This window comes from Scomber scombrus, chromosome 11, assembly GCF_963691925.1.
Source record: "Scomber scombrus chromosome 11, fScoSco1.1, whole genome shotgun sequence".
NCBI classification, from domain to species: domain Eukaryota; kingdom Metazoa; phylum Chordata; class Actinopteri; order Scombriformes; family Scombridae; genus Scomber; species Scomber scombrus.
Window position 1 is genome coordinate 1361233 of NC_084980.1, and position 138648 is coordinate 1499880.

The 138648-nt window shown below is 38.3% G+C and overlaps 4 protein-coding genes across 4 annotated transcripts; all 4 read right to left on the bottom strand.

The window, feature by feature from the left end:
* Positions 1 to 34316: 34316 nt before the first annotated feature.
* On the bottom strand, positions 34317 to 39850 carry shhb (sonic hedgehog signaling molecule b). The gene is made up of 3 exons (XM_062429120.1): positions 39554 to 39850; positions 36518 to 36779; positions 34317 to 34990 (listed from the first exon to the last, which is right to left on the bottom strand). The coding sequence occupies exons 1-3, from the start codon at positions 39848 to 39850 to the stop codon at positions 34317 to 34319; spliced, it is 1233 nt and encodes a 410-aa protein (XP_062285104.1).
* A 21314-nt stretch (positions 39851 to 61164) lies between these two features.
* Positions 61165 to 66571, bottom strand: atg10 (ATG10 autophagy related 10 homolog (S. cerevisiae)). Its single transcript, XM_062429236.1, has 7 exons — positions 66341 to 66571; positions 65380 to 65486; positions 65121 to 65261; positions 64705 to 64885; positions 62768 to 62865; positions 62574 to 62671; positions 61165 to 62212 (listed from the first exon to the last, which is right to left on the bottom strand). Exons 2-7 carry the CDS (start codon positions 65482 to 65484, stop codon positions 62089 to 62091), a joined length of 747 nt encoding a protein of 248 aa, XP_062285220.1. The 5' UTR covers positions 65485 to 65486; positions 66341 to 66571; the 3' UTR covers positions 61165 to 62088.
* Positions 66572 to 69004: 2433 nt separating this feature from the next.
* On the bottom strand, positions 69005 to 72174 carry LOC133990721 (serine/threonine-protein kinase pim-1-like). The gene is made up of 9 exons (XM_062429121.1): positions 71988 to 72174; positions 71125 to 71277; positions 70911 to 71005; positions 70746 to 70793; positions 70445 to 70663; positions 69917 to 69943; positions 69653 to 69833; positions 69385 to 69558; positions 69005 to 69111 (listed from the first exon to the last, which is right to left on the bottom strand). The coding sequence occupies exons 1-9, from the start codon at positions 72172 to 72174 to the stop codon at positions 69005 to 69007; spliced, it is 1191 nt and encodes a 396-aa protein (XP_062285105.1).
* Positions 72175 to 77035: 4861 nt separating this feature from the next.
* Positions 77036 to 103044, bottom strand: LOC133990343 (choline transporter-like protein 5-A). Its single transcript, XM_062428625.1, has 21 exons — positions 102992 to 103044; positions 99921 to 99994; positions 93062 to 93146; positions 91655 to 91739; positions 91385 to 91513; positions 91040 to 91100; positions 90374 to 90497; positions 89862 to 89945; positions 88341 to 88453; positions 87005 to 87136; positions 85033 to 85132; positions 84834 to 84926; positions 84613 to 84700; positions 81584 to 81852; positions 81342 to 81436; positions 79762 to 79865; positions 79572 to 79645; positions 78576 to 78646; positions 78340 to 78428; positions 78041 to 78125; positions 77036 to 77133 (listed from the first exon to the last, which is right to left on the bottom strand). Exons 5-21 carry the CDS (start codon positions 91511 to 91513, stop codon positions 77036 to 77038), a joined length of 1809 nt encoding a protein of 602 aa, XP_062284609.1. The 5' UTR covers positions 91655 to 91739; positions 93062 to 93146; positions 99921 to 99994; positions 102992 to 103044.
* Positions 103045 to 138648: the final 35604 nt, after the last annotated feature.

The window sequence follows — 138648 nt, forward strand, 5'->3', positions numbered from 1 at the left end:
CAGTGTTTCTGTTGATCATGTACCAGTGTGGCATTCCACGTGTAAAAATTAATTTAGGAAATATTATAAATTGTAACATAATAATTCTTACGGGGTTTGGTGATCTGAAAATGTTTTAGGTTTGTAATGGCTGAAGGAGGGAAAAGGGGGAAAAAAGGAGAAACAAAGGTACTTACCTCGCCCTGCTGACACCAAAATCAATGAGTCTGTCCATGAATTTAGAGTGAGTCTGATTCACAGCAGATCTATCGGATCTGTTCCAATGCCCTCGTCCCAGAGGAGGGAGGCGGATAAGAGGGGTGAGGGGAGGCAGGGGCTTTAGATGGGACTGGCTCTATTATCTCCTTCAGGGACTGTATTTGACTGCATAACAAAGTTTGTACTGACAACTTGTTCAGTCTAAGATCTTCTAGTGCCCTCTGGCTGTGTTCTCTTCTAGGATAAATACAAATACCACAGGATGGATACATGCACACTCTGAAATGTACTGCTGAGATTAGTTCCACACACTGAGCTCACAAAGCCAGTACACCTAGGTCACTGCGAAGACAAAAAATGGTGACGTCAGTTCATTTTTTGGTCGAGATGTATTGACAACTGAACACCTGACAGTCGGTCTAGGATCACCAAGAGGCCAAATATGCACTTATAGACATGAAATATCAAGCTGACATTAAACTTAACATATCCGTCTGCAAGTAACATTCAGTCAGGACCACGAGGGTCCATGTGAACATCCACTCAGTAATATGCACGCACCTTCAAAACTTGGAGACTGCACTACAGTGTGTTCTACACATGTGTAGAACACATTCACACACACACACAGACAGCCAGTGTAGTATGTACAGAAGCAGGTGTGTGCCTGCTTTCTCTCCTGCATGTCTGTGTCCTTTTCTTTTCTTTTTTTTAATCATCTTTATTGAAAAAAGTAAATTTGTTCAGACATCCAGCAAAAATATTCCAATCACTTCTAATGTGAAAAGAGAGATAGACACATAAACACAGCTTTGTAATAAGGAAAAGGAAATACATGATTAATAAAATAAAGTTACATTTAAAGCAAATAAATAAAACATAACATAAATACCTTATCATATCTTAATCAGGGACTATGGAAAATAATGATTTATAATATGACATTGTTTGTTCAAAAGCTCCACAGAATTCCTTCAATGCCAAATGTGAAAAGCTCACACTATACGAGACAGACAGAAAAAGATGGTTAAAAACCAAACATGAGGATGTAGTAATGCAAGCTGTTTATGAGTCTGTGTGTTAGTGTTGTTAGGACCTGCCATGTTGGTCTCCTGTGGACAGTTGGTTCTGTGACCTTGACAGCAGTGTGTGCTGTGTGTATCAGTGATCAGCTGTGACAGCTATCAGTGACAGCTAATTCAAAGCTCCTCAATCTGAACTAAAGGCTGGCGCTGATAAACTCTTGCTTGCTAAGAGATTATTGACCTCCTCTGTGGTGTGCAATGAGGTGCCAGGGTGACAAGATAATTGTTTCTCTTCTCATTTGTTTTACACAACTGTGTGTTCTTGATTTTTTTTTTAAATTATTGGCACAGAGCCATTATAAGGGTTACACACACACACACACACACACACACACACACACACACACACACACAACAAGTCACACATGTAATATTACTGAATTAATTTGATTGTACTTTATGTTTAAACAAATGCATCCCCTATCAGGTATGTTATCGAGTTATATTCCAAACATTCATCTATAATTAAGACTGTATAGATGTGTTGAGATCAATGCATACACTCATCACCACCGTCACAGCTGAGGAAAGGAACCTCGCCCCTGATGCCACCACTGCAACTACAGACACAACTTTTAATTTGACATGCTTTTATTGACTTTGAGCCTCTAATGCTGAAATAGTCCAATCAGGTTTCAGTTGGAAATGGAATCATATTGCTCTTTTTTCTTCCTCAAGCCAAGGAAGTAGTGGGCTCTTTTCCAGATCGAGGCCTTCTTCTTCTTATTATTCTTCTTCTTGTTCTTGTCCTTGTTCTTCTTCTTCTTCTTCTTCTTCTTCTTCTTCTTCTTCTTCTTCTTCTTCTTCTTCTTCTTCTTCTTCTTCTTCTTCTTCTTCTTCTTCTTCTTCTTCTATGGAGTCTTCTCCTCAGAGACTTTGTCCTTCTCCAAGAGTTCAGATGCCTGTAAAGTCTGCTGCTCGCAGATCTTGCCCTCCAGTATTTCCAGCATCTCTCTCTCTCTCAGAGGTATCTTGTTGCAGGAGTTTGATCTCCTGCTCCAGTTGTTGATGTAGTGTATCCTCTTCAGCCTTCAGCCTCTGGGTTTGCTCCTGGTACTCTGACACCCCTTCAGCATGAGTCTTCCTCTCTTTCTCCAGTTGCTGTTGAAAGATGTCATTCTTGTGTTTTTCACGGTATGAACCATCCAATGTCTCCAGCTCAGTCCTCCTGATGGAGAGCTGTGTGACTGTTTGTTCCTGAGAGGAAATGTGTTTCTTGGCACTTTGGAGCTGAGTTTTTAGCTCTTCAACCTGTTTGATAAGAACCTCCTTGTCTGTCCCAATGAAAAAGGTGGACATTTGCAGCCTGGCCCAGCTGTAGGTGCCCAGGGCTGATCGACTCAGTCTCAAACTCATCTTGTATTTCTGTCTGAAGATATTCACTCAGACTGATCCTGTCAGAACAGTAACTGGAGAATACACAGAACTCCTGATGTGAGAATACACAGACAATAACTAAATCCTATGTGTGTTATGACAGCAGCAGCATGTCCAGGAAAGCCACAGAGATTCACATGATTCACGTCAGAGAAATGTACAGAACTACAGCTAAGATGAACCGGATGGTTAAAATGACTCCTACTGACTTCCATCTGAGCACCACTGTGAGTTTCACATTTGCAGTTTAAAGTGAACTGTCTCCAACAGTATTAACCATAACCACAATGTGTCTCTCACTTTAAAATGAACATAGTTACCATGTGCAGATATTGTAGAATGAACAAATCAAAACATTGCAGATTATAAAAACACTGAATCTAATTTAGGGTTTTCTCTGCTGATGGGGTTGTAACATCATGTCATAATGTGTGCTCAGCAAGTCCAGCTTCCTCTAAACATGACGCCACTTTGTCATTACTGAAATCATTGAAGTGAAATACACAGCTCTTTTAGTGAGTTGCTGATAGACATGAAAGGAAGGAGAAGAAAGTGGAACATTAACTAAAGAGTATAAAGTAAGTAGATACCTGAAAAACAGCTGAGCAGCAGCTGGCAGTCTGGTTTTTGCTGACCTCCAGTGGTTTACCTCCTCACATTGCTGCACTGATGCTGTCAGTACACCATGATGTCACTGCTGGGTGTGATCACAGGTTCAACAGAGCACACTACCACACCCATCAGTATGATCAGAGGTGACAGCAAGAAAAATGTGTCAATGGTCCTGTTTCATATACAGTACAAAGGCTCCATTTTCAATCATCATGATAACATCAACATAATAATGGGAATAATATGAGGGAATTATTCTATACAGAGTAATGGGGTCATTGTAAAAACAGTAATTTGCTGACTTAATGATACAGACAGGTACTGAAAGGATCAGAGCAATGAATGTTTGACAGCTTTGTGGTCAGTGATGTTCTCTAAATGTCAACATGTGATGCCAAGTCACCAGCAGGTAAGATCTTCCTCTTGAAAAGATAAATCCAAGATTGCTTTGGAATCAAACCCACAACACATTTACTTTATTTCATTTATTTCATTATGGCTATTTTGTAGTTTTTTATTTTATTATATACAGTATGTTCTTATTTGACCTTATTCATATACCAGGACCTGAGTATGGTATTTCGTTCTCTTTCATGTATCTACATTGCTGGAATGACAATAAAAATCCTAGAATAAATAAAAAATAAAAAAAAAATAGGAAATGCAGTCAAACTTTTATTTTGACTCAACTATTCAGTATTAATCAGCATTAAACTTTAATTAACTTTTAAATAACTTTCAATCACACATATAAATATAATGGTTTATAAAGGGTGATCCTTTTGAGTTAGTGTGGTTGATATAGGGGACATCTGGCCTTCATCTTCCTGATGAGCAGGTTGGTACCCTGTGTGGTAGCTCCTGTCATCAGTGTATGAATGTGTGTGAATGGGTGAATGTGACATGTAGTGTAAAAGTGCTTTGAGTGGTCAAAAAGACTAGAAAAGTGCTTTATAAGTACAGTCCGTTTACCCTTTACCATCATGTAGACATTGTCTGATGCATGAATCACTGTTAATACCTGCACTGGACCTTGGACTATACCAACATCCTGGCTTTCGGGAGAAAGAGCCTTTTGTTTGTGTATTTTGCAGTTCATTTTGTAAATCTAATAATTATTTTGACTAGATATTAATATTGAGTTAAACACAAACTGTCTACGTAGTTTTTGTTTATCATTAATTTAGTTGTGTTTGGTCGAACCCTCATATTTGTTAAATGGTTTGGCCAGTCAGTATATACAGGACAGTCAAACCTGTTAGCACAGACACTCAGAGGTGAGGACACATGGACACAGTTGGACAAGTTGTTTATTGCAGGGAGGTGGGAAATGGGATGTACTGTAGGTCTGGGGAAGCTTGGACTGGTAGCTGGGAACCTGGGCTGGAAGTTGGGAGGAGTGGGATTCCAAGGCAGGGAAGCAGGGCTGATGAGACAAGGGACAGATGACATGGACCAGAACAGATGGGACAGGGTTAGACCAGGGAGACAGGCCACAACAAGATAACAGGATAAATGACTTGAAGAATGACTCGTGGAGAGGACACAATCTGCCAGTGTGGATGCGGCAGGGCTGAGTAGAAGTAGAGGTCTGGACGCAGCTGGTGGGGCTCTGCTCTGACTCCATCACACCTGTCTCCACCCACACAGCTCACACACACAGGAAGACAGAGCGTGTCAGCCAACAGGTCAGGAGACACCTACTCATTTTCTTTATTTTCACTATTTTGTACTTTATAGAACAATACTGAAGACATCAAAACTAAATAACACATGCGGAAATATGTAGTGAATAACATTTGTTAAGTCTTTTAGGGGTTATTTTGTAACACTTCAGGTACTTACTGTATGTTTGTAATGTCCAACAGGTGCCTGTGTCCATGGCAACTTGAGCAAATGTGGTGGGGACACAGGGTAGTCCCCCATGAATTCTGTCACTACTGTCTCATAAGAAATAAACACAGAAATGACATGTACAGTTTCAAGATTCCCTAAAACCACAATTTCCCTTGCTCTGACCCACTCTGGTGAATCTAAAAACCATGGCAATAGATATGGGTCAAATTTCACCAGGAACAGCATCAAAAACAAACATTTTATAGCACTTATACAAAACATAACATTTCTAAATATTTACATTTTTCTGCATTTTGGGCCACTTTAGGAAAAATGATAACATTTCAGGGTAAAAGATATTGGTGGTGTCAAAAGCGGTCAAATTTGATCCAAAAAGTATGTACATATAGGTCAGTTCATCTGGAATGATTTCAAGAACTTTGAAAGTTTCTTCAAGTACAGTCACAAAAACCATCACACACAGTGATGAAAGTGGCTCTCATGAGGACCGCCTCAGGATAAGAAGACAAAGAGTTCTCTGTGATACAAAGGCTAGAAATGACATTCATATACAGCTAAACTGTTTTCCCAGTTATATTGTGCTGTCTGGATTATATTCACAGGTGAGGTTTTTTTATTGAATGAAGCAACATGTATCGCTCTAAAGTCAAAGTGAGGAGGTCAGGGTGGATGGGGAATGTGTTACTTAAATGTTAATAAAGATGCACTAAAACGTTTATTATTGTTGTAGTTTTTACAGAGCCCGTCCTTTTTTGCAACTTGCCAAACATTTATACATTTAACATACATGTAAAACACACACACGGTTGCCAGAGGATAAAGTTAGAAATTGAGAGGTAACAGCACTTCAGATTGCAGCCTACATCAATACTTCCCATACTTCCAAACTTCTGACTGGTACTGTATGTTCCCCTCATGTGTCATAAGGGAGGTTGGTTCTGTCTCTGTTGAGATCAGTCAAGTTATGCAAGTTTGATTTATTTTAAGTTCTGTTCTGTTGATCTCTTTTAGGGCTCAATTACAATGTCTCTGTTCTTTTTGAATAAATAAAAACCCACATTTTGAAACTACAAAACCCTCATCCTATGTCTTGCTGTTTGGTCTCTAACACAATTGGAAAAAAAGGGAAGAACCTGAATAAATAAGTGCAGAAACATACAGCAGTGGTTTTCATACAGGTCACATGAATGGGTTGTTGTCTATAAAATGATGTCGATCACCAGATCTCGACCCAAATGAACAACTATGACAGATTTTGGAGCGATGTACTCTCCATCACCATCATCCTCCAGTACAGTTCCGCACACTTGGAACTCCGCACAGGTGGAACAACACCTCAAAGTCCTGCCTGTGTACATACACCACACACACCCTGACCTCCTCCAACAGAGCAGTTCCTGAACTGGAGGAAATGTTGCCAGTGAACAAACTGTAATCCAAGCAGCAGTTTTTATATATAGTTGATCACCACAACTCTATCACCAAGTCAAGTCAAGTTAAAGTTTATTTATATAGCTCAAACAACCTCAGTTGACCAAAGTGCTGTACAAGCTTAAAACACAAGATACAATAAAACAACAATTATGAGTAAGATTAGCCATAAAAACACAATAAACTATAAATCACTCTAAACACCACAGATAAACTATAATAATATGATAGATAAAAGCAGAATATAATTAAACAATAATAGTCAGGATGTCAGGATTAAAAGCCAATGCATAGGATGATCATTTAAAACTCTCTATGGTCTAAGCAGTTCAGATATTGTATGGTAGACTGTTCCACAGGGTTGGAGCAGCAACCACAAAGGCTCTGTCACCTCTGGTTTTGAGCCTGGACCTCAGTGCTGTAACTGGAGCATGATGGTGCAAAAACTGAGATAGACTGGTGCCAGTCCGTTTAAAGCTTTAAAAACAAGTCATAAAACCTTGAACTGGATCCTGAAACCGACAGGGAGCCAGTGTAGAGAGGCCAGAACTGGTGTGATGTGATCGTGTCAGGAGACGTGGTAATGAACATATGAATAACTCTCTCACATTCATTCAGAAGAAGATAGGCCTTAACCTTCGCCAGAAGTCTCAGTTGAAAGAAACTTGTCTTTACAACTGAACTGATCTGTTGGTCAAATTTGAAAGATTTGTCAAAAAACACACCAAGATTTTTGACACAGTCCAGACAAGCATGTCAATATTGGAGGATTCATTTTGAAAGTCCTCCTGCATATGGAAACTAAAGGATGGTTCAGAATGAGAAACAATCTGGGTTATGGCAAATGGACTACGGTTAAAGGTTAAACACTTGGTTAAGGTTAGGGAAAGACTGCAGTTATATTCAATACATTCATTGTACCTCTGTGACGGGACACTAACACTGGTGACTGACATTTTCAAAGCAATCTACTCTGGAGAGTTTATAAAATTGGAAAGCATCAGCTTAGTATGAATGGAAAGTCTAAACAGAGAGAGAGAAAAAAGCTGCATTTATAAATTGATTTGATTTCAGTCTAACCACATTCAGGTAAAGAGCCAATGACGGTGACTGCCTGTGACATTATCTGTCTGATGGCTCTAAACACAAAAGACACAGGGTGATGTGTGGGAGGGAGGTAGCTGAAGAGGGAGGGGTGTCAGGAAGAGGGAGGGTATGTGGGTGATTTTTGGGGGATGGTGTGGGGTGTCATGGGGAGAGAGGGGGAGCAGGGATATGGCAGATTGTTTGCCACATAAACATGACAGCTGGCACGAGTACTGCCTCAGCCTCCAAATATTACAATGATGTTGTTTTTCTGATAAAAGTATAAATATATAATAAATTGTTTTCAAACTTAAACAGGAGAGCATTTTATTTTGTAATTTCCGGTGGGGTCAAATGTGTATTTTTCAATCAACACATTAACAATTAAGAACAAAAGAACACAGAGCTGCAGGGATTTTTATAACAAAAAAAGTCTAATTTTTAGGCTGAATTTGACACTGCCAATTTCATTTCCATTTCATGTCTATTTTAAAGCCTGTGTGACAGGGAGCTCCTCTGGTGGGCAGAGCTCCAAAGGCGCCAATTGGAGGTGTCATGTGGAATCATTTCATTACACTGTGTGAGGGAATTAACCCTGACGTTCAGTAGCAGGCCTGTAATTCAGGATTCACAGCGTTAAAGAAGATTGCCTGTCAGGTTTGATCCAATGCCAAGTTTGTATTACACACACTTGAGGGTTTTTCTATTTACCATTAAATGTTTGAGAGTTGTTTAATATACAATTTGGAATATGAGCAAACACAGCATGTTTTGTGTCTAAGGCCTTTATATGAGCGTGTTATTAATGATGCAGCTCTTCATTTGTTGGCATAGCAGGTATCTCAACCCCCAGGGTACCTCACTGATCATTGGCCATTTCCAGTTGGGTGCCACGCCCTCCTCTTTATTTTCTTTATAAGAACCATGCAAACAGCTCACACTAGTTCTTTGTTTTTCTATGCAGATGACACAGCTATCTACTGCTACTCTGTCTGCAGTATGTTCTTTATTCCAGTAGTCACAGAAAAAATATAACATGTGTTCTTTACAGTTTTGTACTAATGTGGCACTACACACACACATATAGACTTCAATCAAACTATAACTTTAATTGCTGCTAACTTCATAAAGGGAAAGCAGAAGAGGTTTTTGAGATATTTTTGTTTGAGATTCTGAAGTGGCTTTTTAACCATTACATACTGTTCAGGTCAGATTTAAACCGTTTTGACATTTTACAGCTGTAAAAACACCCCAAATATCTTTTACCCTGAAAATGTCATGTTCACTTTACATAAAATACATTTCCATCATTATTGCTATGTTATATTTCATGTCTTAGGTAAAATAGGACATGATATTGTGTGATAGGAGATGTTTAGTGGTGTAAAAGCTAAAATATAAACTCTCTCTGCTCTCTGAAACATGAATCAAGGTTTAATCACATTTATTGATCAGTCAGATCCACTATTGATGCATTTCAAACAGATATGTGGTTCAAAATTTGGTATAGACACTTTTTATGACCCAAAACATAAAACTGCAAGGGTGTAGAATAAGAATAATCTTTCATTCGTTTTCCTTTTTTTCCACATTTTAGCAGTTGATCCATTTTATTTATGTAATACATTATGAGAAAATAATGTACATCCACAGCACACTCATGTTGTTCTGGATGTGCATACTGGACTGTTTTGAATAGACTATCATTCCAGTTATTTTAATAAAGTGAGAAATGTTGATGACCATAACGTCAGAGCTCATCACTGTTTAGCAGTCATTTCTCATTTCATCTCAACTCTCATTTGTTATCACATGACCAACAGTTCACATTAAGGTTATTATGAGGTCATTTTGGATCCACCTCCATTTGCACTGTATGAAGACCACACTGTGCTTCAAAGCAAAAGAATCATAAGTGAGTTTAGATTTTCTCCGTCACATATTGTTCTCTGAAGTTGAGCACGTTCATGCACAGCTCATATCTCAGATTTCAAGTCTTAAAGTCAGTGACAGTAACCTATAGGTCAGGCCTGTTTCCACTTCTTATTGCTGTGGATCATTTTTGACAACAACATCAAAATTAAATGAATGGGGAAAAAAACATGTAAAAAAACAGTGTGCTTTGATAAAGATCACATTCAGATATAGGAACATCCCTTATGTTCAGGAACACAACTACTCACATTCTGCATTAATATTGGAGCTGAAAGAGCTCTAATGTGGCTGCTAGAGTGTATCTGTAATGCTAATCCCAAATCTGTATCTGGTGTCAGTGCCACAGATTGCCATAGACACATTTTATAAGTCTACATAAAGCATTAATGTGGTCACTATTTCATGTATTTAGGCTGTTTGGATCTTTTTTTCTATGCATCTTTTTGTCCTCTTTGCTGCTGATGCATTAAATCTTCCTGCATTGGTTCATTGCTTTAGTTATAAGTGTTTGTAATATATGCATTCTGTAGTTCTGTAAATGTGTCCAGCTATGAAATCTTCACGTAGTCATCTTTATGTAGTTGAGGTGTTGCTTGCATCCTGTTAGAAACTATTCCACCTTGCTCTTATCACAGCAAAGTGACATGCACACTTGTGTTGTTTGTTGGTTTTTACCATGCTCTTATTCTTCTGTTTACAGTGCGTCCTCAGTGATGCTGCGAGTGTTTGTTTTCCACAAAAATACCAATTAACCCGATCCTCAGCCCGCCTCCTCCATGTTGGTCCATGGGATTAAACAGGAGATGATTTGGCAGCGTTCCTGTTGTCAGAACGTACAACATGACATTTCAAATCAGCCCCAGTGATGTTTAGTTGGTTTTGATCCTCCTGACTGGAATTTAATAAAATGGATTACAGCAAAGAAGCACAGAAAGCAGGATGTTCCAAAGCTGATCAGTACGTGTCTTTCATGAATGTTGTCCTTCTTTTATTCAGCATTTGTAGAGTTCCATGTTTACATCCTGTTGTAATATATTTAATGTTTAAAAGCTGATTCCAAAGCATTCAGTAGGTGGAGACTGAAAGACAGACACACACCTCTCTAACAATAATATCGAAAGGATATTGTAAAATATCAAAATATGAATAACTGGCACCAAATATCACATCACATCTGTTCCAAGGCCGAGATCAGACCTGCTAATGTCTTCATTTGACAGATGTGGAGTGTTGGTAGAAGAAATGAGCAGCGGGTCTAACAGTTGCTACTTTTTATTTCATAGGACGATACACCTGTCTAAACAAAAGATCATATTTTGTGTTCTCTCACAAAGTTTGACAACTTCTATGATGTGTTTTGTGTTGTTGACCAATAGAGAGCACAGAGCGCTCTTCAGTGATGATTCATGTCATTACTGTTTAGTGAACCTGGAACTGATTCAAAGGGCTTTAATGGCATGACCATAATCAGGTACAGTACTGACAGAAGGAATATTTTATCTGACAGGAATACTGGCATATATTGTTATAGAAAGGATTTTTTTTTTTAAATAGGCCCTCACATATCTAATATTTAAAACCTACGGCAGCAGATTTAACATCACTATCATATAACATGACTGCCACATCATTTAATAGCTCCTACCCCACTCAAACAAGTGAAACAAAAGAGATGTGTTCATTTTTAAAGAGAAAGTATTACCATAGACCTATACAAGATCTACATAGGTCATACTAGGTGATAATCTGTGCAGCGTTTCATTGGAGCTGACAGCAAAGCAGTATGAATGCAGTGAGTTAATCACTGGAAATAATTAATAGTTCACCTTCTATGTTTTTATGATGTTTTTATAATGTGTGTGTCTGTCTATCTAAAATTCCACATGCTGCTCTGCACATTCTACACACTCTATCTAAGGCATTCCAGTCTGAGCGCTGCAGTCTGTGTGTCTGGTGTGTGTTGCTGTCAGCAGGAGAAGCTGTACCATGGCTGAGTAGCCCAACATCTTCATTCACTGCCTGTCGTAATAATCCGCCACACTCCTTCATCTCAACACTGGAACATTTCACTGAGTCCTGCGTGTGTTTGTGTGTGTGTGTGTGTGTGTGTGTGTGAGAGAGAGGATGCACTATGCTGCATATGGCCTGAGGACACTATCCTGTCACAGTCATCAGTTTGCTTTGAGTCCTGCAGGTGTTTGACGCTTTTGTAAATCCTGTCATGGTAATAGCTATACCATACTGTTCGTGTGTGTGTGTGTGTGTGTGTGTGTGTGTGTGTGTGTGTGTGTGTGTGTGTGTGATAGAAGGAGACAGATACAGAGAGGACACAAGAGACAAAAGAAGAAGACAAAGCCACAGAGCAGTGGAAACAGTGAGGATTAGATTAGATTATTTCTACAGGCTCTGTTTCCACTCTGCTTCAGCTGTTCACTTGTTGAAGTAAAAATCATATTTACAAGACTGAAAGCATATTCATTTGTTAGTGTTAGCATAGTTTATCGCCCCCACATATTAATAAGTGATCATTATTTTGACCAAATAATCTCAACTCAAGGTGCAGTCACAAGCTTTTTCTGCTACTCAGTTAAAGATTCATCCTGAGCCATCTCCATGACAACTAAACACACTCCATTCACTGAATGGTTTCAGTTGAAAGCTCCCTAAGAAGTAATTGGCCCCTGAGTTATGAGTATTTGGTCAAACCACTATTTCTAAGCTCAGGAACTTAAGGCTCAACAAGACTTATTGTTTTAACTTATTATTCATAAGGATGTTTGGAGTCATTCTGTGATAAACAAAACAATAACATGATAAATGATAAATGGACTGTACTTATATAGCGCTTTTCTAGTCTTTTTGACCACTCAAAGCACTTTTACACTACATGTCTCATTCACTCATTCACACACATTCATACACTGATGACAGGAGCTACCACACAGTGTACCAACCTGCTCATCAGGTTGGTACACTACACAAAAAACATTTTATATAAAGATTTGGAGATTTGTAAAGATGTAAAGATGTGCACATTTACCAAAATGGGGAATACATGCAGAAGTGAGAAAAGTGAGAAAAAACATTTGGTCATCAATATAGTGGTAAAATACGTTATTCAAATAATACCAAGGGAAGGTTTAAGAGACCGGAGAGTAAAAAGTACTGTTGGATGAGGGGAAAGATAAGGCAGCCATGTGGTACCTCCCACATCAGTGTGTGTTATCGACTGGTGTTTAAGAGTCAGAGCTGTCACTGATGGGAAATTCCATCCACCTCCATTGTTTTGGGTTGGCATAAGTTTCAGTGGCAGATATCTCACACTTATGACTCGTAAATCTGAAACTACTGGTGTGACTTTAATTTGAAACATTATGGAAACATAACTGTTCACTGAGGTGGTGAACTTTAAATACTGGTTGATATAAACAAAACATATGTCAGACCTACATCCAAGTTAAAACCCGGCAACACAGAGGCCTGTTTGGTAGGAGATGGCTTCTTCATTACACACAGGTCCATGAAGACAGTGGTGGAGTAAGTGCAGCGGAGGGAGGGTGCTAAGTCAGACAGTTGTAGGTCTGGAACACAGAATGACATGATCACACAGAATATAGGGGAGCAGAAATGTTAGAGAAATGATATATTTTTAATGAATTGTCAACAGCTTCTTTAAAATAATGTGCCAAGTGTCAAGAACATTTAGGCCAAATTGGGTGATTTGATTGATCGGGTCTGAAAACAATGATAAAAAAAAGAAACCCAACAGATATTTTTAGTTTTAAAGTTCCCAAAGCAGAATATGTCATACACCTATCCACCCATCTGTCCATCCTTGGGCTCCCTCACTTTTACCTCCAGCACCACCTCCACCAGCAGCCCCAATAAAATAACTGAATAATTAAATCCTTGAGGCTCATATCACACAATACCAGTTGTGTGAAGGGAAGCGTATCAATGTTTACCAAACCTTACAAATGGCAAACAAGCATGGCAGAGCAGTGTGTGTGTGTGTGTGTGTGTTGTGTGTATGTGTGTGTGCGTGTGTGTGCATGTGTGTGTGTGTAGACAGAGCAGCTGCTACTCTCTGGGTGTCTCCTAGGACCACAGCAGGTCTCTGAATGTTTGTAGTGTATGTGTATGTGTGTGTGTATGTTTGCTTAGAGAGGCATATGAAGGGCACTTCAATGAGACGGCTAACAAAACCATCAGACAAAGGCTGGGATAAAAACACACACTCTCTAGCACGCACGCACGCACGCACGCACGCACGCACACACACACACACACACACACACACACACACACACACACACACACAGAGAGAGAGAGTTTATTCAGACGCTCTTCCTTCTACCTTCCCTCTTTAACCCCTTAGATTCGCCTGGCCTCACAACATTTTCTTGGTATTTTGTGAATCGCAAATGTGTTCCTCCCTGCCCCTCCTCCCCTCCCCACCACACCCCCTGGAGGAAAGGATTGGATGGAGATATGATTATAGACAGGAAGTCGTTGGCATGTGCAGAGCGGGGGCCAGACAGGCAGATGGGAGGATACACTCACATTCAACCTTAATGACCTGGATGCAATCGCTGGCTCAAGACGAGCTTTTCTAAAGGCCAGATTGCCATGAAATTGACTGCGTATATTCATGATCGGTGACCTTTTCTTTGCAACCATCATCAGGTTACAATTTTCACTTGTACCCAAGAAATACAAAAATCAATTTGACAAATTGTCATGAAAATTGAAAACTAAAACATTTATGCTCCACACAGGGTGAACTTTTCAATTTTGTACCAACCTCAGGACAAAATGTCTGTATCCCATCATCTAATAGCCAGCTTATATATTTAAATATATCTTCTACCAGCACCACCAGTCATTTATACTTTAAGTCACAATACTAGCACTCACCTTTATACTGTGTGTTATAATGAACGTTACAGCCTAAAAGACATACTACTATACATATTAGACGGGTTCACAGTTTTTCAAGTCTGTCTGTAAACAACAGTCAGTTCATAATAATAATACACTTACTATGGAAGTGATGGAGGACTAAATCCACAGTCCTCCTTCTGTGTAAACATGTATTTAAAAGTTGATGTGAAGCTAATATGAAGCTTCAGTGTCCAAATGAGTCAAATCTTCATCTTCTATGTTTCAACGTTACAGTGTTTTTAGTAGCAAAGTGGAACAGGGAAACACAAAGAGGGAATTTGAGGCTAAAAGATTGTAAATGCTCAGACTGCTGAAGCTGAATATAAGCTTCAAATCTACTTTTAAATACATATTTTATTAAAACAACAATTGTGTCCGTTATGAAAGCATCTTATGAAGGGATCTTCTAATAGTCAGTGTTTATATAGGCACCTGTTGTTTTAAGACAAACATGATTTTTTTTGTGATCCTATCCTATTAAGGATCATTCTGGTTTATTAAAATATATCTTGGAGTCATTTTTATCTTTTATATATAAAAGTGGAGAAAAGCTTTATTTTATAGGTCCACAATTTCCTTATAATTTCCATAAAATTTCGTTGAAAGTATGTAATTTGGTACTAATTATAAGTTAAACAGACAGTGTTCATTTGGTACAGTTCCATTTAATTAATTCCAATTAATTGCTAGCACTAGTAACCTACAGAGTCATTTACTCAGAGCACAGCAGGTCAGATGAACATGCAAAGTGTGTCTATAGGTAAGTATATCATTTGACATAAAGTTTGCAGTAATAACGAGTAATGAATGTATATTATTATTTTTTGTTTCAGTGGAGCAATGTCTCTATTTCCCCTCTTATTACTACCAAGTGATGTAAGTAGTTAATCTAGGCCACAATATCTCAATATTATATCAGTTTAAATTTATGTTACTAATATCTCAGTTTTCATGTTGTTAACATAGAAAAAACTGTTGTGTACACGCTGAAGTCATTGACAGTAGGGCAGTCTATATAAGACACACATATATCTTATGAATAACACACTTGTCTAATGCCAGAAAGTAAAAGCCATTGTGAATACATGTGTTTGGAAACATTTATTCAATGAGCCTCTTCAATGAAATGATCAGTAAATCACAGACCTGAGATGACCAGGTGGTGATGTTGTATGATGGTGTTTGCATGTAATTCTGTGAGGCTGTTACCTGAGTCCAAACCATAATGTTCTTCACCGGGTGACATGTGTGTGTGTGAATGGACAGCAGGAAGCTAGTGAAGCCAGCAGGTTAACTCACTGACAATGTTAAAAGTGGGTCATTCATGACATTTACAACACAAAATGAATCAAGAGGCAGTGATAAAAAGCTGGTTCCAATACATCATGTTTGAAGGTAAGTGTCTGTCATAGAGTGTGTTCAGTATGCCTCATATTGTTATTGTCTCAGAGCTATGCTCCCCTCTAGTGTTGAATATCTGTCAGCAGCAGACACATCTGACAGAGTAAAAGAGTTAGTGTAGCACAGCAAAAAACTATATTTAGTGAAATGTAATATATCAATCTGCTGTTTAGAGCTGACTAAATGTGATGTGTTTCTGTCTGGATAATTAGTTCAACATGGAGGCCTTTGTTGTTGAATGAAACCTCAGTGTGTGTGTGTGTGTGTGTGTGTGTTAAAGATCTGATATTTAACGTGTGAAGATCATCTTGTGGCTCAGTGTATTGTTTAGATGTTTGTGCTCAAGGTCAGGAAGCATTTCCATTCAGAGCTTTGTCATTAGACAGGATGATGAGCTCCGACAATGGCTCAGAGACCGATCAATACACCTGGTCGAGGCTCTTTCACTGGCTGCCTCTCAATCAATAGTCAGCGTCAGACTCAGCAGGAGATCACCGCGTCCTGTCTGCTCTGTTTGGCCTCTGATTGAAGGACAGAGGTGGAGAGATGTGCTTTTTATATGAGGAAATAAACATTCGCCCTCATTTTAGAATTTCGTTTTTATAATAATAGATGAGGGTTATGAAAATCTATATAAACATACACAGGAGAAAGAATACATTTAAGGAAGGGGATATTTCAAAGAAAATCTGACTTTGTGAGATCATATAATTTAAAATTGTGCAGTTTGTGATGTGATGCACATCCACTAAATAATACTGTGCAATGGGTGATTTTGAAACACTGTATCCCCACTGCACACTATAGTGATTCTAACTGTGCTTTGACTTCACACAGGGGCGGCTGGGGCTCAGGAGGTAGAGCAAGTCGTCCACTAATCGGAAGATTGGTGGTTTGATTGTGGCGACCTCTACCATCAGTGTATCAATGTGTGTGAATGGGTGAATGTGACATGTAGTGTAAAAGTGCTTTGAGTGATCGTAAGACTAGAAAAGCGCTATTTAAGTCCATTTATCATTTACTGGGAAGAAAAGACTGAAGCATACCAGAGTATGTATGGATACCTAAAAAGACCTTGAATCATATGCTGTCCTACACAATAGTTTTTGGAGCAGGAAAAGCCCCTTTAACGGGCCTTACCTGTGAACCAACATGGACCAGCACTGGAACACCTAAATGGAGCAGAGGGACAAGTCAACATGTGCTGTGATGCAATTTTAAGAGGAGCCATTGCATCATCTCAGAAAAACACATTTATGCATGCTGTTTGTTAACTTTTTAAAAGCTGCACTTGTCAATTCAAAAATATTTTAAAACTAGTTTTAAAAGCAGCATCAGGTTTGTTAAAATGTACATTTAGTATTTCTGTTGGTTTTATATCATTTGAAATGACATTTGTACCATTTTTTACCGAAAGTAAGACTGAATGCTCCTGAAAATGTCAAATGGTGTAACCACAAAAGAATGATACATATTAGATATGTTATCCACCTACAGTGTATTTAAGTGGACTTATACTAATAATGACTTCATTTAAATAATGTAATAATGTGGTTCCTGATCTCCATGATTCCCCAGATGAAATGTAATATTTAGAACATGTATTCCATTACCTTTCTTTATCATGCTAAACTAGTTGATATGGTGTTTTATTGAGTTTTTATGGTTACACCACTTTGACATTTTTGCTCTAATAATCCTCTAATATATTCTCTCAAAATGTGTGCAAGTTATTCAAACGTTTATTTTCACATTAAACCACATGGACATGGCTGGTCAGTTCTGGCTCTGGCTCTGGCTCTGGCTCTGGCTCTGGCTCTGGCTCTGGCTCTGGCTCTGGCTCTGGCTCTGGCTCTGGCTCTGGCTCTGGCTCTGGCTCTGGCTCTGGCTCTGGCTCTGGCTCTGGCTATCTCAATTATTCACCCTGATTTGGGATCCTAAAATGTTGAAGGGGTTGTCATAGTGACAAACTCACAGAGATGTATTACCAGCTCTGCAGTTGATCCTCTTTCAGCTCATAGTTTTGGTTTTTACCACAGACTCCATCTCATCAACTTCTACATGTTGAAACTGTTGAAGAACAGCACTGCTTCATCACAGTTTATCAGATACAATCAGTGAGTAGCAGTTATGGTTTTGGTCTCAGTACAGTCAATCAATCTTTATTTATATAGCGCAAAATCACAACAAAAGTCATCTCAAGGCACTTTACACATAGAGCAGGTCTAAACTGTACTCTTTAATTTAATTTAAAGAGACCCAACATTCCCACATGAGCAGCACTTAGCGACAGTGGCCAAAAAAAACTCCCTGATGACCTGACAACCTCACTGTGATGACAAGACTCCACGATGCCGTGCACATGCCACTTCCAAGTCATATGGGATGAATGGTAGAAATATTTATAGATGGTGTTTAAACTTGCATGTGTTGCTGTATCTGTTAAACTTAGTTATCTTGAAAAACAAACTTTGTCTTTTATGGCACTTCTGTATTAGTATTATCACAGATATTAGAGCTTCCAGAAAAAAAACAAAAACAATACAATTAAATTGGACACAGGTAATGTGACATGTAGTATACAACTGTCACTCTACCTGGTTATTTGACACCGAACAATTCAGACAGAAGAGGAGATAAGCATGATGATGGGTGAATGTGTGTTGAAGGATGTTGACACTGGTAAAATAGGAGTTAAGTGTTGTATCCTTACTGGTTGAAGCATATCAGACGGCAGTGCTTGTATAGACACTGCCAGTGTGACAGTGGGTGTGGGTGTGATGCTCACATGCTGCTGGTCTGTGCTGCCCATAGCACATTGTTGGTTTTGTCCTTTTCATGGATTTTGCTGACAGTAAAAACAAATCTGAATAATGCTAGCCTCATCCTAGCAGGAAATAGTATGAAATGAAATGTGATCTTTTAGTTTCTGTTTAGTTCAAACACAGGTGAGTAGATGTGTGGAGCAGCATCAGAGCTGTCTGCTATCTAATTGCTCTAACTTCAGCTTTCCTTTTCAGCCAAAAGGAAAAATAGCCAGTGTGCGTGCGTGCGTGCGTGCGTGCGTGTGTGCGTGCGTGTCAGTAGCCTATGTGTAGGGATTAAACACAGTCGACAACAGAATCAATGTGTTTTCCTTTGACATGCACTAGCAGGATGATGCCTTATTGCCCTGGGAGCACCCCTGGCTGTCCGCTCTGTCTCTGAACTGGTCTTTCAACAACGTTATCTCCCTCTTTCTGTCTCTCTTTGTCTCTGTTTGCCTCTTTATCTCTTCATACTGCTCTGATGCCAACACCCCCTCTTCAAATACCATCTTTCAGAGATTTCTGGCTCTGGTTATCTCAATTATTCACCCTGATTTGGGGTCCTACAGGTGAACAATACATGTTGCTAATGAATCTTTTATGTCTGCTACAATAACCAAAGTTGTTGTTATTACCACAGGAATTTGCTTTGAAGGGGCTTATTGTGATAGACAGATGAATGGAAATGCTGCCAATGATAACTGAGAACTTGAGAAATGGCTGAAAGACTAGTTGATGCACCCTTCAACACAGTTACAGGAGTTTGTGAGTGTGTGTGTGTGTGTGTGTGTGTGTGTGTGTGTGTGTGTGTGTGTGTGTGTGTGTGTGTGTGTGTGTGTGTGTGTGTGTGTGTGTGTGTGTGTGTGTGTGCTAAATGCATACACTTAAACCACATTTATAAAGACCCATTAAGTCATTTGCTTACCATATACTGTATATGTCAGATTTAGTATATTTTGTTTTATGAAATGATCAAATGATATGCAGACATAAAGCATCTACTGAACACATGACATTAAAAGGCTGCTGTTGTGGAATACAAGAAATATGAGTTTGGGGCTGGATAAGGGAAATGTTGCTGTAAAATTACACAATTCTAACTTTTTAATGTATTTCATACCAGACTGTACAACACCACAGCTCCCAGTGCCTCCCACTCCTACTAATGTATTATATTTTTATTGTTTATTGTATATAGTATTTTTTTTTTTATCACTTAATAATACTGTTGTTTCAATGTTGAATTTCCCCCTAGGGGATCAATAAAGTTTCCTACCTACCTTAAATTTAGATTTTTCTTGGCTGAAAAGTGAGCAGTCTTGGAACCCGATAGTACATCACACCAGAAAGCTTTAGCATGAAACTAACCCTGCTGTAACTTCTGTAGTCAGAGTTTGTATTTCAGCTGAATAAGAAGCAAAGCTGCACACACTGTTTAACACGACTCAGCATGCTGCAGGATTTTCTACTGTTTCATCTTTAATCTTTGGATGAAGTTTTAAGATATGGTTTCTTTGTGTTACTCAGCTAAAGGCATAGTATAATACATCTGTGCTAAAGCTAAGCTAGGAACTTCCAGCTACGTTGGAAAAAATGACTTTATACTTTGTGAGGAAACTTCATAGACCACTATATACAGCCTTACATCTCCAGCTGCAGACATTACTCCATGTAAGTATGGCATGGAAGGGAACTTGCCTTATTCAGTAGGTTGTACTCCAGCCAATTGAAGGTATGTGATCATTAATAATGCAGATTTGATGTAAATAGTTTTAGAAACCTCCTGCTGGAGGACAGAGAGGAATCCAAGCTGTAAAATGGATTTAGAGAAAACTAAATAACTTGTGGTGAACAAATGTCAAAGGTATGTTTAAAATACTATGTTTACATATGACCTACTATTACAATAAGCATTGCTGCTGTTTGCTGTGTTTGTACCTTCTTACATTGCATATTGCACTTTATTGACCTTATAGATTATCAGTGTTTTATTGATGTCTTAAATTGTTTTTAATTGTCTTAAATGTTGTTATGGCTCAGGTAGTGTTATAATGTTGTTATATTGTTGCCTGACCCTTAATATGATGATAATAAAGCTGCTACTACTACTACTACTACTACTACTACTACTACTACTTATAAAAATTAGTCAAAAAAGAACATAAATGGTAAATGGACTGAATTTATATAGCGCTATTCTAGTCTTTTTGACAACTCAAAGCACTTTTACACTATGTCACATTCACCCATTCACTCACATTCATACACTGATGACAGGAGCTACCACACAGGGTACCAACCTGCTCATCAGGAGGAAACTAACCATCCATACACCATACAGCAATGGGAGCAGTTTGGGGTTAAGTATCTTGCCCAAGGACACATCGACATGTGGACTGGAGGAGACGGGAATCGAATATGAATAATATATATTTTTTAATAATTCAAAGGTACATCTATTGAAAAGTAAGAAATATAGATATTGATTATAAACTAATCCATTTTACCTCATGAGATATTGCTGTCAAATTCTACATTTTTACAGAACTGGTTCCGAAATGACCTGTTAATTGTCATTTTTGGCAGCTGTTCTTGGATTTTCTTCCTTTTCCCTCTCTCCTTCTCTTGGTTTGTACAGTCATTCTGTATGCTAAATGTGCAACATAATTATAACATATTAGAAAATGTATTTTATTTATTACAGCACACAGTATTTCCTTAACAGTCTATAACAATTAACCAATGGTGGGTGTAACATCCTTAGCTGCTAGAATGGGACAAGAGATTAGTAACACACTATACAGTGTACTATGTTTGTGTGTGTGTGTGTGTGTGTGTGTGTGTGTGTGTGTGTGTGTGTGTGTGTGTGTGTGTGTGTGTGTGTGTGTGTGTGTGTGTGTGCTCTGGGGCTGCTCATTAAGGATCTGCAGTGGGGGTTCACAGTAAGAAAATGGCAGGCCATATGCAGCTTATCAAGGTCAGAGGAACACACACACATACACACAGACACACACACACACACACACACACACACACACACACACACACACACACACACACACACACACACACACACACACACAGACACACACACGCTTCTTGAAGGTCACCATGCTACCCATCACAGGTTGTCTTTCAGGCACACTGACCATTGGAGTTAGTGAAGTAATCTTTATTTCAAGCCAACAATATGTGCATATGAGACAGGCTCTTTTCACACAGCCCAGTATCTAGTATCCTCACAGTTATGTTTATATTGGACATTTCTACAGGTCATGATCTGGTGCTGAATGATCTGGTCTGGTGGTGGGTTGGTGTATAGCTGTGTGATTCTGACTTTCATGTAGGAGATCATGTCCTCAAAAACAAAAACAAACCTAACCACAGTAACCACAATACTTTCCTAACCTTAGTGTGTTTAAGTTGTCTAACCCTAACCACTTTTACAGTACACGCCCCCTTATTAGTGTGGACACGGTCTGAGTCTCAGCCCTCGTCCTCTCTGTGTGAAACATGCTCCCTCCTGCAGACCAAGGACATGCACCTGTTTGTAGTCTCTAAAAAACACACAGGTACAGCAGACATGATCCTCCCAATGGTGTTAACGCAAGACTGTCTTTCCACCTGTGTGTGCACTACAATAGTCTAACCACCTGTCCACAGTGTTTACACGCTATATGCACAATGCAAAGTGGGAGAAACTCCAGCCTTCCCTCTATGCAGTGAGAACAGGCAGAATGAATCTGAAGGACTGCCGATAGTAATCAACTCATCCAGAATAAGACATATTGTTAGAATGTGTACTCCTCTCTCTCATTAAATGCTGTGTAAATAATTGTAAATGGACTGTACTATAGTGCTTTCCTAGTCTTTGTGACCACTTAATGCTGGCTGGCTCAGTGATATTTTGGACTTTGACTCCATTGGTCAGCAGTTTTTGCCAGATTGGATGGTTTTCCATCCAGTTGGCCTGTTTTTTATTATATTGGGTGGATAAAAATTGTTTGGGGTGTGTTGTGATGAATTGGACTCTTGGACAAATTGAGGACTCTTGAGGCTGTAATCCAATTCTCTCATCTGAGCAAAGCCACATTTACAGAGATCCAATGCCTTGTTTCATGTCATATCATATATATGAGTTTCTGACATAAGTAGTGTTCTTGTCAAAATACAAGTCATAATTAGGACTGGGAAATATCTTTTACAAAAGCTCTAACTGTAACTTAAAATGAAAATGTGGGCTACTTTTAAGATGAGTTGGCGGCTTCTGTGCTTTGATCAGGCTACTTTTTGTCTCAGTTGGCAACACTGGTGGTCAGTGTTTGAAGGAGGCAGATGGCCAACAGGGTCAGGAAGGAGACTGAGGGGGAGGAGAGGAGAGGGGGGCTAGTGGCTGAGCAGACAGAAGAACATACTGCATGTGGCCTTACAAAAGACATTTATACTGTATATATGAAACATACTGTATGTCACACATTTGAAAGTTCAGAGTGTATATGTATGGGTCAATGACGTATAAGGATTTTCAACAGGTCAATTTTAAAATAACTAAAATGGGAATATCTATTGCAGTAGTTCAAACATTAAGAATGTAAAGTACACATAAAGTCATATTAAAATAGTAAATTAGGTGTTTTATGTGTTTTTTCATCTCAATGAATTAGAACTGACCTTAAAAAAAGTCATGTGGTGCGACCGTGATCTATCTTAAAATAAATGAATTTCCTTAACATGCTTAAATATTTTTGTACAAGTTTTGAGCAATATAAAGTGTTTAGAAACAAATTATTTGCATGTCTATTGAGTTTTTGTAAATAATAATCTCATATTTATGTTCTATAATGTCACAGTTGACTTCTTAAATGTATGTAAGACGTATTTTTCCTGTAAATTGCTTAAAAATGATTTTAAGAATTAAAAAATACAATTCAGTTAAGCATACTGTATCAGTGATTAATATTACTGCCACAGAAAAGTGATATTTCACTCTGACTTTAATACAGTTATTGGTATTATTGGTCGCACCACATGATGAATGGTCGCACTAAATGACATAAAGAAATAAAAAAACAATGACTTTAATACAAAATAGAATTAAACCAGTGGTTTTATTACAATTTCACAGAATTTTAATAAACTCAAACATTTCATGAACATTTTTTAAAACATAAGTGCAGCACGCATTCATGGCTTTGTCATGAATAAACTTTTCATTTAACTTGACAATGGAATAAGTCAATTTTGATTATTGAATCATTTAGATCAGAAATATTTATTATCTAGTCATCATCAAGCTGACTTGATTTTATATACTGAACCTTTCCATACTGTTTTCTTCATTGGTAGCTGAGACAGAAATGCAAAGTCATGCCATAAATCTATGGTGTATAATCTATTTTACTTTGGACTATTGATATATTTTATCTGCAAAAGTATTGAGATACACCTCTTAATCATTGAATTCAGGTGTTTCATTTAGACCCATTGCCTCAGGTGTATAAAATCAAGCATCTAACCATGTAGTCTGCATTTACACACATGTGTGAAAGAATGAGTTGCTCTGAAGAGTTCAATGAATTCAAGCCTGGTAAGTTAGTTTGTGAAATTTGTTCCCTGCTAGATATTTCACTGTCAACTGTAAACAGTATTATTGAAAAGTGGAAGTGTTTAAGAACAACAGCAACTCAGCCACGACTAGTGTGTAGTTCATCACAAAGATGGGGTTGAGATTATGAGCCAGGCCTTCTCATCCAACATCGATGTCTGATCTCAGCAATGCTCTATTCCCACAGCCACTCTCCATAATATTGTGGAAAGCCTTCCAGAAGAGTGGAAGCAGTAATAGTTACAAAATTCCATTTTAATTCCTGTGGATTTAAAAAGGGATATCATGAATGCTCATGTAGGTGTAATGGACACATGGCCCAATACTTACTCTATACTCTATATAGTGTAGATGAACATGCATACAAAAATTACAATCCCTCCAGGTAATGAAAAACATACAAGAGTGATATGTACTTCATGGTGCTTTATTTTTGGCTTTCATTTTTAACACTTTTTACCATTCTCTTCTCCTAGCAGGGTACACCGCTCTTGCTGTAGGCTCAGAATTAACACAGTGCCAATGGCAAGCAGTTTTTACCTTGCATGGGAATGCGATCTGGTAAAATAGATTATAACAGTTAGAAATAAATAATGCATTACAAATAAATGCATAATTGCCAAAGTGACATTGCATTTTTCTCATGATATAAAAAAAAATTAAACATAAACTGTTGCTTCTGAAATCTTAGAAAAAATGACTCAAATTGCATACAAATATATTCCAAATAATACTAAAATAAAAGAATTAATTAAATAAATCATTGACTGAATATAAAAGTTTCTAATCTAGGACATATCTTTCATTGAAAACACTCTGCAATGGTCGCACCACATGATATTTGGTCGCACCAAATGATATTTTCAAGTTCAGTCAAAATTTACAGGCACATAATTGACCACCTAAACAAAACAAGCTAGCTTGCCACAAAAGGTCACTATGAAATTTATAATCAAAATATATATTTGTAAAAATAACGTAATATTTATTGTTTTCTTGAGGTCATACCACATGATATCCAAATATGGCAACTACATACCAGCCATTGAAAAGCTTAATTTTTTCCATATTTTAGAAAGAGTTACAAACCTGCTTGTTGTATCCATGGGTCCTTGGCAAACTAGTGTATGATGCAGCATCCTGCCTTTGAATGATTTTCATCATAAAAGTCCCAGAGTGGTTGTTTCTTGATGGTCGCACCACATGATATTTCATAAAATCATCATCGTCAGACAAAGTTTGTTTTTATGTTATGATGGAAAAATAAATACAAATGGTTTGCAATGTTGTACAGTACTGTACAACAGTCTGGAAATCATGCCAAACAGGGCAGAAAATACATTTGAATAGATTTGGAGTAATTTCAAATAAGTTTTCATAACAGCAGTCATGGCCAGACGGTCGCACCACATGATATTTAGTCACTTTAAATAACAGAAAAATGACTAATAACTTGTGGTTTTTGAAAACTTAAAGTGAGTACATATAAAGGAAAGCTACTACATATGTATGGGATTTTTTTTATCCATTTAAAACATTTTCAAACTGAATAAAATGCAGTCGAACTGAAAATGTAGGCGTCACTTCATTGACCCGTATACGTGTGTGACGAATGCTTGCATATACAGTTAACAGCATATGTAACAACCACATACACTTACATATCATATCATATCATCATATACATTGATACATCATTGCATTTAACACTTTTAACAAGCCACATAATAATACCGATATTAGATGATTATATTCAATATATTTGGCCAAATAGTGTGTTTATCTTTATGTATATAGTTAACTCCCTTGCGATGGTTTAGTCCACTCTCATTGGTCAGTGTTTATAAAACGCTGCTACATTTACATAAATGTGATACTCTGCATACAGGAAATACAGTACTATCCTTGTGTATTCACATAAACTGTATGTATGTATGTTTAGGAAGATGGCCTCTAGTTTCACCGTGTCAAGATGTTCAAAATAGTGCAAATACAGGCCTTTAAATCGTGCATGCGTGCGTGTGTGTGTGTGTGTGTGCGTGCGTGTGGTGTGTGTGTGTACGCGCGTGTGGTGTGTGTGTGTGCGCGCGTGTGGTGTGTTATTATACTTACATTGAAAGCTTTGTGCATACATGTATACATGCATTTGTCTATGTGTACAGTATGTATGTACTGTATGTGTGTGTATTTATATCTATATGTACATATACAGTATGTATGTGTATATACAGTATGTGTAAAAAAAAAAAAATCCTGTATGAAATTATTATATTTTATGTTGATTTTGAATTATATGTATTTTTAAATGATACCTTGATAATTCTATTACTAATGTATTATTCTTCTTTAGTTATTTTTATATGTACTCAGGTTTCCTTTGAAGTAGAGATCTCAATCTAAATAGAACTTAATGATTAAAATACATCTATAAACAGAACTATTTATTGCATTAGCACATACATTGCAGGTTGACATACCCAGAAACTGTGAAATATGATCACAAAATAAACTGAAAATAATCATATATATTCTTCAAAGTATTTTGATATGATCATGTTATGAAAAACACTATAGGCATATTTGTGACCATTTATTCGTAATTGTAATCCAATTAGAAACAAGACAATTTGTATAACAGTCCTGCTCACTAAAATCAGCATCTAAATGTAAAATCTTACTGATCACATTTTAAACCCTTAAAAACGTTTCTTGAAAGATGGGGATGCAAATTGAGAGAGGAGATGAGGGAGGGTATGGAGCAGAGAGGAGTCAAACTGATCAAGAGAGTGGACAAAAAGAGGAGAGTCAGGGAGGGAGAGGAGCTGGGGGGATGTGGGAGGATAGAGAGTGCTGAGATGGGACCTGGCCGTCTGTGTTGTTCTGTGTCAGTTGAAGGGCTTTTTCCATCATCTGCCAGCGTCCTGTAGAGAGAAACCTGCTGACGGCAGGAAGATTCTCTCAGCTGGGTCAAAGACTCCTCCACATGTTTCCTGCAGGACGTGTCAGAGTCTGTTAAAGACTGGAAGGCTGATACCATCAGAAAGCAATCTAGTGTGAAAACAGAGCTCTTTAGCCACCACTGTAGTGTTGGAACACAGACTGCAGATCAGACTGCTGAGGAGAGTCAAACACACCAACTGTAAAACACAGACTCATAACATTCAGAAAAATATGCATTGGTTGATATTACATCTAAAGTATTTTTATAACCATACCACAAATATTCATATCCAGTGGTGGACGGTAAGTACTGTGCTTAAATACACATTTGAGGTTACTTTACTTCAACTACATTTCAGATAGAAATATTGTACTTTACACTATCATTATTTGCAACTTATAACTAACTAAAGTAACTAGTTACTTTTCAGGTTAAGATTTGACATAAAAAATTATATTTGAATATTTGTATATAAATAAGATGTATCATTAGCATAATAAAAACATATAATACAATTATATAATACAATGCAGTACTATTACTATTAATCTACCCATATTATCTAAAATTAGATTTACATTGATAAGCTATAACATTAAAAAACTAATATTTCTTAGTGAGTAAACAGTATATTATAGCACAATAACATTACACACTAAACAAAGCTGCATACTACTTTTAATACTTTATTAAGGTATGTTTTTCTGATAAACCTTGAGAACTTATACAGTATATATATAATGGAGTATTCATAGACTACAGTTTTTGTATTTTTACTTAAGTAAAGGACCTGAATACATCTTCCATAACTGTTCATATCATATATCAAAATGTCACCTTTTTGTGGGGTTGATACCTATTTTTAGCTAAAAATGACATGTCATGATGACCTGATGGCCCATTGATGGAAAGGAAGTGTGTTTGATCATGCCTGACACAAAAAGTGAAAACAGTTCAAAAACAGTTTCCGTCACATGGTGTGCACACACACATATGTCTTTCACACACATGTACAAAAAACATGCTGCATCATCTTGTTATTGATACAACATGAGGCAAAAATCTAAAAGATTCTTGTTTCTTCAAGTCCATGATAACCTCAATTCTCTTTATTATTCATGTGTCACTGCAGTAACATAATAACACAACCTGTATTAAAGAAGTCAGGCATCCTCATTCAGGACACAACTTTAATGTAGAGGATGTATCAGGCTACTTGTGCCACCAGTCAGGTGATTACATGCTAAAATGTGGATTACAGAGTGGTACAAAAGTGCTTTTAGTAAATAGGATCTAACTTGTACAAGAAAACACTTTCTGGACGCAGCCACACGCTGTCTAGTTTACGCTTTGGAAACAGTGAGCCTGTGAATTGCTATACTTCAGATGTTTTCTTACAATATAGTTTCTTTAATCATATGAGATTTAGTAAATTTGGAAAATATTCTTTTGGCTGGTTTGATGTAAATTAACCACAAGATGGTGCTACAGTGTAAAGCAAAGACAGTATTACAGCAACATTACAGGTAACACAGATGATGGCCTGATTACTGAATGAGTCAGCCTATAGGATTCCTTATATGATATTCTAACATATATAACTATATCCATCTATATCCATTAACATTCATGTACTATTAATGCATTCAATAACCTAAACTTCTTCCCCAGAGTTGTCTGTGCTTTCTCATCTCACAGGTAATCTGGGCCTGTAGACGTCCGGATGACAGATTCCAGTCCCGGACCTTCTAGCTTCAATGTTGATTTTCAATGTGCTTCTCTCTCTCTCCTATTCCTCCTCTCTCTCCTCTCTACCCCCACCGGTCGAGGCAGATGTTCTCCCACTTTGAGTCTGGTTCTGCCTGAGGTTTCTTCCTGTTAAAAGGGAGTTTTTTCTTGCCATTGTCACTAAGTGCTGCTCATGTGGGAATGTTGGGTCTCTTTAAAATTAAAACCTGAAGAGTTCGGTTTAGACCTGCTCTATGTGTGAAGTGCCTTGAGATAACTTTGTTGTGATTGGGCGCTATATAAATAAAGATTGATTGATTGATTGATTGATTGATTGATTGATTGATTGATTGAGGTGGTTTTCCACACTGTGCTTTGATTCAGCAGGATTAATATATGCTTGAATAAAGAAGAAGTTTATGATAATATTTTGTGTGTGTGTGTGTGTGTGTGTGTGTGTGTGTGTGTGTGTGTGTGTGTGTGTGTGTGTGTGTGTGTGTGTGTGTGTGTGTGCTCCTCTTCCTCCAAGATGTTAAGACTTCCAGGCATCAGCACCAGTGTAAATCTGCCGGGTTTAAGGTCCTCTTCATTTGATGTTACTGATGTAACAAAAATGATTTATGTACACTCTTTTTATAACTCTGTTTGCTGGAGAAATAAATGTCATCTCAAAGGAATTGATGACATGCTGAATAAAAAGGATGAGTACTAGTCACTGACCTTTGGATCAGCACCCAGCTGCAGCTCAAACACTGTGTTCCTAAACAGGTGAACAGCACTATCTGCTGGACATCATGGCACATTACAAGGGCCATGTGCCGTCACCTCACCTCACCTTAAACTACATCCACCACATGCCACCAGCAGATTAGGTCTATGGGTGGGGTTAGAGACTCTTCAGTTGTTTTATACAAGTCTGAGGGACGATCGTCCTGCTTCAGGCACAGATCCATCCCCGATGAAACTCTCTGGGCATCTTCCAGTGGCTGCGCTGTTCCCTCCTCGTTCCTCTCCTCCACATCACAAACCAGTTCTCACTAAAGTAAATCTTTAAAGTGTATATGTTCCTTTCCTCTAAGCAGACCAAGCCAACAACTTGTTAGACACTGTATGAATGTATATCTACAGTGATATACATTGATAGTGATATACACTCTGCTATACAGAGTGTTACTCACTGAGATCCACACTCTTCAGAGAGTTTCACAAAGAAGTGTCAGATCATTGTGTATGTACAGTATTTTGAATACAGGCCCATGAGCTTCATCAAATCTCCATTTCATTTTACTTGTCCAATTACTTTAAAACATAAAAAGATAACCATATGAACTATACTGTCTGCAGTCAGCTTCAGTCACAGGTGGTCACACATAGTTGGATAATATATTTTCAGCAATGCTTGCGTCATGGCTCTAATGATGGCATTGTTGGTCTGTTGGTTCGATTTACCATGCTGGTCCAGACTGAAATTTGTCAACAGCTATTGGATGGAATTCCACGACATTTGCTACAGATATTCATGGTGCTCAAAGGATGCCTCTTACTGACTTCAGTGATCCCCTGAATTTTCTTCTAGCACAACCAGCTGGTCAAACTTTTTAATTCACCAATAAAATATCTCTGCTTTTACTAGATGGTTTGGCCGCTGTTCTAAATGAAAAATATCAAAAAACCCCAAAAACCCAAAGTACATTACCTGTCTAACAGCAAACAGACAGACAGTTAGAGACTAGTTAGTGAATACAGTAGAGCATTTCACAGCTAAACACAGTGTGAACTTACATTTATCAGGTGGCACAAATGACTCCAAATGAATGATTGTGTTGCTCTGTTTCTGCTGGTTGTGTGAATATGCAATGCGTTGCTTACACATTAGCCATAGTATAATGCAGAAGGTACTGAGCCCTCCTGGGGTCACATGGCAGTAAAAAAAACCCCTGATGTGTAAATTTGTTTCAAAGATTTTGAAACCAGATTCTAGCCTGGCTAACACCGGTCCGCATTTCAATCTCATGAGATTGAGGTAGGGTCTGGCGAGGAGCCGTTCATTTCCTCGTATTTGAGGCGGGATCAACGAATGTCGGTCAAATGCTTCTGTGCGCTACAAACTTACAGCCAATTATATCAACGATAGAAGATGATGTATTCAGAGCCTGTAGGGAGCAGGGTGAACACATCCTTTTTATGAAGGAAATCATGTAGCACAAGTTTTTGTTCTATTTTCAAAGTGAACTTGCCTTCCAATTTATTTAGCACACAATCTATTGCTGCTTCGAACGGTTGCTGCACCTCCATGGCCGCCATGCTGGATGTAAACAGAGTCGCTCTACGGTCGTCATCGTCTTGAGCCCGCCTCCCCGTTCTGTGATTGGTTCCCTATCTAAGCCGAAGATTTTGTCTTGGTGGTCATGCTACGTTTCTGAGCAAAGTAGAATCTCGCTCGAATGAGAGCATGGATAAAACCAGGCTACTCGAATTCACTATCCACGCGTGCAATTTTAACTTTAATTTTAACTTCAGATATTTACTTATTTAATAGCATATTTGACAAAAGGGAAATCTACTGGGAGCGTGTGGTCACAAGGCAGGTCTATTTGCTGAAGAACAGAAGATGGCATGTAATCCATGCACACAGAGTGTGAATCCGAGGTCACGGTATCAAGTTTTTTATCTACCATGTGACTTCAGGGGAGCTCCATAAGAAGGTGACTGCATGTCAGTGTTTTGTTTGCAGCTGGTTTCTGCTGCCCCCAAGTGGCAGAAAACAAAAACACACACATAAAAAAACAAGAAATTCTTGAAGCATAAAATGTGTCTGTATGAGTTAGGAAATGGCCTGTGTTAGTCTGGTTATAGCTGACATGGCATGTTTGGCTATCTATTGAACTGTTGACCTCAAGTACTTCATTACAGACACTGATCTATAGTGTGGGGTGTCTGTGAGGTAGGAAACAATGCCAGTTTTCTACATGTTTGTATTTTTCTGAGTTTCAAGTTCAAATTTTAAAATCAAGCTAAGTGTAGTTACACTAGCTCCTGTTTGTCTTCAACCAGTAAGACCTAGCTCAAACAATTACATTATTGCTTCCTGCAGCAGTTCACCTTTTAGGAATACTTTTGCATAACTAACCTGCACAGAAGGAAACACCTGAGTAAGCAGTAATCTCTGCTCCACTGGCATATGGAAAACTGCAGTGTCCAAAATTTACTCAAATGCGATCAGCATTGTATTTATCTGTGTAAACCTTCCATCTATTAAATATCCTGATGATATATCAATGTTTTATAGCCCTTGAGTCAGTAATATAATACATTTAGGGAGATTGAAGTGTGGGCTGTCTGCCTGAGAGGCTATACCAAAATGAAGCAATGATTGCCAAATGTTTCCTCAGGCCACTTATTAGTTTGAGGTCAACATCCAGTGTATAAAAAATATAATTTATTGATGTCATACTTTATATCCATCCATGAAAATATAATTGGCCCTAACAGTCAGTTATAACAATCACATTAACTCTGCATTCATTTTGTAGACCTAAATATATGAATCACACAGCATGGCTTTTAGACTCAAAACACTGACAGATGAAACATTTTCATACATCACATAACATTCTGTAAGTAATACAGAGGAAAATTAATAAATATAAATGTAGAACCATCTCTCATACATAATATATACTGTGTTTGTATATATGTATCTTTAAAGGCTTGTGGTCATTTCAGTGTCCATTCATTGAAAAGGGTTCCAGTGTCTTTGACAACACAAATTAAAACAACACATTGTCCACATTGTTCTGCTCCAGATATGTCGTACATTAACACAAGATATGGCTTCCACATACCAGTCATGTCAGACAGACAGACAGACAGACAGACAGACAGACAGACAGACAGACAGACAGACAGACAGACAGACAGACAGACAGACAGACAGACAGACAGACAGACAGACAGACAGACAGACAGACAGAGGGCACACATTAAATAGTCAGGTAAGTGTCTGTCTGTGTCACTGACACAGTGCATTATGCCCTTATTTAAACAAGGAAGTCCCACTGACAGTCCATCAATATTCCCAGAAAAACAATTCATTAGAATGATACACATAAAGATATGAATATAACATATCTAACACCTACAGTCTTATAACGGAAGTCGTTTTAAATCATCTGCACATCTTCTTTGTAGCAGCCACATGTTTTTTACTTTATGTCGTGTTGTAGGAAGACCCCCAACACTTTGGAAAGTATGCATGTAGCCTAGCTTAGTACAAAGACTGGAAGCAGCGGGTAACATAAAACATAACAACTGCTAACATAGCTCAATCCAGAGGTATACCTTCACAGCTGTTTTGTTAATTAATACTGAAGAGAGAGGTAGGTAATGAAATATTCATATATTTCATATACATGACATATTTTCATGTAACTAAGTGTTTTAGTCATTGCCAATTTACAGGATGTCATTCTATGGACAAGAACAATCATGTGTTCTCTATTACCAGTTTAAGCACCCACTGTCTTATCTGATTATTCAATGTGATATTAATATTACATTAGAACATTTCATTTGATTTATGTGATATGAAATTATTAAAATTGACAATTGCAAACCATTAAACATTCTGAATGCTTGGTGATAGTATTTAACAGTAAAGGCCTGTTTACATATCAGTACCACCTGTATGAGACTACCAGCAGCTGACATTACAACTGATTGATAAAGGTGCGGATGCATCACTTGACTTCCAATCACTGATCAGAGATTGTTCAGCATACCTGGATGATAACCCTCCTCTCAGTACAGATAGCAACATTAACCTGGGTCCTATTTTTGTAGTTTTCGCCATCTTTTCTCTTGTTAATGATAACATTGGACTTGCTAAAGACATTGCAGAAATCTGGGGACATGGTGACATCAGTCAAGGAGGTCGGAAGGGATGATGGACACAGGTGTTTACTGTCCCATCTGACTCTGTTGTTGCAGTGTCACTGTTTCACTTTTGTGAGTGAAGTAACTGCTGAAAAGAATGATGACCAAAACTACAAAAAAATAAGTTGTGATAAACCAAGATTATACTGTAGCATATTGAGAGTTGGTTTGAAAAGTAATACATATGTGTTCTGCCTCAAAGAAGATGTGTTAGAAGTGATACATGTTTCTGGAGTGCATGCTTCTATGGGCTTACAGTAGCAGGCACACACAAAAGTCAGATATTTTGATGTTTAACCCTGGGAAAAGATTAGACCAAAATATGATATTCTACTGCAGTGTGAATATACAGTCTTTAAACCAGATGATATATCTCAGCTTTGTGGGTGAAAAGAACCGCTGTCCAGAAGCTGACTTCCCACATGGTAGAGGAGTTCCGGGTACCAGTGGACACCGTCAGCTTGGTGCACACTGCTGAGCTCTTTCACCATTCCAACCAGTGACGAGAAATAACGCCAAAGTCGTACTGGAGCGAATACCCAGTGTGCAAGCTGATGATCCTCAATAACCGCATAACAGGAGGCCAACACCTGGTCCACAATGATGGTTCCATGAGATGTTACAGGTGCGTAGGAGCCTTCATGCTGCTCCACATAAACTTGTCTCACTGTTGAGGGGATCAGGTGTCCGGGTCGGTCGTTCCCGACAACCAGAAGCCGCTGTCCTGGTTTTACATTACTGGCGAACACGGCCCTGGTGTCGCCTCTGTCAGTGCTGTTGTTGTTCAGAACAAAGACGAGATGAGCAGGAGTCAGCGTCAGTTTACGGTGCGGCTCCTCAGTCACTAGGACGTGGAACTGTCGTTTAATCTGTCGGTCCTGGTCCATGAACATCAGAAAGTCACTGGGAAGGAGATTTCCTTGTTGGTCAGCAGCCAGCACCCTGTCCCCCACCTGGAGCTCCTTCAGTGGTTTGATCCTTCCATCTGCCAGGATCACCATAGCAGAACCCGGAAAACAACCTCCAGACTTAGCTGCCACTGAATTTTCTGTAAGATTGACAACAGTAACGATCAATATATTCATGAATTATAATAGGAACAACAATAATAAATTAAGAATTAGTTTAATAGATGAGCAAGTTACAGTAAGAGCCAGGCCAACATCTTTGTACCAAGTGTTGATCAGCATTGTGTGAAGGAAAAGTGTTCCTATTTGATCCAAATGGCAATGCCTGAAGACGTGAAGACATGATCATAGTGAAGGAGAGGACGTGGACAGTCTCTCCTAAAAAAGCAGGAGTGGTTTGCTGTTCACCGGCAGCTTAAAGGTTGAGGCACATATCACATAACTAAAACTGGTCTGACACAAGCTCTCCTGAGAAGCTGTCCAATGATCCAAAAAGCACTTTGTATGTAAGTGGTTGCAAAATGTTTAGCTCAGGAGCACATGACACATTTGGCTACACCAGGAATTCCAACCTGGCTGATATTGGTCATGATATTGTAATGGTCCTTTTACATAGTATGCATTAACAGCATGACAATGTTTGTTGACAAAGTCAGCACATCAGGAGTATCTATGTCTATTGTGAAATGTTTGAGACAATTCCTCCAGCTATGTCAATAAAGTTTTGATCAATGATAGGAACACACTGATAACCTGACATGCAAGATAGTTTGTTACACAGAACCATCTGAGAAATCATCCATAGACATTTGGCTGTAAAAAGAACACATCATAAATCTGATCATTATTATGAACCAAGACCTCAAGTTATAAGGAGCATCTTCTATGATTTCAAGGTGGATTTACAACAAAGTATAGCTATCTTTGTAAAAGGTAGGTTCTGGTGAATGTAACAGTGTGTGTGTGTATGATGTCTGTGCTTTATGTTTTGAGTTATTATTTTGAGATTAAGGGGATTGTGATACAAATTGCATTCCTCAGGCAAAACGGGTTAACTATGGTTAAAGTATGGTTAAGGATCCATCCATCCATCCATCCATCCATTATATTTAGTTATATGGAGGGTTGTGGAAGCCTAGAGCCTATCCCCTAGCTTAAAGTCAAGAGTCCAGTCTGTCAACTTGCAGCTCTTTGGAGTGTTGGAGGAAAGGAACCCACATTTAACATCATGGTTAAGGTTGAGCAACTAAAACAAAATAGGTTTCTATGGGCTGTAAAACATCATCCACCATCTGAGCATCCACACCTTTACTATCTCACCACATAAAGGGCATTGCTTTCTATATTGATGCTGAACATTGGTTCTGGACATGAACTACAAAACTGTTCAATATGATTGTAATTCCTAGGTTGATTTCAATGGTTTTTACTCAAATACCTAACTAAATGACTAGCTGTGAGACATACACAATAAAGGGATGCTGTTACCATGTGAGAATATGTTTGATGTGACCTTGTAGCAGATGACAAAAATTAAAACATTTGTTTATGTGTCTTGTCTAATTCAGTTATGTGTTTTTAAATGACATACATACAAAAGGACCTTAAGGTATGTTAATGTGACTATCTATAAGGTCTCCACATAATTACAAATATTTTCCACCCACCTGCTTTCACAGAGCAGTGGATGTGGGCTTTGGACTCATAGTAAACCCAGTCAAAGCCAGCCTCCACAGCCAGCCTGGACAGCATGCCATACTTGCTCTTATCCCGGTCTGAGGTGGTAATATCCACCGCTCGGCCCTCATAGTGCAGAGACTCCTCAGAGTGATGGCCATCCTCATCCCAGCCCTCTGTGACCCGGAGTTTCACCCCGGGCCACTGATTCATGACTGAAATAGCCAAAGAGTTCAGTTTGTCCTTACACCTCTGAAAAGGGAGAAACATGTCATGAGAGGATTACTTAAATGAATGCTTATATTATAAATGACATATTTCCACACTTCCCAGCCAGCATGTCCATGTTGGTCCCACATGGGTTAAATGCAGGCTACATGGGTACTGAATGAGCATGGGCATAAACAGGGTAATCTGTAAACCCATATTGTTTCAGAAACATGGGCCCAACATTTGAAGCCCATGTGGGCTGGCTAAATGGGCTCCATTTAAGGTCCAGTCAGAACCCACTGTGGCGGCTGTGGCTCAGGAGGTTGAGCGGTTGTCCACCAATTGGAAGATTAGCAGTTCGATTCCCGGCTCCTGCAGTCCAGGGGCAAACACAGGTGGGGCCACCATGGAAACTACAGACAAACCCACTTCGGAACCCATATTTAACCCTTATGGGGCCCACATGGACATGCTGGCTGGGTTAGTAATGATAATCAGATGTTATTTTCATAGTTTGTCCATCTTTTTTTTGTGGTTATGATAACACTGTAACCAATAGCTGAGATACAGTAGCATCACTCGCTGAGAATTCAAACAAGAAAAAAAAACCACAACAGTCAAACAATTTATCCAGATGATCTAAATCACTTTAATTGGAGGTCAAACTGAAAATGAGCTTCACCTGAAATGTTACTAATAATCCCTCATTACACAGGACAACTGTGCAAACAATCACAGTAAGGACAGTTTGTCAAAGTCAAACTGGATATAGGTCTGTGAACTGTGAATGGACAGATGTTCACTTTCTTTTTCTTCATTATAAGTTTGATGCAACTAGACATTCATTTCCAACATGTCTGATAATCTGCTGACAAAAACACAAACATAAGTTATGAGTTGTAATCAGCTGTTATCTGTTATCTAACTGTAAACATATGATCATTAGGTCAGCATGCTGATATTTTTTTTTACTATTATTTGGTCAGTGTGAGATGCTGATATATCTGGTTATTTTAGCTTCATCCTCTTTTACTTTATTTATTTGCAGTTTGTTTAGAGACACTGCAAATCTGCAGACCTGAAAACTATCCCACATTTTTTTTCCTGTAGTCCCCTCACTAAATTTTACACTAATGGGCACATCATTTTTACACTCTCACTATAACTTGTAATGATAGATGATGATGATGCATACACTGCTCATTAACCACCATCTATATCTGTCTAAAAAAGGTTTGCATTTCTATCAGGATTAATATTTGTCAATACCAGAAGTTGGTGGAAATGACCTGGTTCATTTTCTATGGTAAATGTATTTTCTATTGCTATCTATATCCATATATACAAGCTTAGCTGGCAAAAAATTACATTATTAAAAATAATATTATAGCCATGTACCTCAATGTTTTTGTTTTAAATAGTAAAACATGACTCTTATTTGAACTGTAATAGCTTAAAAAATAGATAAATAAATTTAAAAAGTAACTCTAAGAAGTATCAAAGCTGTGTGACTGTTAATAGTCCAGGTGGAAATAAATAGTAGTCTCTCATGGGGAAAGTTTCACAGTGGGGAAATACAAGGTAGAGTTGCATTTGCCCAGATTGCATGATATTTATTATATGTTGATATGTCCTTGGGCAAGACACTTAACCCCAAAATGTTCCTGTTGCTGTGTCAATGGTGTGTGAATGTGTATGAATGGTTAATTTCCTCCTGATGAACAGGTTGGCATGCGTGGAAGCTCCTCATCAGTGTGTGAATGTGTGAATAGGTGAATCTGACATGTAGTGTAAAAATGCTTTGAGTGGTCATAACAACTAGAAAAGTGCTATATAAGTAAAGTCCATTTACCATTGATATATATATAGATGAATGTAAAGTTGTTCTGAAGTGCTCATGATAAAAAGGGGGAATCTACTGACGTGCCACAGTGTCTCACTTGACAATACAATGCACGTTTTTACAAAATGAGGTTTTGTATGCAATAGGAAAAATAATAATAATAGGAAATTTAAGTTGTGTGACTTCTCAGTCCTCCTCTACAAGGTGCAAGGCTTCAATATCACATTATCAAGAGCAATGATGAATGATTACATACCTACTGGTCATATTATACAACAGAAAATATTAACCAGCTTACTGCATGTGTGTGGGTGTGTGTGTGTGTGTGTGTGTGTGAGAGAGAGAGAGAGAGAGAGAGGGAGAGAGAGGGAGAGAGAGAGAGAGAGAGAGAGAGAGAGAGAGAGAGAGAGAGAGAGAGAGAGAGAGAGAGAGACGCACAGCCTATAGGTCTAATTGTGCCATCTTCAGCGCAGTTTTCCACTTTTTACATATTTATCTTACTGTTCAACTCCAACACACACACACACACACACACACACACACACACACACACACACACACACACACACACACACACACACACACACACACACACACACACACACACACACCTCTTCTAATATAAGCTTTCACCGTTCTGTACGTAAACGAATCTCACGCGCAATCTCGTGCGCCATGTGCAAATGGAGAATATGAAGAGGGGGAGTTGTAGATTTATTGACTTGATATTTCCTTTGACATATTCTGAAGTCACTGATAGTTGCATAATGGCAAAAATCTCCACGCGGACAGTAATTTATGAGTTCATTCATCACGGTCGACTGGAGTCAAACCAAATCACGTTTCACCAGTTAGACACAGAGCGATGTGCTCTTGTACCGCTTCACATCCAACTGTCACTCATCTGTCCTGATTGTCACATTTAATCAACTCCAACAGAAAGCTATGGGACAAAATCCATTTTGTTACCTACTTGTGTCATGAGCCGGTCTGCGTTCGTGTTCTCCTCATCTTTAAAAATGATATCGGGGTTGTAGTTGGGAGTCAGGTCTTTGAACCTCTCCGAGTTGCGGGTGATCTTGCCTTCGTACTTGCCGCTGGCTCCCAGGGTTTTCTCCGCCACGTTAGGTATGAATTGTTTCAGAGCCAGCGGTGTCAGCTTTCTGGGGGGCCTCCGCTTCCCGTATCCTCTGCCCGGTCCGCAGCCCGAGCCGGCGGACGCCAACAGCAGGCAGAGGGACAGCGACAGCATCACTCTCATCAGGACCATCTTTGGTTTACCTGGAAGATCCCGGAGAAGGTGACGGTGACTTAAAGTGATCTTCGTCTTTACTCCGTTTCTTTCCTTTTAAGTTTTTTTCCTACTACAATAGAAGCAGTACAGGTGCCATAATTACTGTGGGTCTGTCTGGCTCCCGGTCCCTCTCTCTCTCTCTCTCCCACCCCCCTCCCCCCGCACCTCTCTCTCTCTCTGTGACTGCCTTGAACACACAGATGATGGTGATGGAGGAAGAGGTTGGCAACCATGTATAAAGTACTCAAATCCTTGACTTGCGTAAAAGTAACATCATACTACAAGAAAAATCTATTTCAAGTCATAAAGACATGGTTCTAAAATATATGCAAATAATAGTCAGGAGCATAGCCAGGAAATAGTCCAAGTATTTTTGATTTATTAACAATTAATGTGATTGCAACCCTGTCAAAGAAGTAAACTATGGTGACTACTGGATATTTGTATTTTACTGTATTGGATAGTTGTCAAATTTGAATGCACTGAGTTTAAACATACTGTCACCTGTCTGCAATATACTCATCATGTGAGATAGAACTAAAGTCACCCCAACTAAGGCACAGAGGACATGACCTCAGTGCACTGACAAGGAGAACTTTGATAATGGATGAAAACACTAGCAGCCATGGACATGTTTCTGTTTTTCAATGAGCTGAAGAAGAAACAGAGTAGGCTAAAATAGTGCAGATGGGGTCAGGCTGTTTTTTGAAAAGTTGACATTTTACCTGATAACAGCTCCACCAAATCTGTATTTGAAAAATAACAGATAAACTAATAAATGTAGTTAAAGATGCATCTCAGGGGGGGGGGGGGGGGGGTCTTCTACACTAGTTAAAGGTTGGGCTGATTTTGATCTTTTAAGAAAGCTTTGACATCAGCATTTGGCCATCATGTAGAAATGTTTGGTCAGTGTAATAAATTAGGAGAGACCTGGACCCTGTCAGAAGGAACACTGGACCTTTATGCTCCCTCATGTCATTTTTTAAGTGCTTGGCTTTCAAATACATTTGTAATGATGTTGTTTCCTGTTATCTTAATAAATGAGAATGATAAAAGATTACATTTAAAAACCATACAGAGAGACAGGAGAAAATGCACCTGCAAAATGACTGTCTGGGTACACATGTGGAAGTGACTTACTTGTTCATGTAAACAGGAAAGCCCCAATTCTGACAACACTAAAATCCACGCTGATTAAATAAAATAAGATGTGAAATAATACAGACAGTCAAATCAGCAGAAGAAGCCTCAACTGAATCTTGTGCCTTCTGATGTTTGTTCTGGTTTGCTTTGGACTGGATCCTCGAAATAACACGAACACGAGGAAAACATCACCGTCATGCCACATTTCAAAGCTCGACCTTTTGGTTGAGCCACCGACAAGATGTTTTTTCATTGGAAGTTGATATAAAACCAACATTTTGACCTCTGACGTTTGAAAAATGAAGAAAAAAACACCACCATCTATTAAAACCCATATTACACATATCACACACAAAGCACTGAATCTCAATTCAGATTTAAGTGAACTTAAATAGTTCAATAACTTACATTAATAATGCTGTTTGATATATTTCTATATGAACAATATGTGTTTTACTTGGCTCTTTTGAACTGTATCAAACAGCAAAGATGTGTCAAAGAGCAAGGGATGGCAACTATGCAGTGAAGTAATCAACTGCACATTGATCAGAATCAATCTGTACAGTGGTAAGAACAAGGAAAATAATAATCACACTCAGTGTTTTGTATTGTTTGGTAGCCACAGTCTGATAAAGCATCTGTATCCAGAACTCACTTGCTGTCCAATGAATAAATGAATAGATGTTTTCTTGGCTGCTTGGAAGCAGCAGATCAAGCTGTAACAATGGCAAACATTAGCATCTATTTAGAGTTGTGTTTGTGTCCATCTGATGAATGTAATTTCAATATTCACTTTACTTCTTGGCTTTGATTGAATATAACCAAGAGAAATATCTGTCTCTTTAGCTGCTAAATGCTCCACTTTGTTCACCAGCTAGTAGCTAACTGTGTGTGTCTGCTGTTTGGTGCTGGGAAGGTAGTGTACAGTGGGATATCAGAGCTTTTTCACTGAAAACAGCTGGCAGCAGAATAGTGGCTCAAACAGTGAGCTTAAAGACTCTAACTCCCTGTTTACACCTGGCATTAACATGAGTCTCAGGTGGTCTGATTATAAATGGACAGCACTAAATACAAGTGTGAGTCTCCAATCACTCCAACTGCTTGCTGAGGTTGTATAGGACGCATCTGACCACATATCTTCTGTAGTGGAAATGCTAATGTGTCCTGATGCGTCCCCAGCCTGGAGGTAACAGGAAAACATGGAAGTTGTTTTGGTAAACGGTTGAAAGGATGAAGATGAGGATAGATGTACATGGTTGCAGTAATCTGAACAGTTGGAATAGCTCCTACATGTATATTAGTTCTTGAAACATTTTATTAGCTCTTTAGACCACAGCAAAAAACAATCTGGTGCTTGTCTGTGAGCTGGGCCATTTAACCTCCTTATGGACATGACATAGGCAGCAACCAAATCAGCTTGAGACGCATAGAGACAGGAGTAAACAGCAATGTGTCTCTACTGTCCACCAGTGATCGGATCACCTGAGGCACATGTTAATGCCAGGTATAAACAGGGCCTAAAAGAGCTGAGAGGAAGCAGCGTCAGGTGATAATTCTCCGTGGGTTTGTCACTGTGAATGACACCTTTCACATTAGTCGCTTCCTCCACTGTTAATATCCAAATATTGATAAATGATGAAGTTTATAAACAAAAGTGAAATAGTGATGCTAGTCTTTGGATACAGTATACTGACTCATTCTAACTTAGTTGTCACGGTTGTCGACTTAGTTACCCTCATAATATCAAGACAAATGTAATCTGCACATGAGGAAAATATAAGATATAAGATAAAATATTCTTTTATTAGTTATGTACAATGTTGCAGCAGCATGTGGATAGCAATTATATCCTCACTGTGAGGTGAGGATGAAAGCTCCAAAAAAGAACTAGTAAGTGGACCCTCTGTAAATATTGCTCTTTTGTCAATAAATATGGGGTTTTGTGACTCACAGTTATCACTCAAAAGTACTTTGATATGAACATTACCTGTGAAAATGTATTTTTTGGTGGAATATCAAATAATGTGTATCATACAGCCACTCACTGAGCTTCAGTTAGGGACCCGTTTGACTTCAGGACAAGCTCAGATGGAATAATTGATGTTAACAATGGCTCCATTTCATTAATTGTCCCAGTGAGCCATGCCACTAAGTGAGCATGAAAGCACCAGATCTGGCTCAGAAATGGAATGCAGCCATTATTCATGTCATTAATTCCACCTGTGCTTTTCCTGCTTTGACAAGTCAAAACGTCTGCAGAGAAGCGGGTGTTATTGGCTCCTGTCTCTCCTTTGTCACGCTGTATTAAACTGGCTCAACATCAATTAACAACAAATACAGAGGAACCAGGCATGAATTGTTAAAATGTTGGACTTAGAATTAGCATTTCCTATAATCCTGATCCTCAAACTATGTTAAGAGTCTTAAGTGGGGAATCAGGCTGGTTAGTGCTTTTCAGTAGGAACAGTCAGTTTGAGGCCCTTGCTCTGTACTGACACATACAAACACATGGGACAAAGGTCACTGAGAGGAAGGGAGGGACTAAGTATATAGTTGTGATGGAAAGTGTGTGAAAGCCTATCATTACTTTAATATTATAGAGATGAATAAAACATGAATGTATTTTTTGATCTTGATGGATTTACAGATAACTCTGATGAGTGTTGGGTGCATCATTGTAATTGACGAGTGATATCAAGATCCATAGCAGCTATTTTAATGACCTGTTTAACTGGTACTACATGATGGTAGTAAGGTACTGTGGTAGTTTTGTACTTCTATGCTTGCTCAGCATATCTATGGTATATTGAATAAATGTGTGCAGTACAGCTACACCTCAGTGGATATCCACACATACCTACAGTAATGTAGACACACACACCCATGGAGGCAAAGATGCAGTGCAAGGCCCATCTTTTTACTAAACACAGCAAGATATGTTGATATATTCCCACATGTACACAACAAGTAAAAAACCCTTTGGATTTTTATTACCCACCGTTTTAACTACCGGCCATTATTTGGATGATATTCAGCAATAACTTGCTAAAAAGGAATCTTTGAAAAAATCCCCAATAACTCACGGACAGTTCTTCTTGAGCCAAGATTGTGCCAGCACAGAAAAATTGAGTTGAAATTGTTGAATTTTAATTTTCAGACCCATGTGGAACACCTGCCAAGCAAACTAAAGGTCAAAATTAGATTTTGGTATAGAAACAAATCATGTTAATCCTTCACTAGTCAGAAGACCATTGTTCAACTACAGTTATATCTGCACTTGATTATAGTGTATACATGCCTATAATCAATATTTTTCATAATAACAATGTATCAAATGTCAAGTGTGTAATGTGTTGTGTGTGTGTGTTTTCAGCCACTGTACGCAGTGAGCTGTAGACTAGCTGGTGAACATAGTGGAGCATTTAGCAGCTAAAGAGCCAGATATTTCTCTCAGGAGTTGGTAGAGAGTAAAAACAGTGAGTGAATATTGGACTTACATTCAGCAGGTGGACAGAAACATGAATCCAAATGATCATGTAGATCAGTAACTGCTGGATGTGTGTGCTGACAAGGTCAAAATATCAACTTAAGTGTTGTAAAAGGTAAATTGACTGTACTTATATAACACTTTTCTAGTCTTATTGGCCACTCAACACACTTTTACACTACATGTCTCATTCACCCATTCACTCACAGGAGGAGACTAACATTCATACACCATTGTTGCAGCCATAGGGAACAATTTGAGTTTCACAGCCATATTCACTGCATGTTACCACTGACCACAAGAGGCCAGAAAACTAGTTGTATAATAAGAATTGTTCAGTTGAGAAGCACATGCGTCTGACCCAACCTGTGAAAAGGTGATATGATGGTGCTTTATTATTATGAGATGACATAGTATCATGCCCTGGCTGCTGTAACACAACCTAAAAGGCTTATCGGCTGTTCTAAGCTACTTGAGCATTGTGTGTTGATCTGCTGTGCCTTAGTGTTCCCAGATTAGTTTTCTTTTTGTTTTGTGTGTTTTTTTTGTGAGAGCGACTGTGAGCATTTGTATTTTTCTTTGAAGAACGAGCACTTGTTTGCACACAGACTGTGTGAATTGTGCTTTATGACTGATGGAATTACCACAAATCAACATTTAATTATTATTAAATTATTATTTCTGAGAACAGAGCAGATGTTGAGGAGCGATAAAAACAACTGTCAATGTTTAAATCAAATATTGTCTTTGTTTGTGAAAGTCTGACATCCTTTTCCATCAAATGGAAAAGACAAAAGAAGAAGAAAAGAAAAGCTTTTTGGTTTATGAAGAAAAAAATGTTATGTTTTTTATTATTCATTCATGATTCAAATTCTACACATATATAATATTTTTACTGTATGAACATTAAAAGCATGGTTTTACTGTTTTGTTAGACTAGTCAGTAAAGACAAAGGGGTGGCAGAGCATACACCTGTGGTTCCTGTGGAGCCTCCTCTCTCCTCACTCCTTGTCTCCTCTAAGGTGCATTTAAGAGATTGGAAACTCATTTTGAGTACTTGATCTCATTCTTTCAGTCTGCTCAAGGCTCGTGACCATAGGTGAGGGTTGGAACATAGACCAACCTGTAAATTGAGAGCTCGTTCTTCATCACAATGGTCCATTACAACACCTGCAACACTGCTGATGCTGCACCAATCTGCCTGTCAAGTTCACTCTCCAACTTATCCTCACTCATTTAAACATCTGGTCCCTGTGGTTGTTAGATAGTTTGTTACTATGCTGGGCAGGACATCTACAGTGTGGGATCATTTAGAGAGTGTAATGGATGAGCCCGAGAAGGTGACATGCAAAAACTCTGCAAGCAACATTTACCTGTCATTAATCCTCCTGAAACACAACGTATCATCTGAAACATGTAATGTCAGCCTAACATTAGCCACTTAGCATGCTTAGCTCTGATGTTAGATAGCCAAGATCATTAAACGTGTAACGACTATCCGACCAATGGCTCGAACTAATGACTATGAACATCAGATGTTATAATGTAGTGAGCATTGTGATTCTTCTAAAGGTGAAGTCTTTATCAAGTTTTACTTTGTGTCAAAATATATGTGAAATGAAATGTTGCTGTATTCTCTTAACTCTATCTAAAGTTCAGAGATAGAGATGATCTCTGGTGTACCCTTGTCATTTCTTGATGTCACTGATTGTAGATCAATACCAGATGATTGGTGCTCAGTGTGCAGTCTTCTTCTCTTCTACATACTGTATGTCATTGTCATGAGCAGCACCTAGTCTCTGCTGTGCATTCACCAGACTGCTGAGGCAGTGTGATACTGCCAGGAGGCAATTTACACTATCATAGAGTGTGGCCATTCAGAACAGACACTAACAGTTTGAGAACTCTTTAGAACACTGACCTTCTGGTAAGCACATCCGCCCCATGCTGCCAGCTTTGATTAAATAAAACTACTCTTACTCTTAAGTAACTTATTTCATAACTCATACCACAAGCAGGTACTCCTAGGTTAAAGCTTTTAAAACACATTGTTAAAGTTGAAACCAGTGGTTTCTTATAAAAAGCAGTGTGTAGTGTACTCTTAAACTTCTTTTTTAAATGTTTTTTAAAAAAAATGTATTTATTTAAAAAGGGACAGTGTACATTCATGAACATTTCAAATTAAAATGTAAATGAACCGGAATTAGCTAGAATAGCTATTTTTTGTCCGTTGTCCCTTGGCAGGTCAGGACAGAAAGAAAGAAAAAATAATGAATAAAAATAAAAATTCTCACATGGTTTCATTTCAATAAATGTTCAAATGATCCAATATTTCAGCAAAAATCAAAGATTAGAGAAAAAGTCCAAAAACTGAAAACACATTTGTGTTTTTTCTTCTTTCCTCTCCCATTAATCATCTCACCACCCCTCACATTTATCTGCTGACCCTTTGGAGGGGCCCCACCCCTAGGTTGGGAACCACTGGACTAAACTAGCTAACTGTATATAAAGTAGTGTAAACTAGCTCCACCTCCAGCAGCTACAACAGTAACATGCTGCTCTAACACTGATGCTTCACTATTAATAATCTAATGATGTCATAATAATAATATATCAGTCAGAGGACCAAACCACTACTTTACTGTAATACTGCATACTACATCATTCATAATACTGCAGTACTTTTACTGTAATACTGCATACTACATCATTCATAATACTGCAGTACTTTTACTGTAATACTGCATACTACATCACTATAATACTGCAGTACTTTACTGTAATACTGCATACTACATCACTATAATACTGCAGTACTTTTACTGTAATACTGCATACTACATCGCTATAATACTGCAGTACTTTTACTGTAATACTGCATACTACATCACTATAATACTGCAGTATATTTACTGTAATACTGCATACTACATCACTCATAATACTGCAGTACTTTACTGTAATACTGCATACTACATCACTATAATACTGCAGTACTTTTACTGTAATACTGCATACTACATCGCTCATAATACTGCAGTACTTTTACTGTAATACTGCATACTACATCACTATAATACTGCAGTACTTTACTGTAATACTGCATACTACATCACTATAATACTGCAGTACTTTTACTGTAATACTGCATACTACATCACTCATAATACTGCAGTACTTTTACTGTAATACTGCATACTACATCACTCATAATACTGCAGTACTTTTACTGTAATACTGCATACTACATCACTCATAATACTGCAGTACTTTTACTGTAATACTACATACTACATCGCTCATAATACTGCAGTACTTTTACTGTAATACTGCATACTACATCGCTATAATACTGCAGTACTTTTACTGTAATACTGCATACTACATCAAGCTCATAAAACTATACTTAATACTATTTATTTTTTACAGTTGTAGGATTTCTCATGCATCATTTATAATGGAGTATTTTTACACTGCTCTATTTGTTTAACTTAAGTAAAAGATCAGAGTACTTATTCCATCACTGCAGTACTCTTAGCCAAAGGCAGATGGTCATCTTTATCTTACTCTGTATAAAATACTGTTGAATTAGGGAAAGTGTAGTTAGTGGCCCATGTCTTCACTTGAGACAGACAAGATAAAAAATAGAAACAAAGATATATCGATACCTCAAATGCTCTAAATACAAGTCTCTAATTAGGTGATCAATAAATGACATGGAGAGAATGAGAGTGTGTGCTACTTTATATATTCATATATACAATCTATTCTCTACACTGTGTTTGTGTGTGTGTGTGTGTGTGTGTGTGTGTGTGTGTGTGTGTGTGTGTGCAGGAGGGCAATTTGCAAGATTGAATATTTGTCTTGCTAGAGTGTGATTTAAACTGTCTTGGCTTCAGGAGCAGCTTCGAGCTGAGCTGCTTTAGTCTATACAGACCGGGTCTGTCTGGTCACTGAGTGGATGTTGACCTCAGTTCACACACCAACATGGCATTGACAGTGACTTTAACCCTCGGGGGTTTAACAACTTTTAATTGATAATGAGAAATAAATAATCAGTGGTTATGATCAAGCTTACAGGAACTGGAAGACTGCAGAAAGACTTAATTCATCTGGTTTTACATGTGAATGAACAAAACCTTAGAAGACTGAAGAATCTTTAAAACTGTCACCATTGTCTGATCTATTTTTAGAGCAGTTATATGATAGATATCAGGGTGGCTGTGGCTCAAGAGGTAGAGCGGTCGTCCACCAATTGGAAGATTGACGGTTTGATTCCCGGCTCCTCCAGTCCACATGTTGATGTGTCCTTGGGCAAGATACTTAACCACAAATTGCTCCTGTTGCTGTGCCAACGGTGTATGAGCGTGTGTGAATGGGTGAATGAGACATGTAGTATAAAAGTGCTTTGAGTGGTCGTAATGACTATATAAGCACAGTCCATTTACCATATCTCAGAAGACTCTAAAAGTAGTTAAAACCAGGCCTGCCTTCAAACTACATTTCGGATACTGAATATGAACACGTGCAGGTCATTACAATGTTAGATGACTGAACATTTTAAACAGCTATGGTATCTGTAAAGCTTGGAGTAAAAATACTGCAAATGGACTAAATCATTGAATAGCAGCTACAGCCAAGCATATGTAATAATAAAGCAACAAAAAAAGTGTTGTCAAAGACAAATTATGATGCAATTACTTGAAGAGAATATCCAGTGTAAGCAGCCTAGTTAAGCAAGAACCATCATCTTGCACATTGTAATGGTCCATCAAGAGCATCCCTCATTCTGTCCCATGATTTTGGAGGTGAGGTGTCCACTGTGTCTGCCAAATTACAGATCCTCCGCTCACAGATTTAAGATTTAAAAAAATACAAAGATACCTGAAATGCACAGGCCTATCTAACATATCCAGATATAGATTGCTGGTTAGATGTCAAAAGCAGAAAAAATGCATTACAACATAAATATGAACTATGTGCATTTTAACACAAATGGAAGCTATGTGAAAATGTATTAAATGTATAAAGAGGTCTGCAGAGGTCTATAGTATATGAAATAAGCCACCTGTCAATGTATAAACCTACCATTGTTTTCACTTTACAGATGTTTGAAATGTATAGAGCCAAATTACAAATTGTTAACAATGAATCCGTTTACTAAGATTCCTAAAGCACACATCCCAACCAGAGAATTCCAGGCAGTTTAAATACTGTCTGAGTGTGTTTTGAGACTCTTTCATCCACAACGAAAGGCAGAATTCCACACTGTCCCTAACCCTTATTAGCAGGTCAGAAATGTTAAGCAGTTTCCTTGTTGTTTTTCCCCCATTGTACAGCAGGACATTCTAATCCCTGCAGGTTTAAGTTACACACCGAGTAAATAGAGGGTGGCTGCAGGTCATGGAGTCCTGAGTCCTGTGTGTTCAGGTTTAGATGACAAAAGCACTTTGGTTCACAAAGTTTCTCTTGTGAGAATTCATCACAGTTTGATACTTTTCCTAAACAAAGTCTGAACTGTAGTCTTGTTAGCATTATTAATGTTATTTACTGTGAACTGTGCTGTCGGTCTGATATTTCAATTCATTCTGCCAAGAGAAAAGTAAACTTGCCCACAAATACAGGAGTTATGCTCATACATTCCTCAGCAGGTTGAAATGAGCAAAATCTGCACATCACTGTGAGATGTGTGTGTGTGTGTGTGTGTGTGTGTGTGTGTGTGTGTGTGTGTGTGTGTGTGTGTGTGTGTGTGTGTGTGCGTGTGTGTGTGTGTGTGCGTGTGTGTGTGTGTGTGTGTGTGTGTGTGCATGTGTGTGTGTGTGTGTGTGTGTGTGTGTGTGTGTGTGTGTGTGTGTGTGTGTGTGTGTGTGTGTGTGTGTGTGTGTGTGTGTGTGTGTGTGTGTGTGTGTGTGAAGGAGAGGAGACAGAGATACAGAGAGGAGGAAGGAGAAAAAGAAAAGCCACTTCTTTATCAGGGTCTATTTTCATCCATCATCACATTTGTGGTCAGATCAAACTGTCTGTTACCATGACAACCACTGGGAGGGGATGCAAAGGTGAAAAGAGAGGAGGGAGATGAGCAGATGAAAGGAACAAAAAGGAAATGAAAGGAGAGGAGGACGAGAGATGAGGGGAGACAAGGAATGGTTGAGCGAGAAAAACATGCATTCATTTTTGTAGAAGAGAGGATGCAGAAATAGGACATAACAGGAGAGATGGGAGAAAAGCATACAAGCGAAATAGGAGAAAAGTAAGAGGAAGAAGAGAGGATGAGAGAGTGAATGAGAGAACAGAGAAAAAATTAAATGGAAAAAGTATAAGAGGAAAGGGAATCACAGGAGAACACGAGAAGGGAGGAGGTGAGGGAAAAAGAAAAGGAGAGTAGAGAAGAGATAAGCTGATAAAGGACAGGCGAAAATAATAGAGCAACATTTTCTGTTAGCTGTTGATCAAATAAAAAGAAAAGCATGTTGACGAAGTCATCTGAAAATTGATAGTTACAATGAATTCAGTCATAGCCAACCCTTCATTGTCATAATTAGCATTTCCACTGCAGGTACTTCAGGTCATTTTACAGAGCCGTGACCGTTGGTGTCTCCATAGGAACCAATAGTGAAGGACAATCTCCTGGAACTTTTACAGGGGCAAAACTAGACCCTGCCTCGGGGTATGTACTCCATGCTGCCCCGAACAATTCCTGGATGGGGCTTGAGGTTGACTCAGTGCTGACTGGGTATACTCAAAGAGGGACGTCACGTCAACAGAAAGCGCTAAAATAAGCACCATTTTTAACTTAAGAGTTTTTGTGCTCTCTCGTATCACAGGTTCTTGTGGATCGGAACCAAGGATGTTGACCCCGTCCTGCTTGGCACCCATGCCTGCTTCTAGTATTATTATTATTGTTGTTGTTACTGTGCCTCTCTGTGTGTGTGTGTCTCTCTCTCTTGCTCCTCTCTCCTTCATTCTTCCCCTCTCAACCCAACCAGTCAAGGCAGACAGCCGCCCTTCTAGATCTTTCCTTGAAGAAAGTGCTTTGAGATTCATTTTATTGTGATTTGGTGCTATAAAGAAAATGTCCCAACTTTATGGGAGTGCAATACAAAAATGCTGGAGTAACCCTTTAAGAACGAAATAAATCAAATGAAGAAGAAAAGGAAAAAGAAACAAAGAGAAATGTAAAACAGAGAGTTGTGGTCCAAAGTTAAAGAATGTCAATCCTACAGTATGTGTAATAAGTATGGATTATATTCACTTTCATTCTATCAAATCAGGAAACACAGTGGCATCAAATTCAAATAACTAATACGGGATTCCACGAGGAATTTCAGTGAATGATTCTTTTTTAATTCTATTTCTATTTGAACTGACTGGACTAAAAATGAACTGGCTGTAGTAAAGAAGACATGCTGTGATAAATGATGGTAAGAATGGTATTATGTACAAACTGTCTCATCTTTCAAAAGGAAGAGAAGTCTGTGTGGAATGTGTTAATATTGGTTTTATACACAGATCCTTCATGGTAAGAAATGTTACCTTTTGTTATTGGTGTTTAAAAGAGAACCAGGAACATTCTCACCTAACACAATAATGAAGAAGTGTTCATCCTAGTTGGTCGGTGACTACAGAGTTCAACACAGACACACTGAGCCTAAATCTGCTTATTGAGTTTAGTTATGTCTACAGAGTGTATGGACACATTTACCAGACTCAAACGATGACTGGTGCCAATACATCCTGCTGTATGTCTGGTGCTTGAACTTAAACGTTAGCATACGGTATTTTATATTTGAACACTATCAACTTATAATATAAAGATGTCTTTTTCAGACCTTAGTCTAAATATTAAACACAAATTGACACATTCAAATACATAAATGTAACAGTATGTTTTAGTTGAATGTGTACTTTATGGACAACATACATTTACTCAAGTATTCTGTACTGCACAATTAGAATGTTAAGGTTCATGAGTGCTTATAAAATATGAGTGTCAGTTTATAAAATATGCACACTTATTTATTTGAGAACCCAACAGTATGTTAACATTAGATTGACCATGAGAACATTGTGTGTACATATCAATCCTATGATATAGTGTATATCTGATAACTGTACCACTAAACTGACCCATTTCAACAAGTACTTTTGCTGCCAATACTTACGTACTTTTACTTAAGTAAGATTTTGAATGCAGGACCTTTACTTGTAATGGAGTATGTTTTCACTGTGGTACTGCTAAGTACTTGAGTATGCATATTTACTTCTATCAAATATACTTTAGTAAAATATCTCAGTACTTCTTTCACTACTGTGAAATGCTTATGTTTTTATGGTTTGAATGTATCATAATGTGCTTATGACTTTTTTATGTATTCTTTAAAAATGAAACTATATTGTAATATTTTCTTGGTTGAGTTGATGTTTTCTACTGATAGTACGATACCATGTTTAACTCAACTTTCCAGGATTCCTTTAAAATGTGTTATTCACAGTTTGTTAAGATCAGTTAATCATTCCTTCATGCTTTTACAACTCTTATGAATGACTTATTCTGAAATGTTTCGGAGTGATGAATCCACACATAGCTCACAGAGAATGACTTTTCTAGAGGGTAAAGACATCTGTGTTTCATTGTTAATTAAAACTGACCACAAGGGTGTTTTGCTGTCTTTGTTTACAAGCAAAGAATACAATAAGAGGTATGCATGTTAGTTGTAGCTTTAACCCTCCTGTTGTCCTCCCGGGTCAAATTGACCCCATCTCCTTTGACTGTTCCTTCTTTTCTTAATTTTTCCTTCATTCTTCCCCTCCTTCCCTCTTTCTTTGCTCCCTTCCTCCCTTAATTCCTTCCTTCCTTCCTTCTCTCCTTACTTCCTTACTCTTTTCCTTCTTTCCTCCCTCCCTTCCTTCCTTCCTCATTCCTTCCTTCCTTCTTTCCTCCCTTACTCCTTTCCTTCCTTCCTTCTTTCCTCCCTTACTCCTTTCCTTCCTTCCTTCCTTCCTTCTTTCCTCCCTCACTCCTTTTCTTCCTTCCTTCCTTCCTTCCTTCCTTCCTTCCTTCCTTCCTTCCTTCCTTCCTTCCTTCCTTCCTTCCTTCCTTCCTTCCTTCCTTCCTTCCTCCTCCCTTACTCCTGTCCTTCCTTGACCTGAGGACAACAGGAGGGTTAAAGATGAACATGCTGCATGTGTATTTGGAGCATGTCTATGTACTGTATGTGTGTGACAGGTTTTAGAACTCCATTTGCTTTTTTCCACAGTTCCACTTTCTACTCAAAAAAATGTGTCGGTTCATCTTTGCCTCAGTTTGTGTCATGTAAAGTAGATCTGAGCCTGTTCACCTCTATTTGCATCCCAATAGATTTTGTGTACAAGGGGCACTCCAACAATTCTACACACTAAAGGAAGGATTCACAATTTTTCAGGTCGATCTTAAACAACAGTAAGGAACCCAAATGAACATTGAAACATATTTTTCTTGCTGTAATCATTCCTCTTGTTCATACTCACTAGAAGTGACTGTGGCTCAGGAGGTAGAGCGGTCATCCACTAATTGGAAGGTCAGTGGTTCGATTCCCAGCTCCTCCAGCCTGCATGTGGAAGTTTCCTTGGGCAAGACACTTAACCTAAAAATGCTCCAGATGGCTGTGCCAATGGTGATTGAATGTGTGTGAATGTTAGTTTCCTCCTGATGAGCAGGTTGGTACCCTGTGTGGTAGCTCCTGTCATCAGTGTATGAATGTGTGTGAATGGGTGAATGTAACATGTCATGTAAAAGCACTAGAAAAGTGCATTTTACCATGCCTTCATAATGCACTTACAATGGAAGTGATGGAGGACAAGATCCACAGTCCTCCTTCTGTGTAAACATGGATTAAAAAGTTGATCTGAAGTTGATCAAATCTTCATCTTCTATGTTTCAACGTTACAGTGTTTTTAGTAGCAAAGTCTTTTTGTTACTATACTTCCACCACAGCTCAACAGGGAAACACTAAGAGGGAATTTGATGGTAAAAAGACTGTAAATGTGTCAGATATCACTTGATATGACTAACTCACACTGATGAAGCTCAATAGAAGCTGATCATCTACTTTTAAATGACTGTGTGGACACACTGTGGTCAGTATGAACAGGAGGAATGATTACAGAGAGGAAAACATATTTACTGTTCATATGAACACCTTGGAAGTTGGTAATAACCACATAATAGGAGCATATTGGCAGATTAAAACAGAAGAAAGAACAGGAGAGTTGACCATTTCACTTTCAGCCTGAGTAATATTACAATAGTTTATTGTTATGCAGATGCTGGAGCAAGATTACACTATTTTGAGAAAAGCTTCTTAAAATCAAGGCAAAAGGTTTGCTGAGAGTTACAGAAACAAAAGTTTGGCAAACAGCCTCCAATTTGCCTTTCATTTGTCTCAAATACAGTGTAAGTGCAGATGTAGACAGTCTCCACCAATCTTAACACTGTATTATTATCAGATAAGACAATGGCATTGTGACAAACAGCATTAGTTGGAATGAAACATTGTGAGTTGTAAAATGACAATAGAAAAGCAATATATTAACTGCAAATAAAACACCTAACTGCTGCTCTGATGGAAGTGTGTTCAGGTACAAAACAGTCCCTCATCCAGGTCTCTAGTGGGAACAACACCGGACTGGAAAAAGAGGATTTTATGGGAAATGTGTACAGGAATTAGTGGCAAATCTGGCTACTAATGAGATTTCTTTCTATTTCCTAATCTTTCCTCTAGCCGCCATTCAGAGGATCAGGGCCGCATAAATAGCTTGAACCTCGTCACCTCTCACATCAACATTACCACCAACAAGCAACACTAATAAAGATCCCACTGATGACAAAATGACTCATCAGATAACAGAACTGTGTAACAATGGATGCATTCCATGATGGTGCTGCAGGGCCATGTGTCCTGATATACACCTTTCTCACAGCACACGTGTGACTTGTCATAGCATGAAAAGCACAGGCTCAACTAATAACATTAATTATTAATATATGAATTTTCCAAATTGCGCAACATCCCTTTAATTTGTGCTCTATAAAACTATACATACAAGCACCTGGACTTTTCTTATGTCCTTATGTCCTTTCCTTGTTGATTGAATAGATTGGCTGATATGAGACACTGTTGATGTAATAAGGATTTAAGGCATTCTTTTAGACATTAATGATGTTCATCCATATTTACTATGATGCCAGTCATATGAAACTTTTCGGTATGTTAAGAGTACATGAGAGCTCTCTGTGATATAACCTCAAACTCATCCACATGTAATATGTGTGTATATTACATGTGACTTACCTGTTCATTACATTGAAATGAATATTGTTTTTACAACTGTTTCGTGTCTATTTCAGAATATTGATTGGTCTGTGAACTGAGCTGCACCAAGAACAAATTCTACTGACCCTTGCCGTGTGGCCATTAAACTAAAGTGAAGTGAATGATGTCATCCTGCAGTTTTTAATTCAATCACTGACCTTTTTGTCAAGCTGACAGCATTATTTCCCCACATATAGCCGCCCTTGTAGCGGGAAGAAAAGTTCTTAAATAAACAGTGTTTACTGTGGCAGACAGCTTCATAGCTGACATCACATTCACAGTGCTTATGTCATATCCTGTAATGGAGAACCCAGTGCTGATTTTAATATGATAGTGACTAACATAAATTCTGTCTTGATCAATACAGTGACACTGTGTAATGTTGGGTTGATGAAATCAGACAGGATGAGTGTGGGTTAACTGCCAGAGCTCCACCATAAAGCACAGACACCATTCTGACATGTCTTGTGTGTATCGGGGGGCATTTTTACTGATGAGTGGTTATCAAAATGCTGTAAGGCAGCTGACATATAATTAACATATTCAATAAAGCAAGGCTCTCAAAATGAAACAATATAAAAGAATAGTGGTGGAGGGGCAGGCAGTAGAATATCCCATTAATCAAAGATATTACTTTGAGATTAGAGATCATTCTTCTTCTTTATGGATGTGATGATGAGGCATCCCAAGGACACCTGGACAACTGGACTGGACTATCTATCATTCATCTTAAGTGCCAACCATATAAACTAACCCTGTCACCAGGGCTGGCTGCTCTTTAACTGGTGTGAGACAGAGCGTCAGCACACAGCCTGCTCCTCCCTCTGTAACCTCACATAATTACCTCATTTAAACAATAAAACCAACTATCAATAGAGTGCTCATAAAACTGACATGGTCCTCTGCTCTCTGCTCTCAGCTGCTGGAAACAAAGCAGGTGTCTGGGCTGCAGGAGAATTCAGATCTGTCATTATTTTTTTAACATCCATGTTTTTATCCAGTCAGTTTCTCATCAGATCCAGGAAATGTGTCATTTGTCCACATGGACGGTGGCTTAGAATAGTGTCATTTATTTCGTTTTAATTTTACGCCCCCGATAACAAACACTATTTCCAAAAACCAAAGACTAAAACTAAGTAAAGCTCACCACTGAGAAGGTCAGCAGTCGTAGCTCTCAGAAAGAACACAGCCATCACAATGTGATGAACGATTACAGCCTGAAAGATGGACAGATGACACAAGGAGAGAGTCTATTTTATCATGGATACCCTTACATATTATTATATATAATGATGTATACATAATATGTGCACTGCTGTGCTGGTAAAAAAAAAAAAAAAAAAAAAGCATCATGGGAGCTTAAGTTGGTTTGAATAAAACAAATGAATTATTAGAATTTACATTTAGGTCCTTCTCCATATACAAAGCTCTTATAACAGGCTAAAACCAAGCACCATGGCTAACTCCCTCGTTAACCAATCGCCTTCAAGAACACTGTGGTCATCTGCTGCTGGTTTATTGGAGGTTCAAAGCAACAGCAGAAAGAAAATCAGCCATGTAACCTTTATCAGTTACACACCAAAACTATGGAACACACAATCTTTAGATATCAGGGAAGCAAATCACTAAATCATTTAAAAAGAAAAACCTATTTCTTCACTTTAGCCTTTCACTAACTTCTCTCAGTCATCTTCACACTGATGCACTAAACTTCTTTTAAATGTTACTTGATTTAATACATTGTGTCTATTTTATGTTTGAACTATGTTCTTATTTACTAATAAATAATACAAATATAATAATAATAATAATAATGCATTTTTAATGTGTTGCATTTTCACTTCATTTTATCTTATTATTTTGTATCTTATGTTATATTAATGTTGTTTTCATGTGAAACACTTGCATGTCATTTCTTTTGTTATAAAGCACTTTAAGCTGCATTTTGTGTATGAAAGGTGCTATACAAATAAATAAATAAATAAATGAATAAAGTAGAGGTAGATGAGTCGGGTTGAGGAAAAGTGTCAAAAAACATTTTGAACGGTTAATTTAATATTAGTCCATTATGTCTATGCTTTAAGACCGCTCAACTAATGCATCCTGATGTACAGAATGAGAGCTTCTGGGTTTTTACTGAACTTTCAGTCCCACTGGGAGTTCAGTAGCATGACATCACTGGTTGGCAGTGGTGGATTTTCTTACCTAAGCTGCCCTTCTGTCTGACTTCACTGCCAGACATGCGCCATACACACAATGCTGCTTAATTGATGGCATCACTTAAAAGCTTTAGTCCACTGAAGTTGGCATCTAGTTTAATATCCTAAGTGCCCTGGCCTGTCTCACAAACTCCCAGAGGTGCCATACCCAGAGACTCAGTCAATACGGGCTGATGGACGTCTCTCTGCTCTCCCTCAATGTCCAAATATGTTAGCCTGGAAAGACAGAACTTCTCCTGTCCAGCAAGGTGTTGTCTGAGAGAGCTGACATCAACAGATAATGAGACATGGCTAACCTTTGGTTCTAAACCTGGATCACCTAAACTATATCACCAATATCAAGTCTGCTACAATATCCCTAGTGGCTCAGGTACTACACTATATATATATATAAATCAATATTTTGACACTTTTTTTTAAAATTGTGGATAATGAAGTCTATTGGCCAGCTGGTATTTTTGTTTTCACCATCTTATATTTGTTTTTAATCACATTATACTTCATCAGAAATGACGTAATATCATTATTTAACCCTTTATCGGGCGAATAACTCTATTCTGTAACTTCTGTAAACATCCAAATAGCTTCCCCATGCCCCTCTGTGAGGTTGTAGAACCATGTGGATTTTTTATATATAGACTGTTGAGGAACCATATATGGTAACTTCATTGTCCTTGATTTGCAACATAAAAATGAAAAAAAGTAATGCAATATCCTACAATAACTCTTTAGGGTTGAATCGTCCAAGTGTTTCAACGAGTGCTCTTTAAAGGATTAAAAATGTATAATAAATATATAAAAAAGTAACAATACAACTGAAATTGGAAACAAACTTATTCATGTTGACTTTTATTAAAAAACAGACCTTTTCCACTGCAGACAGTAGAAACACAGACAGTACTAATAACTAATAAAATAGACTTCAGAGTTTTTCCATATTGTTTTTCTTTTCTTCCCTGTATTAAATGTAAAATGTCATTTTGCTGTCTGAATAATCGGAAGCTTTATAGCCTTGCTAGCATCAGAAGATGGTTTATGGGTCATTTTCACAGGTAATAACATTAATGATGTTCTGTGATCATACATGTAGCTCTGGTGTCAGGGAGAGTGAGGCATGTGTTATGTTGTGTAAACGTGTTGAATTGTTAACATGAACCTTGTAGTGTGAACTTTTGAATGTTATGTTTGCTTAAATGTTGGCATGGAGTCTGCAGTCATTGAACACTGTATACTTAAATGTGAGCATACTCTAACACACACTTCAGGAATGAGAGTAGATAACAGAGGTTTCATCATCACATCACATTATATTGTGTTCAAGGGCCACTAGATCAAATTCTGAAATGTGCATTTGATTGTTATTTTGGATTTTTAGCAGTTTATACCAGGCCATGTTACTTTTTCTCTTTGGTTTGGATGTTTATTATCAGAACTGGTTTCATGCATATTCATCTGATAGAAAACAGACTATATGCAGGAGCACCACCAGGGATTTTGGGCCCCATCACAACACACAGGCAACACCAACCATTGCTGTAACCACACCTCTACCTGTGAAGACTTGCTTCTCTCTTATAGTCCAATACTAACTGTACAATATCTACTGACATCCAGCTGTGAAAATAGGAGACAGGACTGAACCATTTCATGTAAATAGAGGGGGGTATTTAGACAATACAGAGGCTCTGGATGCTTAATATTTGCCAGAAACAATAAAAAGAAAGCGTTAGTTTAATGAGTACATTGTAAATGAAACATGATATTAATATTTATTAATATATAATAACTATTAATGATTGTAAGTTCATATTTTTTAGGGCCCCTGTCAGTCACGGGCCCTTAGAATCATCCTAACTTTTCATGTTAGAATAATGGCATGCTGCATTAGTAGGAATGCATGTTGGTCAAGCTCAGGGACTGATAAAACTAGAGTTATGGTCAGTTTTTTAGGGCATTGTATCAGAAGTTTTTTCACTCTGGCTTGAACATACTCATCACAGATTGTTAATAATGTAAATGTTAAACAATACTGACCTTTTTTCGGATAGAATGTCTCTAATGCTATGATAATATTTGTATTCTTGTAGCAGTAACAGAGCCATTATTTATGAATAGTATATATAATATTGCGTATTAAGAACCAGAAAATGTATTTTACACATTTCACTGTCTAGTATGGAAAATATTATTCATTAAAAATAAATATATATGTATGTATGAAACAAAAGGCTGGTCCTCACTATACATACACACACACACTTTTAAACTATAGTTCATCAATACTTCATACATGTCATGATTTACTGACTACCTGATAAAAGAAATGTTATAATAATAATATATAATCATTTTAAAGTGAACAGTCTATGTAAGTGGCAGCAGTGCTGTGATGGCTCTGACCCCATTCACCCCTCTCTGCTCTCCTCTCTGTCACATGTGATCTGAAGATCTGCTACAGACCTCCAAGCTGCCTCTCTTATGTAATTCATTCAAGGCTGACAATTAGCTATAAAAAGCATACATCTATCTCTGCTCTCACTAAAAATGTCCACTCCTGATTCATCTCGCGCTCCGTCCTTCTCGTCCTCTTCTTGCTGAGAACATTTAGTGTTTTCACAGAATCAGGTGAACCAGGCTCAAACAGAACAGTTTTCATTTGTAAAATATGTGTCTGTAGTCATGGGAACAATCAACCCATGTCATATTTTGTCATTAAATTGGACAGTCATATTGAAGCCATGTATTACAGGACTCTAGGTTACTTATCTAATGCATTTGTGACTATCTAATTTAGGTGTACAGTCAATGTTCACTGAATTCACTTTACTGAATGTACATGAAGGTCAGTTAATAGTTATGTCACACTTCAGACACTCAAATAGAATGATTATGTCTTGGTGATGATGTCATAGGGTTTGTGTAGCTTAGGCTTGAAGACTACAAATAATGTAAAATATGGGGCCTGACCCATACTCAGCTTCTACTGCTTTGACTTCACCATGCTTTGCTTAATTTGGCTCTTGTGAGTACCCCAACTTTAAGTAAAGGCAATAGTGACTCACTGGAGTACCTCTGTAAACCTATGATGTGATACTTATAGTGAACATTATGTAAAAGGTTGCGCTTTAAGTGTCAATTTTACAGTTGTAACAAACATAACATAACATAATAACATGTTTTTATTTATGCATTTGCTTTTTACAAAAACGTTATCTTGTAAAACAATGATCTCGTCCTTCTCCCTCATTGAAAAATCACTTCACTGTAAAGTCCATTCTCAGTGTTCGTGTACTGGAGACTTCAACTTTCCACATCACACTTGTGTAAGTTGCATTTTGGTCCACGTTCAGCTCCAAACTAGCTGTGATGTTACACATCATGTTCATATGTACACCCCTTATACTGAGAATGAAGGTGAGCGCGGAGAAACTATGGATTCCAGTAGATTTACATGAGAACAAAAATCTGCTCAAACATCATTCTGCACAGAGAGGCCTGAGGATGAAATGCTTGATATGCAGTGCATGCTGCATTGTGTGTGAGAGGACACAGACTGCTAGTAAAACAAGCAGTGTGTGCAACTTGTCCCCATCCCATAACACATAATTATTAATAGTTAAATAAGTATTCTAACATTACTAACCACTGCACTGTGTTTGCAGTTGGTAACTTCATTTACCGCTCTGTACAAAGTGGAAATGATAACCAACAAACATCTTTACTACCCTTACACTGACAGAGTAGAGTACACATAGTTTATACAGCTGTTGTATAAATTATTTATTCTATGGGATGTTTACAGGGTCTGTGCAGGATGTGGCATCTAGTGTGTGTTCTTTGTATATCCCTGTCATTAAAAACTGATGGAAACAACAGGTAGAGAAAATATACTTTGAGTACACACTATGATGTCGGGCATGGCTGGATTAACCTGTAAGGGCCCGGAGCTCTATACAAAGAGATGTGGGCCTGACAGTCATGATGATAGAGAGTGAAGCAGAGCATCTGGAGTGTCAGTCTGGCTTGGAGCTGCTGGGTGAAGCTGCATGATGGAGCTGGACGGAGTACTGCAGAGGAATGTCCAAACCCACCAGAGGACCCACCACACTGAGCCATGTCAGAATGTAGTTCACTGTCCTGTGACACACACACACACACACACACACACACACACACACACACACACACACACACACACACACACACACACACACACACACACACACACACACACACACACACACACACACACACACACACACACACACACACACACACACACACACACACACAAAGTAATATATACAACAATACTGTACAGTGTGTTTGGTTTCCATAGTCTCAAAGGCACATGATACTATATCCTGCTTTTGATTGGTTGTCGTAAGAACATAGTTACAACACTTAATAAACATTTTTAGGGCTTGCAGGCACAGAGAGATAAACATTAGATTTTTTGTGAAGTTAATGAAACATGGAACATGAAACATGACCCTACCTGTGTTGGTCCTGAGCCGCCTGCAGTACAGGCCTCATGAATTCCTCTGTTCTACAGGGGTGGAGCATAAAGAAAGGTTGACCTAGCAGAGGATGCTCCTGTGAGAGAGACACAAGACATACAGTCAATAAGTTAGAGTTCAGAGAGTTCTCACAGTCACCGTGACAGCCCTGTAACAGAGCTGCAGCTGTTACCTGCTGTGTGATGGTGTTCAGAGGGCTGTGCTGGAGTTGAAGCCTAAAGTTTGGATGGACAGAGCTCCACACCTCCTCTAAAGACAGACTCCTCCCCTCTGACAGAGACACACAGGAAGAAGATGAGACAGATACAGATACAGCACAGAGCATCCTCACATAATGAAGACATGACTGCAGAGGCTGAAGCCACACATCTGTCCACATCTGTCCTGCTGCAGCACTCTGTTCTTTTAATTAGATAATGATGATGACTTTGCTTTTATATGTTTTTATAGCAGAGTTGAGCCACTTTGTATGAGACAAACAGCACTTCATTAATAACTTTTTAATGAAATAAAACAATCATTAAGAAAATCAATATGTTGTGTTACATAGTGAAAGTGTGGCTATTGTTTATCATCTACTGACTTTATTGATCATAAGGAAAAATATATGAGAACTTGGGACAGATCTTAGATAGAACTCTGGTAAATGAATCCTAATCTGAACCTCATGCACTCTACTTAATGCGCTAATGAAGTAAGTCTCATAATTTGTATCTGACTTGTCTTTATGGTCTTATTCTCCAAATTACTTACAGCTTACTGTTGAATTTTGGAAATTTAAGACAGTTTAAAGTTGAGTCTTAAACCATCTACAACGTGAGTTTGGATTTGGGGATTTACGTGCAATGACAAAATAACTTATACAAACATTTATTCAAAAGATTTTTTAAAATGTTGTGATGATTCGCTATGAAAGTGCACTCCATTGTGCTTCATCGCTGCTTTAACAGTAATTTAACAGTAGTTTAAATCTAATCTAATCTACTTTACTTAATGTCTGCATCCGTTTTTCAACTGTGTTTTACATACATACACATCATAAATAATAATAATGGAATGTACTCATTGTGCAGAAGCATGTACATAATATCCTGATACTGTCATCTGTTAAGTGTAAGCAGACTGTACATACACATCTAATTGATATGTTTTGAATCATATTTCTTTTAAAATGTCATTTCTATGATACATTTTCCAACATATCCACCAATAGATGCACATAAACCAACATTGTATATTGATAGTCAGTGTTGGGGGTAACGTCTTTCTAAGTAATGCATCAGAGTACTTGGATTACTTTTTTGATGTAATGAGTAACCTAACGCATTTAAGTTAGGTTACTCAACAGTTTAAATAGTCAGTTGTTTAGTTACGTTTTCAAAAAGGTAATCTGTTATTATTTTAACCAACTAACTGTAGTTACCTTTTATCACAAGAAAAGAAAAGCCACCACAGATTTGTTATTACTTTTTTGGCAGACAGGCACCTGCCTATATCACTGCATGCGTGTACGGCAGCTCAGAAAGGACACATTCACTTTGTAGAAATATTCATTATTTTGAATTTATGGGAAGAAAAAAAAGCAAGAACACTCCAGTAACATGTTAGTTGTGTGTGTTGGCCTGTAGCAGTGATGTAGATGTGTTTAAAAGCCTCTATGTAGTTTATAACTTGTATGTGGCCATATGTTTGAGAAGTCACTTTTATAGTTTTTTATGTAAGGCTAAACAATAAAAAGCTGTAAATGGGACATTGTGTGTGTTATTCCTGCTATTAGTGTAAAGATTTACTGATGATGATCCAGACTTGGCTGTGTGATGATGTTACAGTCATTATATTTAAAGGAGGTCTGGACTAAAACTACATGAGGAATCACAAAGTAACACATACATAATGCATATTTGTTGTCTAGTTAAAGTTGCTTATGCATACTGTTCACATTCCTCCTGTCAATAATTAATAGCTACATGTTTCTTTGCTTATCTGCTCTGTATTTACTTTCCTGTACGTTCTAACAGCTGAAGTGGATTGTGGTTCTCCTGCATTGAGCAGCACTACAGCAGCAACAGTGTGACAGAGTGTGCACTGACTTTCACACATGTAACTAACCCAGAGTGCAGGCTCTGAAATAGAGCACAGGACTGCTGTAGCTGCAGGAGTACACGATGTGATACTCATACTGAAGCACCTGGCTGCTACCTGCAGACACCGCACACACGCCATCGTCTTCATCATTTTCATCTATGTCGCCTGCGATGATGTCAGCATCACTGGGAGCAGCCAGAGCACACTGTGTATAGGAGAGACAGTTCATTGTGTATCAGATCTGTGAGTGTTTAGAATTGGAAGCCTGTAGTTGTTGTTCTTCTAGGGCCATTAAAATGTGTAGAGATGTGTACAGGTTATTAGTTTCATATTTTAATTCAAGGTTTGTTGTACTGTAAAGTTTAAATGTTGACCAATTCCTGATATTTGGACAAGGCAGCAATGAAAAACAAAGCACATGAAATAAGATGAATGTTCACCTGTTTCTGTTGATCAGGCCCAGAGTCACAAGAAGTGTGAGTTTCTGAGTCTGACCTGGATACTTCCTGGTCCCACTTTATGCTTGCATCAATAATGACTGATCTGAGAGCAGTCTTCCTCAGGTAGCCCTCCTCTGTGCCCTAAACACAGACCAGACACTCACATCAGTCACTGATGGACCACAGCAGGCTTTCAGATCTGTTTGAATTAATATCAGCGACAGGGTCTGCACACCATGAACAGTACAGACCTCCTCACCTGGATTGGCTCCCAGCTCCAGCCGTCTCTAAGCTCATCCGACTGCTGCAGGAGGAGCTGACAGCACTGATGGAAGTTCTCCTCATCCAGCAGACACAAGCTCATCTCTGCGCAGAAAGCACAAGGGAGAGTCAAAGAGTTAAAGAACAGTCAAAGAGGTTTACCTCACTGTAATCATTCCTCCTGTTCATACTGACTATTAAAAGATCTCCTTCAAATGTGCTTTCAATGGAAGTGATGGAGGATAAAATCCACAGTGTGTCCACACAGTCATTTAAAAGTAGATGATCAGCTTCTATTGAGCTTCATCAGTGTGAGTTAGTCATATCAAGTGATGTCTGACACATTTACAGTCTTTTTACCATCAAATTCCCTCTTAGTGTTTCCCTGTTGAGCTGTGGTGGAAGTATAGTAACAAAAAGAGGGACTTTGAAACATCTACTTGATGTGACTCATTTGCACAGCATACAAAGCAGGGGTGAACAAAATATGTTCATGAAAACACTGGAGCCTACGTTTCCACTACTCACTGTGGGAAACAGTGAGTTGCACTGTAATGATGTTGACCACTTTGTTGTGAACCCATAGGTGTAATACTAAATTACTGTGGTACCCTTTTAAGTATAAAAAGTAAAAGTGCACCTGCTTTGGTACTGTGACTGTCTCTTCCAATGCGTAGAGACCATATGTAAAGTACAGTGTAAGTAAAGTATTTGGTTAAGGCAGTTACTGTCAGCTATCAGTGGGTGTACTTCTCCTTCAGGCCTCAGGGGGCAGTAATGAGCACATCACGGCTTGGTGCACCAGACGCTGCACTCAGAAACTTGATTTATCAACATAACGCTGATATTTATGCTTTAACTGAAGTGTTTTCAAGCAGTACTGTTCAATTTTACATGGGAAAACACTTTATAGACGAAGTGGCTAGTTTGACAAATGTAAATGTGTGTCAAGTGCTCACCTCCGACAAAGAGCAGCACACAGCCGCTTGTCTGAGCTCAGCTCCGGCTTCACATGACAGCAGCTCCCTGTTACACGAAGCCCGTTACACACAGAGAATGACTGAGAGAATACATAGGAAACTACTGTTCTAGTCTGCTCTTCTTTCCTACAGCACAAGCACACTACTTACTGCTGAACAGCTGGTACTGAAAGAGCAGTAGCAGGTAGCAAACAGCTGATTTACAACCAATGTTTCTCTTCCGGGTCGCGTGATCATGTGACCTATGATCATTTGAGGCGTTACTTTTAGAGATGATATTATTTTTCTACTTATATATTATATTCATTGTTATATTTATCTCTTAACCAACAAATCCATACCGAAAGACCTCAACATGTCAAACATGCCCAAATGAAAAGGAAACGCTTTAATTATGTGTATTTTATGGTCTGTGAGCTGCGGGTTGTCTTTATCACCGCTAGATGGCAGCAGATAGCACATTAAAGCTGCAGTGGCAGCATCACAGCAACAAGAGAGTATACTAATCCTTTATTCATGTGGATTTATTCTCCCGTATTTGACATGTCCAAGCTGCTGTTACCATACTGGGATCAAAGGCATTATTGATACATTATAGCTGTAATATATCACACAGTTCCCACATTTTGTTGATATTTGTTGGGAGTTTGGCTTATTGCTGCATATGTTTTTTGACAAACAGAATCAAATATCTTTTAAATACTTCACAGCTTTTATCCAACTGATACTTATTTACAGAAACTTGAGAAATACACTGATAGAAGCAGTATGTTTGTGGGGAGATCAGAAAAACGTTGGCAAATGTTTTTCAGTATTTGCCTGAATACAAAACAACTGTGGAGTAAATAGTTAGGTTTTACTGCTCATTATAGGTACCCTCACTTAGACTACTGTGGAAAGATGCATTGTTTGAAAGTAACAGTTTTATTAAGTTGTTGACCAAATTTTATTTTCACAAATGTTTTTCAAACTTATAACTCCTGTAATCTTTAAAAAATAATTATTCACGTATTTCTGTGTCTTTTATTGCATCCCCCTGCAGTCCCCCTGTTGAATATAGACACAAGCTGTTTACACAAGGTCTCAATAAAGCTGTGAGCTACAAAACCTGAGGGAAAAAAATGTTTTCATAATGTGAGTTATTGGTATGTTTGCTAATCTCAAACATGATTTCTCCTTATGTGTGTGATGCAGTAATATTTGTATATTTATATAATTAGTATGGATTATAAAATGAGTAATCTGAGTCTGGAATAAAGTGTTTCAATAAAGTGTGTGCTTTAGATTAGTTGGGATGGTTCATCACACGATACTTTAATCTATGAAAAAACCGACAGGCCTACAATAAGTGCAACCAACTGGACAAAGTTAGTCATTGAAAGTTAGTCATGTGACATTAACTATAAAATAACAGTCAAATATTAATGGGTTCTGGTTGAAACATTGTTTTGGTAGCATGTTGTAACACAGTTAACCCAAGCACAGGTATGTTTCTTCGAAGCCTTCAATGCTGAAACTATACTGTACATTCAGTATATAACCAGGTGTTGGTCATTAGTGTTTGGCCGCTACAAAAAAAAGTATAAATGTCAGCTGACCCCTGTGTGTTCATGTGCAGTATGTTGAGAGAAGAGAGGAACAGCTTTATCATTCGTCATAGAGACTGCTGCTCCATACCCCAGTGACAAAGTGACCCCTGTTGGAGAAATGTGGTTATTACACTCTGCCTGCCAAGTGGAGAACAAGTTGGTTTGACTTCAGAAAAAAAAGTTAACAAGAGAGAGAGGAAAAAAAGGATATGATGTGAACCTGAAGATCTAGATTTTGGCAGCCCCAAGCTGTAAAAGTAACAGAGGAAGGAATTCCTTCATCCCATCAGCCATCACTCTCTTTAACGCAGCACAAGCAGGGCATGTGTGTGTGTGTGTGTGTGTGTGTGTGTGTGTGTGTGTGTGTGTGTGTGTGTGTGTGTGTGTTGCACATACAACTTCTAGTGCTCACAACAGAAGTGTAGTCAGTGCTGCACAGTGGAAAATATATATATTTGTTTCTTCTCTTACATTTAATCTTTGCACTGCTCATAGAGTAAAAAGCATGGGGAAGTGTGTTTGTGTGTGTGTGTATTTTAATTGTATGATAAGATTTTGTGCACACATGCAAACTAATACCCCTCTGGGATAATAATAAAGTAAATATAATCTAACATAATCAATTCATTTGATTCTATACCTGTATTTCTTCTGTATTATAGTAGAGAAAAGTGGAAAGTTGGTAATATTCATTATCATAACAATAGGCTGAAAGTTTAATCTGTGCATGTACACTTTAGTCTGACCTCAGTGCCGCTGCTCCACATGTAAAATAATTGTGTATCCATTTCTTGTTTTAATTCTTTCTGATTTTATTTTTATATGAATATTAATTTGAATGATTAACATTTTGACTGTAATTATCAAAGAGTGCTCAGGACCAAGAGGACATATGTTAGGAGGTAGGCTTACTCTGACTAGCAATGGTTTAACATCATTTATTTATAATCTATCAGAGCATGTAAGGAAAAGACAGATCTCTGGGCTTCTGTTTATATTGTTTATTAGCCAGTATGACATGCAGCAGCAGCAGCTCCAGACTGGCCTGAGCTTTCTAAGAAGACGAGGACAGGCTGAGCCATGTGTGCAGCTGCAGCTGCTTCAGGGTGAGACGCTGCTCTGGAGCCTCAGACAGACACATCTGCAACACATCCTGACAAGCTGGACACAAAGAAGAAGAACAGAGATTAAAGAAGTCATATTTCTCAGGTTAGGGTAAGACTTAAAGCTCAGCTGTTGGTGAACTGATGCTTTAACAGGAGCCTCCTGTTCATTTGTGGTAATTCTGCCCCTTTGTTTTAATGTCTATGTTGCATTATCCTTCCACAAGACCTTCTCTCTCCGTGTGTGTGTGTGTGTGTGTGTGTGTGTGTGTGTGTGTGTGTGTGTGTGTGCGTGCGTGCGTGCGTGCGTGCGTGCATGTGTACCTCTTACCTTCAGACAGATGCATGCTGATCTTGATTTCGTTTCTCAGGAAGCTTTTGGTCTCAAATGCAGCGTCTCTGTGGAGCATCTCATACAGGACCACTCCGAGCTGCCACACAGTGGTGGGCCCGGCCTTGTAGGTCCACTGAGTCAGCCACTCTGGAGGGACATGAGCGGAGGTGCCTGAAGCGGAACAGTAGAAGGGTGATAAACTTTGTTGTTCAGTAGAATTGATAATTGATGAGTGCAGATCAGAGGCAGAAGTCAGACATCGTACCATAGAAGACGCTATAATGAGATCTTTGCTTGAAAAAGCAGCTCAGGCCGAAATCGATAAGGCGGGCTCGAGGGACATCAGAACTGGTCTCTATCAAGACGTTTTCCACTTTGATGTCCCGGTGGAAGATTTGTTTGGACTCAAGTTCTGCTGCCGCTTCAACCAGCTGCTTCAGTATCACCTAAGACACAGACAAAGAGAAGACAGAGATGAGCAACAAAATGAAATCATCTCAATGGAATCGTAGTGACCAGTCAAGCTGACCAGGTCAATGGTCTTGACAGTCCTGACCTTTGAAAGATATGAGAAAATGACAGGGACCGGAGTGGAGGAAACTATCTTCTATCTGTGTTACACAATCCAGTTCTATTAACAAACTGCTCTACAAAATAGAAAAGCAGTCAATTTTGCAGTCAATTGTGAGAGCAGATTCCATGCATGTCTTGAATTAACTATTTCAAGTCACTATATCACCACACTAAGTTTCTAGCAATGCATATTTTGGAAATTTTGTTTTCACATGTTCATGTCACAGTGGTATAAGTCATGGATGCAGCCCCTCTGTCTCAGCCTGAAACAAATTGTTTTGTGTCTGCTCAATACCCCTCCCTTCTGACTGGCTGGGGCACTTTGGATAAAAAACAACATTTCATTTGTGATGAGCAGGTTGGCTATTTGCTCAAACTACTCATACATATAAGCACAAGATGTTCTTTACAACAGGCAGTCCAATCCAAACTGGATTAGTCAGCCAATGTGGCCTCAAGTCTCCAGCAGCAGTCTCCAGCTCACCTGGGCCTCCTCCTCCTGCAAGAAGCCTCCATTCATTTCAATGTATTTGAGGAGATCCACAGAAGGGACTGGCCTCTCCAGCACCAGGACCAGCTCCTGGTCCAGGTCATACCAGTCTATTAGTGACACTGCTGCTGAGGTCCCGACTGTACCAGGGGTTCCAGATGTCAACTTTAACATGACAGCCACCTCCACAGAGATCTGCTGCCCATTCTCCATCTGAAACATCCCAACAAAGTAAATAAGATGCTCATCATCAGCTGTGAGACTGACAGCTTGTGTTTCACATCAAATCACTTACCACTTGTTTACAGAACACATTCCCCCTGGGAATATGTTTGATAGCCACCTACAAGACACAAGCAGGACTGTGGTTAGCACTTTCTCACCATGCAGTGTACATTTGTGTGTGTGTGTGTGTGTGTGTGTGTGTGTGTATGTATGAGAGAATGTGTGTACAACTTACAGGGAGATGGTCTGCTTTTCTGTATCCGGCATATACTGAACCACAGCCGCCTGCTCCAAGCACATTCAGCTGCTCATATTTTGCCTCCAGTGCAACTAAACACACACAAACACATTTTTGTTTTAATACACTTAAAACACTTTACACTTAAAAACTTAATTCAATAGTTGTCCACAAACTGCAGCAGACACAATAATCTTTCAGTAAAGCTGACCTCTGCTGGTCTCCACTGAATAGACTGAGTCCTTTTTGGATTTCTCAGTGTTCTTGTGGTTCTCTCTGTCACTGGTCACCTTTCTTTTACCCTTTGTCTTCTTCTTCAGGTCCTTCTGAGAGCCATCACAGCCTTCTGCTGGACTGCAGCTCTCTAAAGACGGGAAGAACACAGTTTTAGTTTTGGACTAAATTTCATTCTATTTTGACAATAAGAGAGTTAATCATTCAGGTTCACAATTTTCCTCTTTCTGTGGAGAATTGTATTTAAAGTTGATTAGAAGCTAATATGAAGCTTCAGATCAACTTTCAAACCGTCCAAATGAGTCAAATCTTCATCTTCTATGTTTCAGTGTTACAGTGTTTTTAGTACCAAAGTCTTTTTGTTACTATACTTCCACCACAGCTCAACAGGGAAACACTAAGAGGGAATTTGATGGTAAAAAGACTGTAAATGTGTCAGATATCACTTGATATGACTAACTCACACTGATGAAGCTCAATAGAAGCTGATCATCTACTTTTAAATCGATCACTTCCATTAAAAACACATTTGAAGATTTTTTAATAGTCAGTATGAACAGGAGGAATGATTACAGAGAGGAAAACCTTGTTCACTGTTCATATGGACACCTGACTGCTGGTTTAAGACAGACTTGAAAGATTGTGAACCTATTTGTTTAGGCAACCTGATCACTAACTGAACTGATCACTCAATGTTGAAATGATAGCGTGTTTGTGTTTGAAGTTCGTGTTTTCTACAGTTGAGACATTTCTGTGTTTTGTTTTCTGTAATAATGAATCCACTAAACTAGAACCTCACATTCTTAAACTTTGTGATGATGTTTGATGATATCAGCCCACCTGTGCCTTTGCCCACTGTGGAGGATGTAGACGCCTCATTTCCCTTGTCACTCAGGTCAAAGCCCTTCTTTTTATTTTTGTTTGCAGGACCCTCTCCATCATGTCTGACCTTCCTCTTGGCTATAGTCACCCTGATCTCCTCTATTGAGGTGTTACAGGGTTCTGGTTCAGAGCCTCTGGTCTTCATTCTGGGTATTTCTCTGTCAGGACTGACCCTCCTCCTCCTCCCCCTGGTCCTGACATTGTTTTGACACACAGTACTGTGGTGTTTTTTGCTGCTGGTGTTCTCTACAAATAAGAAGAGCTGAGTGGAACATCTGCAAGGGTAACCTCATGTGGTGAAAGCGTGTTACTAACTATAAAAAACTGCTTTTCTCTCCACACATCAGTGGTCTAACAGTGAATTAGTGTCTCTGCCTGATCAGTCAGATATATGGTACGATTGTATTCATGTGAGATATTTTTATTTTATCTGACTAGTTTATTTGTCAGAGACAGTGCACTTTAATAAACATTTCTGTATATATAAGGCTAGTTTTCATCTGTTGTCCCTGGCCAGTTGGATGAATCACTCACCTCGATCTCTCCTGGGATCTGGAGGATGATGAGTGTCAAACTCCTGTTCAGAACATCTGTCCATGACGATAATGAACAAGTTCAAATGTGTTTATTTCATAGTAAAGACTGAATTGAAATAAACCAAAACTTGTGTCTGTTTGTAATCTGAAGGTTTGGTGAACTGAAATGGAATGTGGTGACCTGTTATATTATAAGTTATTATATGTGACATCATAGAATGTTGCTCTGGTTCCAGAAAGTTTATAAAGAACAGGTCAAATAATCCTGTACTTTATTAGACAAGTTATCATTTTAAAATAATGTTTACAATTATCAGTGGTGGAAGAAGTCAAATGTCCAAAAAGCACAAAAGTATTATAAGTTTGATGAAGTTAAAATTAGATTATTAATAGTGAAGCATCAGTGTTAGAGCAGCATGTTACTGTTGTAGCTGCTGGAGGTGGAGCTAGTTTACACTACTTTATATACAGTTAGCTAGTTTAGTCCAGTGGTTCCCAACCTAGGGGTGGGGACCCTCCAAAGGGTCAGCAGATAAATGTGAGGGGTGGTGAGATGATTAATGGGAGAGGAAAGAAGTTTTTGGACTTTTTCTCTAATCTTTGATTTTTGCTGAAATATTGGATCATTTGAACATTTATTGAAATGAAAGCATGTGAGAAGTTTAGCGGGAAAAATCACTATTTGGTGGAGCTGTTAACAACTCATAGACATCTGAAATGTGAGCCGACTACACACTGCTTTTTGTAAGAAACCACTGGTTTCATCTTTAACAATGTGTTGTATTTTAAAGGCTTGTTATATTATCCGTTGTGTCGAATCATTGTGTCAAAAAATAACTAAAGCTGTCAAATAAATGTAATGGAGTAGAAAGTACAATATTTCCCTCTGCAATGTAGTGGATTGGAAATATAAAGTAGCATCAAATATAATTACTCAAGTGGAATTGTACTTTAGGACAGTAATTAAATAAATGTACTTAGGCTACTTTAAAAAAAAGTTTATTTTAAACTGCTTATTTTATTCTATTTTAGCATAATCTTAGTTTATTTATTAGCTTATAATTATAAAGTTTTCTGTCTGCACTGAATTGCTTAATGGTGGATGTGTGAAACATAATAATAAAGGATTCTGAATCTGAATTTCCACCACTGGCAATCTTGGTTTATTTATTTATTAGGTTGGTCTGCTTTAGCCAGGGAGAACACTGCTGCAGTCCAATCACTGACTGACCTAGCTTCTTCCGCTATACAGTACATAAACATATTTCATGTAGATGTTACCATTTTTTTGAAACGTTATTAAAAAATAAACAATAGATGAACAATGATGATTAGTCTTGCACAGCACCTCTGTTCCATCCTCTGTTTGGGAACCATCGCTGTAGACAACACACTCCGCAGCTTCTTTATCTAACTCACTGTGCTGTACACAAACACCAGCTCGACTCAAGTACACATGGTTCAGCACAACTACCCCAAACACAGTTTTACATTCATCTACTCGAATGTCTTATTAAATGCAGTAGTCTGTTATAAACTGTCTCTTAATAGATTGGATTTATAATCATTTTATTTTTCAATTTTAGCCAATCAAGTGATGTCAGTGAAATATCTTAACAACTGTTCATACCATGACATTCTGTACAGACACATTCATGTTCCTCAGAGGATGAAGCTTCATGACCAGTAACTTGTATCCTGAAAAACCAGGAGGAGAATCTTAAGTCTGCAGAGTATGAGCTCCACATGAAAAGAAATACCACACAGTTTGAATGGATTTTATTTATTTAGTACAAAACTCATACAACAGGCCTGAACCACTCATGTATTTAGTTTCTGTCTAAAGAAGGATTTTAGATATAAGGAAAAACAAATCTGTTAGTAAAGTGGGCTCTGGCATGAGGAACAATATTCACATGATCACACAAGCAATGAACTTACTGTTACCATGTGTTTCTGGGGCAGACATGTTACATGTTAACCATAAATCATTCAGGGCATGATTGTAATTTAATAGTATTTCAACATGAAGTGTGTCAACTTTTACAATGACCCATAAAAAAGTTATTTAAGTAAAGTAATAAATATTAAAGATTAAAGCCTCTTAGTTTTTTTTTTATTTGTGCCTTTCCTCAGACGTCTACAAATGGCCCTCCTGAGGGAGCTGGTCATGTGATAAGGACGGGCCAATGAGCCGTTGTTCATCTCCTGGTCGAGCACTGTATAAGGACACACGCACACACACACACACACACACACACACAGACACACACACACACACACACACACACACACACACACACACACACACACACACACACACACACACACACACACACACACACACACACATTTCTATGCATTATTTATTATTTCTCTGAAGCAGACTTACACCTTGACCTTAAATATAATACAATTTAATATGATTTTCTGAATTTCTTCTGTCACTTCATAAAAATAAATGTAAAGGCCTCTCTGAAAAGGAAAAACTACTTCAAACATGATATTTTATATTGGTCAAATGATAAAGTAATATCTGAGTAGCTTCCTCCTTTATATAAAAATATTATGGGGAAAAAAGTGAGCCATTATAGTTTGTGACGATGGTTATTGGTTGCAAACATGGGCCTCATGATACAACTACTATGACTAACAGAAACATAAATACATGTGTCTTCAGTATGAGTGGCTATGAGGCATTGAAGTTTTCTGTGTCCTGGATTTCTGGTTCTTTGATGAATCTATTAGTATAGAGATCAATAGATCAAAACGATTCCAACGTAACTCATTTTCACATATTTTAGAAACAAACAGTTTTTACACACTCATCCAAAACACACATTACATAAAAGGTATATTCAAAAGTTCTGAAGAGGTTTTCCAAAATGTAAATATTACTAATAACTTCCAAGGACCCTGCATGTCAGACCAACTATTGCACTGTAACAAAAATTCAGTTCCTCCTTTATTTGAGTAAGACACTGTGTAGGTGCAGCAGGCTGCCACTGCAGAGACCTCCAAGCAGTAAAAAAAACAAACAAACACTGACAAACAAGACTATTTCAAAACCTGGTATATAGCTGTACTGTGTATGATCAGTGTTCCAAACTGTTACAGTGATAGTCAGTGGTAGTGATTACAGTGTGAATGAATGGATACTACATGTTCATCTGCAGTGTTCTGTAGTGCTTCCAGTAACATGTGCTGGTAAAATGTACTGAAGTAACATCACATGACATGGTTAAGTTACATTTGAGTCAATAAAAAGGTAGTTGATGCAGTTGCAACAATACTTTCTACTCATTATCATTGTTTTAATTCTAACTATTCTAATGAGCTATCAGTTAACTCCTGCTGCTCTTCATCTGTTTCACTCTGCAGATGTCTCTCTCTGATTCACTCTCCATTTCAGATTTGAACTGTACATTCTCCCTCACGCCTCTATGTACCTTTTTTCTGCCTCTTTCCTGGTCGATGATCATGGAGGCCGTGGTGGAAATTGTAAATAAAAGCTTTGACAACATTTTGGTAAAAAGAAGGTTTATCTCCTCCCGGTTACCACAGTTACAGTAAAATCAAGCACACCTGCAGTGCAGCCGCTCCACAAATGTTTTACCTGCGAGACTCGTGTTTAAAATCTGTTGTTCATCTTTACGATGTGGAAACGTCAGAGAAATAAAAAGTCTGCATCCTGGTATTAGTTCAGTTCTAAAATCCAAACACACTGCAGAGCGTCTCTGCTGCTGGCTGCTGATTGGCTGTCAGAGAGAGAGAGAGAGTCCATCGCACTGTCTGTAGAGATGCTGCTACATGTCTCTTTAAACAGGAGTTTAGACGACTTTGTTGCATTTAACACCAGAGTTGAGACTGTCAGAGCTCAGAGCAGCAAACACAGTCACTCTGCATCATGCTGCCGCCCCTCACTTCCATCATCCTGTGCCCATTCATTTTGAAAGAGCAAGAGCCAATGTCGAAACTCCAACACTCGGCTGGCTGACAAATAGTGTAACTTCATCACTCATTCAGTCATTCCCTTACAGATAACCATGGTTACAGGGCTGGTCCATGACCGGTCCAGCTAGCTTCTTACAGCACCATAGCTCCTACTGTTGTTTTACTATAGTGCTATTGAGAGTCTGAATGTGGTGTGAGATTCAGTAAATAACAGACAGCATTAGTGATAATAGTAGAAAAAAAGACTATAGAGGAAAAAAAAGCAGGCAAAGTTGAAAGCATGCTATTGTATATCACAGAAGATCTCATTGTTAACCCTGTATGGCACACATGTACAGTCATGCTTTCATGGCTGACTAAGAAAGTTCACAGTGTCGAGTTAAAAAAGTTCAGGGTAATGTAAACTTCTTGTGTCTTCTTTCTTTCTGTCCTGTCTCTTTGAGGTGGCCAGGCGATGTCCGTCCAGGTCTGTTTGTCCCTCACAGAACAATACAGACTGACCAATCAGAAGCAGTTTCACCGTGACTGGCTGGATTTTCCCAGAATTCTGTGCAGCTCTGGGGACATGAGGAAAGGTTTTTCTAAGCTGCCATCATTCCTCTCCAAGTCGTCACCTTATTTACAGGGGAGCATGGAAAGAAGAGAAAAGTATGGATGGATGATGAGTGATTAATGGGTAAAAAGGAAAAGAGCAGAGATAGTAGGGGGTGAATGAAGACAGAAGAAGAGGTTAGTACGAGTGCTGTTAAATAGCAACATGCAGCAGATTTCAACTTTGTGTCACTAGGCATGGGGGGACAAATCTCCCTGACTTTTCGAAATCTTATTTTTGTCCCTTTAATCTTTATTGTTTCAGCTTCTCCTCTTACTGCCCTGCCACCAACGTTCAGATAAATTCTAAGTTCAAAGTCAACTTTATTGTCAATCCTGCTACTTGTACAGGACAACAATAAGATAAATAAGGTTAGAAATTGTGGTAATTCCATGTTTCCAACTTGTAAATAGTCTTCCCATCAACAACTAAGTTATAAGTATGAATTTTTCTGTACGCTCTGATTAGTTGACTTGTTTCTTAATAAGGTGAAAATGCCTGAGAACCAAACACACATGGACGCCTCACATCAGCCAAAGACTGATTAAACGGGAGAAACTGAGTGCCACCATATAAATAAGATGGACAACAATTTGGACAGTAGAACATAAAAACACTATACACATGTCAAGTAGTACAACAAAGGGAGAGCACGGCATACATCATACATCAATAAGTGGCTATTCATATTCATGAATGTCAGCAACCTTCTTCATAGTCAAGGATGTCAACATCATCACCACAGTCCTCTCTGTACAACATCTTATCATGCATCATAGTTACTGTTACATTATAGTATACAGCGACTCAGTGAGGGGGAACGTCAGTATGGATCTGTTTTGTCAGGACGGTTTGGACAGATTTGGACAGTGTGTATAATTTGGTCCTTAGCTGAATGTAATGTTTTGTGATGATAGTGTTGTACTTACAGAAGCAGAGGAAAAGCGTGTCCACACACATGGCATAGACACTGAAGAAACCGTGAGCAATCAGGTAGGCACCGATTACCACCGTCTGATGTGAAAAACACAGAGATTAAGAAGAACCACAGCGGGACTGAAGACACTGCTTTGAAACCATCTCTGATTACAGATTACACAGAGCTGGTGTCAAATCAAAAGATCATTTAGAACCCTTATTGGTTTTACCATGCCTCTAAAAACTCTTTAGAAATTGTCTTTTTTATGTCCCATTCCAAAACCAGTGTGTGTGTGATTGTGACTCTGACCAGTAGAGGGATCCAGTAGTAGTTAAGATTGGGCACTTCCTCCTGAATAACAGGGATTTCCCTTGTGAAGAAGAGGAATGCTATCGCACCTGAAACACACACACACACACACACACACACACACACACAGACACAGACACACACACACAGTTCTGAACATCTGATCACGAATGAAACATCACAGCAAATTGTCTGTATGTGTGCAGGGTGTTAGAGTCTTGACCCTGGTGACTTACCAACTCCTCCTGCTATGAGCACTTTTCCCAGAAACAACAGAAAGTCAGTCACTCTGTCCAGAACTGCAACCCTGCAGAGGACAGACAGAAGTGACACCTCACACCTGACCCTCTTTAGAAGACATCGAGAGAAACCCAACCACAGTCAGCATGTAGATAGCTGTAGCCCAGATGAAAACTCACTACACAAAAGCTGTGTACATTGAGTTCTTCTTCACTCTGACTTAAACAGCTGTGAAGCAGTGACTCCTGCTGATTATGTAAATGTGTGAGCCCCTCCGAATTTCCCCTCGACTGCCTCTTAATTGCAACATTTTCCATGTCTGGTTTATTATGTGTTCCAAATAAAGTTATTTAACCTCTTGAGACCAGAGTTTTGTTTGGCATGGATTCTTAATCTCTCCTAGATATTTGGGATTAGTAGGACCTGATAAGTACAAAAACTAAGCATTGTCTTTGAACGGGTAGACAGGTAGTAGTTTTTGAAAAAAAAGAAAGTTGTCCTCATATGGGGACAATGGTTTTATTTTACTGTATAACAATTAATACACCAGTGTATAAAACTATATATTTATTACATTTACACCTTCCCTTTGCATGAACAATAATAAAATCCCAATATCCTCAAACGAGTACTTACAGATTGGCAGTGCTAAAATCAGTCACATTTGTATAGCATATCAAACTACAAACACTATAAAGTATAAATAAACAAGTTTCAATCATAACATTTGATCAGGTTTTGTCCCTGGTCCACTTTTGTCTGGGTGATTGACTTCGCCAAGATGCCTGCCATCTCATTTTACAAAAAATAAATGTATTGTGCTTTTGCTGCCACTAGGTGGCACAAAAAGGCGTCTATGAACAAGAACAACAAGTCAAAGGTAAGCAGAATGAAGTAAAAGGTCCAGCAAACCTTACAACATATAATGTCCCCATATGAGGACGCAGAGTTGCAGGACGTTAAAACCAAGAAAGAACTGAACTGGTCTGTACCTGACGACATTCCTCATCAGCAGGAAGAAGGCTTCTCTGGCTGAAGTACAGAAGTTCTTACCATAGATCGCCACCTGGTGGAGAAGAGACAAAAATGCCTAGCTATTAGGACACACTGTGTCTGTGGTGTCAACTGTGGTCCCTATTAAATACCAAATGTGTATGTGCATGACTACTTTCATCAACTCACCATGATAAAAGCATTTCTGTTCATGTATCGTATGAATTTCTCCAAACACCAGAAACAGCATTTCAGACAACACATGATGAACCTGGACAGGCTGTTGTCCAGACCTGCACAAACACACACAGGATACATTTTAGGGTGAAGACTTGGTTTAAAGTTAGGGCGAGGTTACTTTTGACCAGTACTGTAAGTTAATGTAGTGACGTGATGGAAGAGCTCCATCAGAGCTCTCAAGACATTTATATTTCAAACTAAAAGTCTAAACTTTATGTCCTCTGGAGAGTTTCCTCTGTTGGAAATGATAGTTTTTGACAGAGGTGAAGGATTCATCCTAACAAGAGTTTGTATGTGACAGTTGACCTGCTGGATTTGTAGAGAAAAACACAATATGAAATAAGTTTAGATCCTGACCAATCCAAAAGTTTATATAATGAATGAATAATTCACTTACAGCACATGCGTCTTAATTTAGAGACTATTTATGGTCTCTGCTGCTGTGTGGTCGCTGGTGTATTTTTACAGTTTTTTTCCAATTGCTAACAAACTAAAATGACATCATAGCACAATTATTTAAACTGACACACAGAGAGCAAAACCTCTTCTCAAGTCTCCAAAAGTCTAAACACATTTTCTGCTTTACACACATTTTGTATTTGACACTTTTGAAATGCACTGAACATTGTTCTCTGCATAAGACTCAACAATCTGACATAAAGTCACATGTTTGCGATTTCAAAATACTGCCATTCAAAATGACACTACATGAGCTTATTGGCCAATATATGAGCCACCTAGCCAAACACCTCAAGATGCCAGCAAGATGCTGCCTATATCTGCTGTGCATATGTTGCACTGATAAATAAAAAAATAAATGTTTCAACAGCATGTGTGTGTATCTGCAAATATTTCTGTGCAACAATCTGAAGAATTTTCTACAATTTGAACTATGTTAGTATTATGACAAAGCATACTAAAGATGAGAGAGCTTGTCATTATGCCCAACAGTGTGTAGTTGGTTAGACAAACATCTGGTAATATGAATGAAGTGTGTGCCAGTTTGTGCAAAAGTTTGATTTTGATAATGCTATATGTAGTTTTGGTTGCAGTGCTTCATTTTGCAGGATATATGAGGTATTTTGCAGTTTGGGTGTGTGGTTCTGTGAATTGTGTTACAGTATTTTGATAAAACCAGATGTGTTTTAGCAATTGGAAAAAACTGTAATAATCAAGAGGGGGGATGTTTTTATCTATGTATCAGTATATTTGTAATGTTTAATATAACTATAGTCTGTTTATCACAGTGCAGATGAGCTGTTGTATTGAGTCTTTGTGACAGATGTGATGAGGTATCAATGCTCTTGAAGTTTTGGGATCTTTTTTTTTAATACCCCATATAGTGTGTGTGAGTATGTGTGTGTGTGTGTGTGTGTGTGTGTGTGTGTGTGTGTGTGTGTGTGTGTGTGTATGTGTATATATGTGTGTGTGTGTGTGCATGTGTGTGCGTGTGTGTGTGTGTGTGTGCGTGCGTGTGTGTGTGTGTGTGTGTGTGTGTGTGTGTGTGTGTGTGCGTGTGTGTGTAAAACCTTTTAGTTTCTGCTCCAGGTATTCCAGTACGATCCGGACAAGTTGGACAACAGAGAGAATGAGAGCTCCAAATGCCAAAGACCCTGTATGATACCTGGAGACAACACAGTGAAGGTTACTGTTACTGGTTATGTTTGACGAGAAAAAAACATGACTATTTTCAGATGAAAGATGACCAATTTTAAAAGTGAGCATAATTGCATGGGTTTACACGGCATCGGTTTTGTGACAGCGTTCTGACCTGAGTGCCCTGCTGAAAGATGAGAAGAGCGGACATGGAGGGATATCCTGAGGCTTCCTCCTGGCCCAGTAGTAGCTAGAAAAGGCCCCAGCCAGAGTGCACTGCTCCAGGGCCAGGCTGAAATTGACCAGCCAGAGAAAGATGAGCAGGTTGGACAGCTGCAGGAGGAAGAGGTAACGGTGATAGGACGTCTCGCCACCGTAGAACGCAAACAGACACTGAGATCCAAGACAGGACGCTTCTTTGGAAATGTTGCTTCTGTTGAAAGTCTGAGAGGTGTGAGAGGGAAAGAACAGAGCAGAGTTGTGTTACACTGCAGGTCTGTGCAATGTGTGAAATATGAAATTCATTTATTAATATCGTCCTTATTGTTCATATATAGATAGTGTACAGAGGGAGGCGTACAGAGGGAAGTGTTGTGTGTGTTTGTACAAAATGTTTGACGATGTTTGGCCGATAATATCGGCTGATATATTGGTCGGGCTCTAATTTCTAATTCTAATTGAGAGGGGGAGGAAGAGTGATGGACGAGGCGTTGTGTTCAGACCTAGCTGTGCGGCAAGATGCTGCCTAATTATTTTTCTTGCCTCTTTTTTTTCTAAGTATTTTTTTCTGCAATTTTCTTTTTCAGTTTACTGTTTTTTTGTTGAGCATATTTTTGTTCACTCCAATGTAAATATATCTGCTGTGCATATGTTGCACTCACTTGTTTGGTGAAAAATTAAAAAAAATGTTGTTTCAACAGCATGTGTGTGTATCTGCAAATATTTCTGCGCAACAATCTGAACTATGTTAGTATTATGGTAAAGCATATTAAAGATGAGAGAGCTTTTCATTATGCCCAACAGTGTGTAGTTGGTTAGACAAACATCTGCTAATATGAATGAAGTGTGTGCCAGTTGGTGCAAACGTTTGATTTTGATCATGCTATATGTAGTTTTGGTTGCAGTGCTTCATTTTGCAGGATATATGAGGTATTTTGCAGTTTGGGTGTGTGGTTCTGTGAATTGTGTTACAGTATTTTGATAAAACCAGATTAGTTTACAAAATTGTGTTTTAGCAATTGGAAAAAAACTGTAAATTAAATCAACTAATTGATTGGTTGAAGAAATTCTTTGATTATTACGCAACTAATAATTGTTTTATTTGACAACAGTGTCAATGTGTATTTGTCCACAAGTGTTAAAAAAGTGTAAAGGTGTCAGTATGCTTGTCAGATTTTATAACAGCAGCTGAAGCTTTCCGCTCAGACAGAGTGCCCAGCTGTTTCTGTATGGAGAACTCATTTAATGCTGTTTAGCAGACTCAACTTGAGTGGATTAAGTATATGATTCCTTTGTATATGATATTTTCCCAAAACACATTGGACCAGATGCGAGAACATGTTCGTATTTTTCTTCTTAAATCTGTCGTACTTTTTTCGTGAGGTGGAATTTACGAGTGTGCCACGTCGGATTCACCAAACACTCGTATCACCAGGAAACAGTCGTAAATGACCTTCGTAAACATGATGAATCCCACCTGTTCTAAATGAACACGCGTTCCCGAGAATAGTAAATTAACATGAATGACGCCCCCAAAATACCATATAAGGTCAGACGACCGGCAGGTTGTGGAGAAGCTCCATTCATGAAAATGGCACTAAAGACTAAGAATAAGAACTTTACGAGCTCTCAGACTGAGGTCCCGCTCTCAGAAATAGATCAACAGAAACACAGATTATTATTTAGTGTTAGTGGAATTAAAGGTCCTGAGAAAGACAAAGAATGAGGAAAAATGAGCCGTGCTGTGAACGCTGTCTCAGCTGTTGCACCGTTACAGAAATAAAAACAAAAATGACTGAACATGAATTATGTCATCAGACAGGGAGTTAAACTATTACTTCAATAAGCAATATTTTAATTACATGAATAACAGTTATTTATAAAGTTTATATTGTGGAAAAGTAACTGTGGAAAAGTCTCTTTGTAGTTTCGGCCACTAATATTTATATTGTAAGCTTGCATTATATCATAGTTTCAATTGTTAATTTAAATGACTGATATATCTACCTAAATTGTTAAATAGCCTACTACTTTATAATAAATAGCCTAATAATTTTACAAACAGAGTAATGTCATCATGATTATGGATTCAGAAGTGTAATTTAATGAACGGGACATAGTATACACTTGCTCATTACATCCCCTGTAGTTCACACCCATTACTCAGGGGTCTCTAAAATACTGACAATATAATATACACTCAGCCTGCAGATTGACATTATTCATTTCTCTGTTAAGTGGTAGTCAGCATACAGTGATGTTAAAAAGAAAATCCAAGTCAGTTGATTCTGAAGCTCAACAGCTGATGTTACACCTGCTGCTGGACTGCTGTCAGCACAGACCTGCTAACACCCGGGATGACAACGCAGGACAAGCCGGCAGAACAAGTTGGAGATGAGGGTACCCGTGTGGAGGTGTTATGTGTTCATTAAGTGATTATCATATCTTGCTTATAGTATATGATGCCCCCCCCCCCCCCCCCCCCCCCCCCCCCCGGAAAAATTTGAGTTCCCCCCAAATACATGATATCGTTGGCACACTGCCATTAGACAATTAGACAGTAACAGTCGTGTTTTATTGCTTTGGAGGACTGCAGGTTGGTTGTGAGTGACAGGTACGACAGGTCTGCATCACTCGTAAATTTTGTTCGTACCTAAGAGAAAATCCAAAATACGAGAAAATTGGTGAATGCGGCAAATCCTCGTAAATCAGTCGTACGCATGGTTTAAGAACGAATCTGTGCGTACGAGTGGTTCTTGCATCTGGCCCATTGTATTTACAAAGACTGAGGATGGAAATTCAAGTAAAATATAAATGACATGAGCTGAAAAACCCTATATTCAGCCATGTTTCTGTTATTACAATGCTGCAAAACTGCTTCAGCTTTTAGCAAATATGCACCAGTGCAGAATCAAACTAATACTTAAGTTTGACTTGATATTAAAAATGAAGAGCAATGAAGAAAATCAAAATGATATACTGAACCTCTGGGTTGCAAGTATTGTTGGCATAGGGACAGCTCACATCTGGAGACATCACTTTGTAGACAGCGTCACCTGAGGATGCTAGATAACTGGTTTACATGCCGGTTAAAGAGAGAAAAATCGATTTCATATTGTCTGGATACTGCAGAGCCTCACAAACACATATTTTACTGATAAAATGAAACTCATATAACATGTAAATCTGACCCCTCTGAAGGATACACAGCAGTGACAGTCCAGTAGGAGATACAAACAGTCAGCAAGAGGAATGTGATGACTGGATAGAAGAGAGTGGACATGATGTGACTGATGGCTCTGCAACAAGAGAGAAACCATAAAGACAATATCTTCAACACATGTCACCATTTGAATGACATTCTACACATTCTGTTTCTGACACTTCTCTCTTTAGAGTTCATACCTGCTGGCCTCCCTGAGCAAGGCGATGGCCACCCGAACTCTCCTCCTCAAGAAGATCAACATCAACAAGATGGAAGCTTCTGTCACTCCAAGAGACACCACTGAGAATAACAAAGCAACAACAATCTATCTTCATTTGTGGTCCTATATTTTGTTACATTTTTTCAGTTGCTCTACATTCTATCTCCCAACAGATCATCGTATTTCCCTCCAGTAAGTGTTTAGAAACTCACCCCATCAATGTATTTAAAATATATATATTTGTACAGAAGTTATTAAAATATTATCTGATAGACTTCATGCATAGCTGTGGAAGACATGACTATTTATAACACATTCTAACACATTTGCTGTTGATTTTGAACAGTTTGGATGTTTCAGTCACATCCAAATGGAAAGTGAATGCCAATGTACTGTATGCACTGTGGTGTGCACAAGCTGCTCTGCTCACTGTTCTACAGATGGCTGCAATAATGCTCCAGGAAATGTAGCAATGCACCTTCAAATGCAGGAAGAAGAAAGCAAATAACAAGAAATGGATTTAAACAAATGAAGGTTTCAAATGGGGTTTTTTTCTGTAGAAGGAAATATTGAAGGAAATTCAACTACTGTTTGACACATGTCAAAAATACACTTTGGGCCTGATTTACTAAAGGTCTGCGTGTATAAAAACGTGTGCAAACTTGACATCACCCGCAAAAAATGTGCAAGCTGATCTACTAACGCAGAGCACTGAGGTTTGCGTCTTTCAAATGTGCAAAATAATACACTCTGTCCATTTAGTATGTTTGTCATAATGAATATGTAATATGAGACGTTTCAACCCCAGTGTGCAAAATACAGGGAGGAGAAAATGTAAATATGTTATATAGCACACACATTGTGATTTACCAAACCTGAAGGTATTATTTCTGACACTAACTGTGTCTATAAATAATACCTTTGAAGGACAGGTATTAACCAGCTGTTACTGTAGAGAGGAGGAGACGGAGGCACAATGACAGAATACACACAGGACAGAGTTTTTCCACCTGTGTTAATAATTTTGGAATATTTGTGGTTTTACTAACAGCATTGACTTTGTCACTAATACTCTCCCATATGTGGGTTTTTCTGGTAATATGTGTTTTTGTAATAACTCAATATATTAGTTAACCTCTTCCACTAGAACCTGATCACATTTCATTTTGTTCTTGCAGCTTTCTGCTCGTCCAAACTCTCCATAAAGACACAAAACCCTCATTTAAATACTGCTGTCTCCACCCTGTTGCACCTGTTTTCATTTACACAGTTATTCTTAGTAGATCACCCGCAAAACGCACGCAAACGGCACGCACAATCTATTGCACTGTGCACGCAATTTAGTACCCACTATTTGGGATCTTAGTAAATCAGGCCCAATGTGTTTTAGTGAGAAGCACTGCACGTCTGTTTAAAAGATACAGTGCACAGGGAACCTTTATATCCCACTCCAACTTCCTGTTTGAACTTTAACTGTTCAGATGGTTTGAAACAAGACTGCAGTTGTTGAATGTGTAACAGTTTCAGGTGATTCTGCTGTGGTTTGTTCAAATGTGTTGCTTCATTGCCAGACTGATAGAAAGTATGTGCAGCACTATGCACCTGTGAGAGAACACACACAGTCCTCTGAAGTAGTTTTAAAGAAAAAATGATCTTTTTGGTCTTTGAGGATAGAAGTTTTTGAAATTTCAAACTTTCAAACTTGAACTAAAACTTTTTAAAGAGTAAATGAATATCTTATCTTTGCTAGGTGGTTAACTTGTCACTTTACTACAGTGGGTGGGGTTGCAGGTACAACAGAGCACACCTCTGACCACACCCAACAGTTTAGGGGTGAAGCAGACCAGAGAAGACAGCAATCACTAAGACCACTGGCACAAACATATTGAGAAATAAGAATAATATTTGAATTGTAATGATGAATTGATTGCCTGTGAAACAAACAGACTTACATAGAATGATCCATGTTTGTCTGAGCTGTAGATAGACCTGCAGGTCAGTCTGGAGACCCACTTCTACAATGGCTACATCAGAGCCTGGTTTGTGTCTGAGCTGGGACAATTCCATGGAGCAGTACCACATACCTGCAAACACACACACACACACACACACACACACACACACACACACACACACACACACACACACACACACACACACACACACACACACACACACACACATATTCAATGAGTAGTTGTTAGAATGATAATAAGAACATTTTCCCTCAGTCTCACAGAGTTTCTTAGAATATTTAATGACATAGTTAACCCTCACATACTGTTCATATTCTAGTCCCTCACAGTCACACACAATATCATGTCCTATTTTACCTAAGACATGAAAATATAACATAGCAATAATGATGTAAATGTATTTTATGTAAAGTGAAAATGAACTGTGGGGTTTATTGTATAACCATTAGAGCCATCAGTCTTCACTGCTACATCATAAAAAGAAATCTTTATTAAAACTATGAACTATTCATTTCACTAAAACACATGTTAATAGATACAGAGATAATCTGACCCAAAACAGCTTCAATGGACCAAACATTTGTAGCATCTATACAAAAGTATAACATTTAAAATATTTTCATCTTTGTGCTTTAGGAAAAGTCATCTTATTTCAGGGTAAAATACATTTGGGGTGTTTTTACAGCTGTCAAATGTCAAAACTGACCAGATTTGACCTGAACAGTGTGTAAAGTGAATGAAAATGAAGTTCAAGGGCACTGCACTTTAAACCAAATTCCTGGTAAATTTATGGGATAACCTTCCATTTCTGTCTCTTAATAGATTGGGCAAGGGGCAGTCCAGCAGATGGCGGTAATGCAACGCAAGAGAGGAAGAAGAATATTGGGCAAGGCTGGATGACATCTCTTATTATTTGCAGGAACAGGTTTGGGGTAAACTGGTTTTGTGTGGTGCCATTGTTTGTGAGACAAATCACCCGTGAATGTAAACAAGTCATAGGTTACAATACATCATCAGCAAATTCTTGTGATTGGTTTGTTTGCTCCACATAAAAAGACAGACAGTCATCAGATGGACATAACCCTTAACATGTTTGTCCCTGCCATGTTACTACCTTCATTCACACAGCAGTACCAGCATTTTCACAGAAATGCTACTACAGCTTGAGGTGGGAAATTGGTGTTATAGATTAGTCTGAATATTGATCCCTGCTCCCTGTCACACATGGCCCCCATGCAGGAAATGTTTGTGAACATTTCAGAGATAGACTGCATGTGTGAAAGGGGGGTTAACGCCCTGCGTAAGTACATACCATACGCCAGCAGCAGTATGACAGAGATGATGGTAAGCCACAGCAGCAGCCCGGCTGTGAATCTCAGCAGCAGGATGAAGACCAGACTAACAGCCAGTGATATCAGCAGACCTCTGGAACACATACACAGACACAGAGGAAGAGCACAAAACATCATGTTAAAATATAAGCTTCCATTTTCAAACTTTAAACAACCTCCACACACTTCATCTCACACACTGTTCTCTCAAGACTACATGTTTTCAGGTTTGTTATAGTGTTTTTTTCTTTTTTTTGTAAGTATCCAAAAAGAAGAACAAAAACATCATGCACGTTAAAGACATCATCATCTTTTTTATGTTCATGCAGCAATAGAAATTCAACGTGTTTACATTCTCTCAAGTGTTTTATTGTCAGTGATGGAGAACACCATTTCCACATTGGATTCAAATTTCCTTCACATGGATGAGTGATTGACAGGAAATGATGCTGTTTTTATTTGTAATTTGTTTTCATTGACATCAGCCTCACTGTGCACTGCTCTCTCTCCTTCAGTTGTATTAGAGCTGCATTCAAATACTGATGATGTTAACACAACATTTCCTGCTGCTGACACTTCACATTAAAAGTGTTCAACTGGTGAAACCCATGGTGGCTTTAATTGTGAAGCAGTCACAGGAAACACAATGTATGTGTCTTGTTAGTGCTGACCATAATTATTCACCAAAATATTCTTTAAATCCAAAAAAAAAGGTCCTACACCTCCATCTCCTCAGAACTACTTTAACTGTGATGTTGTATGGAAATATACTCTCCCCATGTGCAGCATGAAGTCAGTTTGAGGCTGTATGACTGGCATCTTTATTAAAACAACATGAGTTTGTTTGGCTGATACATCAGCTGTTCTTCTGATAAAGTAGCTGCTCAGCAAGTGTCAGTTATTGTATGAAACACATCTTTATAACATCCACTTTAGCGAGAAACATACTAATATCTCTCTAGCTTTCATAAGATACCAGATCAAGTACGACTGTGGCAGCAAACACCTGAGTGTAGTCAATTGAGTAAGATTAATTGTATTGCTCATGAATTTGTTTTTTTTTAGGTTATATTGTTTTAAAGTTACATAGTTTCACTCTTGACCTGTAACAGAACTGTGTGATGATGAAACATCAACTTTAATGGAGCAACAAGTTATAATTCAACAAGACAATTGTTGCTGTTTCTGAGATGGAAGGTAATGAGGAGGGAGGAAACTTCTTGAAAAACTTCATATATAATGTGTGTGTGTATGTGGCCTGTCATTGGCTACTTTTGGGGACACATTTCAGACTTAGTAACAGTTAATTGGGGACAGCTCGTCCAGTTGGTGAAAAAGCTGTGTCATCTGTCATCTGATTTTTGGGTCAGTCATTCAGATTAGATTAGGTTTAGATAGGTGATGGTGATGGTTAGGATTAGGGTAAGTCTCCAGGAAATCAATCATAGTCTATTTAATGTCCCTAAAAGTGACCATGGTCTGATATCTGTGTGTGTACTTACATGAGTATCCATACCCATGACTTGGCATAATCCTCCACTATCTTCATGCCCAGCTCCTTAGTGTCCATGAGTCCTGTTATACCTCTGCAGAAGTGTAAGACATAAAGTGTTTACATGCAAACAGATGGAACAGGTGGAATTTAACAGAAATCAGCAAAGGTTATGAACAGAAAGATAAAATGCACACAGACGACAATGACGACATAGTCAAACTGGTTCCATCCATGGAATCCATATTTGTTTTTCTTGTATTGTGGAATTTGTTAGTGTAGAAACTATCCACACAAATCTATGCACATTTATCACATCACAAAGATTGTTTAAGTTGTAATCTTGTATATTCTATTGTGTAATGTACACCAGACTTTAAAATCCTAACAATTGAATACATTTTTGCTAAAATTGCTGTACTAAATGCTGTGAAAATGATATCAACCACATGTGAGCACAGACAGTGACAGAAAGAAATGAAGACATAAAAGAAGGAGAACAAAACAAACAATCAACAGTACTTGGCAGCGTCTTGGAGTTCAGTAACACTGCGAGGCATTTCCAGAGCATCTTTAAACCTGGTCTTGTTAGCCACAGTCACCGTCCCATTCAGAGTGATGAAGTCAGGTAGACATCTCTGAAGAACTGGCACACACACACACGCACACGCACACACACACGCACACACACACACGCGCGCACACACACACACACACACACGCACGCACGCACGCACGCACGCACGCACACACACACACACACACACGCACACACACACACGTACACGCTCATTGAAAATCTGATTTTATTTTGACATCACCAACAGTTTGGAGCCAATCCTGGTCCGATATTAAAGTTGCACAACTGTGATGTGAATGCTTGAAGCCTCCAGTACAGAAACACTGAGAATGGACTTTACAGTAAGGTAGAAAACATCTTGTGTCCAACAAGAAAACTTGTTTTAACATATTTATAGATTGTGGAGGATTTGATGTCATTTTAAGGATTTTAACAAGATAACTGAACTGTTTTGTGGAAAAAAACATATCAGACACCAGTTATTTTTAAAAGTATTTTCTATTGTCTATACATTCTAAATTTGACTTTGACAATATCAAAAGAAAGACATTTTACAGTACAATAGTAGTGATTTTAGATTCATGTGTATGTAGGTAGGTTCCTCTTACATGGTCGACTTGGTACAATCATAGAGGGACAGTCCTCGTCTCGTAGAACTTGAGAGACTGGCTGGAGGAAGATGAGGAGAAACAGGAAGGTAAGAGGTATGAATAATAACATGTAATTGTATATGTCTGGATTTGTGAAGACAAAGAGTCCTCAAAATGGAAAATGGAGATTCATTCTTACTTCAAGGATAATTCAACCCAGAGTGGGTGGTGCAGCATTTTTTAACAAAAGCAATTCATTCTGCACTATACGCTGGATCTGACTGGTTTAGTTAAACCCCAAATTATCAAAGTTCTGCCACTAACATGTTTGTAATAATAGATAGAATTTATGTATCAGTATACCTTGTCAGGGTTATTAAAGCCAGGCTTACAGAACTGTCTGTAATATTCCCAGTAAGTCTTGCTGACTTTGTGCTGCAGCTGCATCTCAGTGTAGGTGGCAAACTTGTCCGGACACTTCGACACGCACATCTGGAAGAAATATGACACATACAGAACATCTGAACATGTGATCTATTAATTGATCTGACGTGACATGAATTAATGGCAGATGTGATGATAAATTAGATAACATCAGTTGCAGCAGATTAACATTCGTTATTTGTACAGTACCTGAGTTGTGGGGCATTGTAGGTTGATGAGTATAGCAGGGTTGGCACATTTCAAGATGTTGAAATAGAACAGGATAGGTTTCTTCCTGCAACAACATACAGACAAGTTAAAGCAGAGTGTATATGTACAGATAACTACAGCTAACCAACTCATTCTGGTTTGAGGTCTGTGTTGTGACCCGCACTTAACCTTCTAAATCCTCTTAAATCCTTTTTAAATCTTACAAACACTGTCTTAGCTGTCCACTGTTCAAATTCTCAGAATTTAATTTGAAGTCATACTGCAGCTCTTAAAGCTTCTATAAAAATATTTTTTGTGCAAGAATTTTGGACAGCAATAATTTAATTTGATGGAACAGTTCAGTCCCAACGCCCAATGTGTTTTCAATGTCATATGACCAATAATAACAGACTCTAGGTACATAGGTAATATCTGTTAGTGAGGATCTACCACTGTGTTTGGCTACTTATTCCAGAAAAAAAGGAAAATACTACATAGTACAGGCTGATAGATAAAACCACAAAAATATTCCTGTTTTTTATGTATGTACTAAGTAAACTGAGGTTTGAGGTAAATCTTCTGGTAATCTTTAAAAGGATGGAGACAAACGTAGCTTTTTAAAGTGGAAAAATATCTTCTTAATGTCAGTTTGCTCCCCTGTTCCTCATTGTGTATATTATATTCATGTCTTCAAAAGAAAGAACAAAAGTCTTCAGCATGTAGTAACAAAGAACTGCCAGTAGATGGCAATGCATTGATGAACAACAAAATGTGTTGCTCTGGACTTTTAAGTGTGTGTGTGTGTGTGTGTGTGTGTGTGTGTGTGTGTGTGTGTGTGTGTGTGTGTGTGTGTGTGTGTGTGTGTGTGTGTGTGTGTGTGGCTCAGTCCGTGTTATTCATCCCCATGGCTGCACCAGTTTGATGAGATGACGTTTCTGTTTGGACCAGCCACATGAAGAATGAAATGTATCAGACTCAGTAATTCAAGAGACAGTTGTTGACAAGAGACAATCATCCTGAGGAGACCATGCATACAAACTGCCAAATATTGATACACAACTGCTGCATCCTTTACAACCCTCACTCAGTATATCCTCAGTATCACTGGTCAGACAGTGGAAGCAACTTTAAGTATCCGGGAATATTCTTTTTCCCTCTGTGAATGTTGATGTTCGCAAGAAATGTACACTTTGTTCAAATGACTAAGCCAGCAAATGTTAGAGTTAGTCTATAAATCTGTGTGATGTTTATATGAATTTTCAGATGGGCAAAATTCAATTTCCCCTTTTGTTAACAATTCAGATCCATTCTACTTTCTTTTATTCTATTAAATTCTATTCCATGAAAACAGAACACTAGAAGAGGTGTTACCTACAGAGTGTGTAGAGTGTACTGATAGTGACTCACGCATTGGAAGTCCCCTTCTGACCACAGAACTGGCCATAGCTGTCTGTTGGATGGAGAACCTTCCTGGGGTCCCCATGTAACCAGGCTGGAAGACAGAGAGACAGAGACACATAGAGACAGATAGATTAATACACAAAGCTGGAAGTGTGGTTACATCAGTTTGTTAGTAGGGCTGGGTTTCTGTAATACAAAAACCTAAATCAGTCAAAATCTGAAGCACGACATGGGTGTGTGTGTGTGAGAGTAATATGGTTATTTCACCATGGCACTGCTGTACTGTAGTTATATTTTGAACTGTTTGCTCTAAAATATGATATAAATGATTTTTAATAAGCTGAGCTTCTGCTTTCCTCAGATAGCATCATTGTCAATTTCCCCAACGCACAACATCAAGATACAGTAGACTGATCCACAGTCATTATGAAAGTATGAACACTAAAAATCATTTGTCTTCATTTCACTTGTTCTAAAATGACCATTAAGTGTTACATTATAAGCATGTCTTGTGTGTTTTTTTTGTATGTGTTCAGCAGCATTACACACACACACAAACACACACACACACACACACACACACACACACACACACACACACACACACACACACACACACACACACACACACACACACACACACACACACACACACACACACACACACACATCCTCTTTGCACAAAGGAATTCCAGCAGTGTGGAAATGTGATTATTCCTTATCCAACAGTCCCTCTGGATTTTACACATGACTAGTAAACCATCTCATCATTGAAACATTCCTATTATAGTGAAATCTTTGGTGTAATTGAGGATATTTGACAGAGTGGAGAGAAAGAGAGTAAATTGTGTGTGTGGCACTAATGAAAGGAAGGAAAAGCGTGGATGGATGAGACAACAAGAGAAAGGGCTAAGTACTAAGGTACAGCTGGGGAGTGAGCATGTGAGAGTGAGGGTGATGTCATCAGGAATGATGTCATCCATGTTTGGTAGTAGCAAAGCTGGACAGGAGTCTTTGTGTGTAAGTGTATGTGTATGTGCGCAAGTGTGTGTGTGTGTGTGTGTGTGTGTGTGTGTGTGTGTGTGTGTGTGTGTGTGTGTGTGTGTGTGTGAAGAAATATATTCATATCTTTGAGCGTAGCTGTGTATAAAGTGGGATTAGTGGATTGATATCCTCTTTATTGGATCGGATAATGTCACCACACACACACACACACACACACACACACACACACACACACACACACACACACACACACACACACACACACACACACACACACACACACACACACACACACACACACACACACACACATACTGCTCTGATCCAAACACTCATAAGTCCATTACCGACATCTGCTGCATGATAACATACAGTGCTTTAAGAATGAGCTCATACTAGAATATGAAGCAGCACACAAACACACACGCACACGCACACACACACACACACACACACACAGTTGAGAAGTACTGAAGTGGTAGCAGTTGTAGCATTAATAAGAGCACCATCATCTGCAGCAGCAGGAGTAGTAGTGGTTGTAACACCTGCTGTGTGAATAGCATTTTGAGAGTAGTACTTCTAATTGGAAACAGTATTTTCAGTAGTAATAATAGAACGTGGTACCCAGACAACTGATGTGTGAACCCTGGTAAAAACCCTTTAATGCCAAATGATGAATAAGTATTTTGACCATGAAAATGTGTGTATTTTAATGTGTATTTTCCCTTTAGTAGCTTTTAAATCACTAAACATTTTCTTCTGTCTTGTTATAGTTGAGTGGTTTCAGATGCTTTCCATACTGAGAAGAACATTTCAGAGAGAATAGTAAAGTATTTGTCCTCAGTACCTTATTATTCTCCCTGGTGATCTAACTCTTGGGTGATATCATACTAATAAATGAGATTTAAAGCTACCTACTGAGGCACTGATGATCTCATACTCATCCAGTGGTGCAGCAGACACTCTACCTGCTGTTTCTGGCTGAAAGAGGAAGAGGAAGAAGAGGAGGAGACTGCAGCTGGAGCTTCAGGAGCTGCTGACATTAGTAACATTGATAACGGACATCAAAACCTCTGCACCTATTGTTTTATGCAAAGCACTTTTTTTAAATGCCAACTTTATTTGATATAAGAAAATAAAATGTATTTATCTTATTCTTTTTTATTCTCATTTTATTTATTTGAATCCCACAAGTTGAGTGTAAATACTAATAAATGAATTGTACTGTATTTATGTGACAGTCTACAATCTAGCCTCTAGACACAGATGCTGATGGAACTACAATGAAAGAGAACATTTTCACTAATTGGACCTCAGTGAATTGTAATTGAATACCCCTGATGAAGAACAACATATATACATATAATTGCTTTGTGATCTGATGTGCCTATCAGCAGGATGTTTGTTTGTAGGTAAGCTTTTAAGACGACACCTTGGATAAAGTTACTGTAGCTGTTAAAGTATCAGAGTTCCGCTGTGTCAGCTCATGAATCAAAGACCACTGTGTCCACTGATGGTTTTGGGCCGTTAAACGACAGCACATCACTTTCCTTCCAGTTCTTGCATCAAATGCTTTAATTCTGCCTCCTCCTTGACTTCCTGCTGTGTCTTCAGCAGCCACTGAACATATCAAACAGCTCTGGCAACAAAGAGATTTACACTGCTCTCTCGCCGTCTTTCCCACTGCTTCGCTTTCTCACACCTCTCTCTCTATCTCTCAGGGAAAACAAAACAAAACAAAAAAAAACCTTACTTCCCCTCTTCTATCTCTCTTCTCGTCTCTTTATTTTCCTCTCCCCTGCAAAACCACTTACACAATCAATGTGGTTGATAGGGAATGAATCAGGGATAAAACTGCTCCCGAAAAAAGATAGAAATAAAAATACAGGTGGTCAAGGTGAAAGATGAAAAATGAAAAATATACAATAAAAAAGTCTTAATACACAACACTGAAACTGTTAGAATAATGCTACAGTATGAAGGGAAATTAAGAAAGAGATAAAAGGAATATGAGTATGATGTAAAGCAACAATCATCTGTCAATCACATCAACATATTTGCTGTTTTTACATTGTCACAATCATTTCATGGAAAGAGGTAAAAAAAAAAATGTATTCCAACTTTATGGGCGACCGTGTATATGACTATATATATATATATATATATATATATATATATATATATATATATATATATATATATATATAATTATATAATATATATAATACCCACATAAACAAACAAAAGACAATTTAACAACAAGCTGAAGCCCATTTGTAATTAGTCTTGATAGATTTACTAGTGACATGATTAATGTGCTCAGCTTCAAGTCGTTACACTTTAAAGCAGCACTAATTGATTTTTTTTTTTTTGGGGGGGGGGGGGGCAGTAGAACAAGCTGTAAACACAAATCTTGACATACCTTGTTAATGTTGTTATGTCAGGTTTACATGATATAAATGTTAATATGTCAGGTTTAAATAATAAAGTTGTTAATATGTCATGTTTAAATAATAAAGTTGTTAATATGTCATGTTTAAATAATAAAGTTGTTAATATGTCATGTTTAAATAATAAAGTTGTTAGAGTGTTAGAAGCAGAGACCCAACTTTCAGGTTTTAATAAATGAATGAATGACACACTGAAAGGATGTGCTAATGTGCAGTGGGACTAACGCAATTACAGCTTCATTATATTCAGTTTTTAAAGTTTTACTATTCAATTGTTTTCTGAAAACACCATCTTTAAGTATTATTTGACATAGAAGAGGACTCTCCCAGATGAACACCAGTTTCAATGGTTTTGTCATTTTGTCAGATGGTTAAAGATACTACAAAAAACCCATGAGCCTGGGCTGCAGTTTCTATGGAGAAGAAGTCAGTCAAAATGCTTTGTTGTTGCAGTACACAAAGCACAGTGTTGCTGAATTCACTCAGGAGACCTAGAAATAAAAAGGGAACCTGTCTGTACTGCAGACTGTCATTGTCATATTGTTCTTTTCAACAACATAATCTTTAGCTTCCACACACCGTTACTGGCCGAAGGGGACAGAATTCTTAGCTCAGTAATTAGAGGTTTCTTGCTGAAAAGAACACTGGGAGTTGTAGTTAACTACCTTTATGTACAGTTTCATGATCCAAGCTGTGAGTCATGTAACATCGGTCCTCATGCAAGAAGCACTCGTATGATTCTCTCTTAAGATCTCTGATTCTCTGATTTAAGATCATTGGTATCATTCATCAATTTACTCTTATTCAAAAATTTCTCTTTGATATTCACCAAATGTACGAGTGAACCAGAGCTGTAAATAGATCATCTCTCCACTCTTCATTGAGAAGAAACACTTTTTTAATTTACAATGATACTGTCACCGGAATTAATCTGGAGTTGAAATAGCTATGATACTGACATTTAAAACACATTTCGTTAAAAGTAAAACAAACTTAATGCCAGATTTATATTGTGTTTACCGTGTTTTCATCATCATAGCTGCCAATGTATTTAAAAGGTTCTTTAGATTTTATGATTATGGAGCAAAAGCTGCTTCTGTGCCTCTGCAGCTCTCTGTCCAGTATCATGTTGTGTTGCAGCTGAAAGGGGAAAACATCACCTACTGTGACTATTCTCTCTGAATATCTGACTGTCACATGACTACCTCTCATCACAAAGCACTTTGCTATAGAAACATGTTTTTTAGTATCTAACGTCATGTCAAAGCATTCACTCTTTATTTCTGTCACAGTGCTGAGCTGCTCTGTGTTTGTCTATTTCTGAAAGCAGGACTTGAAGCTGTGCACTGTTTTTATTGTTTGATAAGACTTTTAAAATAAAACTCACTCATCAACAGAGCAGAATATGGAGACATTTTAGGGGTGTTGATTATGCTAATAATCACGTTTCACAAACATGCACCTCCTAATGAACACATTCATCAGGCTGAAACAAGTGATTTATGACAAGCTCAGGCAGTTAAGAGAGTTTGTTGAATCTGATTTTGAATCATTCTACCTCGGCTCATAGAAAATGAGAAAAAATGAATGGCTATATAAGTCTGATCACAAGAGTATTTAAATCAATATGTGAAACAATTACTGACACTAACAGCATCAGACAAACTGCAGCAGTCAGTCTCATCCAACTCTGCAGGTAGTCAGGAAAAGTATCCACAGCCTCACATGTCTACTCTGGTACATGAAGGAATTTCACAAGCCTCAAAGCCCCAAGGTGATAACTTTGGCAAATGGGTTGCTGGTATCAGCAGCGGCAGAGTCGGGTCAGGTCCAGCCCAGGGCTGAACTGATCTGATATACTGGATTGGTATTGGTGCCATTGGTGAGCTTGTTAAGTGGGTTAGATAACAAGCAAGACACGAAGCTGATCCTCATTATATCCTCATATAGTATCTTTTTCTGTTTTTGTTATCATACATAAAAATAAACTCATTCAAGTCAATGCAGTGAAATCTGGGGAAAAGACACACTGGTATCAGATTACTCTGTATCACTAGGTCACGAGGTAGGTATCAGGAGAGAAAACATTGGATTGGTGCATCAATCAATCACCATGCATACTTGTAGTATAACACTAGTAACACTCATTCACTCATTCATTATTCCCACATAACAGACAACTTGATTTGTTGCTCAACAGTGAGCAACAAATCAAGATGTCAGACACTTACTAATCATAATTTGTGTCATCAACATCAGCTGTAGATTCACGTTACGGTAGTTTTCACATCTTTAAAATGTGGAGCATTGCATTGTGGGATTGTTAGCAGAAAGTAGTGTACATGTCATGGACACTTCTTTTTTCTTTCCATTGTAGAATATTTGAGGGCTCTATAGTGGATTTCTTTACACACTCAGCAGAGGTTTAATGTAGTGCACTATAAAGTAAATAGGGAGTTATTTCAGACACAGCCTATATATTAGTCAGTGTCAGACAGAGTGGGAGGCTTTGGCTGTTTCATTAAAGCAGTACATGTTACTGCAGACCTGCTGAATGCAATCTCAGCAGAGTTTTTGTGAATTAAAAGAGGCTCTAAAACACTAAATTACACATAGTTCATTTCATCCATTGTTAATATAAACATATTGATTAGATCAGATATAAATGTTTAAATTCAAATTCACACAGGATTAATTAAATGATTTTAATTCTCACAACATGTCAGATGTCCCTCCTTGGTGCAATAAGTCCTAGCTACATAGATATGTGTGTGTGTGTGTGTGTGTGTGTGTGTGTGTGTGTGTGTGTGTGGGTAGCAGAGACATAAATGTGTTTATAGTGTCACATGTTGGGACTCACCCCCCCTTACGCAACAAAAGTCCCCATAACATTACATTTTAGCTTGAAGATTTGGCTTAAAGTTAAAGTAAAGTTAGGGTTAGGTATTATAGGGAAGTAGTGACTGTGATGAGTGATGGTGTGTATCCAGCTGCAGTTCTGGTAGTGTTTCCAGTGTGTATGTAGAAAGTTAATTACTGTGAGGACTTTCCACCCACAGAGGTCAGTGCAGCGCTGCTTTTCTCCCGTACAAGATTAAAAGGAGGTTTCTCTTTAAGTGCACGTAAACACACTTGTAGCATCATGGTGTGTGCACAAGTGCATGTGTGTGTATATGTGTGTGTGTGTTTGTGTGGCTGAAAGTGAGAGAACAAGAGGAAATAACAAAGAGTGTGTGTGTGTGTGTGTGTGTGTGTGCGTGTATATATGTATTCACTCGGGAATGCACTGCAAGTGAAGTCTGATCAAAGAGGCTTTTCCCCCACACTCAAGGCAGTGTGTGTGTGTGTGTGTGTGTGTGTGTGTGTGTGTGTGTGTGCGTGCACGTGCATGCGTGTGCATGTGGACTCACCCACTATCCCAAGGGCAACATACGCGAAGATGACAATGATGAAGATCAAACAACATAAGACATCAGTGCAGCTTCTAAAGAGACAGAGAGGAGAACAGTTGTAAACCAGAGTTTGCACAGCAGCAGGTTCAAATTTAACTCTAGTTGAAAATCATCACGAGGTGAACAAGCAGCAGTATGAACTAAAAGAAGAAAAAATGATAATGTACTAGGTGACATCAGTGCTTCATACTTTAATGACTTTCTCCCTCTGGCCCTGGTGAGGCCAAGATAAAGGAATAAGCAATAAAGCCTAGTGTTTAATGAAGGAGAGGGAGAGAGGAGAGGTCTTACTCTGCAGGAAAACAATGAGAGAGGAATTAAATACAGATTTGCTGTGGAATTACTCACAGTCGCTGTGGGCTGAAACGAGGCAATATTAGATCTAATGTGTGATGGTATTTGTGTACATGTATGTGTGTCCAGCTGCCACATACTATCTATGGTCTGAGCTCCAGTGGTGGAAGGTAACTAAATACATTCACTCAGGTACTGTACAATTTGGAGGTACTTATGTACCATTGTACCATTAATCATCTCACCACCCCTCACATTTATCTGCTGACCCTTTGGAGGGGCCCCACCCCTAGGTTGGGAACCACTGGACTAAACTAGCTAACTGTATATAAAGTAGTGTAAACTAGCTCCACCTCCAGCAGCTACAACAGTAACATGCTGCTCTAACACTGATGCTTCACTATTAATAATCTAATGATGTCATAATAATAATATATCAGTCAGAGGACCAAACCACTACTTTACTGTAATACTGCATACTACATCACTATAATACTGCAGTACTTTTACTGTAATACTGCATACTACATCACTATAATACTGCAGTACTTTTACTGTAATACTGCATACTACATCACTATAATACTGCAGTACTTTACTGTAATACTGCATACTACATCGCTCATAATACTGCAGTACTTTTACTGTAATACTGCATACTACATCGCTCATAATACTGCAGTACTTTTACTGTAATACTGCATACTACATCACTCATAATACTGCAGTACTTTTACTGTAATACTGCATACTACATCGCTCATAATACTGCAGTACTTTTACTGTAATACTGCATACTACATCACTCATAATACTGTAGTACTTTTACTGTAATACTGCATACTACATCACTCATAATACTGCAGTACTTTTACTGTAATACTGCATACTACATCGCTCATAATACTGCAGTACTTTTACTGTAATACTGCATACTACATCAAGCTCATAATACTAATGTACAGCCATTATTAGAGACTCCTGTGTCTACTGAACTGAACTTTTGAATTCACCTTTGTATTATTTTTCCTTAGTCTCAAGATCACAATACTACCAATAACCAGGTTATGTTATGTCATATGAACTTACTATTGGTGGTTTCTGGTTAAAACACCCAAATAAAACAGGTGAAAAATGCTTTTTCTTTCTCATTATTCCAGACATTTTATAATCAGTGTCTTCTCTTTATTTACCAGTTGACTAGTGTTAGTGTTTACCTACATGTTAATCTGTGTTTTTACAGAGACAGATTTCACTAATCAGCTTATCTATCAGTTGACCATGTAATAATCCAGTTACCAACCAACCAGGTCATTTAACAGTGATCCTGCATATAAAAGCAACCAGGTTTGTTTATTAGAGATATCATTCATATGATATACAAATGATCATTAGTTATACTGCTGAAGACCACAGTGAAAGCAAAGGCCCCCTAGAGCAAGCACAATGAAACTACCAGCCATGCAGTGTCTGACAGCCATTGACTGTGAAGAAACTGGAACTAAATTAAAACATGTGAAACATCGTGTTTATATTCATTCAACACATTTTGGTGAGCTAAAAACGTTGCACTGTGTATAAAAAACAGTTATAATTCCCAGACTGTTGATCAGGTGTGGATGTACACATTCAAAATCCAATCTTCTGCATTACAGAGCCCCTTAAAAATCAGTTACAGTTAACACCTGACCCCCTCTGATGGGTATTTATTTACACATTTAATAGAAAGTGCCTTATCATGCTTTCAATTCTTCAGAGAGTTGACAGGTATTCAGGATTCAGAGCATCCTAGAGCTCAAAGGATTCCATTCAGTCACAGTACATCCCATTCACATCTTCAATGCTTTCACACCAAAGGTGGAAGCAAAGCTGCACAGCATTTACTGAGAGATAAGTTTTTCTCCTTTTAAAATCTGGCAGTAGCCTTCATACATGAGTGTCTCTATACTAAACATATCTACTGACATCTGAAGAGTGGCAGCTACAGTATTCACCAGTGTAGCCTTGACCACAGTGACTCACAAACACAGGAAACATCTGCTCAAACCAAGATGTCGAAGAAGAAAGTCAAATATTTTTTTCTGTATGTGATTAATTAACTGATTTAAAGTATAAAACTTGTGAAAAAAACAAGTGTAAGCAATAAGGTTTTGCTCATTGAACTTATATAACACTGTTATTAAGTTTTTTAGATCTTACAACATTTCAGTTCATTACTTTAGCAAGTATCTTGATGTTGCTCTTAAAGCTGTAATTTGTTGGACATTTGCAGAAACCACAAAAACCAACCAACACTGACCATCAACACCACACATCTGTTAAGATCACATCTATCACTGCACGTAGTGTGCCCACTGGTGTTAGTCTAGCCTTTTTTCTAGACTTGCTGTTCTCAAGACACGTTTGGTTTACACTACAATACAGTTTTTCCCACCATTTCCCACCAATCACCAACACATGAATTCATTTTGGTCAAAAAGTATACAATATAAAAAATATAAAAAGACCAAGCTCAGAGTACAAAGAAAAGCTAAGAATCGCAAACCAAAAATAAGGCAGCATTCAGTAGTATCTGGATGTCGTTACACCCTGCCATCACTTTACTGTCATGTGTGGTCAAAAGAACAACAATTTCAGTTTGGGGGTAAGTTACTCTTCTAACAGGAAGACACTATTAGATACTATATGCTTACTGAAGTATCACTGATTGCTTATAGAAAAAAGTATGGAGTTACCTTCTTCGGACTGGACCTCTGAAGGAAGGATCAAACTTGTGCGGTTCACCTGGAAAAGAGAAAATGAGAGAAAGCTTTAATGGATATAATCTAAATTGAATCTAATCAACACCTGGAGAGAGGAAAGGATTATTGTTAATGGTGGATGAGGTGTGTAGCAGATGGTTAGATGACTGGTTGCATTCAGGTAACAGATGTACAAAACACACAGTTATTTCACATTTCAAGTCTGGGTGTGAATGTTTAACTGCACCTGCAAAAACATCTAGAAGATGGTGCACCAAATGGTATGAGGCACGTAGAACCAACTGTTCATCAGAAATAAAGAGGTGACATCATCTGCTGGGCCTCCAGCCCATAAAGTGGATTTAGCATTTGTCTAACATTTAATCTGAACATAATGGAAGCTGTATTTAGAGACATTAGAATAACTAAATGAGATTGGCCCTGAGATGCTGGAGGCTGGAAAGGGACGGTGGTTCCCACTTTCAAAAAATGTGACCAGAAAGTGTTTTGGGGATCACACTACTTAACCTCTTAGCAATGGCTGATGCCAGGGTGCTGGGAGTCTATATGTGTACATCCAGTCTATACGTGTACATCCAGTCTATATGTGCACATCCAGTATACATGTGTACATCCAGTCTATATGTGCTTTGTGGAGAAGGGTTATGATGGCGTCTCTTGGGGCACCTTGCTACAGGAGTAAAGGTTACCGGGGGCCATTGCAGGCCATTCATTCCTTATATAATAGCTGTAATATCTGTGTTGGCATTCTGTTTGTGATATGAACAAGGGGAGACGAAGGTGCAGACTGGGGGAGGAGTGTGTCCAGTTTGGGGACCTTGTGATTGCTTCTGTGTGTTTGCAGATGATGTGGCTCTGTTAGCTTCAACACACCAGGATTTGCATTGTAAGGAGCCAGCTGACGAGGTTTGGCCACTGGAATAATAACACTTTTGCAATGTTTAATTATAACCAATTAATAAACTAATCTTTTAAAAATGAATCCATTTGCACTCACTCATCCATTATACAACTTGAAGTAAAAAAAATGAATAATTAAAAAGATTTAATTTTCTAATTCTCTTTTCTTTCTCCTTACAGAGCAGTAGATCTGTGGCTCCAACTCTTTCAATTGAAGTGATGACAACATGGTGATACAAAGTGAAAATCTAGAAGCAGGAAACAAATGAGCTGTTAGAGGGAATGTGACCAGCAAACAAATTAATAAATGGACTTTTTTTTAAATGAGATGTAAAATTCATTCACAAGTAATTAATCATTTAAAGACAGGCCAAGGAAATGTAACTAACTTGTTTTGTTTTATAATGTAAATAAGTACAAATTCTAACTTTTTTTTTTATAATTACACACATATTAATCTAAATGCTATAATTAGTATGGTGGCACACTGCAGACTTCTGATTAGTATTAATTCATGTTAACACAGTCATTTCCAAACTTTAAGCAACACAGCTCTTCAGGGGAACTATGCACCTGCAGATTTAACATTGATGGAAGTTAAACAAATGTTTTGCTCAGCTCAGTAAAAGGATGCAACTTGATTGGATAATATAGCAAACATCTATGGAAATATGTTGGGATATTCTAACACTGGAGTATGGTTGTGTAGACAGAAACATCATAAATCAATCAGCCAGCAGTAACTGACATGATTCTCTGGGTTGAAGTAAGGCAGGGTGAAGAGCCTGGGAGACCACAACTCAGCCTCTGGTAGAAAGCCTGATGCTTATGTTGGACGGTTGATGTCAGTACTGAACAGCTGATACAGTATGTGGAACTCTACTAGGTAGAGTATCTTTGAGTTATCCCACTGAATCATGTTGTCAAAATGGTTCATGTGTTTCTTTACATTTGAAAACAAAACTCAATGTGTGCTCCAAAATAAGCCCACATCATGATTTATTTACTAAATATAAAAAAAAATATTGATTTCAAAGACTTAAAAACAGCTATATATATATTCAGTAACATGTTAAATATTAAAAAATGAGGAAAACCTCTCCTGAGCAAAATCTTAAAGGTGTGACTTCAGATGTAATTTAATGACTTTTCTCAGTAACTGTAACAGATTACACTACAACATTTATTTTGTAATTGAATGATGTGATGCTGTTACATGGAACTAGTTACTCCCCAACACTGCTCACCAAACTGTATTGAGTTTATTCTTAAGGTCTTGCAAAAAAGCCTTGAATGCATTTTCTTCCTAAAACATTTGCAAAGTCGATTTTTGGAGTTTGAATCCTGCATATGTGGCACACCTAAAATTGGGTGACCACATGTAGGTGGTAAGATTCCTTTAATGAGTACCACAGTTATTTTTGTTATTGTATATATTTATGATTTCAATTTGAAATTATATATGGTCTCGAGGTCCTATGTTTATGTTGGAGATGGGGGAGTTGCTCCGGGGCACGGTTAGGGAGTGCAACTGCTGCTGTTTCCTCAGAGGCAATCTGTGTCCTCATTCCTCTGCTCTATGAAATGTTGCGTTATATTGAGAGATATTATTAGCGTGAGTGTTTGTGTAAAGTTTGTAATCTGTTATTTTATGTTCATATGACATTAATATGTGAAAAGTTTTCCTGCACTGACGCCATTTTGTGCCGAGCACGACTGCAGTTGCACTAGTTAAAGTGGGAATAAGTGACATTAAAACTCCTCTACATGAAGTATTTCCAGCTAGTTATGAGTTAAGTGCAAAATGTATGTTATTGAGACTGAATGGGTAGAATAGTAGCGAGACAAAATAAACAAACCAAGGAGCCTCTCATAGTTAAACTGCTCCATAGCTCTCCTGTGGAATCTATAATTCCATATACTACATTTACATTACAGTGTAACTGTATTTAAAATGCTGCATACTGGTGACTCTAACAGCTTTTCAGGACCTGCACACACCTTTCAAAATGCAGTGTATTGTCTATGTCACACTCTTTGCTTAGAGAGTTTATTTGGAGCAGTTGAGGTTTACAGTTGAACATGTAAATGAAACGATTGAAGGAGGGAAGAGAGAGAATAAATAACTGAGCATGTTTCTCCTTCCTCCCTCCTTCACAGAGACACTGAGTGTTCTTGAAGATGAAGATATGGAAATGAGACGATGCTTGTCAAGATTTAAACATCAGATGCACCGTACTTCATATTCACACCCACACACACACACATACGCTCAAAGTAATATGCATGCACACACACCAACACCACAGGAGCATGCATACATAATGAAAGACAAAATCCACACTCTTTCTCTCCAAGTTTACATCTCAGGGCTAACAGGAAATGTTTAGAGGGAGGACAACATTGCATCCTCTTTCATCCTCCTGCTTCCTGTCAGCCATCAGTCATGTCTCTTGTGTAACCTCCAATCTGAGTCTCAGCAGAGGACTTCCTGTCTGACAGAGGAGCAGGCTAGCGGAAACTGTGTTTTATTGCCATTTATTGAATTTGACTTAATAACAAAACATCACCGCTGTGAAACAATCAGAAACTCTAAATCTTAGTTATCTGATTCACTGCCTTGTCCTCGCCAGCACTGCTCCCTCCCTTCAGTCACTAGCTAGCACGACCGCCACTGTACTATCTCATGGACATGGGAGTATCTTAACAGTAACTGCAAAAGAGTTAGGGAATCATTTCTTTAACCATCCTCATCATCATCACCTCAGTCCCTTCCTTTACACTCTATCACAACATACTACACACCTTCTGATGATGCTGCCATACTGGGTTTACTCAGTTGCAATAACTCTATTTCTTACTTCACATGATGGTGCACTGACAACTACCTCCAATTGAGTGGACAAACCTAAATAACTGGTTATTAGCACATCAAACACACTGAACCCCACCTCCATAAGACAGTAGAGCAGGTCAACAACTTCATATCTTGGATTCATTATAGACAATAAAGTCAGTTTTGAACAACACTGTTTCACACGGGTGACTTATGAGCACTGCTTACATGCAGATCACAAATGATGGCAGCATCCATGATGCATCCAACACGATGATACATTTGTGAGTTCTTTTTCATTAGTGAAACATCTAAAAATGATCCTAAGAGGAAATGATCTCATGTTGCAAAGGTGGTTAACCACAACCCAGATTCTTCTGTCACAAGTTTTCCTTCCAATTATATATTTACCTCATTCTGTTCTCATGCTCATCCCTCAGTCCTCAAGCCATCACTTTTTTTTTTTGCATTCTCCTTCCTGCTTGAGGCCTTTCCATTCACATATTCACACCCACACATAACCCCAAATCCCCCCTCCACACCCCCCACACCTCCCAACACACACACACACACAAGTGCGCGCACACACGCACACGCACACGCACACACACACACACACGGACACACATACACAAGCACACGCACGCACGCACGCACGCACACACACGGACACACACACACACACAGACACACACACGCACGCACACGCACACACGCACACGCACACACACACACACACACGGACACACACACACACAAACACACACACACACACACACGTAGTAATATTTCCAGTGTAGTAGTGATGATTAATGATTTACAGTCAGATCTCCTCTGCTCTGAACTAGGTCAGCCCTGCATCAATCAGAATCTCTTTATCTGTTTCTTTTGCTCACTTGTTTTGTTGTTGTTGTTGTTGTTTTGCTTTAATGATGATAATTTGATTTATTGTATTTATTGTATGGCTATTATTTTTACTCATGTTGTGTACTCATGTCTTTTAATTTATTTTATTTGTATTTTATATGTTATTTTAAGCCTCATGTCTTTTATTTACAGCACTTTGGTCCACTGTGGTTGTTTTAAAGTGCTTAACAAATACAGTTGGATTGGATTTAATTCTCTCTCATGCGCTCTCTGTCTCTATGGTGCTTTTTTTGAGCCCTTAAATATAATTATGTTTATATATACATATACATATATATAATATGATGGGGTACAGGCTGTAGAATACAGCATACATTTAATAACATGATGGCTTTGATGCACTTTAATCAGACATTTGTACTTGTACACTCTGAACTACAAAGTGTACTGTATGTATTACTGAAACTATGGGTGCTGGTAAAGAAGACACTGTAGAGACACACAGCTACGACCACTGAAACAACTGCTTTACTTACCATATGTCTAAACTAACACTCTTTGGTATAGCCCCCTCATTCATTTGAATGACACTCAAACTTTTGCGTTGCCCAATCAAATGTATGCAAACACACATATGATACATTACTTTGTAGCATGAACAGTGTAATTCTACTGTTTACCTCTATAACAGAGGCACACTTTGTATTCAGGGTTTTGACATCTGATAAATCTTTAAATTCATGGATCTGCTACTCAAACTTAAGTTAATATATTTCACCTTGGTTAGGTATATGCAGTGGATGTGTTAACCTCTACCCCAGTCTAGGGTTGGTCCGATGGACATCGACAACCATCGCCGATGGACACCACATCGGCGATGTGCCGCCGCCGCCCGCCCGCAAATTAGACGTATTCTGCCAGAATCTGAAGTGAACGAGCAAGAGCGCGCACTAGAGTGACAGCGCGTGTGTGTTTGTCTGACTATAAATGCAGTGCGTGCGAGAGCAAAGCTCTGTGTCGCTTATTAGATAGATATTACATCTACAGATAGATATTTTACCTAAGACATGAAAATATAACATAGCAATAATGATGTAAATGTATTTTATGTAAAGTGAAAATGAAGTGTGGGGTTTATTGTATAACCATTAGAGCCATCAGTCTTCACTGCTACATCATAAAAATAAATCTTTATTAAAACTATGAACTATTCATTTCACTAAAACACATGGCAATAGATACTGCTCAAATATGACAGGTCAAAATGTTTAGCACCTTTACAAAAGCATAACATTTTAAAATATTTTCATTTGTGTATTTTGGGCCACTTTAGGAAAAGTCATCAAATTTCAGGGTAAAAGACATTTGGGGTGTTTTTACAGATGTCACATGTCAAAACGGTTCTAATTTGAACCTGAACAGTATAAGTACAGTACAGTAAGTAAAGAAATGACTAAAGCATGAAGGTAAATATGAGGTATCATTTAACAGTGTACTGGATCTCCAGATATATGACCTTATTATGCATTAAGATAAAGAGAAAAATAGAAGCATCTCCAAACACCATCATTCCTCTGATTGGATTGGTACTGACATTCATTGTTCATCTCAAGTTCACAGACTAACATTCTACCCATGATCTGTCTTACTTGCTATGTACAATCACCTCTACCCATTTCACCATTTCAACAACTTCTGGCATCTCTGAGTTTTTTGCAACCCACAGTGACTGTAATGACTGTAATTTTTCCAAACCATTTGATGAAATGATTTTGAAGGAGGAAAATCCTGTCTCTGCATGATCGTGTCTGCCTTTCAACTGCCTTTGCAGACAGCTAGAGAATTGGGCATTAATTCTGCTTGGAATGAGTATATGTCACACTGAGGAGCTCTGCCAACAAGCTCCATAAATGGTCAGGTGTTCAGCTTTAGATTTTTTTTTGTAAGTGTAAAAATGGTCCATCAGAGGAGTAATAAACAGAAGAAGAAGAAGCACTGCCTGAAAGAATGAGTTCTAAGGAAAGAAAGTCATCAAAAATAATCCACTGCTTTAAATTGAATTATTTTTATTTACTAAAATAGCTGGAATAAATGGTTTGGCATTTTTTTCAGTTACTGCTGATTTTACAGATGTTGCAGTGACTGGTTGAATATGTGTTTCATGTTGAGTTTACAAGACAGATTGATTTTTATTTGACTGCCAGGCTGTATCCATTCAGAGCAGGGACGTCTGGTGAAAATGTTCTAGCAACACTATGAGACCAACATGTTTGAGCTACTGGCTGAGCCTGATGAAGGCCACGAGAAATAGGGACATTTGATGTAAACACACACACACTTATTTAGTGGAGTAAGTACTAGTCTGCAGAGGAGGAGAAGGAAGGTAAAGATGAACAGAGCCCAGGAGGATGCCTGACAGACTGTCCTGAGGCCTGTGCGTATATGTGTGTTTGTGTGTGTATAGGGCTTTTCTAAGAAGAGAAACAATTGATAAAAAGACAGGAAGAACAGAGTGGTGAGGAGTGGAGGGAAAGATGAGATGGAAATATATTCAGATTATTCAGCAGTAAAAGAGAGAGAGGGAAGGAGGAAAGGGGTGAGAGAGGAGGATGGGTACAAAAGATGGAGAGAGAGAGAGAGAGAGAGAGAGAGAGAGAGAGAGAGAGAGAGAGAGAGAGAGAGAGAGAGAGAGAGAGAAAGAAAAGGAAGGCCAGGAAATTACATAATGTGTCTGTTATCTTCCTGTCAAACCAAGATCACACACACACACACACACACACACACACACACACACACACACACACACACACACACGCATAATCAATTGTTCTTCACATAACTTGTCTCAGAAGTCTTATACAGTACGTATATATAGTGTGTGTGTGTGTGTGTGTGTGTGTGTGTGTGTGTGTGTGTGTGTGTGTGTGTGTGTGTGTGTGTGTGTGTGTGTGTGTGTGTGTGTGTGTGTGTGTGTGCATGCATACAGGGCACTTGTGTGATGTATTTCCTAAACTAGCGCTGTGCCTGTTCAGAACTGCTTGTTATTATTATATATCAATTAAAATGATGAATACATTCAGACAGAAACTTCACCAGTGAGACTAAACTGAGGTTGAACCATAGAAGCAGTTTACAGACTTTCATTAGTTGATTCTGCTGCCAATCAATCGTGTATATGCTCCTACCAATAACTCCTTCAATGTATGGCAGTATGATGATATTCTACAACAAATACAAAAAATGAATACAGACATTCTTTACTAAAACTGCAATTAGATCTGGGTGACATCTCAAATTAATTTGATTCATTGAAATTCAGTTTTTTGTAGAATCTGTCAAATGTTTCTTAATTGTTAAATATTTATTACAATATGCACTAAAAGGTTATTATTAGTTGAAAAGTAATATTGATAGCTGCTAAGTCAGCTGTTTTGAGTCAGCTGGTCAGCTGCTGCAGTTTACAGGACTGTGGTGACTGCAGCTGTCTTGTAGTGAATTTCTTCTTCCTCTTTTCTCAGCCTCTATTTAACCAGGTTAGTCCCACTGAGATCAAGGGTCTATTTTACAAGGTAGGCCTGGCCAAGACATCAGCAACACAGTTACAGTAAAAGAATCAGACAACACATAAATGGGCTACATTAAAACGTACTCATATAAAACACGTGCACACAGACAGCCTGGAGTTTTCACTAGTGATTTAAATCGGTCAAGGATATGATATTAAGAAGTTGAAGATTGTAAATTGTTCCAAGCATCAGGAGCCGAAAACCTAAAAGCTTTCTTTCCCAATTCAGTTGTGAGTGTATTGAGTCTGTTACGGTTGGATTAGTACCCCCCCAACTTCTATTTTATTCTGATTGGATAATGCCGCTGTCAGGTGGAAACCTTGTTACTTCATATGTTGTTTTGGACATACTAGGTTTCTGACAATGACCATAATGATCATCTTCAAGAGAATAAGTCGAGCCTTGTGTTGTATTTCTATGGAGCAAATATATACATTTAAAAAGTACACACATTATTTATCTCCAATCATTAACGGCCCCTTTCCTGTATGGTAGGTCCAGCCATGCTGACCAGTTTGCACAGTGTGTGGTAGATAATGCTAGCTGGCAACAATCTGCAGCAGATCTGTAAGTGAATGGATCTTTCTGCTCTGTCTGTGCTCCCACTGAATATTAATCTGGATGTGCTCTACTTCTGCTGAAGCATCTGGTCCTGACAGTCAGTAGCTGTGTGTCAGTAGTCAGTAGCTGTGTGGGATAACCTGTATTTTATGGGTCATGATGCAGGTCTTTTATTGTTCTTCATCAACTGTGCAAAATATGACTGTTCAAGTCAGTGTCAGGCACACATATTCAGGTTCAGTAATGGGTTGTGTTATTATTAGTATATTACCTTCTACTGAGCTTTCACAGTGTTAACTTACACTTTGACCTGAAACAAAGTTTCTCTCTGTTGTTCTTCAAACATGTCTCGTTGTGAGATTCAGATTTTGAGTAAACTATTTTAAGTGCAAGGAATTAATCTACTTCCTTCATATGCTTCAGTTTGTTTCCTATCCTCGAGGCGGTGTGATGAGAGGTTATAAAATAGCCTTTAAGTTCTATGATGACAAAGTAAGTTGCACACACAACCCAATTTCATGACTCATCCCAATACAATCAAAAACAGAACTATGTGTAGCTCTCCCTGCTGCCTCTGAGGATCTTTTTTTCCCTATCACCTACTTCTTCACACACACACAGAGAGAGAGAGAGAGAGCTGACAGCCTTCTACTCCCATGGCAGTTCAGTTATGTAACATATACAGTGGGAGAAATCTGGAATTCATATTTCAGACACACAGATAGTGTTGCACTGTCAGAATTCAAGGGCAGCGCACTACTGTGTGCACAAATGTTTGTGTGTCAATTTCGGCTTCCATCAGATCTGTTTGCACGGTGAGACCCCACAGACGGATGGAGGACATCTGTTTGTGCATGAAGTCAATTAAAGCGAGGAAAGTGAAACTATCAGTAGCACTACAGTATCTGTAAATGTCTTATATACTGTAGGTATATTCTGTTCTTACATCAATTCACCCTTTCTAAAAATGAAAATGTCCTGACAGAAAATAGTAAATAAAAGTTTGTGTTGATGGTGGTGCTTGATAAAAGGCTATGGGCTCAAAGGTGTTTACCCTGTTAGAAGCATGAATGAATGTGCTCAACAAACGTCATGACAATAAACCTTTAACAATAAAGATATGATATAGATAGATATACAGAGATGACACAGTCTGCAGGTAGCACTAGAAGACAATTCAGGAAGTGCTCACCCTCCAGAGAGCATGAATGTGTTCAGTCAATTCTTATCATAAATCTACAAACTACAATTTAAGACATTAGAGGAAAGGTTGTAGTGTAAAATTTTGATGATAATTACTAACAAAGAACAATGTTGTATCTGCTTGACTATTATTTGCTGAAGATGTTCAAATTTGAAGGCATTATGTTAAACGAAGAAGGTGTATGTGATTCTGCAACTACTGAGTGTATAAGTACTTTATGATTGAATAAGTATAAGAAACCACAATATATGTGATTATATATACCATACTTTTATATTATTATTATTATTAGTACTATAGAAAAGAATGCAGTAATAACAGTATTTGGGTAATATTGAACTTAAAGACATCTGTGATAAACATTGCCCACACAGCTAATACCAGCTGTGGAGGATAGGGGGCAGCACCCAGTAAGTGGAAAAGTACAGAACTTGAAGCCTAGAATGATGTAATCCGAAATCTCCTATAGCGAAACACCTGCTAGCATAGAAACGGAAGGAATAGCCATAAAAGGTGTTTTAGGGCGTCTTTAGGATAGGCGCCAAGAACGTGAGTTCAGGTTGAGGTGAAAGAGGGTGCGAAGAACGTGAGTACATGTTGGGGGCGAAAAGAAGCGGATTGGTTGAAACTCACTCCACCGAGGGAGGGGGTCGAAACTTTTCTGCAAGGGTCAGCAATATAGACAGTATAAAAGAGACCCCAAGTTTTAGCTCTTTGTGTCATTTATACATAGATTCTGTCTGTGTATGTTGGCTCCGGGTTTTGCTGTCGACAATAAAACTCTAACTGCATTCAGATGGACGACGCCTGGTGACTTTTTGATTTAGTCTTTTTTGGAACTTCAGACATTCTCCGAACAACGAAGTACTTAAAGTGATTTAGAGACGAAATAATTAGAGATAAGACCCATCAAGGTGCATAGTCAAAAATCAATAAGATTCATCCTCTGATCACCTTGAATATGCAAAATCAATTTCATGCACACACTGAGATTTGTTTTTAAGGTGAGGTCATTGTGTTGCTCAGGGGGGAAATGTTGATCTGACCATAGTGCTAAAGGAAAAGTGAGGGGTCCAAGAATGATCATCGAATTAGGGCTGAAACGCTTACTCGAATTATTCGAATAATTCGATTACAAAAAATGATCGAGGCAGTTTTTCATGAATCGAAGCTTCGTTTAATTCATTTCACTCGTTTATTTGACCTGCTATGCTTGTGTTTTACATGGATGGTTATTACTGACGCACATCGCGTCACTCGCTGTGTCGCGGAGCAGTTTACTAGAGAGTGAAAACGGGAGGTCGCGCAAGATGGCGACTGTGGCGGACGTCTTGTGCTAAGCTCTGCAACATTAAACGAGTATCTATGTTAATTTAACAAACAGCTAGATATAGACAAGACACTGATAGAAGAGTTTTGATGCCAAGTTGAAGACTCTGACGACCCAAGGACATTAACTTTCCGACACGTTTGACAACAAAGTTTTAAGCTAACCTACGAAGCTAACATCTATCACTGCTCCAGTGATCTGAAATGGCAAAGAGAGACGCACAAAAGGTCACAAAAGGAAGTCTGGTGATGAACATGGAATCAGAGGAGAGCTTCTACGGTTTGTGTTCACCTCTTCCTGAGACTCCCAGCAAAAGCCCAAACCCGAAGAAACTGTGTGTAAACAAAGAAGAAAAGGACACGGTTTCTAACTCTGACATCCTCCAAGCCATATGTGAGTTGAAGAAGAGTTTCTCCGTTTTTGAGCAAAAAATGAACCAAAACACAGCAGACCAAAGAGGTAAAAGAAGCGATGAAAGGGCTTGGATTTCAAGCAAAAGAGATGGAAGATAAAGTGAAATTGCTGGATAAAAGAGTGGAGGAATTGAAAGAAAAAACCGAAGAAGGGGAGAGATATAGCAGAAGATGGAATCTGCCTCTCATCAACTTCCCAGAAAGAGTAAACGAAGATGTGAAGCAAGAAATCCTCAAAATACTGAGCCAGAATGCAACGGATGAGAAAAGTGAACTGGGATTCCTGGTTGACACGGTACACAGAGTGGGACGCCCCAGAGATGACAACAAACCACGTCCAGTCATCATTCAGTTTAACATGCGTACCTTCAGGTTTAAGATTTGGAAAGAGTCACGTAACGCTGACATCATGAAGAAGATGAACCTCCGTATCGCCGAGGACCTAACCCGCTCAGAGAGAGAGATTGTGGCCTTTGGTCCAACAGGCACGCAAGGAGGGAAAGAAAACCAGATGGCAAGGTCCGATCGTCTTCATCGATGGAGTAAAATTTACTGTGTGAGAAGACAGCTTTAATGACTATGATGTTTGGTTTAAAAAATTTAAAAAAAAATTAAAAGAGAGGCAAGTGAACTGTTGACAAGCTGATAAAAGACATCTTATTACAGGTAATATTATGGTCTCAAAACAGTTAATCTTTTGCACCTTTTTTATAAGCTCTTTTCTTCTGTTGTTTGTTCTTTTTTGTCGGCATCTAACTTCTTATTTTTATTTTCAATTATGGCAACAAACAATTTCATTAACCTTAAAGTCATTTCTCTTAATGTCAATGGTATACCCAATATTACCAAAAGAAAGGCAGTTTTTCTGTTTTGTAGGTCTAATGCAGATTTCATTTTTTTTACAAGAGACACATTCCGGTGATGATGACTGCACATTTTGGAAAGGTCAATGGGGAGATCACATTTATTTAAATCAAACTTAAGAAGCTGAAAGAGAAATATAAAGTTGCTCATTTATTATTATTGGCGGAGACCTGAATGATGCAGCTGATGACTTAATGGATAGATTTCCTATAAGAATGCCTTCCACTTCAAGATTTAAAGTGATATCATACCTATGTGAGCAACTTAATGCTATAGACGCCTGGCGATATATTCATCCCAACCAACAATCTAGAATAGACATGTGGTTATTATCTTCTTACACTATACAATATGTCTCTGAAACACTACACAGCTATGCTCCATTCTCAGATCACAAAATGATAGTCATCTCTTTTGCAAATCCTCTAGAACAAAGAGCAACTTCACGTGGTTATTGGAAATTAAATTGTAACCTATGAAAGTTGAAGCCTTTTGTAACTCAGTAAAAACAATTGCTGGGAATATTTTAAATGGAAAGGAGTTAAATAATGTACAAAAATGTAAATTCTTTCAATTTAAAATCAGAGAATCAGCCATTAGACATACAGTAGTAAAGTAATGGAAAAACGCAGTAATCTTAAAGAATCTGAAATTATGGAAGAACTAAATATCTTGGTAAAAAAAACCTCTCCTACGCTAGAGGAAGAAATCAAACTGATAAGATTGATAAACGATTTAGACCAACTATATACGCATATGACCAAGGGTGCCTTTATACGTTCCAGAGCTAAATGGTTAGAGGAAGGCGAGAAGAATGCAAGCTATTTCTACACACTAGAAAAGAGGAACTACAAGAGAAATAATATCACATCTCTGAAAATAAACGACTCTATAACCTCCAATCCAACTGATTTAACAAATCATACTTTTCAATTTTACTCTGATTTATACAGTTCTAATTATAACTCAATAAATGGTGAAGAATTCATTAATAATGTTAAAGAATTGATTCCCCAAATATCGGACAATTTTAAATTGGATTGTGAAAAACCTATCTCTAAATCTGAAATGCTAGATGCTGTAAACAAAATGAAAAAAGGTAAATCTCCAGGAATGGATGGTCTTCCTGTTGAATTTTACCAGTGCTTTTGGAATATAATTGAACACCCTCTTTTTGAAATGCTGAAGGAATGTATAAATAATGAATATGAAACAAGGTATAATAACACAGGTATAATAACACTGGTATAATAAGGTATAATAACACTGGTATAATAAGGTATAATAACACAGGTATAATAACACTGGTATAATAAGGTCGATACCATGTAACAATAAGCATATTAGGAATCATTTTTATAGGAAAAATAAATCACGCCTAGAGGAAAATGTGTATGGACCTCCTCTTCCTCTGATATTAATTGGACAACAACATGGCTCCTTCCACACACATTTGGTATCTCCAATAAAATCAAAGAGGTTCAATATAAAATTATTCATAACATTTACCCAACTAGCATATATCTGTCAAGATTCATTGATGTTGATGTCAAATGTGTATTTTGTAACACTGAAGAAGAAACAATTAAACATCTTTTTTTTTAATGTAAATTTTCCCAAATTCTTTGGAAAAAAATCTAAAATGATATCACTCTACAATCCAACCTTCACATTAAACTGGAAGCCAAGGATATATTATTATATTATGATTATAAGGAACGGAAAAGTCAACACTTAATTAACCAGATTATTCTAATAGCGAAATTTCATATCCACAAAGCTAAATTCTCCATAGGTCGACTTTTCTTTCCTGTATTTGAAATTGAATTCAAAAACTACCTTGAATGTATAAAAATGGTTAAAGATAAGAAATGTATACATACTGAAAATATAATTCAAGAACTATTTAGAGGAATGTAATCTGCTTCGTCTGTTTGTGTTAAACAAATGATGTTAAACTTTATATGTATTCTGTACCTATTTATGTTCATTTATTGGATTTATAAATCTGTAGGTTTTTTTTATTTTTATGTGAGATGCCAGACTTTGTTCGATATTAACAAAATGTCAACATTGGGAATGTAGAAAATTTTTTCAATAAAGTTCTGGAAAAAAAACTAGAGAGTGAAAACTACAAAGCGTGTGCGGCATCTAGTCGGAGGCGACAAGGGGGGCGTGCCTACCTACTTGATTGTTCATTTTCAGAGACATGTCTTTTTTTGTCCTTTTTCTCATCTTTACTTTCGCTATTTAATAAGGCAAAATAATTTATTCGATTACTCGATTAATCGATGAAATAATCGATAGAATAATCGATTACACAAATAATCGATAGCTGCAGCGCTACATCGAATACAGACCACCACTTTAATAGACTCATTGAGATACAGGACCTTTGCTTTGAAATGCTCTCATGAAATGTTGGATGGATGAACAGACTAGGCCGTCCCTGTCCATGAGTATGAGCACACACACACTACATGTATGCATTCCTATGTAGAGATGAATACAGCAAATACACACAAAATGTTCACTTCTGCTTCATCTACCGTGTGAGGATTCCCCCCCCCCCCCCCCCCCCCCTCAAAGAATTCCACTGGTTTAAAAGGAGTTTTAGTAATCTATAATGATTCATCCTCATTCTAACACTGTATACTACTGAATATTGAAAAGTCCTCTATTCCCTTCTCTGATGGAGCCTCTGATCTTTTAGTTCCCTCTTTCATCTGTTTCATTCAATGTTCTGCTGTACTCCTCTAGGTTTCTTTAATTCCTAGTTCACTCAACAACACATTTACGCTAGTTTCTGCTTATTTATATAATGTATACAATTATTACACTGTCCTCATAGACAATAATAATAATAATAACAACAACAGCATTAGTTGGTGCATATGGAGCCAGAGCAACAACAGATACATTTTGGCATTGAAAAATAACACACACACATTAAAAAAACAAATCCAATACAATTGTTTTAATGCCAATGTTCCCTTTTTTAGTTCAGGTTTTGTTTTAAATGCCAACATTATCGACATTGTCACTGTTCTAGTTAAATGATAAGAACCTAAAATGACAGAAATCATCTTTAGGAAAAATGTATTTGACATGTACTTTATTAATAATAATGTTTTAGTTTGGCTCATGTCCCATCAGCTAACATGGACCGTACGTGACCTATACTGCAGCCAGCCACCAGGGGGCGATCAATGTTTTGGCTTCACTTTTGGGCAATGTCCATATTTATATACAGTCAATGCATAGGAGGACATCTTGTTGCCATATGATTTATGGCTCCTGCCTGTCAGGAACATGACATGTCAGGAGCTGATAACATGCCCAGACATGTCATGGGCTTGTTATCAGGATTAAGGGTTGACAAGAGAAACTGCTGTTAAAGATAAGGTAAGGTAAGGTTAGGTTAGGTTAGGTAAGGTAAGGTAAGGTAAGGTAAGGTAAGGTAAGGTAAGGTAAGGTAAAGGTTAACTTTATTGATCCCCTTAGGGGGAAATTCAAAATGGACACAAAAGGTATTCTTGTAATAAGTGATAAAAAATAAAATAAATGACTATATGGGTCAGTGACAAATAAGTGTTGGCAAGATGAGACATTCAAAAATGGTTTTAAATGGTTAAATCAGGTTTATTAATGTCTATATTTTGTGTTTTTGTTGGTTTTATGTCATTTGCAACATTTCTTTTACCAAAAGTAAGACTAAGTGCTCCTGAAAATGTCCCATGGTGTAACCACAAAAGAATGAGAAATATTAAATGTTTGAATCACCTACAGTGTATTGAAGTACATTTATAAAAATAATGACTTTATTTTAAAACATCAAATGAAAAGAAACAAAATTATTTAGTATTACTTCATTTAAATTCTAATGCATTTTGTCAATATTGAGCAGGACATATCCTAAAAAAAAACATTGTTCTTCTAAATAAATTGGGGCAAATGAAAAAACATTTTGTTGGATTACATTTATTCCACATTTTAGTTTAATCAGATTTTTATGAAAAAATACTGCTTCCACCTGTTGGACACTAGGTTGCATCAATGGATGTAACCAGTATTTTTCATAAAAATCTGATCTCTCTCTAGCGCGCACTCCTCCTCGCTCGCTGCAGATTCCGGGAGATGTATATAATTTGCGGGCGTCAGGGAGCCGCTATCAATACGCGGGAGACTCCCGGAACATCCGGGAGAGTTGGGATGTCTGCATTAAAGCAATAACTAGCGCTATCGGGGTATTAGTAGCACCAGAGATGCTACTGTTAGGATCCAGTTAGGACAATATTAGGACAGTTAACACACTTAATTGTTCAGGGATGTTTATGGACATTAGGCTGTTTTAATTGAGTTTTTGTTTTATTGTGAACTTGAATATCATTTAATATGAAGAGTGAACACTGCAGTTACTAAAGGGTCACTACATGATTATTTTGTTTACAGTAAGTGTCCAGTTGACTGCTGAAACAAGTTATTGTTACATTATATTGCTAATAAATTATTTAATTTTGACAGTAGGGCCTTAGTGTGGTACATTGCAAACAACTGATGGAGATGATATCACTCATGACTAGTCTATAGATGGCATAGGCATCTGTGCTAAAAGGACCCAAAAAAAGGATTTAGAATCGAATCGAATCGTGACCTTAAAATCGAATCGAGGATTTGGAGAATTGTGACACCCCTAATCAGAGATGATATTATTATATTATAAAGAGGTCAGGTGGTTCAGATATGATGTTATTATATTATATTATAAAGGTGGTTCAGATATGATGTTATTATATTATATTATAAAGGTGGTTCAGATATGATGTTATTATATTATATTATAAAGGTGGTTCAGATATGATGTTATTATATTATAGTATAAAGGTGGTTCAGAGATGATGTTATTATACAGGTTGTCCACAAAGTCTCTTTACAATTAGAGATATGTTAATCAGATGTGTTCTCTCTATGGGGTTATGTTAAAGATATTGTGTATGGAACAAAGATACAGGACATCAACGACCTGAAGCAAAAGATCACTGATGCCATTGCCACCATTGATGAGGCTCTGCTACAGCCAACATGGCAGGAAATCAAGTACCATCTTGATGTGCTTTGTGCAACTAATGGTGCCCATATAGAGGTGTATTAAATGAGGCAAAAACACTTTGATATCTACTCCTCATTTTGTGATAATTTCCACAGATTTGTCTATTTATTTGCTTTTGTAATACATGTGTTAAATTGTAAAGAGACTTTATGGACTCCCTGTATTATAAAGATGCAGCAGCACTGACACATGTTCTGTGATGAGTCACTTTTTCCTTGTTAAGATGGCATTTAATGGACAAAATCCATTTTATTTATTTAGTGTTATTGTTTTAGTTTAGTTTATATTAGTAATGAAATAGAAGAAATAAGAATAATTATATTTCACAGATGTTATGTTTGAGTAACATTTCTCATTTAAATTAATTATTGGATTTTTAGGTATTTTAAAGCTACTGTACATGTTCAAAAGTATGTTTTTTATTATCCATCTTTAATTAGCATCATAAACTACTGATATCTAGCTAAATTAAAATAATAAACTACTGATATCTAGCTAAATTAAAATAATAAACTACTGATATTTGACTAAATGATCCTCTAACAGAAAGGCTTTTAATTGGACTCAGATGATGTAAGCAGTTATACGATTTTGATATTTCATCTTAAATCAAATTTGACACCTGTGTAAGCACATGGCATATTTGAAATATAATTCTTAAAGTAAATATTAATTTGAATGAATTCTTATGAATGTTTTCTACGGTTACACCATGGGTCATATAAACTGAGAAAACTTGACTCAGTCCAAAATACGTCAGTTTATGAGTTATTGTTAAAAGCTTCTAACCTTGTCAGGCAGCTGTTGTGATCATCAGGGGTCCTTCTCTGTAAAACCACTTCCTGTTATCATTTTAACAAAATGGCCTTTTTTAATGGTGGTTACACTTTGAGACACTTCATGTGGTTCACGTGACTTGACATGATTCCCCAAATTATATTTAATATTTAGAACAATTGTATTCCTTTAACTGTTACTTTATATGAAAGAATGATAATGTAAGATCATGCCAAACTAGTTGATATGGTGTTTTATTGAGAATTTTAGGTGTTTTCAACAAGTGTCATTTTTTGGTTCCAGTTTTGATAATTACACCACTGGGACATTTTTGCCATAATCCTCTAATATATTCTCTCAAAATGGATTAAAAGCAGAAAGGTTATACTCGGCCCACAAGAAAAGAATGTGTGCAAGTTATTCATGCATTTATTTTCAAATTTTAACCCTTTTAAATTTAACTAAACCACCTGTCATTGACCCATATACAATAAACAATCTATAAATAATATATATAATAAACAATGTCTTCATTTCTCTCTTTTATGTCAACCATGATTATTATGCGGCGGATCAGAAAGTGCTCCTATGTGGTTAATGGTACATTTTTAATAACTTTCTACTATTTTTCCCTGTGTTGAATTCATTGTAGTCACATCTACTTTTCTTCAACATATACAAAGTATTTTATATTTTAACTCTTCTCACCACACCTCTACTTAACTCAAGTTAACTTTTCTGTTATGTTTCTTACTTTGAGATGAATCGCCGGAACTGTTTTTAAATTCAAAAGCCAAGGGAACCAGAATACAAAGTCTCTGTGTGATGTTCATGTACTCTAAGTGCCGGTCCCATTGGTACTCTACTGTGTTGTTTATTTTCATATCAACTCAGTGTGACGAGAAGTGTTTTAAAGTCATTCAAATATCTTCAGTATCTCTAATCACAGGAGAATTTTACACAACTGTAAAATTCTGAAAAACCTTCAAGAAACTGCAGAGAAGTTCATTTATAGACTCACAGTTCCCACAGAGCTCTTTCTTTCTCTCTTTTACACAACCATGTCATGTAGAAAAATATGGGCACCCACACATACAAAAATACTACATACTTCTGGTTAGAGTATAATGTATTCACTTTGTCAAAGCAGCATGTGTACATGTCTTCTAAGAGTGTGGAAGAGAGCCATGGTGAAACTGAAATGTCCAGCTTCTGTTCCAAGAGTCAGAAAACTTTATTCAGATAAACACTGACATATCTGAGGCTAATATGAAGCTCCAAAGTCCCTCTTTGTGTTACTATACTTCCACCACAGCTCAACAGGGAAACACTAAGAGGGAATTTGATGGTAAAAAGACTGTAAATGTGTCAGATATCACTTGATATGACTAACTCACACTGATGAAGCTCAATAGAAGCTGATCATCTACTTTTAAATGACTGTGTGGACACACTGTGGATTTTATCCTCCATCACTTCCATTGAAAACACATTTGAAGATCTTTTCTAATAGTCAGTATGAACAGGAGGAATGACTGTTCATATGGACACCTGACTGCTAGTTTAAAAAAACACTTCAAAGACTGTGAACCTGTCCTTTAAGTTGACCTTAAATATCCACCCAGTCAATGGAATCATTTACATTACAGGGACTTGCTTTTTGTCTTCAAAAAAAAAGAGTGAGAATCCCCAAGCTCATTTATGTCCCCACAACATGAGTTATTCATGATGCGCACACACATACACGCACACACGCATGCACACACACACACACACACACACAGGTTGCAAGCTACTATATCCGCGGGCTTGTACGAACAGACGGGGGCCAAGGAAGCAGAGAGATGAGAAATTGGGATAGTATCACTAAAAATACAGGAATAGATCAATGTAAAGGAGTTTTGGTGTGTTTTAAATTCAAAACAGTGACCCAACATAAAGCGGCCAGCCTCTGTACAACAAGAAGCTGAGTGTGTGTGTGAGAGAGAGAGAGAGAGAGAGAGAGAGAGAGAGAGAGAGAGAGAGAGAGAGAGAGAGAGAGAGAGAGAGAGAGAGAGAGAGAGAGAGAGGTATCAGTAGCTTGTTGAAATAAACAGACCTGAGGTCAGCTGATGGTATTAGTGAACAGTAATACTCAGCTAATCTTTATCCTGCTGCTCACTAAAATAGACTCAGTCTGTTCTACAGTACAAAGCACCTACACCTTTGTTGGCGCTGTTGTCATAGTCTATTTTTAACTAAGCAATTTGCCATCTCGCCTACTGTACCCATTCAAACTGAAAACTGAACACATGCTCATCTGAAGACCACATTACACACATTACATCCTCTGAGACAGCCCACTGACTTCAAGATGAAACACGGTAAAAAACATGGTGAAGTACAGGGGATGCAAGTTGTTTATACGTTGTTTTAGTTTTCTTCTGCAACTTTTTGAGCAGGTTATAAATGTATAGCAGACCTGGATTCTAACTACAACAACCCTGCAATTCTGGCTTAAAGTGAAGGAGCAGAAACACCTTGAGAAAGCTCTAAAAGCTTGAGGCTACTCAAAATTTGGTCTTTCTCAAAACAGAACAGAAGCTTGTCCACCCTAAAGCAGTGTAGTATACACATTGAGAAATACACAGACCTTTACATCAGGGAGCTAAAGTAAGGAGCTGGATCCAAAACAACTGCTGAATAAGCTCACAGGAGGGCCAACTCCTCAGGTCAGGACTCAGCAGTCTACCTACATTTGAGGTCATCAACACACACATATTGGATAGAGAAGACATGTGGTTTGAAAGAGAAGTGAGAGAGGCCATCTATTTCAAAGTGGAAAGATCACTGATCAGCTTCTTACTCTGGCTGATCAGTGAAAGCACTAATACTACTGAATCATCATTGTCACTGACTCATTGTTGTCACCTCAGCTGTGATTCACAGTGTGGTGCTTCCTTGTGACAGCATGTTGAATTAAGACTGCAAAACCTATATTAATAATAGTAAACAGATACCTCTGTGTAAGTACCAGGCTACTGAGCTGCTGAGCTGGTTTTGTGCTGAACTGAAAGGCTGGATGTGACCACCTGGAGTGGCAACAGACTGAACACTGAACACAGCCATATGAACCTTAGCAGGTTACAGGGAACAGGTAGGCTACATTATGCTGTGCATTTGGAAAGTGATGCAACTGCTTAGTGTAGAAAAAGTGAACAAACTACACAGTCAGTGATTGACTGAACATTGAACTGAACTAAATAAAATGAACGGAGTGTCTTTTTGCACCCCTGGTACAAATAGCCTCGGCCACACAGCTGAGCTATTTGCACCCTAGACGTATAACAACGTGAAAACATGGCGGACATTCATCTTCCACGCCAGCGGAAAAGGGCGAATTTAGAAAGGCTTCATCTCTAATGTTTGTTCTAAAGACATTTCTGGCGGGAAAGTTGTATTATATTTTCATAATCTTTCCTCAGTGAATGTTTACAAGCGTCAGTTTGTCAGTCAGAAATGATTTATATATCTTTATTATAATATCTTCCGTATTAGCAAACACACTGGGCTGTCACATCACTGTGTAGGACCGTAGCGGTGGCGTAACGGGCAGCGTGTCCGTCATTACTTCAGGAGACTCTGGTTCGAGTCTTTGCAGCAGCAGTTATTTATTGATAATGTTTTCAGAGGAAAAACTCTGCTACATTTTCACTTGTTAAGTAAATGCATACAACCCGAAAATGTCTGAATTTACAATCTTCAGTTTGTTATATGATGGAAATCAAATATTGACAGACAAGTCTGTGGTTGCCATGGATACCAAATACATTTCAGACCTCTGAAGTCTCAGGCCGTGAGACACATGCATTTCAAGCTGCTCTCACGCTCACACGCCACACCTGACATTTTTTCACGGCAAGAAGTGATAGATCTCACCGGACACAAATTATTATATGATATACAGAAGAGAACAGCGACGTATATTTATCCCGCTGTCCCGCATATCTCCACACGCTCCCCTCCGACACTCAGTCCCGCAGGCTACCTAATGCACTCCTAATTGTACTGGGGTGACGGGTGCAAATAGAACACTTTGCTATATATACCAGGGTACAAAAAGCATCCACTTCTAATTGTACTGGGTGCAAATAGCATTCATTGATATTTGCACCAGGGGTGCAAATAGCCTTTGCCTAAAATTATTCAAATCAGTATATCCACCTTTATTTAAAAGCCATTCACAGACTCATGTGACTCCAAGTTCAGACCAACATTAGCACTGTGTGTGTTGGCCAATCAAGGAAACCAATCCCAATCAGACCGAAGACTCCCACAGGAAAAAAGAACCGTGTTTACCATGTAGCACTGTAGGATTGTAGAAACTCATCCTCACTGTGATGACTTTTCCAGAGTTGTGCAACCCTGCCATTAGGTAAGGTAAAAGATTGTGTTTCACATGTAGAGGAGCATGATAAGAAAAAGTGAAGGCAGACAGAACGCAGTGCTATGGATCAGCTGCGGAGCCCAAAAGTTTATGGAAATTCATGCCACTTGTCCAGGGCAGGACTACATGTTCCAAGCATGACTTGGGTTCTTCATATGTGGAACAGTTTCTCACTGGATGTCCTTTGAAGCTCCCATATAGCCTATTCTTTATATTTTGCTATTTTAGTATGTATAGTTACCGTATTTAGTATATTGTAGTATATGTATCGTCACTATGTGTCCATGTAATGCTGCTGCTACACTGTAATTTCCCAGCTTGGGATCAACAAAGTATATCTATATCTATCTATCTATCTATCTATCTATCTATCTATCTATCTATCTATCTATCTATCTATCTATCTATCTATCTATCTATCTATCTATCTATCTATCTATCTATCTATGCACTGAATTTAATCAGCTGCACAGTGTAAATTCAACTATTCTAACAACTGTATGAGTAAAAAACAATGAGTCCTACAGTACACCTCCATCTCTGCTCCTGCCGTCTGCTACTATATCAGTTGGAACCTGTAACAGGTATCTGCCATTGCCAAGAGTACAATGGAAAATAAGCCCTTGTAGTTGTAGAACAAGAATATGGAATGTGCTAGCCTGGATGACAACATGTTTGCAATCCATAGCTCCAACACAATAAGGAAATTCCAAAGCTTGATGTAGCCCTCTGCAATTCCCCTCCAGTTTGCTTCTTTGGGTACAGGCATTAAGTCATCTACCAAGCAATCCCATATGGCCTGGGGATCCTCACTGGACGATGCCACACACAGTGGACATACCCATCCTGTAGCTGAAGGCAATGAATCTGTAAGAACCCCGGTCGCAAGATACATTACATTACACAACTATGACAGGTGTATTTTTCAGTTATCTAACACTAGATATTATAGTGAGTAAATAAAAATAATAAAACAGGTATTAACAGTACTATTCAACACACAAGGGTTCTTGCTTTGTTTGTGTGTGTGTGCATGAGTGCCTCATTGTGGCAGCACTGGCTTTTGTCTTTTGTGACAAAAGGAATTCTGCAGATCCTTTAATCTATCAATCTTACCGAAGACAAACACTTAGTCAGTCAGTCACTCAGACAAGGAGACGGACTAATTGGTCTAATTCGCCAAATTGCTCAACCGTTGCTCGAAATATCACCAAAACTAGATGGGATCCAGGTAAAGTTCATAACCAAAACAGTTATTATGTCATCTACCCTTCATCGGTGTCTTTGTCTGGCTTGCAATCAGCGTTGCAAAATAGCAATAGCACAGCAAGAAGCTTCCTTCGCTTCGTGTCCATTGTCTCGAGTTCACAATATGATGTAATGCATTTGGGCCCTGTAGTGACATGCCCGCATCAATGCAGACCCCTGTGTTGTTCTGTTGCACTGGGGTTTTCAATTTGAACACAGCCTAACGAGATGGACTAACAACAACACCATAGAGGTCAATACCTGGCATTTCCCACCAGTCAGTCACAACTGTAGAAGGTTTCTGGGTATGAGGTGAAACATCATGAAGAATACAAGTCCTCTTCAACAATTAAGTTTATGAATTTAGTGCTTATGCAAAATATGATGTTCCTATCAAATGTTTACAAAGTGTTCAGCATACCAATTTTTAAGATGTCCACAATCCATGAAAACTCGAAAATGCATATCTCTCCTGTAGCAAGGGGCAGCTCTGCTCAAAAGTAGTTTCCTCTCTCACACCATGGCTGTGTCCAAAATTACAATTACAATCTTCTCTAAATATTCCACTGCATAGTGTGTGAGCCATGTTATACAACACACTACAATGTTCTCTACATGGAATTCCCTATGTGGTGAGAAGTGAATATTGATTAAGTTAATGATTTGAGTGGCAAGTTTGTTAAACATTATCTCACAGTGAGAACAACGTCATTATAAGATGAAAAACAATGACTGTTAAAGCTATAATCATGTATGCAATGTTACTGTTTACTCAATATTTGAGAATAACTATCCAGTCTTTTTAATAGCCTAATGTTTCTTTTTTTTTTTTAAATGCTTAAATTACAAAAAAACACTTACTCTGACAATAATAGCAAAGCCTGACCTTGTCTCATTATGTTGCATGGTACATATAAGATACCCATAGATAAATAAACACAGAATGCATATAGAAAAATACATTTTATCAGTTAATCTACTATTATATTTAAATTTCCACATTTTGGGTAAAATAATTCACTGATAGTAGCCTACAGTCAGCACATCATCATCTCCACATACCCTGCAGTCTGTGCACACTGCCTCAGGCAAGATTTGTTTGCTGTTTAAATTGATTTTAAATTCACTGGTTGAAATCTGTCTCAAGAGTTAAGAATCAGCCTTGGTCTCCAAATTATGACAAGTTTTTAAAACATGGACTAATCATCCATATATTCACTTAATTTAACGTAAAACCACAACATATAAAGAAGATACAAAAGATAAAAACAGCTGATGGTTTTTACAGATATTGTGATATAAAAATGTTATGGTATGCGTTCTTGTGATTTAAAGCATATAAATTGATAAACAACAAATAAAGAGGAAAAACACTGTCAATTGCTTTAAGCTGTCAACAGACTGGTTCGGTACTCACCGTAGAAGGGAGCCGGCGGTGCAGCTTCTGCGGCTGTCTCGCTCTGAACGGCGGCTGAGCTGCTTTGGATGTACCGGTGAGGCGCCATAGCGCGCGGTGCTGCCGGTGGACAAAGGAAAAGATGAATGAAGAGGCAGCAGACTGGTAGTAGTTTAGAGTAAGCTCCTTTCCTCCTTCCTCCCTCCCTCCCTTCAACGTCAGACCTTCTCAGATCGGCTCGCGCTCTCCATGGAGAAAAAATGGAATTTAGTTCTTCTCCTCTAAATCAAACTACATATGCGTAGCCTGCAAATTAAATGTGAATATATCCAAATAGTAATACACATCGCACATCTCATATAACTAGATAACAAGTGGTTATAGGCTGCAATAAATTGCTCAGACCACTTAAATTACTCTCTAAATCACTCTCTAATATTGGCCACAGATTAATAGTCTCAATAATATAGGTCTGAATATTGCATATGCATTTAAAGTAAGAATATAAATAAGCTTAATTACAAATATAAATCACTCGTTTATAGGTCCTAAACGTTCTGCATGCCTACATGTTTTTAAAACATCTTCTTATGATTCTGTACCTAGGCTACATTAAGTCAAAGACGTATAGACTTGAGTGGCACATGCGTAATTGTAGTAGGCTACAGATAACAACAGATATTAAAACTCCCGCAAAGTATTACTCCCGTCAACTCAGCACATGTTGAGTCGCAGAGCACCACTGCCCCCTGCCGGGAGAACAGCAGTAACACCGATCAGCGGTATTCATATACAGCATGTTTGACTGAGTCGAGTCGAAGCAGAATTCAAACCTACTATAATTTGTATAATATTACTATAATATTACTGTAGTAGCCATGATGGTGGCCCCACAGTCATTAATTCAAATTGGAACACCTAATACAGACTTCAGAGCAGATTCCACACTGACACTGACAGTCAATACATTTAAGTTTAGTTTCCAATCAGGGCAGCGGTTTTATATTTCATCCAAGAAGTCTGCCCTAATAATATTTAGTCAATGAATAGGCCTGTGCAGCAGAGTGATTCCTCTTATGAGTCAGGCGAAAAAATGACATGTAGACATCATAAACTACAAAAAGTATTCCCTCGTGTGGATCTTTTGGGTATTGTATTTGCAGTCAAAAGGCTGATTAAACCCAATTTTATAAGTTCTGTCAGAATTTCTCAGTTCGGTTTTGACAAACAATTGCTTTTGTTACTACCCGGCCTATAGGGGAACCCTGGCACAACATGATAGAAGGAGCCTCCCTTCTTCCCAGCTACCTAGAACCACCACCAAGACCGAGCAGACCACATCATCAGAAGATCAATACATCAAGTTTAGTTCCTGGACAGATAGAAAACCAACTTCATCAGATATATAGAATATGCTCAATAAAGAATGCAATACTCAATTTAGCAAAAATACTGTCAAAAGAAGATTGTTATACTGTCTTAGAGGATGAGTAGCAGTTTCTAAATCACTTGATATGGGCAAAGAAAAAACATCATTTCAAAAGTCCTATTTACTGATGAATCCAAGATATTTATAGCAGTAACAGGAGGGTGTATGTAAGGAGAAGAACAGGAGAGAGAATGATACTGCAGTGTATCAAAGACCACAGTGAAACATGGTGGTGAGAATATTTAAGTGTTTTTCCTGCTCTGGACTTGGATACTTGCACTGAATTGACTAGACTTTGACCAAGGATAAGTAGCACTCCATTCTTCAGAGACATGCAGCAGGATAATGACCTCAAAATACCAAGGAGTTCTAACTATCATGGATTTTCCTCCACAGTCACCTGAACTCAACCCCATTAAACACAAGTATGATCACCTGAATACTGAGAAAAAACCAAGCATGATATAACAAGTACAGTACATAGTAAATGGTAAATGGACTGTACTTAGAACACTTTTCTAGTCCTTCGACTACTCAAAGTACTTTTACACTACATGTCACATTCACTCATTCACATACATTCATACACTGATGACAGGAGCTACCACACAGGGTACCAACCTGCTCATCAGGAGGAAACTAACCATTCATACACATTCATACACTGTTGGTGTAAAAATAATTGAATAATGCTGAGTCCGTGCCAGCTCGAGTGCATGCTGTGATTAATGCAAAAGGGGGACACTTCAAATACTAATAAAGATATTCTGAAATTCATGGACATTTTTCAAAGATTTGACATTTCACTAACATTGTTAGGTTGATATTGTCATTTGTAATGAAAACAAAATAGTATTAAATTAGAAATAAGTTCTTTCTTTGTTTTCTTTTTTTTTCTATCAACCTATTTCATATTTTGAGTGTACATTTAATATAAACTAAATTTGAATACATGAGAGCACATCTGTTTCCTCCACATCTGTTTGCGTGAACAAGGAGCATTTCTTGATCAAGTGATGTCATACCAGCATCCACAAGATGGCATTAGCTGTACAGTCAAACCACAGAATGTAAAACAGTACAAAGAAGGACTTTTGGCTCAATTCTTAAATAATGATCATTCTTATCAAACCAGTATGTGTGAAATATTCTGCATCTATAGTTCATTTATTACAGTGATGCACCGACAAGGTTTTGCTGACTAAAAGTTAATGACACTGCTTTCAAACTACAGCTCAGCAACAGAAAGTTCATTTCTGAGGCACTGGGTGATGAACTGGATTCATTATTACAAAGGGATTAAACTGTTTTGAGTCAACTGTGGTCTTTTTCAAGTTAACCCTTACATACTGCTCAGGGTCAAATTTATTTTTATTTATATTTGAGAGCTGTAAAAACACCCTATAGACATTTATTTTAGACAGATGTTTCCTAATGTACAGTATACAAAAATGGAAATAAAATGCATATTTTTTAAATTTTTGTGCAGCTGATACACATTTTGATATTATGCAAATGTACAAATTTGACTTTTGTTTATTAAACATGTTGTTGTATTTATCATATTTTATAAAATGTTCTCCTGCACTATAAAATAGTGATTGTCCATGTCTTTTTTTTTCCAATAAGATTAATTAAACATAATGAATGATTGATGAAATATAAACTGTTCTGTTACAACAGATATAAATGAGTTTCCATGCTGCATGGGCTATAACTACAAACTGAGTGAATAAAAATGACTGAATTGTTTCAACAGATGCTTCAATCATCTATTGTTCACAACCTTGTCACAGAGCCAGTCAAAAGCTATAGGTTATAATATCAGTGACCCTTTAACCCTGCTGAAGTTTCATCACAGGTCAATGTTTTTCCACACAGTATCATACAAATCTCTCTCAAAAATTATACAAGACACACTATGGGGTTTGTACGACATTAAAATTCCTTAATATACAATATGTATTTAGAATGACCATCACATTACAGCTTACATAACTATTGTGTTACACTAATGAGACGAGTGGGAGAATGGCTCTCTATCAACCTACAAGCCTATTGTTCAAAAATAAGGAAGTGATGCATCATCAACAGAAGGAGAAAGGGAAGGAGGAGGGAAGAGAAAGGGTTAGGAAGGGGGGTGGAAGGAAGGGCGGGGGAGCAAGAGGGGAGAGGACAGAGAATGTTGAAATAAGATAGATATAATGTGGATACCAAGTCAAGGTGGACCTAATTCTTTCCATATGTACACATAATAAATGTATCATTCTGTAACCTGGTCCATGTTTTCCTTTTCATTACTACAAGCATGTATGGATGACTAAATCAGCATAACATCAATAGCTCCATCTAAATACGATCTTTCATTAGTAGTATTCTATTCAGGTGGTCACTTCCCTTAATGTCTTTCTCTGGTTATTCTAACTTTCAATGTATTAGGGATGCCATGTTCTGTTGTGAACAGTGGTTGGAGAGATGTTGCTCTAAAGAATTCTCCAATTGCATTCAATGATGTTTCTTATTTGAGAAGCCTGATTGCTGTATTGTGTCATGAAATATATTTTCCAAGTCTAATGTGACTTCCTTTTTGGTTTGGAGAAACTGTTTTTCTATTGATGGATATTTATTCACTATTTTTTCCAAATCCTTGTTCAGTGAAGCAGGTTGCCGTGTCTGTAGCCTTGTCATCAAACTCTTCCTCCTGTAACATACTCGTCTTAGTCATTGGAACTGGCTGAATGAAATTGTGTCTCTAAGAGTCTTTGAATGGAAATTGTAGGCCTTTAAGATTGCAGTTCAATCAGAGGCTTTTCAGTGAAAATGTAAATCCTCATCATTTGTTTTTGTGATTTTCATCTCAAGGAAATTTCCTTTTTTCCCCTGTTTTTCAAAGATAGTTACAAGGCCCCCCCCCCTGGTGTTGGGGGAACTGGCTCATCTCTCATTTGTAGGAAATGTTACATAGCTTGTAAACCTTCTTAATGATCAATGTTTGTGTACAATGATTCCACATACTCTGTGATCACAAATTCATCACTGATGTTTTTATTTCACCAGTTATGTTTAATACTTGTGTAGTGTCCTGAATGTAAGATTACGTTTGGAACAAAAGGTTTGATGTGGTGGTCAGTGAATTTTGAAATTCTTTCCAGAATTGAGTCATTTCTACTGATGATAGGTCTGCTGGGTGGATTATTTTCTAGTGTTTTTTGACCACTCAAAGCACTTTTACACTACGTTCACCCATTCACACCCATCCATATACTGATGACAGGAGCTACCACACAGGATGCCGACCTGCTCATCAGAAGGGAGTTTAACATTGCTTTTACATTATTCAGAATTTCAATCTCGGGTCGCGGTGGCATCAGGCTAAGATATGTGACCCAGACATCCTTCTCCCCAGCAATCTTCGTCAGCTCCTCCTGGGGGATTCCAAGGCATTCACAGGCCAGAAGGGATATATAATCCCTCCAGCGTTTTCTGGGTGTACCCCGGGGTCTCCTCCCAGTTGGACGTGCCTGGAACACCTCCAGAGGGAGGTGTCCAGGAGGCATCCTGACCAGATTCCTGAACCACCTCAGCTGATTCCTTTCAATGCGAAGGAGCAGCGGCTCTACTCCAAGCCTCCCCTGGTGTCCGAGCTCCTAACCCTATCTCTAAGGCTGAGCCCAGACACTCGCCGGAGGAAAGTCATTTCAGCCGCTTGTATCCGTGATCTTATTCTTTCGGTCACTACCAAAAGCTCGTGACCATAGGTAAGGGTTGGAACGTAGTCAGACCGGTAAATCGAGAGCTTCACCTTCAGGCTCAACTCCATCTTTAACAGGATGGTCCGGTGCAACGCCTGCATCACTGCTGATGCTGCACCGATCCACCTGTCGATCTCCCGCTCCATCCTACCTTCACTCGTCAACAAGACCCAGAAATACTTAAACTCCTCCACTTGGGGCAATAACTCCCTCCCAAACATGAGGGGCAATCCATCTTTTTCTGGCAGAGCACAATGGCCTCCGATTTGGAGGTGTTGACTCTCATCCTGACCGCTTCACACTCGGCTGCAAACCGTCCCAGTGCCTGTTGGAGGTCCTGGTGTGTTGAGGCCAACAGAACCACATCATCCGCAAACAGCAGAGAAGCAATTCTGAGGTCCCCAAACTGGACACTCTCCTCCCCCCGACTGCGCCTTGAGATCCTGTCCATGAAAATCACAAACAGGATCGAGGACATGGGGCAGCCCTGGCGGAGCCCGAAAACCCACTGAGAACAGGTCTGACTTAGTGCAGAGGATGCGGACACAGATCTCACAGCGGTCGCATAGGGACCGAATGGTTCGCAGCAGCGACCCTGGTACCCCATATTCCCGCAACACCTCCCACAGGGTCCCCCGAGGGACACGGTTGTAAGCCTTCTCCAAGTCCAGAAAGCACATGTAGACTGGGTGAGCGAACTCCCATGCCCCCTCCAGTAACCCTGCAAGGGTGAAGAGCTGGTCCACTTTTCCACAGCCAGGACAGAATCTGTATTGTTCCTCCTGAATCAGAGGTTCGACAATCGGCCGGAGCCTCCTTTCCAGCACCATGGCATAAGCTTTTCCCGGGAGGCTGAGTAGTGTGATCCCCAAACAGTTGGAACACACCCTCCGGTCCCCCTTTTTAAAAATGGGGACCACAATCCCAGTCTGCCAGTCCATGGCACTGTCCCCGACCTCCATGTGCCATTGAAGAGGCGTGCCAACCATGACAACCCCACAATGTCCAGAACCTTCAGCATCTCAGGGCAAATCTCATCTGCCCCCGGCGCCTTGCCACTGAAGAGCTGTTTAACTACCTCAGTGACCTCAGCCAGGGATATGAATGAAGATCCCCCCAGATCATCCAGCTCTGCCTCTTCTACAGAGGACATGTTGGCCGGGTTTAGGAGTTCCTCGAAGTGCTTCTTCCACCGCCCGACAATATCCCCAGTCAAGGTCAGCAGTTCTCCGCCCCTGCTGAGAACAGCCTGAGCTAAGCCCTGCTTCCCCCTCCTGAGTCACCTGACGGTTTGCCAGAACTTCTTCGAGGCCGTCCGATGTCTCCAGAGTTTGTTGCATTGGTCTTCATCACTGGGAAGGAGGTTGAGTGAAACAGAACAAACTAATTTTTTCTTATTAGGGGGTCGGGTAGATATGTGAGTCCATGTATACACATTGTCCTACTTGTAGCATCTACATAAAATTAGTTTGATAGTTTCTAAATCTTTTCATTTGTTCTGAAATAGAAGCTATCAGTGATTTCATTTATTTCTTATTTGTCTTCTTTAGTTAATAACAAAATCAAATCAACACAACATTTGTTTCGAACATTTAAATTGGGTTAGAAAACACTCCAGCTAGCAGTGTACTATCAGGCCACATAGGGCTGAGGCACAGGACATCTGGTGTACTTTTCTATTGTGTTGTAAAATATTACGTCATGAATCATGAAAGGATTGTATTTATGTTACTGATGTCATGGTAATGTTGTAGTCAATATGTGTTGAATGTTGAAAAGGATTAGGTCCACCTTTTCTTGGTCACTCACCACATCATATCTATCTTCTTTTTTTAACATTTAACCCTTCCCCCTTCTCTTTCTCTCTCCTTTCCCTTCTATTGATGATGCATCACTTCCTTGTTTTTGACCAATAGGCTTGTACATTGATAGAAAGCCATCATCCCACTCAACTCATTAGTGTAACACAATAGTAATGTAAGCTACTGCTGACAATAGCCCTGATGAAGACCCATGTGGGTAGCAATGTGGTTTTTTACATTTTTGACTGAGACCATATTCCACCCATACAACAGAATAAGCACAGTTAGTAAAGTACTCCATTGTCTTCATTGTCAATACAAAGATTGTCCATGGGGTGGCAGTAGCAGTCCAGTGAAGAACCATATTGTATCTCTGAGCCCCCCCCCCCAGACAACAATACCAAAAATCCCACCACACAGAATTACCAGTCAGCTAACATCCAGGCAGCTGATGAATGCGCCACTGATGGTGAAGCTTGAACAAAGCTGCTGATGGCTGCAGTCTGCCTGAACTCACACAATGCTGCATACATTTCTGACTTACCTTATGTCTTCACTGTAATAGTGTACCACTGTGAACTCAACAAACGGTTTAATTGTTTAGTTGCATTCAAGAAAGCATAAAAATGAGAAAGAAACAATGTTTATGACATAATTTTTCAGTTTCATTTTGCAGATGCTTTTATCTAAAGTAATATACACCTGGGAGCTCATAGAACACAAGGAAGGATCTGGTCACTAGGGGGGTGTTCGAGGTTTGGATGTTAAAGAGCAGAGATTGTTAAGAGAGAGGGCTAGTGAGGTACAGAGTATGTCTGTATACTGACAGGAAGTGAAGAGAATTCATTATGAGGCATGGTGGCCAAGACCTCATTGTAAAGTTGAGTCAGTGTGAGGGACTGGATGTTTTGGGAAGGATGCATTTTAGTTATCAAACAAAATACTCAAAGACAAATTACTATTATTGTGAAAAAATTCTCATTAAGTAGTTACAACACACAGTTCACCTCCAACAGCTGAATTATTCTTCCTTTTTAAAGGTGGTCATGGCATGCAGCTGTCACATCAAAACACAATGGCTGTCAGAATCATGTTGTGTAATGTTTCAATCACAGAGATTCTGTGGAGCCTGCAGTGGTGTGTGTGTGTGTGTGTGTGTGTGTGTGTGTGTGTGTGTGTGTGTGTGTGTGTGTGTGTGTGTGTGACGGAGGGTAGGGTGGGGCAGTTCAGTAACTATGGTTCTGGTCATCTTTTTGGTTGCTGCGTCTCCTCAGTGTGGCCATCTGCTGCTGCTGTGCTCCACCTGTGCCCCTCTTCTCAAACTGTCTGTGGTGGCAGATATTCCAGAAAACTCTGTCACGACTAACAGCCACCTCTATGTGGTGAAGATACACATCCTTCTTTTTCTACAGAACTTTGGAGGTTGCAAGCCTTCTTCACAGCCGCCCTGGTAATCCCAAAATGCACTGTGATCACACAGTTCAATGGCCCTTGTAAATTCATACCAATTTTGAAGTATTGCCTCTCCAAATTAAGTCCTTCAGCTGGCCATCTGTCACTCTTAATTACACAGCATAACCTGGACCAATGGACACTGCATGATATAAATAGAAACCACTGTCTCTTCTCTTTAGCAGCCTGGATATTTTTCCATATGTGTGTCATTAATGTCCTTTAGTTTGCCATCTAGAAAATGTTCATTGTCATCTGGCTAACTTGGTTCAGTGCAGTTGGTGAATTGATTTGTTAATCTAGAATAATAGTGTGCTCTTTTTTTGAAATAACCACAGTGCAATGGCAACCAATTATGAGTGCTGATGATGATGGTTGGCAGTGAACTTTGGTTGCAATTTTATCTTCAACACATCTCACCTTGACAAGTCTTTCATCACTCAGCTAAGAGACAATAAGTCTGTGTTTGTGATGAATAGTTTTTTTTTTCTAGGAACAGCTGCAGTCAGCCGGCTTTTAATGAATCATCAACAGTCAAATCAAGCTAACTCAGGAGTTAAGTCCACAGAACAGCATGTATATCATTTGTCAGTTGTCTGTATGTATTCACAAATTGTAAACTCGTATGATGCTAATAACCTGAGTGAGAGAACACTGGATAATTACAGGCAACTGGAGGTAAATCTGCAAGTTTACACCTTTTATATGCTGACAAGGACTATATGCAAATGAGTCACACAAATTGGTCTTATGTCTGGCAGAGGTCAGGACCCTGTGATAAGCAGCTAATGTTAACCAGTACTCTAATGGCTGCAACTACACAGCTCAAGTCCTTTTGAAGGAGGCGGGGCATGAAGTCGAGTAAGGTCAATGTTGACTGTGACTGTCACCTTTGTATGACATCAAGACATGTCAGATTCACCTACACATTGTTGTTAAATTTAAATATCTTAAAAATCTAACCACACTGGTTCAAGGCATCATATCTATTTGCTTTTCTTATACAACAGCACAGCTCCCAGTACCTCCCACTCCCACTAATAAGACTGAGGCTGTCCTTACTGTTTAATCTCAGGAACACTGCAGATTATTTTAGAAATTGTTTATTGTATATAGTATTTAAGGATTGTTTATTATATGTAGTTTTTAGAAATTGTTTATTTGTATATAGTATTTTAGTTTTTATCACTCATTACAATACTGTTGTGTCAATTTTTAATTCTCCCCGTCATTCAAGTTTATCCTTACCTTTACCATAATCATAATCTTCTCCCCTTTTCTTTCTGTTTGACTTTTTTTTTTTTTTAAAGGAAAAAAAAGCCTTTAATAACCTTGGTGTGAAATGTGATGATAGCAGATTAAAACCAGATATTCTTCCCAGGAAGATATAATAGACTGTAATTCCCATATGAGCGTTACTGTTGAGAGGATAGGATTGTTATCAGGAAACTTAATATACTGTGATTGCTTATAAATGTGCTTTAAACAGGATTTTAAAAAGTGGTTGATTAAACTAAATCATGCATCTCAAATCCATGACAGGGCTTTGTTGTGATCTCACAGTATGGGGTATACAAAATAGAAAGAAAACAATGTATTAAACATTGAAAACAAACCAAATATTGTCATTACATGCATGTCATCCATATTTTCAACTCATTTTTTTTTAGCAGTAACGATGTAAAAACAAAACAAGG

Bases quoted from the DNA above. Each gene is read 5' to 3' on its own strand.
- shhb (XM_062429120.1), bottom strand. From the start codon at position 39,850: ATGGTCCTGATGAGAGTGATGCTGTCGCTGTCCCTCTGCCTGCTGTTG. The intron at 36,780-39,553 runs GTAGGTAACAAA...CTCCCTTTTCAG, and splicing joins CAGACCGGCTCATGACACAA to AGGTGTAAGGACAAACTGAA. The intron at 34,991-36,517 runs GTGGGTGGAAAA...TCAATCTTACAG, and splicing joins CCACTGCTCTGTGAAAGCAG to AAAATTCAGTGGCAGCTAAG.
- atg10 (XM_062429236.1), bottom strand. From the start codon at position 65,484: ATGAGCTTGTGTCTGCTGGATGAGGAGAACTTCCATCAGTGCTGTCAG. The intron at 62,866-64,704 runs GTTAGTTACATG...TGTCTCTGTCAG, and splicing joins TTTCAGAGCCTGCACTCTGG to AGGGGAGGAGTCTGTCTTTA. The intron at 62,213-62,573 runs GTAGGGTCATGT...TGTGTGTCACAG, and splicing joins GCGGCTCAGGACCAACACAG to GACAGTGAACTACATTCTGA.
- LOC133990721 (XM_062429121.1), bottom strand. From the start codon at position 72,174: ATGAAGACCAGAGGCTCTGAACCAGAACCCTGTAACACCTCAATAGAG. The intron at 71,006-71,124 runs GTCAGCTTTACT...GTGTGTGTTTAG, and splicing joins TTCAGTGGAGACCAGCAGAG to TTGCACTGGAGGCAAAATAT. The intron at 69,834-69,916 runs GTCAGCTTGACT...TCTGTGTCTTAG, and splicing joins CTGTCAAGACCATTGACCTG to GTGATACTGAAGCAGCTGGT.
- LOC133990343 (XM_062428625.1), bottom strand. From the start codon at position 91,513: ATGTGCGTGTCGAAGTGTCCGGACAAGTTTGCCACCTACACTGAGATG. The intron at 79,646-79,761 runs GTGAGTTGATGA...CTTCTCCACCAG, and splicing joins ACAGAAATGCTTTTATCATG to GTGGCGATCTATGGTAAGAA. The intron at 78,429-78,575 runs GTAAGTCACCAG...TGTGTGTTTCAG, and splicing joins GCTCATAGCAGGAGGAGTTG to GTGCGATAGCATTCCTCTTC.